The sequence below is a fragment of the Protomyctophum parallelum genome, assembly GCF_964188405.1.
Source record: "Protomyctophum parallelum genome assembly, chromosome: 4".
NCBI classification, from domain to species: domain Eukaryota; kingdom Metazoa; phylum Chordata; class Actinopteri; order Myctophiformes; family Myctophidae; genus Protomyctophum; species Protomyctophum parallelum.
Window position 1 is genome coordinate 9,728,170 of NC_139700.1, and position 144,179 is coordinate 9,872,348.

At 41.4% G+C, this 144,179-nt stretch overlaps 3 protein-coding genes across 5 annotated transcripts; all 3 read right to left on the minus strand.

Annotated features, from left to right (window-relative positions):
• Positions 1-59,750: 59,750 nt before the first annotated feature.
• Positions 59,751-71,844, minus strand: tdg.1 (thymine DNA glycosylase, tandem duplicate 1). 3 transcript variants are annotated; one of them, XM_083764178.1, is made up of 11 exons: positions 71,713-71,835; positions 70,587-70,658; positions 69,104-69,405; positions 68,370-68,680; positions 67,037-67,106; positions 66,072-66,207; positions 64,829-64,911; positions 64,646-64,740; positions 63,994-64,165; positions 62,563-62,715; positions 59,751-61,052 (listed from the first exon to the last, which is right to left on the minus strand). In XM_083764178.1, the coding sequence occupies exons 2-11, from the start codon at positions 70,640-70,642 to the stop codon at positions 60,919-60,921; spliced, it is 1,512 nt and encodes a 503-aa protein (XP_083620304.1). In that variant the 5' UTR covers positions 70,643-70,658; positions 71,713-71,835; the 3' UTR covers positions 59,751-60,918. The 3 variants fall into 3 exon arrangements, with proteins under 3 accessions (XP_083620304.1, XP_083620306.1, XP_083620305.1); XM_083764180.1 differs by lacking the exon at positions 70,587-70,658 and having other exon boundaries at positions 71,713-71,844; XM_083764179.1 differs by lacking the exon at positions 71,713-71,835 and having other exon boundaries at positions 70,587-71,681.
• A 1,755-nt stretch (positions 71,845-73,599) lies between these two features.
• Positions 73,600-92,802, minus strand: LOC310856931 (creatine kinase U-type, mitochondrial-like). Its single transcript, XM_083762487.1, has 9 exons — positions 92,601-92,802; positions 89,878-90,076; positions 87,241-87,336; positions 86,524-86,745; positions 84,945-85,030; positions 80,765-80,888; positions 79,695-79,829; positions 78,955-79,080; positions 73,600-75,127 (listed from the first exon to the last, which is right to left on the minus strand). The coding sequence occupies exons 1-9, from the start codon at positions 92,747-92,749 to the stop codon at positions 75,014-75,016; spliced, it is 1,251 nt and encodes a 416-aa protein (XP_083618613.1). The 5' UTR covers positions 92,750-92,802; the 3' UTR covers positions 73,600-75,013.
• A 2,531-nt stretch (positions 92,803-95,333) lies between these two features.
• Positions 95,334-114,214, minus strand: ticrr (TopBP1-interacting, checkpoint, and replication regulator). The gene is made up of 22 exons (XM_083764147.1): positions 113,629-114,214; positions 112,444-112,992; positions 111,528-111,789; positions 110,752-110,990; positions 108,676-108,889; positions 107,744-107,885; positions 106,675-106,823; positions 105,802-105,999; positions 105,569-105,714; positions 105,190-105,290; positions 104,941-105,031; positions 104,409-104,491; positions 103,613-103,834; positions 103,364-103,454; positions 102,869-102,944; positions 102,363-102,497; positions 101,854-101,944; positions 101,692-101,750; positions 101,265-101,530; positions 98,151-100,467; positions 97,366-97,494; positions 95,334-95,955 (listed from the first exon to the last, which is right to left on the minus strand). The coding sequence occupies exons 1-22, from the start codon at positions 113,767-113,769 to the stop codon at positions 95,858-95,860; spliced, it is 5,799 nt and encodes a 1,932-aa protein (XP_083620273.1). The 5' UTR covers positions 113,770-114,214; the 3' UTR covers positions 95,334-95,857.
• Between the last annotated feature and the right edge of the window lie 29,965 nt (positions 114,215-144,179).

Here is a 144,179-nt window from a genome sequence, read left to right on the forward strand (position 1 = left end):
TGTGTATTTGCATACTGGGCCCCGATTATAATCGTTGACAATGGCAATGTCATTTTTCTTGACTTTTGACAATGAAAAAACTACACACTATAGTATATTTGTTTAATAATCGTCGCAAAAACCATGAACTATAGTTCATGGTTTTGGCCCATCATCTGACAGAATAGGTTGTGTATTTGCATACTGGGCCCTGATTGGTGGCCCAAAACTTGGTTGGAAAGTCCCTCTTTTATGTCTGGCTTCCAGGCCAGTTGGAAAAGGGCACACTGAGAGGTGGTAAGAGTATGTTCAATTGGACATTTTCATGGTAAAAGGTTAGCTGGACAGGGTTCTTTCAGACATAAGCCCCAACCGTTACATCTCAGGAAACAGGGGGAGAGAGCACCGTCTCCCGATGGTCCTCCAGCACCTTGATGTCATGACATGGGACTTGAACCTGCCAACTGCCTGTAGCAGAGGCAACGGGTCAAGCGCTCCACACCATTACACCAAGGCACCTTTGGGCATTCAGCACATGTCTCCTGGTGCTTTTGAGTTTTTATTTTTTATTCAAGCCTTGAAAAGTTCAAATTACTGCAGCATTGAGCTGTAGGAGGAACAGGACTTGAACATGGAATGTCTGTACTGAAAGCCTGATGATTAGACCACTGCACCATCAGTCAGACACTCTCAGGCAAAGTCTCCTGGTAATTTTGAAGTGATCTTTTGTTAGTTAGCCTTCAGTTAGTAAAGTTTAAATAACACAGAATCATATTAATCAGATGTTTCTTAGCGCTGTTGAGGTCTTCTTTTATATGATAGTGTAACAGCCGGGAATCGAACCTTGGTCTCCCACGTGGAAAGCCAACATCTTAACCACTACGACAATTAGAGTTTTGAGGTAATCAGGCTGAGGCTGTGAGCCACTGCTAGAATAGCAGTAAATGAAGCTCAATAAAATGAAAAAAAAAAAAAACGATGGGTTATAGCCCATCGTTTTTTTTTTTTTTTTTTTTTTCAAATCCTCAAAAATGATGAAAAACTCCTTGCTATAGTATGCCGTACAGTATGGGCTATAGCCCATGTTCAAAAATGATGAAAAAAGAGGTTCATTTTTTTTTCAAATTTTCAAAAAACAATGGGCTATAACCCATGTTTTTTTGTTTTTTTTTCATTTTTTTCAAATCCTCAAAAATGATGAAAAACTGCGTGCTATAGTATGCCGTATGGTATGGGCTATAGCCCATGGTAAAAAATGATGAAAAACGAGGATCTTTTTTTTTTTCAAAAATTCAAAAAAACTATGGGCTATAATAGCCCATGTTACTAGCATTAAACTTTAGGAAGAGTGGGATTTGAAAATGAACTCTCTGTGCGGAATAACCCCTACTACACCATCACTCAGTAACCCATGTTCAAAAATGATGAAAAAAGAGGAAATCTTTTTTTTCAAATTTTCAAAAAACGATGAAAAACTGTGTGCTATAGTATGCCATACGGTATGGGCCATAGCCCATGGTCAATAATGATGAAAAACGAGGTTAATTTTTTTTTCAAAAATTCAAAAAACGATGGGTTATAGCCCATCGTTTTTTTTTTTTTTTTGTTTTTTTTTTTTTAATCCTCAAAAATGATGAAAAACGGCTTGCTATAGTATGCCGTATGGTATGGGCTATAGCCCATGGTCAAAAATGGGATAAAAAACGTCTAAAAATAGACGTCTAAAACACGTCTATTTTTAGACGTGTTTTAGACGTCTATTTTTAGACATTTTTATCCCATTTTTAGACGCTCGTCTAATAGCCCATACTGTACGGCATACTATAGCACGCCGTTTTTCATCATTTTTGAGTATTTGAAAAAAATGAAAAAAAAAAAAACGATGGGTTATAGCCCATCTTTTTTTTTTTTTTTTTTTTTTTTTCAAATCCTCAAAAATGATGAAAAACGGCTTGCTATAGTATGCCGTACAGTATGGGCTATAGCCCATGGTCAAAAATGGGATAAAAAACGTCAAAAAATAGACGTCTAAAACACGTCTATTTTTAGACGTGTTTTAGACGTCTATTTTTAGACATTTTTATCCCATTTTTAGACGCTCGTCTAATAGCCCATACTGCACGGCATACTATAGCACGCCGTTTTTCATCATTTTTGAGGATTTGAAAAAAATGAAAAAAGATAAAAAATTGGGTTATAGCCCATCGTTTTTTTTTTTTTTTTTTTTTTTTTAATCCTCAAAAATGATGAAAAACGGCTTGCTATAGTATGCCGTACAGTATGGGCTATAGCCCATGTTCAAAAATGATGAAAAAAGAGGTTCATTTTTTTTTCAAATTTTCAAAAAACAATGGGCTATAACCCATGTTTTTTTTTTTTTTTCATTTTTTTCAAATCCTCAAAAATGATGAAAAACTGCGTGTTATAGTATGCCGTATGGTATGGGCTATAGCCCATGGTCAAAAATGATGAAAAACGAGGATCTTTTTTTTTTTCAAAAATTCAAAAAAACTATGGGCTATAATAGCCCATGTTTTTTTGTTTTTTTTATCCTCAAAAATGATGAAAAACGGCGTGCTACAGTATGCCGTACGATATGGGCTATTAGACGAGCTTCTAATAGCTGGCCATCTAAATTCTAAACGGATGGTTAAATATAAGTTCCCGATTGTACCTCACATGCCAGTGTGGCACACTAGATAAACCTGGGGTTTATAAGCAGAACATTCCGGGTTCAAGTCTCCTGAAGAACATTTTCACTGGCCATCTAAATTCTAAACGGCTGGTTAAATATAAGTTCCCGATTATACCTCACATGCCAGTCTGGCTCAAAAGATAAATCTGAGGTTTGTAATCCAAAGGTTACTGGTTCAAAACTCCATCAAAACTAATACTCAACCAATGCTGCAGTAATTTGAAATTTTCAAGGCTAGAATAAAAAAGAAAAACTCAAAAGCACCAGGAGACATGTGCTGAATGCCCAAAGGTGCCTTGGCGTAATGGTGTGGAGCGCTTGACCCGTTGCCTCTGCTACAGGCAGTTGGCAGGTTCAAGTCCCATGTCATGACATCAAGGTGCTGGAGGACCATCGGGAGACGGTGCTCTCTCCCCCTGTTTCCTGAAAAGTAACAGTAGGGGGTTATGTTTGAAAGAACCCTGTCCACCTAAGATTTTACAGATAAGAATTAGGTCAAACGTTTACAAATAAAATTGCAATACATTTTGGCCCATCTGACAGAATTGTCTGTGTATTTGCATACTGGGCCCCGATTATAATCGTTGACAATGGCAATGTCATTTTTCTTGACTTTTGACAATGAAAAAACTACACACTATAGTATATTTGTTTAATAATCGTCGCAAAAACCATGAACTATAGTTCATGGTTTTGGCCCATCATCTGACAGAATAGGTTGTGTATTTGCATACTGGGCCCTGATTGGTGGCCCAAAACTTGGTTGGAAAGTCCCTCTTTTATGTCTGGCTTCCAGGCCAGTTGGAAAAGGGCACACTGAGAGGTGGTAAGAGTATGTTCAATTGGACATTTTCATGGTAAAAGGTTAGCTGGACAGGGTTCTTTCAGACATAAGCCCCAACCGTTACATCTCAGGAAACAGGGGGAGAGAGCACCATCTCCCGATGGTCCTCCAGCACCTTGATGTCATGACATGGGACTTGAACCTGCCAACTGCCTGTAGCAGAGGCAACGGGTCAAGCGCTCCACACCATTACACCAAGGCACCTTTGGGCATTCAGCACATGTCTCCTGGTGCTTTTGAGTTTTTATTTTTTATTCAAGCCTTGAAAAGTTCAAATTACTGCAGCATTGAGCTGTAGGAGGAACAGGACTTGAACATGGAATGTCTGTACTGAAAGCCTGATGATTAGACCACTGCACCATCAGTCAGACACTCTCAGGCAAAGTCTCCTGGTAATTTTGAAGTGATCTTTTGTTAGTTAGCCTTCAGTTAGTAAAGTTTAAATAACACAGAATCATATTAATCAGATGTTTCTTAGCGCTGTTGAGGTCTTCTTTTATATGATAGTGTAACAGCCGGGAATCGAACCTTGGTCTCCCACGTGGAAAGCCAACATCTTAACCACTACGACAATTAGAGTTTTGAGGTAATCAGGCTGAGGCTGTGAGCCACTGCTAGAATAGCAGTAAATGAAGCTCAATAACTAGCATTAAACTTTAGGAAGAGTGGGATTTGAAAATGAACTCTCTGTGCGGAATAACCCCTACTACACCATCACTCAGTAACCCATGTTCAAAAATGATGAAAAAAGAGGAAATCTTTTTTTTCAAATTTTCAAAAAACGATGAAAAACTGTGTGCTATAGTATGCCATACGGTATGGGCCATAGCCCATGGTCAATAATGATGAAAAACGAGGTTAATTTTTTTTTCAAAAATTCAAAAAACGATGGGTTATAGCCCATCGTTTTCTTTTTTTTTTTTTTTTTTTTTTTTTAATCCTCAAAAATGATGAAAAACGGCTTGCTATAGTATGCCGTATGGTATGGGCTATAGCCCATGGTCAAAAATGGGATAAAAAACGTCTAAAAATAGACGTCTAAAACACGTCTATTTTTAGACGTGTTTTAGACGTCTATTTTTAGACATTTTTATCCCATTTTTAGACGCTCGTCTAATAGCCCATACTGTACGGCATACTATAGCACGCCGTTTTTCATCATTTTTGAGTATTTGAAAAAAATGAAAAAAAAAAAAACGATGGGTTATAGCCCATCTTTTTTTTTTTTTTTTTTTTTTTCAAATCCTCAAAAATGATGAAAAACGGCTTGCTATAGTATGCCGTACAGTATGGGCTATAGCCCATGGTCAAAAATGGGATAAAAAACGTCAAAAAATAGACGTCTAAAACACGTCTATTTTTAGACGTGTTTTAGACGTCTATTTTTAGACATTTTTATCCCATTTTTAGACGCTCGTCTAATAGCCCATACTGCACGGCATACTATAGCACGCCGTTTTTCATCATTTTTGAGGATTTGAAAAAAATGAAAAAAGATAAAAAATTGGGTTATAGCCCATCGTTTTTTTTTTTTTTTTTTTTTTTTTAATCCTCAAAAATGATGAAAAACGGCTTGCTATAGTATGCCGTACAGTATGGGCTATAGCCCATGTTCAAAAATGATGAAAAAAGAGGTTCATTTTTTTTTCAAATTTTCAAAAAACAATGGGCTATAACCCATGTTTTTTTTTTTTTTTTCATTTTTTTCAAATCCTCAAAAATGATGAAAAACTGCGTGCTATAGTATGCCGTATGGTATGGGCTATAGCCCATGGTCAAAAATGATGAAAAACGAGGATCTTTTTTTTTTTCAAAAATTCAAAAAAACTATGGGCTATAATAGCCCATGTTTTTGTTTTTTTTTTATCCTCAAAAATGATGAAAAACGGCGTGCTACAGTATGCCGTACGATATGGGCTATTAGACGAGCTTCTAATAGCTGGCCATCTAAATTCTAAACGGATGGTTAAATATAAGTTCCCGATTGTACCTCACATGCCAGTGTGGCACACTAGATAAACCTGGGGTTTATAAGCAGAACATTCCGGGTTCAAGTCTCCTGAAGAACATTTTCACTGGCCATCTAAATTCTAAACGGCTGGTTAAATATAAGTTCCCGATTATACCTCACATGCCAGTCTGGCTCAAAAGATAAATCTGAGGTTTGTAATCCAAAGGTTACTGGTTCAAAACTCCATCAAAACAAATACTCAACCAATGCTGCAGTAAGTTGAAATTTTCAAGGCTAGAATAAAAAAGAAAAACTCAAAAGCACCAGGAGACATGTGCTGAATGCCCAAAGGTGCCTTGGCGTAATGGTGTGGAGTGCTTGACCCGTTGCCTCTGCTACAGGCAGTTGGCAGGTTCAAGTCCCATGTCATGACATCAAGGTGCTGGAGGACCATCGGGAGACGGTGCTCTCTCCCCCTGTTTCCTGAAAAGTAACAGTAGGGGGTTATGTTTGAAAGAACCCTGTCCACCTAAGATTTTACAGATAAGAATTAGGTCAAACGTTTACAAATAAAATTGCAATGCATTTTGGCCCATCTGACAGAATTGTCTGTGTATTTGCATACTGGGCCCCGATTATAATCGTTGACAATGGCAATGTCATTTTTCTTGACTTTTGACAATGAAAAAACTACACACTATAGTATATTTGTTTAATAATCGTCGCAAAAACCATGAACTATAGTTCATGGTTTTGGCCCATCATCTGACAGAATAGGTTGTGTATTTGCATACTGGGCCCTGATTGGTGGCCCAAAACTTGGTTGGAAAGTCCCTCTTTTATGTCTGGCTTCCAGGCCAGTTGGAAAAGGGCACACTGAGAGGTGGTAAGAGTATGTTCAATTGGACATTTTCATGGTAAAAGGTTAGCTGGACAGGGTTCTTTCAGACATAAGCCCCAACCGTTACATCTCAGGAAACAGGGGGAGAGAGCACCGTCTCCCGATGGTCCTCCAGCACCTTGATGTCATGACATGGGACTTGAACCTGCCAACTGCCTGTAGCAGAGGCAACGGGTCAAGCGCTCCACACCATTACACCAAGGCACCTTTGGGCATTCAGCACATGTCTCCTGGTGCTTTTGAGTTTTTATTTTTTATTCAAGCCTTGAAAAGTTCAAATTACTGCAGCATTGAGCTGTAGGAGGAACAGGACTTGAACATGGAATGTCTGTACTGAAAGCCTGATGATTAGACCACTGCACCATCAGTCAGACACTCTCAGGCAAAGTCTCCTGGTAATTTTGAAGTGATCTTTTGTTAGTTAGCCTTCAGTTAGTAAAGTTTAAATAACACAGAATCATATTAATCAGATGTTTCTTAGCGCTGTTGAGGTCTTCTTTTATATGATAGTGTAACAGCCGGGAATCGAACCTTGGTCTCCCACGTGGAAAGCCAACATCTTAACCACTACGACAATTAGAGTTTTGAGGTAATCAGGCTGAGGCTGTGAGCCACTGCTAGAATAGCAGTAAATGAAGCTCAATAAAATGAAAAAAAAAAAAAACGATGGGTTATAGCCCATCGTTTTTTTTTTTTTTTTTTTTTTCAAATCCTCAAAAATGATGAAAAACTCCTTGCTATAGTATGCCGTACAGTATGGGCTATAGCCCATGTTCAAAAATGATGAAAAAAGAGGTTCATTTTTTTTTCAAATTTTCAAAAAACAATGGGCTATAACCCATGTTTTTTTGTTTTTTTTTCATTTTTTTCAAATCCTCAAAAATGATGAAAAACTGCGTGCTATAGTATGCCGTATGGTATGGGCTATAGCCCATGGTAAAAAATGATGAAAAACGAGGATCTTTTTTTTTTTCAAAAATTCAAAAAAACTATGGGCTATAATAGCCCATGTTACTAGCATTAAACTTTAGGAAGAGTGGGATTTGAAAATGAACTCTCTGTGCGGAATAACCCCTACTACACCATCACTCAGTAACCCATGTTCAAAAATGATGAAAAAAGAGGAAATCTTTTTTTTCAAATTTTCAAAAAACGATGAAAAACTGTGTGCTATAGTATGCCATACGGTATGGGCCATAGCCCATGGTCAATAATGATGAAAAACGAGGTTAATTTTTTTTTCAAAAATTCAAAAAACGATGGGTTATAGCCCATCGTTTTTTTTTTTTTTTTTTTTTTTTTTTTTTAATCCTCAAAAATGATGAAAAACGGCTTGCTATAGTATGCCGTATGGTATGGGCTATAGCCCATGGTCAAAAATGGGATAAAAAACGTCTAAAAATAGACGTCTAAAACACGTCTATTTTTAGACGTGTTTTAGACGTCTATTTTTAGACATTTTTATCCCATTTTTAGACGCTCGTCTAATAGCCCATACTGTACGGCATACTATAGCACGCCGTTTTTCATCATTTTTGAGTATTTGAAAAAAATGAAAAAAAAAAAAACGATGGGTTATAGCCCATCTTTTTTTTTTTTTTTTTTCAAATCCTCAAAAATGATGAAAAACGGCTTGCTATAGTATGCCGTACAGTATGGGCTATAGCCCATAGTCAAAAATGGGATAAAAAACGTCTAAAAATAGACGTCTAAAACACGTCTATTTTTAGACGTGTTTTAGACGTCTATTTTTAGAAATTTTTATCCCATTTTTAGACGCTCGTCTAATAGCCCATACTGTACGGCATACTATAGCACGCCGTTTTTCATCATTTTTGAGGATTTGAAAAAAATGAAAAAAGAAAAAAAATTGGGTTATAGCCCATCGTTTATTTTTTTGTTATTTTTTTTCAAATCCTCAAAAATGATGAAAAACGGCTTGCTATAGTATGCCGTACAGTATGGGCTATAGCCCATGTTCAAAAATGATGAAAAAAGAGGTTCATTTTTTTTTCAAATTTTCAAAAAACAATGGGCTATAACCCATGTTTTTTTTTTTTTTTTCATTTTTTTCAAATCCTCAAAAATGATGAAAAACTGCGTGTTATAGTATGCCGTATGGTATGGGCTATAGCCCATGGTCAAAAATGATGAAAAACGAGGATCTTTTTTTTTTTCAAAAATTCAAAAAAACTATGGGCTATAATAGCCCATGTTTTTTTGTTTTTTTTATCCTCAAAAATGATGAAAAACGGCGTGCTACAGTATGCCGTACGATATGGGCTATTAGACGAGCTTCTAATAGCTGGCCATCTAAATTCTAAACGGATGGTTAAATATAAGTTCCCGATTGTACCTCACATGCCAGTGTGGCACACTAGATAAACCTGGGGTTTATAAGCAGAACATTCCGGGTTCAAGTCTCCTGAAGAACATTTTCACTGGCCATCTAAATTCTAAACGGCTGGTTAAATATAAGTTCCCGATTATACCTCACATGCCAGTCTGGCTCAAAAGATAAATCTGAGGTTTGTAATCCAAAGGTTACTGGTTCAAAACTCCATCAAAACTAATACTCAACCAATGCTGCAGTAATTTGAAATTTTCAAGGCTAGAATAAAAAAGAAAAACTCAAAAGCACCAGGAGACATGTGCTGAATGCCCAAAGGTGCCTTGGCGTAATGGTGTGGAGCGCTTGACCCGTTGCCTCTGCTACAGGCAGTTGGCAGGTTCAAGTCCCATGTCATGACATCAAGGTGCTGGAGGACCATCGGGAGACGGTGCTCTCTCCCCCTGTTTCCTGAAAAGTAACAGTAGGGGGTTATGTTTGAAAGAACCCTGTCCACCTAAGATTTTACAGATAAGAATTAGGTCAAACGTTTACAAATAAAATTGCAATACATTTTGGCCCATCTGACAGAATTGTCTGTGTATTTGCATACTGGGCCCCGATTATAATCGTTGACAATGGCAATGTCATTTTTCTTGACTTTTGACAATGAAAAAACTACACACTATAGTATATTTGTTTAATAATCGTCGCAAAAACCATGAACTATAGTTCATGGTTTTGGCCCATCATCTGACAGAATAGGTTGTGTATTTGCATACTGGGCCCTGATTGGTGGCCCAAAACTTGGTTGGAAAGTCCCTCTTTTATGTCTGGCTTCCAGGCCAGTTGGAAAAGGGCACACTGAGAGGTGGTAAGAGTATGTTCAATTGGACATTTTCATGGTAAAAGGTTAGCTGGACAGGGTTCTTTCAGACATAAGCCCCAACCGTTACATCTCAGGAAACAGGGGGAGAGAGCACCGTCTCCCGATGGTCCTCCAGCACCTTGATGTCATGACATGGGACTTGAACCTGCCAACTGCCTGTAGCAGAGGCAACGGGTCAAGCGCTCCACACCATTACACCAAGGCACCTTTGGGCATTCAGCACATGTCTCCTGGTGCTTTTGAGTTTTTATTTTTTATTCAAGCCTTGAAAAGTTCAAATTACTGCAGCATTGAGCTGTAGGAGGAACAGGACTTGAACATGGAATGTCTGTACTGAAAGCCTGATGATTAGACCACTGCACCATCAGTCAGACACTCTCAGGCAAAGTCTCCTGGTAATTTTGAAGTGATCTTTTGTTAGTTAGCCTTCAGTTAGTAAAGTTTAAATAACACAGAATCATATTAATCAGATGTTTCTTAGCGCTGTTGAGGTCTTCTTTTATATGATAGTGTAACAGCCGGGAATCGAACCTTGGTCTCCCACGTGGAAAGCCAACATCTTAACCACTACGACAATTAGAGTTTTGAGGTAATCAGGCTGAGGCTGTGAGCCACTGCTAGAATAGCAGTAAATGAAGCTCAATAAAATGAAAAAAAAAAAAAACGATGGGTTATAGCCCATCGTTTTTTTTTTTTTTTTTTTTTTTTCAAATCCTCAAAAATGATGAAAAACGGCTTGCTATAGTATGCCGTACAGTATGGGCTATAGCCCATGGTCAAAAATGGGATAAAAAACGTCAAAAAATAGACGTCTAAAACACGTCTATTTTTAGACGTGTTTTAGACGTCTATTTTTAGACATTTTTATCCCATTTTTAGACGCTCGTCTAATAGCCCATACTGTACGGCATACTATAGCACGCCGTTTTTCATCATTTTTGAGGATTTGAAAAAAATGAAAAAAGATAAAAAATTGGGTTATAGCCCATCGTTTTTTTTTTTTTTTTTTTTTTTTAATCCTCAAAAATGATGAAAAACGGCTTGCTATAGTATGCCGTACAGTATGGGCTATAGCCCATGTTCAAAAATGATGAAAAAAGAGGTTCATTTCTTTTTCAAATTTTCAAAAAACAATGGGCTATAACCCATGTTTTTTTTTTTTTTTTCATTTTTTTCAAATCCTCAAAAATGATGAAAAACTGCGTGCTATAGTATGCCGTATGGTATGGGCTATAGCCCATGGTCAAAAATGATGAAAAACGAGGATCTTTTTTTTTTTCAAAAATTCAAAAAAACTATGGGCTATAATAGCCCATGTTTTTGTTTTTTTTTTATCCTCAAAAATGATGAAAAACGGCGTGCTACAGTATGCCGTACGATATGGGCTATTAGACGAGCTTCTAATAGCTGGCCATCTAAATTCTAAACGGATGGTTAAATATAAGTTCCCGATTGTACCTCACATGCCAGTGTGGCACACTAGATAAACCTGGGGTTTATAAGCAGAACATTCCGGGTTCAAGTCTCCTGAAGAACATTTTCACTGGCCATCTAAATTCTAAACGGCTGGTTAAATATAAGTTCCCGATTATACCTCACATGCCAGTCTGGCTCAAAAGATAAATCTGAGGTTTGTAATCCAAAGGTTACTGGTTCAAAACTCCATCAAAACTAATACTCAACCAATGCTGCAGTAATTTGAAATTTTCAAGGCTAGAATAAAAAAGAAAAACTCAAAAGCACCAGGAGACATGTGCTGAATGCCCAAAGGTGCCTTGGCGTAATGGTGTGGAGCGCTTGACCCGTTGCCTCTGCTACAGGCAGTTGGCAGGTTCAAGTCCCATGTCATGACATCAAGGTGCTGGAGGACCATCGGGAGACGGTGCTCTCTCCCCCTGTTTCCTGAAAAGTAACAGTAGGGGGTTATGTTTGAAAGAACCCTGTCCACCTAAGATTTTACAGATAAGAATTAGGTCAAACGTTTACAAATAAAATTGCAATACATTTTGGCCCATCTGACAGAATTGTCTGTGTATTTGCATACTGGGCCCCGATTATAATCGTTGACAATGGCAATGTCATTTTTCTTGACTTTTGACAATGAAAAAACTACACACTATAGTATATTTGTTTAATAATCGTCGCAAAAACCATGAACTATAGTTCATGGTTTTGGCCCATCATCTGACAGAATAGGTTGTGTATTTGCATACTGGGCCCTGATTGGTGGCCCAAAACTTGGTTGGAAAGTCCCTCTTTTATGTCTGGCTTCCAGGCCAGTTGGAAAAGGGCACACTGAGAGGTGGTAAGAGTATGTTCAATTGGACATTTTCATGGTAAAAGGTTAGCTGGACAGGGTTCTTTCAGACATAAGCCCCAACCGTTACATCTCAGGAAACAGGGGGAGAGAGCACCATCTCCCGATGGTCCTCCAGCACCTTGATGTCATGACATGGGACTTGAACCTGCCAACTGCCTGTAGCAGAGGCAACGGGTCAAGCGCTCCACACCATTACACCAAGGCACCTTTGGGCATTCAGCACATGTCTCCTGGTGCTTTTGAGTTTTTATTTTTTATTCAAGCCTTGAAAAGTTCAAATTACTGCAGCATTGAGCTGTAGGAGGAACAGGACTTGAACATGGAATGTCTGTACTGAAAGCCTGATGATTAGACCACTGCACCATCAGTCAGACACTCTCAGGCAAAGTCTCCTGGTAATTTTGAAGTGATCTTTTGTTAGTTAGCCTTCAGTTAGTAAAGTTTAAATAACACAGAATCATATTAATCAGATGTTTCTTAGCGCTGTTGAGGTCTTCTTTTATATGATAGTGTAACAGCCGGGAATCGAACCTTGGTCTCCCACGTGGAAAGCCAACATCTTAACCACTACGACAATTAGAGTTTTGAGGTAATCAGGCTGAGGCTGTGAGCCACTGCTAGAATAGCAGTAAATGAAGCTCAACTAGAAAAAGTGCCCTTCCGGGCACAGGTCTCCACCAGGTTATCCACAGATCCGTGCAGTTAGAGGTAAAAACACTTTTCGGCCAGTTATAGCGCCACCTTGAGGCTGAGTTGAAATTGTTCATGTGGCATTTCGTCCTCGGCCTAGTGGGAATGTGGGTGCACAATTTCACGGAAATCACGCGATGTGTTCATGATTTGCAGCATTTTGTTTGAAACTGAGCACTCCTGTGAACTTTGGAAGCCAATCTTAACCAATCAGGATGGAGTCTGATAAATCTGAAAGACCCGTTTCGTTGAATGGCTCTAGAGAGACTGTGTACCAATTTGCGTGATGTTTGGACAAAATCTGTAGGTGTACTGTGCAAAAACGTGTTTTGCACAAAGCGGCCTCCTGGTGGCGCTATAACAGGCCGTTCTGGAAAGTTTGGGGCAGAGGTTCATGGTTGGCATCCAGGGAGTGTGTGTGCAAAATATGGCATTGAAAAACTTGTTTTGCACAAAGCGGCCTCCTGGTGGCGCTATAACAGGCCGTTCTGGAAAGTTTGGGGCAGAGGTTCATGGTTGGCATCCAGGGAGTGTGTGTGCAAAATATGGCATCGACCGGGTTAACGGTGGCCGAGATTAGCTGTTCACGGACACACACACGGACACACACACGGACACACACGCGGACGGACGGAGTGCAAAACATACTCTCCCCACATGCCTTCGGCCTGGTGGAGACAATAACTAGCATTAAACTTTAGGAAGAGTGGGATTTGAAAATGAACTCTCTGTGCGGAATAACCCCTACTACACCATCACTCAGTAACCCATGTTCAAAAATGATGAAAAAAGAGGAAATCTTTTTTTTCAAATTTTCAAAAAACGATGAAAAACTGTGTGCTATAGTATGCCATACGGTATGGGCCATAGCCCATGGTCAATAATGATGAAAAACGAGGTTAATTTTTTTTTCAAAAATTCAAAAAACGATGGGTTATAGCCCATCGTTTTCTTTTTTTCTTTTTTTTTTTTTTTTTAATCCTCAAAAATGATGAAAAACGGCTTGCTATAGTATGCCGTATGGTATGGGCTATAGCCCATGGTCAAAAATGGGATAAAAAACGTCTAAAAATAGACGTCTAAAACACGTCTATTTTTAGACGTGTTTTAGACGTCTATTTTTAGACATTTTTATCCCATTTTTAGACGCTCGTCTAATAGCCCATACTGTACGGCATACTATAGCACGCCGTTTTTCATCATTTTTGAGTATTTGAAAAAAATGAAAAAAAAAAAAACGATGGGTTATAGCCCATCTTTTTTTTTTTTTTTTTTTTTTTTTCAAATCCTCAAAAATGATGAAAAACGGCTTGCTATAGTATGCCGTACAGTATGGGCTATAGCCCATGGTCAAAAATGGGATAAAAAACGTCAAAAAATAGACGTCTAAAACACGTCTATTTTTAGACGTGTTTTAGACGTCTATTTTTAGACATTTTTATCCCATTTTTAGACGCTCGTCTAATAGCCCATACTGCACGGCATACTATAGCACGCCGTTTTTCATCATTTTTGAGGATTTGAAAAAAATGAAAAAAGATAAAAAATTGGGTTATAGCCCATCGTTTTTTTTTTTTTTTTTTTTTTTTTAATCCTCAAAAATGATGAAAAACGGCTTGCTATAGTATGCCGTACAGTATGGGCTATAGCCCATGTTCAAAAATGATGAAAAAAGAGGTTCATTTTTTTTTCAAATTTTCAAAAAACAATGGGCTATAACCCATGTTTTTTTTTTTTTTTCATTTTTTTCAAATCCTCAAAAATGATGAAAAACTGCGTGTTATAGTATGCCGTATGGTATGGGCTATAGCCCATGGTCAAAAATGATGAAAAACGAGGATCTTTTTTTTTTTCAAAAATTCAAAAAAACTATGGGCTATAATAGCCCATGTTTTTTTGTTTTTTTTATCCTCAAAAATGATGAAAAACGGCGTGCTACAGTATGCCGTACGATATGGGCTATTAGACGAGCTTCTAATAGCTGGCCATCTAAATTCTAAACGGATGGTTAAATATAAGTTCCCGATTGTACCTCACATGCCAGTGTGGCACACTAGATAAACCTGGGGTTTATAAGCAGAACATTCCGGGTTCAAGTCTCCTGAAGAACATTTTCACTGGCCATCTAAATTCTAAACGGCTGGTTAAATATAAGTTCCCGATTATACCTCACATGCCAGTCTGGCTCAAAAGATAAATCTGAGGTTTGTAATCCAAAGGTTACTGGTTCAAAACTCCATCAAAACTAATACTCAACCAATGCTGCAGTAATTTGAAATTTTCAAGGCTAGAATAAAAAAGAAAAACTCAAAAGCACCAGGAGACATGTGCTGAATGCCCAAAGGTGCCTTGGCGTAATGGTGTGGAGCGCTTGACCCGTTGCCTCTGCTACAGGCAGTTGGCAGGTTCAAGTCCCATGTCATGACATCAAGGTGCTGGAGGACCATCGGGAGACGGTGCTCTCTCCCCCTGTTTCCTGAAAAGTAACAGTAGGGGGTTATGTTTGAAAGAACCCTGTCCACCTAAGATTTTACAGATAAGAATTAGGTCAAACGTTTACAAATAAAATTGCAATACATTTTGGCCCATCTGACAGAATTGTCTGTGTATTTGCATACTGGGCCCCGATTATAATCGTTGACAATGGCAATGTCATTTTTCTTGACTTTTGACAATGAAAAAACTACACACTATAGTATATTTGTTTAATAATCGTCGCAAAAACCATGAACTATAGTTCATGGTTTTGGCCCATCATCTGACAGAATAGGTTGTGTATTTGCATACTGGGCCCTGATTGGTGGCCCAAAACTTGGTTGGAAAGTCCCTCTTTTATGTCTGGCTTCCAGGCCAGTTGGAAAAGGGCACACTGAGAGGTGGTAAGAGTATGTTCAATTGGACATTTTCATGGTAAAAGGTTAGCTGGACAGGGTTCTTTCAGACATAAGCCCCAACCGTTACATCTCAGGAAACAGGGGGAGAGAGCACCATCTCCCGATGGTCCTCCAGCACCTTGATGTCATGACATGGGACTTGAACCTGCCAACTGCCTGTAGCAGAGGCAACGGGTCAAGCGCTCCACACCATTACACCAAGGCACCTTTGGGCATTCAGCACATGTCTCCTGGTGCTTTTGAGTTTTTATTTTTTATTCAAGCCTTGAAAAGTTCAAATTACTGCAGCATTGAGCTGTAGGAGGAACAGGACTTGAACATGGAATGTCTGTACTGAAAGCCTGATGATTAGACCACTGCACCATCAGTCAGACACTCTCAGGCAAAGTCTCCTGGTAATTTTGAAGTGATCTTTTGTTAGTTAGCCTTCAGTTAGTAAAGTTTAAATAACACAGAATCATATTAATCAGATGTTTCTTAGCGCTGTTGAGGTCTTCTTTTATATGATAGTGTAACAGCCGGGAATCGAACCTTGGTCTCCCACGTGGAAAGCCAACATCTTAACCACTACGACAATTAGAGTTTTGAGGTAATCAGGCTGAGGCTGTGAGCCACTGCTAGAATAGCAGTAAATGAAGCTCAATAACTAGCATTAAACTTTAGGAAGAGTGGGATTTGAAAATGAACTCTCTGTGCGGAATAACCCCTACTACACCATCACTCAGTAACCCATGTTCAAAAATGATGAAAAAAGAGGAAATCTTTTTTTTCAAATTTTCAAAAAACGATGAAAAACTGTGTGCTATAGTATGCCATACGGTATGGGCCATAGCCCATGGTCAATAATGATGAAAAACGAGGTTAATTTTTTTTTCAAAAATTCAAAAAACGATGGGTTATAGCCCATCGTTTTCTTTTTTTTTTTTTTTTTTTTTTTTTAATCCTCAAAAATGATGAAAAACGGCTTGCTATAGTATGCCGTATGGTATGGGCTATAGCCCATGGTCAAAAATGGGATAAAAAACGTCTAAAAATAGACGTCTAAAACACGTCTATTTTTAGACGTGTTTTAGACGTCTATTTTTAGACATTTTTATCCCATTTTTAGACGCTCGTCTAATAGCCCATACTGTACGGCATACTATAGCACGCCGTTTTTCATCATTTTTGAGTATTTGAAAAAAATGAAAAAAAAAAAAACGATGGGTTATAGCCCATCTTTTTTTTTTTTTTTTTTTTTTTCAAATCCTCAAAAATGATGAAAAACGGCTTGCTATAGTATGCCGTACAGTATGGGCTATAGCCCATGGTCAAAAATGGGATAAAAAACGTCAAAAAATAGACGTCTAAAACACGTCTATTTTTAGACGTGTTTTAGACGTCTATTTTTAGACATTTTTATCCCATTTTTAGACGCTCGTCTAATAGCCCATACTGCACGGCATACTATAGCACGCCGTTTTTCATCATTTTTGAGGATTTGAAAAAAATGAAAAAAGATAAAAAATTGGGTTATAGCCCATCGTTTTTTTTTTTTTTTTTTTTTTTTTAATCCTCAAAAATGATGAAAAACGGCTTGCTATAGTATGCCGTACAGTATGGGCTATAGCCCATGTTCAAAAATGATGAAAAAAGAGGTTCATTTTTTTTTCAAATTTTCAAAAAACAATGGGCTATAACCCATGTTTTTTTTTTTTTTTTCATTTTTTTCAAATCCTCAAAAATGATGAAAAACTGCGTGCTATAGTATGCCGTATGGTATGGGCTATAGCCCATGGTCAAAAATGATGAAAAACGAGGATCTTTTTTTTTTTCAAAAATTCAAAAAAACTATGGGCTATAATAGCCCATGTTTTTGTTTTTTTTTTATCCTCAAAAATGATGAAAAACGGCGTGCTACAGTATGCCGTACGATATGGGCTATTAGACGAGCTTCTAATAGCTGGCCATCTAAATTCTAAACGGATGGTTAAATATAAGTTCCCGATTGTACCTCACATGCCAGTGTGGCACACTAGATAAACCTGGGGTTTATAAGCAGAACATTCCGGGTTCAAGTCTCCTGAAGAACATTTTCACTGGCCATCTAAATTCTAAACGGCTGGTTAAATATAAGTTCCCGATTATACCTCACATGCCAGTCTGGCTCAAAAGATAAATCTGAGGTTTGTAATCCAAAGGTTACTGGTTCAAAACTCCATCAAAACAAATACTCAACCAATGCTGCAGTAAGTTGAAATTTTCAAGGCTAGAATAAAAAAGAAAAACTCAAAAGCACCAGGAGACATGTGCTGAATGCCCAAAGGTGCCTTGGCGTAATGGTGTGGAGCGCTTGACCCGTTGCCTCTGCTACAGGCAGTTGGCAGGTTCAAGTCCCATGTCATGACATCAAGGTGCTGGAGGACCATCGGGAGACGGTGCTCTCTCCCCCTGTTTCCTGAAAAGTAACAGTAGGGGGTTATGTTTGAAAGAACCCTGTCCACCTAAGATTTTACAGATAAGAATTAGGTCAAACGTTTACAAATAAAATTGCAATACATTTTGGCCCATCTGACAGAATTGTCTGTGTATTTGCATACTGGGCCCCGATTATAATCGTTGACAATGGCAATGTCATTTTTCTTGACTTTTGACAATGAAAAAACTACACACTATAGTATATTTGTTTAATAATCGTCGCAAAAACCATGAACTATAGTTCATGGTTTTGGCCCATCATCTGACAGAATAGGTTGTGTATTTGCATACTGGGCCCTGATTGGTGGCCCAAAACTTGGTTGGAAAGTCCCTCTTTTATGTCTGGCTTCCAGGCCAGTTGGAAAAGGGCACACTGAGAGGTGGTAAGAGTATGTTCAATTGGACATTTTCATGGTAAAAGGTTAGCTGGACAGGGTTCTTTCAGACATAAGCCCCAACCGTTACATCTCAGGAAACAGGGGGAGAGAGCACCATCTCCCGATGGTCCTCCAGCACCTTGATGTCATGACATGGGACTTGAACCTGCCAACTGCCTGTAGCAGAGGCAACGGGTCAAGCGCTCCACACCATTACACCAAGGCACCTTTGGGCATTCAGCACATGTCTCCTGGTGCTTTTGAGTTTTTATTTTTTATTCAAGCCTTGAAAAGTTCAAATTACTGCAGCATTGAGCTGTAGGAGGAACAGGACTTGAACATGGAATGTCTGTACTGAAAGCCTGATGATTAGACCACTGCACCATCAGTCAGACACTCTCAGGCAAAGTCTCCTGGTAATTTTGAAGTGATCTTTTGTTAGTTAGCCTTCAGTTAGTAAAGTTTAAATAACACAGAATCATATTAATCAGATGTTTCTTAGCGCTGTTGAGGTCTTCTTTTATATGATAGTGTAACAGCCGGGAATCGAACCTTGGTCTCCCACGTGGAAAGCCAACATCTTAACCACTACGACAATTAGAGTTTTGAGGTAATCAGGCTGAGGCTGTGAGCCACTGCTAGAATAGCAGTAAATGAAGCTCAATAACTAGCATTAAACTTTAGGAAGAGTGGGATTTGAAAATGAACTCTCTGTGCGGAATAACCCCTACTACACCATCACTCAGTAACCCATGTTCAAAAATGATGAAAAAAGAGGAAATCTTTTTTTTCAAATTTTCAAAAAACGATGAAAAACTGTGTGCTATAGTATGCCATACGGTATGGGCCATAGCCCATGGTCAATAATGATGAAAAACGAGGTTAATTTTTTTTTCAAAAATTCAAAAAACGATGGGTTATAGCCCATCGTTTTCTTTTTTTTTTTTTTTTTTTTTTTTTAATCCTCAAAAATGATGAAAAACGGCTTGCTATAGTATGCCGTATGGTATGGGCTATAGCCCATGGTCAAAAATGGGATAAAAAACGTCTAAAAATAGACGTCTAAAACACGTCTATTTTTAGACGTGTTTTAGACGTCTATTTTTAGACATTTTTATCCCATTTTTAGACGCTCGTCTAATAGCCCATACTGTACGGCATACTATAGCACGCCGTTTTTCATCATTTTTGAGTATTTGAAAAAAATGAAAAAAAAAAAAACGATGGGTTATAGCCCATCTTTTTTTTTTTTTTTTTTTTTTTCAAATCCTCAAAAATGATGAAAAACGGCTTGCTATAGTATGCCGTACAGTATGGGCTATAGCCCATGGTCAAAAATGGGATAAAAAACGTCAAAAAATAGACGTCTAAAACACGTCTATTTTTAGACGTGTTTTAGACGTCTATTTTTAGACATTTTTATCCCATTTTTAGACGCTCGTCTAATAGCCCATACTGCACGGCATACTATAGCACGCCGTTTTTCATCATTTTTGAGGATTTGAAAAAAATGAAAAAAGATAAAAAATTGGGTTATAGCCCATCGTTTTTTTTTTTTTTTTTTTTTTTTTAATCCTCAAAAATGATGAAAAACGGCTTGCTATAGTATGCCGTACAGTATGGGCTATAGCCCATGTTCAAAAATGATGAAAAAAGAGGTTCATTTTTTTTTCAAATTTTCAAAAAACAATGGGCTATAACCCATGTTTTTTTTTTTTTTTTCATTTTTTTCAAATCCTCAAAAATGATGAAAAACTGCGTGCTATAGTATGCCGTATGGTATGGGCTATAGCCCATGGTCAAAAATGATGAAAAACGAGGATCTTTTTTTTTTTCAAAAATTCAAAAAAACTATGGGCTATAATAGCCCATGTTTTTGTTTTTTTTTTATCCTCAAAAATGATGAAAAACGGCGTGCTACAGTATGCCGTACGATATGGGCTATTAGACGAGCTTCTAATAGCTGGCCATCTAAATTCTAAACGGATGGTTAAATATAAGTTCCCGATTGTACCTCACATGCCAGTGTGGCACACTAGATAAACCTGGGGTTTATAAGCAGAACATTCCGGGTTCAAGTCTCCTGAAGAACATTTTCACTGGCCATCTAAATTCTAAACGGCTGGTTAAATATAAGTTCCCGATTATACCTCACATGCCAGTCTGGCTCAAAAGATAAATCTGAGGTTTGTAATCCAAAGGTTACTGGTTCAAAACTCCATCAAAACAAATACTCAACCAATGCTGCAGTAAGTTGAAATTTTCAAGGCTAGAATAAAAAAGAAAAACTCAAAAGCACCAGGAGACATGTGCTGAATGCCCAAAGGTGCCTTGGCGTAATGGTGTGGAGTGCTTGACCCGTTGCCTCTGCTACAGGCAGTTGGCAGGTTCAAGTCCCATGTCATGACATCAAGGTGCTGGAGGACCATCGGGAGACGGTGCTCTCTCCCCCTGTTTCCTGAAAAGTAACAGTAGGGGGTTATGTTTGAAAGAACCCTGTCCACCTAAGATTTTACAGATAAGAATTAGGTCAAACGTTTACAAATAAAATTGCAATGCATTTTGGCCCATCTGACAGAATTGTCTGTGTATTTGCATACTGGGCCCCGATTATAATCGTTGACAATGGCAATGTCATTTTTCTTGACTTTTGACAATGAAAAAACTACACACTATAGTATATTTGTTTAATAATCGTCGCAAAAACCATGAACTATAGTTCATGGTTTTGGCCCATCATCTGACAGAATAGGTTGTGTATTTGCATACTGGGCCCTGATTGGTGGCCCAAAACTTGGTTGGAAAGTCCCTCTTTTATGTCTGGCTTCCAGGCCAGTTGGAAAAGGGCACACTGAGAGGTGGTAAGAGTATGTTCAATTGGACATTTTCATGGTAAAAGGTTAGCTGGACAGGGTTCTTTCAGACATAAGCCCCAACCGTTACATCTCAGGAAACAGGGGGAGAGAGCACCGTCTCCCGATGGTCCTCCAGCACCTTGATGTCATGACATGGGACTTGAACCTGCCAACTGCCTGTAGCAGAGGCAACGGGTCAAGCGCTCCACACCATTACACCAAGGCACCTTTGGGCATTCAGCACATGTCTCCTGGTGCTTTTGAGTTTTTATTTTTTATTCAAGCCTTGAAAAGTTCAAATTACTGCAGCATTGAGCTGTAGGAGGAACAGGACTTGAACATGGAATGTCTGTACTGAAAGCCTGATGATTAGACCACTGCACCATCAGTCAGACACTCTCAGGCAAAGTCTCCTGGTAATTTTGAAGTGATCTTTTGTTAGTTAGCCTTCAGTTAGTAAAGTTTAAATAACACAGAATCATATTAATCAGATGTTTCTTAGCGCTGTTGAGGTCTTCTTTTATATGATAGTGTAACAGCCGGGAATCGAACCTTGGTCTCCCACGTGGAAAGCCAACATCTTAACCACTACGACAATTAGAGTTTTGAGGTAATCAGGCTGAGGCTGTGAGCCACTGCTAGAATAGCAGTAAATGAAGCTCAATAAAATGAAAAAAAAAAAAAACGATGGGTTATAGCCCATCGTTTTTTTTTTTTTTTTTTTTTTCAAATCCTCAAAAATGATGAAAAACTCCTTGCTATAGTATGCCGTACAGTATGGGCTATAGCCCATGTTCAAAAATGATGAAAAAAGAGGTTCATTTTTTTTTCAAATTTTCAAAAAACAATGGGCTATAACCCATGTTTTTTTGTTTTTTTTTCATTTTTTTCAAATCCTCAAAAATGATGAAAAACTGCGTGCTATAGTATGCCGTATGGTATGGGCTATAGCCCATGGTAAAAAATGATGAAAAACGAGGATCTTTTTTTTTTTCAAAAATTCAAAAAAACTATGGGCTATAATAGCCCATGTTACTAGCATTAAACTTTAGGAAGAGTGGGATTTGAAAATGAACTCTCTGTGCGGAATAACCCCTACTACACCATCACTCAGTAACCCATGTTCAAAAATGATGAAAAAAGAGGAAATCTTTTTTTTCAAATTTTCAAAAAACGATGAAAAACTGTGTGCTATAGTATGCCATACGGTATGGGCCATAGCCCATGGTCAATAATGATGAAAAACGAGGTTAATTTTTTTTTCAAAAATTCAAAAAACGATGGGTTATAGCCCATCGTTTTTTTTTTTTTTTTGTTTTTTTTTTTTTAATCCTCAAAAATGATGAAAAACGGCTTGCTATAGTATGCCGTATGGTATGGGCTATAGCCCATGGTCAAAAATGGGATAAAAAACGTCTAAAAATAGACGTCTAAAACACGTCTATTTTTAGACGTGTTTTAGACGTCTATTTTTAGACATTTTTATCCCATTTTTAGACGCTCGTCTAATAGCCCATACTGTACGGCATACTATAGCACGCCGTTTTTCATCATTTTTGAGTATTTGAAAAAAATGAAAAAAAAAAAAACGATGGGTTATAGCCCATCTTTTTTTTTTTTTTTTTTTTTTTTTCAAATCCTCAAAAATGATGAAAAACGGCTTGCTATAGTATGCCGTACAGTATGGGCTATAGCCCATGGTCAAAAATGGGATAAAAAACGTCAAAAAATAGACGTCTAAAACACGTCTATTTTTAGACGTGTTTTAGACGTCTATTTTTAGACATTTTTATCCCATTTTTAGACGCTCGTCTAATAGCCCATACTGCACGGCATACTATAGCACGCCGTTTTTCATCATTTTTGAGGATTTGAAAAAAATGAAAAAAGATAAAAAATTGGGTTATAGCCCATCGTTTTTTTTTTTTTTTTTTTTTTTTTAATCCTCAAAAATGATGAAAAACGGCTTGCTATAGTATGCCGTACAGTATGGGCTATAGCCCATGTTCAAAAATGATGAAAAAAGAGGTTCATTTTTTTTTCAAATTTTCAAAAAACAATGGGCTATAACCCATGTTTTTTTTTTTTTTTCATTTTTTTCAAATCCTCAAAAATGATGAAAAACTGCGTGTTATAGTATGCCGTATGGTATGGGCTATAGCCCATGGTCAAAAATGATGAAAAACGAGGATCTTTTTTTTTTTCAAAAATTCAAAAAAACTATGGGCTATAATAGCCCATGTTTTTTTGTTTTTTTTATCCTCAAAAATGATGAAAAACGGCGTGCTACAGTATGCCGTACGATATGGGCTATTAGACGAGCTTCTAATAGCTGGCCATCTAAATTCTAAACGGATGGTTAAATATAAGTTCCCGATTGTACCTCACATGCCAGTGTGGCACACTAGATAAACCTGGGGTTTATAAGCAGAACATTCCGGGTTCAAGTCTCCTGAAGAACATTTTCACTGGCCATCTAAATTCTAAACGGCTGGTTAAATATAAGTTCCCGATTATACCTCACATGCCAGTCTGGCTCAAAAGATAAATCTGAGGTTTGTAATCCAAAGGTTACTGGTTCAAAACTCCATCAAAACTAATACTCAACCAATGCTGCAGTAATTTGAAATTTTCAAGGCTAGAATAAAAAAGAAAAACTCAAAAGCACCAGGAGACATGTGCTGAATGCCCAAAGGTGCCTTGGCGTAATGGTGTGGAGCGCTTGACCCGTTGCCTCTGCTACAGGCAGTTGGCAGGTTCAAGTCCCATGTCATGACATCAAGGTGCTGGAGGACCATCGGGAGACGGTGCTCTCTCCCCCTGTTTCCTGAAAAGTAACAGTAGGGGGTTATGTTTGAAAGAACCCTGTCCACCTAAGATTTTACAGATAAGAATTAGGTCAAACGTTTACAAATAAAATTGCAATACATTTTGGCCCATCTGACAGAATTGTCTGTGTATTTGCATACTGGGCCCCGATTATAATCGTTGACAATGGCAATGTCATTTTTCTTGACTTTTGACAATGAAAAAACTACACACTATAGTATATTTGTTTAATAATCGTCGCAAAAACCATGAACTATAGTTCATGGTTTTGGCCCATCATCTGACAGAATAGGTTGTGTATTTGCATACTGGGCCCTGATTGGTGGCCCAAAACTTGGTTGGAAAGTCCCTCTTTTATGTCTGGCTTCCAGGCCAGTTGGAAAAGGGCACACTGAGAGGTGGTAAGAGTATGTTCAATTGGACATTTTCATGGTAAAAGGTTAGCTGGACAGGGTTCTTTCAGACATAAGCCCCAACCGTTACATCTCAGGAAACAGGGGGAGAGAGCACCATCTCCCGATGGTCCTCCAGCACCTTGATGTCATGACATGGGACTTGAACCTGCCAACTGCCTGTAGCAGAGGCAACGGGTCAAGCGCTCCACACCATTACACCAAGGCACCTTTGGGCATTCAGCACATGTCTCCTGGTGCTTTTGAGTTTTTATTTTTTATTCAAGCCTTGAAAAGTTCAAATTACTGCAGCATTGAGCTGTAGGAGGAACAGGACTTGAACATGGAATGTCTGTACTGAAAGCCTGATGATTAGACCACTGCACCATCAGTCAGACACTCTCAGGCAAAGTCTCCTGGTAATTTTGAAGTGATCTTTTGTTAGTTAGCCTTCAGTTAGTAAAGTTTAAATAACACAGAATCATATTAATCAGATGTTTCTTAGCGCTGTTGAGGTCTTCTTTTATATGATAGTGTAACAGCCGGGAATCGAACCTTGGTCTCCCACGTGGAAAGCCAACATCTTAACCACTACGACAATTAGAGTTTTGAGGTAATCAGGCTGAGGCTGTGAGCCACTGCTAGAATAGCAGTAAATGAAGCTCAATAACTAGCATTAAACTTTAGGAAGAGTGGGATTTGAAAATGAACTCTCTGTGCGGAATAACCCCTACTACACCATCACTCAGTAACCCATGTTCAAAAATGATGAAAAAAGAGGAAATCTTTTTTTTCAAATTTTCAAAAAACGATGAAAAACTGTGTGCTATAGTATGCCATACGGTATGGGCCATAGCCCATGGTCAATAATGATGAAAAACGAGGTTAATTTTTTTTTCAAAAATTCAAAAAACGATGGGTTATAGCCCATCGTTTTCTTTTTTTTTTTTTTTTTTTTTTTTTAATCCTCAAAAATGATGAAAAACGGCTTGCTATAGTATGCCGTATGGTATGGGCTATAGCCCATGGTCAAAAATGGGATAAAAAACGTCTAAAAATAGACGTCTAAAACACGTCTATTTTTAGACGTGTTTTAGACGTCTATTTTTAGACATTTTTATCCCATTTTTAGACGCTCGTCTAATAGCCCATACTGTACGGCATACTATAGCACGCCGTTTTTCATCATTTTTGAGTATTTGAAAAAAATGAAAAAAAAAAAAACGATGGGTTATAGCCCATCTTTTTTTTTTTTTTTTTTTTTTTCAAATCCTCAAAAATGATGAAAAACGGCTTGCTATAGTATGCCGTACAGTATGGGCTATAGCCCATGGTCAAAAATGGGATAAAAAACGTCAAAAAATAGACGTCTAAAACACGTCTATTTTTAGACGTGTTTTAGACGTCTATTTTTAGACATTTTTATCCCATTTTTAGACGCTCGTCTAATAGCCCATACTGCACGGCATACTATAGCACGCCGTTTTTCATCATTTTTGAGGATTTGAAAAAAATGAAAAAAGATAAAAAATTGGGTTATAGCCCATCGTTTTTTTTTTTTTTTTTTTTTTTTTAATCCTCAAAAATGATGAAAAACGGCTTGCTATAGTATGCCGTACAGTATGGGCTATAGCCCATGTTCAAAAATGATGAAAAAAGAGGTTCATTTTTTTTTCAAATTTTCAAAAAACAATGGGCTATAACCCATGTTTTTTTTTTTTTTTTCATTTTTTTCAAATCCTCAAAAATGATGAAAAACTGCGTGCTATAGTATGCCGTATGGTATGGGCTATAGCCCATGGTCAAAAATGATGAAAAACGAGGATCTTTTTTTTTTTCAAAAATTCAAAAAAACTATGGGCTATAATAGCCCATGTTTTTGTTTTTTTTTTATCCTCAAAAATGATGAAAAACGGCGTGCTACAGTATGCCGTACGATATGGGCTATTAGACGAGCTTCTAATAGCTGGCCATCTAAATTCTAAACGGATGGTTAAATATAAGTTCCCGATTGTACCTCACATGCCAGTGTGGCACACTAGATAAACCTGGGGTTTATAAGCAGAACATTCCGGGTTCAAGTCTCCTGAAGAACATTTTCACTGGCCATCTAAATTCTAAACGGCTGGTTAAATATAAGTTCCCGATTATACCTCACATGCCAGTCTGGCTCAAAAGATAAATCTGAGGTTTGTAATCCAAAGGTTACTGGTTCAAAACTCCATCAAAACAAATACTCAACCAATGCTGCAGTAAGTTGAAATTTTCAAGGCTAGAATAAAAAAGAAAAACTCAAAAGCACCAGGAGACATGTGCTGAATGCCCAAAGGTGCCTTGGCGTAATGGTGTGGAGTGCTTGACCCGTTGCCTCTGCTACAGGCAGTTGGCAGGTTCAAGTCCCATGTCATGACATCAAGGTGCTGGAGGACCATCGGGAGACGGTGCTCTCTCCCCCTGTTTCCTGAAAAGTAACAGTAGGGGGTTATGTTTGAAAGAACCCTGTCCACCTAAGATTTTACAGATAAGAATTAGGTCAAACGTTTACAAATAAAATTGCAATGCATTTTGGCCCATCTGACAGAATTGTCTGTGTATTTGCATACTGGGCCCCGATTATAATCGTTGACAATGGCAATGTCATTTTTCTTGACTTTTGACAATGAAAAAACTACACACTATAGTATATTTGTTTAATAATCGTCGCAAAAACCATGAACTATAGTTCATGGTTTTGGCCCATCATCTGACAGAATAGGTTGTGTATTTGCATACTGGGCCCTGATTGGTGGCCCAAAACTTGGTTGGAAAGTCCCTCTTTTATGTCTGGCTTCCAGGCCAGTTGGAAAAGGGCACACTGAGAGGTGGTAAGAGTATGTTCAATTGGACATTTTCATGGTAAAAGGTTAGCTGGACAGGGTTCTTTCAGACATAAGCCCCAACCGTTACATCTCAGGAAACAGGGGGAGAGAGCACCGTCTCCCGATGGTCCTCCAGCACCTTGATGTCATGACATGGGACTTGAACCTGCCAACTGCCTGTAGCAGAGGCAACGGGTCAAGCGCTCCACACCATTACACCAAGGCACCTTTGGGCATTCAGCACATGTCTCCTGGTGCTTTTGAGTTTTTATTTTTTATTCAAGCCTTGAAAAGTTCAAATTACTGCAGCATTGAGCTGTAGGAGGAACAGGACTTGAACATGGAATGTCTGTACTGAAAGCCTGATGATTAGACCACTGCACCATCAGTCAGACACTCTCAGGCAAAGTCTCCTGGTAATTTTGAAGTGATCTTTTGTTAGTTAGCCTTCAGTTAGTAAAGTTTAAATAACACAGAATCATATTAATCAGATGTTTCTTAGCGCTGTTGAGGTCTTCTTTTATATGATAGTGTAACAGCCGGGAATCGAACCTTGGTCTCCCACGTGGAAAGCCAACATCTTAACCACTACGACAATTAGAGTTTTGAGGTAATCAGGCTGAGGCTGTGAGCCACTGCTAGAATAGCAGTAAATGAAGCTCAATAAAATGAAAAAAAAAAAAAACGATGGGTTATAGCCCATCGTTTTTTTTTTTTTTTTTTTTTTCAAATCCTCAAAAATGATGAAAAACTCCTTGCTATAGTATGCCGTACAGTATGGGCTATAGCCCATGTTCAAAAATGATGAAAAAAGAGGTTCATTTTTTTTTCAAATTTTCAAAAAACAATGGGCTATAACCCATGTTTTTTTGTTTTTTTTTCATTTTTTTCAAATCCTCAAAAATGATGAAAAACTGCGTGCTATAGTATGCCGTATGGTATGGGCTATAGCCCATGGTAAAAAATGATGAAAAACGAGGATCTTTTTTTTTTTCAAAAATTCAAAAAAACTATGGGCTATAATAGCCCATGTTACTAGCATTAAACTTTAGGAAGAGTGGGATTTGAAAATGAACTCTCTGTGCGGAATAACCCCTACTACACCATCACTCAGTAACCCATGTTCAAAAATGATGAAAAAAGAGGAAATCTTTTTTTTCAAATTTTCAAAAAACGATGAAAAACTGTGTGCTATAGTATGCCATACGGTATGGGCCATAGCCCATGGTCAATAATGATGAAAAACGAGGTTAATTTTTTTTTCAAAAATTCAAAAAACGATGGGTTATAGCCCATCGTTTTTTTTTTTTTTTTTTTTTTTTTTTTTTAATCCTCAAAAATGATGAAAAACGGCTTGCTATAGTATGCCGTATGGTATGGGCTATAGCCCATGGTCAAAAATGGGATAAAAAACGTCTAAAAATAGACGTCTAAAACACGTCTATTTTTAGACGTGTTTTAGACGTCTATTTTTAGACATTTTTATCCCATTTTTAGACGCTCGTCTAATAGCCCATACTGTACGGCATACTATAGCACGCCGTTTTTCATCATTTTTGAGTATTTGAAAAAAATGAAAAAAAAAAAAACGATGGGTTATAGCCCATCTTTTTTTTTTTTTTTTTTCAAATCCTCAAAAATGATGAAAAACGGCTTGCTATAGTATGCCGTACAGTATGGGCTATAGCCCATAGTCAAAAATGGGATAAAAAACGTCTAAAAATAGACGTCTAAAACACGTCTATTTTTAGACGTGTTTTAGACGTCTATTTTTAGAAATTTTTATCCCATTTTTAGACGCTCGTCTAATAGCCCATACTGTACGGCATACTATAGCACGCCGTTTTTCATCATTTTTGAGGATTTGAAAAAAATGAAAAAAGAAAAAAAATTGGGTTATAGCCCATCGTTTATTTTTTTGTTATTTTTTTTCAAATCCTCAAAAATGATGAAAAACGGCTTGCTATAGTATGCCGTACAGTATGGGCTATAGCCCATGTTCAAAAATGATGAAAAAAGAGGTTCATTTTTTTTTCAAATTTTCAAAAAACAATGGGCTATAACCCATGTTTTTTTTTTTTTTTTCATTTTTTTCAAATCCTCAAAAATGATGAAAAACTGCGTGTTATAGTATGCCGTATGGTATGGGCTATAGCCCATGGTCAAAAATGATGAAAAACGAGGATCTTTTTTTTTTTCAAAAATTCAAAAAAACTATGGGCTATAATAGCCCATGTTTTTTTGTTTTTTTTATCCTCAAAAATGATGAAAAACGGCGTGCTACAGTATGCCGTACGATATGGGCTATTAGACGAGCTTCTAATAGCTGGCCATCTAAATTCTAAACGGATGGTTAAATATAAGTTCCCGATTGTACCTCACATGCCAGTGTGGCACACTAGATAAACCTGGGGTTTATAAGCAGAACATTCCGGGTTCAAGTCTCCTGAAGAACATTTTCACTGGCCATCTAAATTCTAAACGGCTGGTTAAATATAAGTTCCCGATTATACCTCACATGCCAGTCTGGCTCAAAAGATAAATCTGAGGTTTGTAATCCAAAGGTTACTGGTTCAAAACTCCATCAAAACTAATACTCAACCAATGCTGCAGTAATTTGAAATTTTCAAGGCTAGAATAAAAAAGAAAAACTCAAAAGCACCAGGAGACATGTGCTGAATGCCCAAAGGTGCCTTGGCGTAATGGTGTGGAGCGCTTGACCCGTTGCCTCTGCTACAGGCAGTTGGCAGGTTCAAGTCCCATGTCATGACATCAAGGTGCTGGAGGACCATCGGGAGACGGTGCTCTCTCCCCCTGTTTCCTGAAAAGTAACAGTAGGGGGTTATGTTTGAAAGAACCCTGTCCACCTAAGATTTTACAGATAAGAATTAGGTCAAACGTTTACAAATAAAATTGCAATACATTTTGGCCCATCTGACAGAATTGTCTGTGTATTTGCATACTGGGCCCCGATTATAATCGTTGACAATGGCAATGTCATTTTTCTTGACTTTTGACAATGAAAAAACTACACACTATAGTATATTTGTTTAATAATCGTCGCAAAAACCATGAACTATAGTTCATGGTTTTGGCCCATCATCTGACAGAATAGGTTGTGTATTTGCATACTGGGCCCTGATTGGTGGCCCAAAACTTGGTTGGAAAGTCCCTCTTTTATGTCTGGCTTCCAGGCCAGTTGGAAAAGGGCACACTGAGAGGTGGTAAGAGTATGTTCAATTGGACATTTTCATGGTAAAAGGTTAGCTGGACAGGGTTCTTTCAGACATAAGCCCCAACCGTTACATCTCAGGAAACAGGGGGAGAGAGCACCGTCTCCCGATGGTCCTCCAGCACCTTGATGTCATGACATGGGACTTGAACCTGCCAACTGCCTGTAGCAGAGGCAACGGGTCAAGCGCTCCACACCATTACACCAAGGCACCTTTGGGCATTCAGCACATGTCTCCTGGTGCTTTTGAGTTTTTATTTTTTATTCAAGCCTTGAAAAGTTCAAATTACTGCAGCATTGAGCTGTAGGAGGAACAGGACTTGAACATGGAATGTCTGTACTGAAAGCCTGATGATTAGACCACTGCACCATCAGTCAGACACTCTCAGGCAAAGTCTCCTGGTAATTTTGAAGTGATCTTTTGTTAGTTAGCCTTCAGTTAGTAAAGTTTAAATAACACAGAATCATATTAATCAGATGTTTCTTAGCGCTGTTGAGGTCTTCTTTTATATGATAGTGTAACAGCCGGGAATCGAACCTTGGTCTCCCACGTGGAAAGCCAACATCTTAACCACTACGACAATTAGAGTTTTGAGGTAATCAGGCTGAGGCTGTGAGCCACTGCTAGAATAGCAGTAAATGAAGCTCAATAAAATGAAAAAAAAAAAAAACGATGGGTTATAGCCCATCGTTTTTTTTTTTTTTTTTTTTTTCAAATCCTCAAAAATGATGAAAAACTCCTTGCTATAGTATGCCGTACAGTATGGGCTATAGCCCATGTTCAAAAATGATGAAAAAAGAGGTTCATTTTTTTTTCAAATTTTCAAAAAACAATGGGCTATAACCCATGTTTTTTTGTTTTTTTTTCATTTTTTTCAAATCCTCAAAAATGATGAAAAACTGCGTGCTATAGTATGCCGTATGGTATGGGCTATAGCCCATGGTCAAAAATGATGAAAAACGAGGATCTTTTTTTTTTTCAAAAATTCAAAAAAACTATGGGCTATAATAGCCCATGTTACTAGCATTAAACTTTAGGAAGAGTGGGATTTGAAAATGAACTCTCTGTGCGGAATAACCCCTACTACACCATCACTCAGTAACCCATGTTCAAAAATGATGAAAAAAGAGGAAATCTTTTTTTTCAAATTTTCAAAAAACGATGAAAAACTGTGTGCTATAGTATGCCATACGGTATGGGCCATAGCCCATGGTCAATAATGATGAAAAACGAGGTTAATTTTTTTTTCAAAAATTCAAAAAACGATGGGTTATAGCCCATCGTTTTTTTTTTTTTTTTTTTTTTTTTTTTTTAATCCTCAAAAATGATGAAAAACGGCTTGCTATAGTATGCCGTATGGTATGGGCTATAGCCCATGGTCAAAAATGGGATAAAAAACGTCTAAAAATAGACGTCTAAAACACGTCTATTTTTAGACGTGTTTTAGACGTCTATTTTTAGACATTTTTATCCCATTTTTAGACGCTCGTCTAATAGCCCATACTGTACGGCATACTATAGCACGCCGTTTTTCATCATTTTTGAGTATTTGAAAAAAATGAAAAAAAAAAAAACGATGGGTTATAGCCCATCTTTTTTTTTTTTTTTTTTCAAATCCTCAAAAATGATGAAAAACGGCTTGCTATAGTATGCCGTACAGTATGGGCTATAGCCCATAGTCAAAAATGGGATAAAAAACGTCTAAAAATAGACGTCTAAAACACGTCTATTTTTAGACGTGTTTTAGACGTCTATTTTTAGAAATTTTTATCCCATTTTTAGACGCTCGTCTAATAGCCCATACTGTACGGCATACTATAGCACGCCGTTTTTCATCATTTTTGAGGATTTGAAAAAAATGAAAAAAGAAAAAAAATTGGGTTATAGCCCATCGTTTATTTTTTTGTTATTTTTTTTCAAATCCTCAAAAATGATGAAAAACGGCTTGCTATAGTATGCCGTACAGTATGGGCTATAGCCCATGTTCAAAAATGATGAAAAAAGAGGTTCATTTTTTTTTCAAATTTTCAAAAAACAATGGGCTATAACCCATGTTTTTTTTTTTTTTTTCATTTTTTTCAAATCCTCAAAAATGATGAAAAACTGCGTGTTATAGTATGCCGTATGGTATGGGCTATAGCCCATGGTCAAAAATGATGAAAAACGAGGATCTTTTTTTTTTTCAAAAATTCAAAAAAACTATGGGCTATAATAGCCCATGTTTTTTTGTTTTTTTTATCCTCAAAAATGATGAAAAACGGCGTGCTACAGTATGCCGTACGATATGGGCTATTAGACGAGCTTCTAATAGCTGGCCATCTAAATTCTAAACGGATGGTTAAATATAAGTTCCCGATTGTACCTCACATGCCAGTGTGGCACACTAGATAAACCTGGGGTTTATAAGCAGAACATTCCGGGTTCAAGTCTCCTGAAGAACATTTTCACTGGCCATCTAAATTCTAAACGGCTGGTTAAATATAAGTTCCCGATTATACCTCACATGCCAGTCTGGCTCAAAAGATAAATCTGAGGTTTGTAATCCAAAGGTTACTGGTTCAAAACTCCATCAAAACTAATACTCAACCAATGCTGCAGTAATTTGAAATTTTCAAGGCTAGAATAAAAAAGAAAAACTCAAAAGCACCAGGAGACATGTGCTGAATGCCCAAAGGTGCCTTGGCGTAATGGTGTGGAGCGCTTGACCCGTTGCCTCTGCTACAGGCAGTTGGCAGGTTCAAGTCCCATGTCATGACATCAAGGTGCTGGAGGACCATCGGGAGACGGTGCTCTCTCCCCCTGTTTCCTGAAAAGTAACAGTAGGGGGTTATGTTTGAAAGAACCCTGTCCACCTAAGATTTTACAGATAAGAATTAGGTCAAACGTTTACAAATAAAATTGCAATACATTTTGGCCCATCTGACAGAATTGTCTGTGTATTTGCATACTGGGCCCCGATTATAATCGTTGACAATGGCAATGTCATTTTTCTTGACTTTTGACAATGAAAAAACTACACACTATAGTATATTTGTTTAATAATCGTCGCAAAAACCATGAACTATAGTTCATGGTTTTGGCCCATCATCTGACAGAATAGGTTGTGTATTTGCATACTGGGCCCTGATTGGTGGCCCAAAACTTGGTTGGAAAGTCCCTCTTTTATGTCTGGCTTCCAGGCCAGTTGGAAAAGGGCACACTGAGAGGTGGTAAGAGTATGTTCAATTGGACATTTTCATGGTAAAAGGTTAGCTGGACAGGGTTCTTTCAGACATAAGCCCCAACCGTTACATCTCAGGAAACAGGGGGAGAGAGCACCGTCTCCCGATGGTCCTCCAGCACCTTGATGTCATGACATGGGACTTGAACCTGCCAACTGCCTGTAGCAGAGGCAACGGGTCAAGCGCTCCACACCATTACACCAAGGCACCTTTGGGCATTCAGCACATGTCTCCTGGTGCTTTTGAGTTTTTATTTTTTATTCAAGCCTTGAAAAGTTCAAATTACTGCAGCATTGAGCTGTAGGAGGAACAGGACTTGAACATGGAATGTCTGTACTGAAAGCCTGATGATTAGACCACTGCACCATCAGTCAGACACTCTCAGGCAAAGTCTCCTGGTAATTTTGAAGTGATCTTTTGTTAGTTAGCCTTCAGTTAGTAAAGTTTAAATAACACAGAATCATATTAATCAGATGTTTCTTAGCGCTGTTGAGGTCTTCTTTTATATGATAGTGTAACAGCCGGGAATCGAACCTTGGTCTCCCACGTGGAAAGCCAACATCTTAACCACTACGACAATTAGAGTTTTGAGGTAATCAGGCTGAGGCTGTGAGCCACTGCTAGAATAGCAGTAAATGAAGCTCAATAAAATGAAAAAAAAAAAAAACGATGGGTTATAGCCCATCGTTTTTTTTTTTTTTTTTTTTTTCAAATCCTCAAAAATGATGAAAAACTCCTTGCTATAGTATGCCGTACAGTATGGGCTATAGCCCATGTTCAAAAATGATGAAAAAAGAGGTTCATTTTTTTTTCAAATTTTCAAAAAACAATGGGCTATAACCCATGTTTTTTTGTTTTTTTTTCATTTTTTTCAAATCCTCAAAAATGATGAAAAACTGCGTGCTATAGTATGCCGTATGGTATGGGCTATAGCCCATGGTCAAAAATGATGAAAAACGAGGATCTTTTTTTTTTTCAAAAATTCAAAAAAACTATGGGCTATAATAGCCCATGTTACTAGCATTAAACTTTAGGAAGAGTGGGATTTGAAAATGAACTCTCTGTGCGGAATAACCCCTACTACACCATCACTCAGTAACCCATGTTCAAAAATGATGAAAAAAGAGGAAATCTTTTTTTTCAAATTTTCAAAAAACGATGAAAAACTGTGTGCTATAGTATGCCATACGGTATGGGCCATAGCCCATGGTCAATAATGATGAAAAACGAGGTTAATTTTTTTTTCAAAAATTCAAAAAACGATGGGTTATAGCCCATCGTTTTTTTTTTTTTTTTTTTTTTTTTTTTTAATCCTCAAAAATGATGAAAAACGGCTTGCTATAGTATGCCGTATGGTATGGGCTATAGCCCATGGTCAAAAATGGGATAAAAAACGTCTAAAAATAGACGTCTAAAACACGTCTATTTTTAGACGTGTTTTAGACGTCTATTTTTAGACATTTTTATCCCATTTTTAGACGCTCGTCTAATAGCCCATACTGTACGGCATACTATAGCACGCCGTTTTTCATCATTTTTGAGTATTTGAAAAAAATGAAAAAAAAAAAAAACGATGGGTTATAGCCCATCTTTTTTTTTTTTTTTTTTCAAATCCTCAAAAATGATGAAAAACGGCTTGCTATAGTATGCCGTATAGCCTGACCTAAGCAGAGACATTTCTGGCCTAGATGGGAGGGTCGCGCCTCAGAAATGCGCGCACCCTGATTGGATCTCATCGATCTGTCCGTCACCCCCGGCCCCTCCTCTCCCCCCTAGTGCAGCGCTACGTCACATCATTTAGAGCGACGCCCACCCGGAAGGGTTGACTCCCACTTTTAGACTGGTTCAGCCCACGGCTTTTTCCAGGCTTTCATCTTTCGCGCAGACGAAATGAAAGCCTGGGTATCGAGGCTATATGCCGTACAGTATGGGCTATAGCCCATAGTCAAAAATGGGATAAAAAACGTCTAAAAATAGACGTCTAAAACACGTCTATTTTTAGACGTGTTTTAGACGTCTATTTTTAGAAATTTTTATCCCATTTTTAGACGCTCGTCTAATAGCCCATACTGTACGGCATACTATAGCACGCCGTTTTTCATCATTTTTGAGGATTTGAAAAAAATGAAAAAAGAAAAAAAATTGGGTTATAGCCCATCGTTTATTTTTTTGTTATTTTTTTTCAAATCCTCAAAAATGATGAAAAACGGCTTGCTATAGTATGCCGTACAGTATGGGCTATAGCCCATGTTCAAAAATGATGAAAAAAGAGGTTCATTTTTTTTTCAAATTTTCAAAAAACAATGGGCTATAACCCATGTTTTTTTTTTTTTTTCATTTTTTTCAAATCCTCAAAAATGATGAAAAACTGCGTGTTATAGTATGCCGTATGGTATGGGCTATAGCCCATGGTCAAAAATGATGAAAAACGAGGATCTTTTTTTTTTTCAAAAATTCAAAAAAACTATGGGCTATAATAGCCCATGTTTTTTTGTTTTTTTTATCCTCAAAAATGATGAAAAACGGCGTGCTACAGTATGCCGTACGATATGGGCTATTAGACGAGCTTCTAATAGCTGGCCATCTAAATTCTAAACGGATGGTTAAATATAAGTTCCCGATTGTACCTCACATGCCAGTGTGGCACACTAGATAAACCTGGGGTTTATAAGCAGAACATTCCGGGTTCAAGTCTCCTGAAGAACATTTTCACTGGCCATCTAAATTCTAAACGGCTGGTTAAATATAAGTTCCCGATTATACCTCACATGCCAGTCTGGCTCAAAAGATAAATCTGAGGTTTGTAATCCAAAGGTTACTGGTTCAAAACTCCATCAAAACTAATACTCAACCAATGCTGCAGTAATTTGAAATTTTCAAGGCTAGAATAAAAAAGAAAAACTCAAAAGCACCAGGAGACATGTGCTGAATGCCCAAAGGTGCCTTGGCGTAATGGTGTGGAGCGCTTGACCCGTTGCCTCTGCTACAGGCAGTTGGCAGGTTCAAGTCCCATGTCATGACATCAAGGTGCTGGAGGACCATCGGGAGACGGTGCTCTCTCCCCCTGTTTCCTGAAAAGTAACAGTAGGGGGTTATGTTTGAAAGAACCCTGTCCACCTAAGATTTTACAGATAAGAATTAGGTCAAACGTTTACAAATAAAATTGCAATACATTTTGGCCCATCTGACAGAATTGTCTGTGTATTTGCATACTGGGCCCCGATTATAATCGTTGACAATGGCAATGTCATTTTTCTTGACTTTTGACAATGAAAAAACTACACACTATAGTATATTTGTTTAATAATCGTCGCAAAAACCATGAACTATAGTTCATGGTTTTGGCCCATCATCTGACAGAATAGGTTGTGTATTTGCATACTGGGCCCTGATTAGTGGCCCAAAACTTGGTTGGAAAGTCCCTCTTTTATGTCTGGCTTCCAGGCCAGTTGGAAAAGGGCACACTGAGAGGTGGTAAGAGTATGTTCAATTGGACATTTTCATGGTAAAAGGTTAGCTGGACAGGGTTCTTTCAGACATAAGCCCCAACCGTTACATCTCAGGAAACAGGGGGAGAGAGCACCATCTCCCGATGGTCCTCCAGCACCTTGATGTCATGACATGGGACTTGAACCTGCCAACTGCCTGTAGCAGAGGCAACGGGTCAAGCGCTCCACACCATTACACCAAGGCACCTTTGGGCATTCAGCACATGTCTCCTGGTGCTTTTGAGTTTTTATTTTTTATTCAAGCCTTGAAAAGTTCAAATTACTGCAGCATTGAGCTGTAGGAGGAACAGGACTTGAACATGGAATGTCTGTACTGAAAGCCTGATGATTAGACCACTGCACCATCAGTCAGACACTCTCAGGCAAAGTCTCCTGGTAATTTTGAAGTGATCTTTTGTTAGTTAGCCTTCAGTTAGTAAAGTTTAAATAACACAGAATCATATTAATCAGATGTTTCTTAGCGCTGTTGAGGTCTTCTTTTATATGATAGTGTAACAGCCGGGAATCGAACCTTGGTCTCCCACGTGGAAAGCCAACATCTTAACCACTACGACAATTAGAGTTTTGAGGTAATCAGGCTGAGGCTGTGAGCCACTGCTAGAATAGCAGTAAATGAAGCTCAATAACTAGCATTAAACTTTAGGAAGAGTGGGATTTGAAAATGAACTCTCTGTGCGGAATAACCCCTACTACACCATCACTCAGTAACCCATGTTCAAAAATGATGAAAAAAGAGGAAATCTTTTTTTTCAAATTTTCAAAAAACGATGAAAAACTGTGTGCTATAGTATGCCATACGGTATGGGCCATAGCCCATGGTCAATAATGATGAAAAACGAGGTTAATTTTTTTTTCAAAAATTCAAAAAACGATGGGTTATAGCCCATCGTTTTCTTCTTTTTTTTTTTTTTTTTTTTTTAATCCTCAAAAATGATGAAAAACGGCTTGCTATAGTATGCCGTATGGTATGGGCTATAGCCCATGGTCAAAAATGGGATAAAAAACGTCTAAAAATAGACGTCTAAAACACGTCTATTTTTAGACGTGTTTTAGACGTCTATTTTTAGACATTTTTATCCCATTTTTAGACGCTCGTCTAATAGCCCATACTGTACGGCATACTATAGCACGCCGTTTTTCATCATTTTTGAGTATTTGAAAAAAATGAAAAAAAAAAAAAACGATGGGTTATAGCCCATCTTTTTTTTTTTTTTTTTTTTTTTTTCAAATCCTCAAAAATGATGAAAAACGGCTTGCTATAGTATGCCGTACAGTATGGGCTATAGCCCATGGTCAAAAATGGGATAAAAAACGTCAAAAAATAGACGTCTAAAACACGTCTATTTTTAGACGTGTTTTAGACGTCTATTTTTAGACATTTTTATCCCATTTTTAGACGCTCGTCTAATAGCCCATACTGTACGGCATACTATAGCACGCCGTTTTTCATCATTTTTGAGGATTTGAAAAAAATGAAAAAAGATAAAAAATTGGGTTATAGCCCATCGTTTTTTTTTTTTTTTTTTTTTTTTAATCCTCAAAAATGATGAAAAACGGCTTGCTATAGTATGCCGTACAGTATGGGCTATAGCCCATGTTCAAAAATGATGAAAAAAGAGGTTCATTTTTTTTTCAAATTTTCAAAAAACAATGGGCTATAACCCATGTTTTTTTTTTTTTTTTCATTTTTTTCAAATCCTCAAAAATGATGAAAAACTGCGTGCTATAGTATGCCGTATGGTATGGGCTATAGCCCATGGTCAAAAATGATGAAAAACGAGGATCTTTTTTTTTTTCAAAAATTCAAAAAAACTATGGGCTATAATAGCCCATGTTTTTGTTTTTTTTTTATCCTCAAAAATGATGAAAAACGGCGTGCTACAGTATGCCGTACGATATGGGCTATTAGACGAGCTTCTAATAGCTGGCCATCTAAATTCTAAACGGATGGTTAAATATAAGTTCCCGATTGTACCTCACATGCCAGTGTGGCACACTAGATAAACCTGGGGTTTATAAGCAGAACATTCCGGGTTCAAGTCTCCTGAAGAACATTTTCACTGGCCATCTAAATTCTAAACGGCTGGTTAAATATAAGTTCCCGATTATACCTCACATGCCAGTCTGGCTCAAAAGATAAATCTGAGGTTTGTAATCCAAAGGTTACTGGTTCAAAACTCCATCAAAACTAATACTCAACCAATGCTGCAGTAATTTGAAATTTTCAAGGCTAGAATAAAAAAGAAAAACTCAAAAGCACCAGGAGACATGTGCTGAATGCCCAAAGGTGCCTTGGCGTAATGGTGTGGAGCGCTTGACCCGTTGCCTCTGCTACAGGCAGTTGGCAGGTTCAAGTCCCATGTCATGACATCAAGGTGCTGGAGGACCATCGGGAGACGGTGCTCTCTCCCCCTGTTTCCTGAAAAGTAACAGTAGGGGGTTATGTTTGAAAGAACCCTGTCCACCTAAGATTTTACAGATAAGAATTAGGTCAAACGTTTACAAATAAAATTGCAATACATTTTGGCCCATCTGACAGAATTGTCTGTGTATTTGCATACTGGGCCCCGATTATAATCGTTGACAATGGCAATGTCATTTTTCTTGACTTTTGACAATGAAAAAACTACACACTATAGTATATTTGTTTAATAATCGTCGCAAAAACCATGAACTATAGTTCATGGTTTTGGCCCATCATCTGACAGAATAGGTTGTGTATTTGCATACTGGGCCCTGATTGGTGGCCCAAAACTTGGTTGGAAAGTCCCTCTTTTATGTCTGGCTTCCAGGCCAGTTGGAAAAGGGCACACTGAGAGGTGGTAAGAGTATGTTCAATTGGACATTTTCATGGTAAAAGGTTAGCTGGACAGGGTTCTTTCAGACATAAGCCCCAACCGTTACATCTCAGGAAACAGGGGGAGAGAGCACCATCTCCCGATGGTCCTCCAGCACCTTGATGTCATGACATGGGACTTGAACCTGCCAACTGCCTGTAGCAGAGGCAACGGGTCAAGCGCTCCACACCATTACACCAAGGCACCTTTGGGCATTCAGCACATGTCTCCTGGTGCTTTTGAGTTTTTATTTTTTATTCAAGCCTTGAAAAGTTCAAATTACTGCAGCATTGAGCTGTAGGAGGAACAGGACTTGAACATGGAATGTCTGTACTGAAAGCCTGATGATTAGACCACTGCACCATCAGTCAGACACTCTCAGGCAAAGTCTCCTGGTAATTTTGAAGTGATCTTTTGTTAGTTAGCCTTCAGTTAGTAAAGTTTAAATAACACAGAATCATATTAATCAGATGTTTCTTAGCGCTGTTGAGGTCTTCTTTTATATGATAGTGTAACAGCCGGGAATCGAACCTTGGTCTCCCACGTGGAAAGCCAACATCTTAACCACTACGACAATTAGAGTTTTGAGGTAATCAGGCTGAGGCTGTGAGCCACTGCTAGAATAGCAGTAAATGAAGCTCAACTAGAAAAAGTGCCCTTCCGGGCACAGGTCTCCACCAGGTTATCCACAGATCCGTGCAGTTAGAGGTAAAAACACTTTTCGGCCAGTTATAGCGCCACCTTGAGGCTGAGTTGAAATTGTTCATGTGGCATTTCGTCCTCGGCCTAGTGGGAATGTGGGTGCACAATTTCACGGAAATCACGCGATGTGTTCATGATTTGCAGCATTTTGTTTGAAACTGAGCACTCCTGTGAACTTTGGAAGCCAATCTTAACCAATCAGGATGGAGTCTGATAAATCTGAAAGACCCGTTTCGTTGAATGGTTCTAGAGAGACTGTGTACCAATTTGCGTGATGTTTGGACAAAATCTGTAGGTGTACTGTGCAAAAACTTGTTTTGCACAAAGCGGCCTCCTGGTGGCGCTATAACAGGCCGTTCTGGAAAGTTTGGGGCAGAGGTTCATGGTTGGCATCCAGGGAGTGTGTGTGCAAAATATGGCATCGACCGGGTTAACGGTGGCCGAGATTAGCTGTTCACGGACACACGGACGGACACACGGACGGACGGACGGACGGACACGCGGACGGACGGAGTGCAAAACATACTCTCCCCACATGCCTTCGGCCTGGTGGAGACAATAACTAGCATTAAACTTTAGGAAGAGTGGGATTTGAAAATGAACTCTCTGTGCGGAATAACCCCTACTACACCATCACTCAGTAACCCATGTTCAAAAATGATGAAAAAAGAGGAAATCTTTTTTTTCAAATTTTCAAAAAACGATGAAAAACTGTGTGCTATAGTATGCCATACGGTATGGGCCATAGCCCATGGTCAATAATGATGAAAAACGAGGTTAATTTTTTTTTCAAAAATTCAAAAAACGATGGGTTATAGCCCATCGTTTTCTTTTTTTTTTTTTTTTTTTTTTTTAATCCTCAAAAATGATGAAAAACGGCTTGCTATAGTATGCCGTATGGTATGGGCTATAGCCCATGGTCAAAAATGGGATAAAAAACGTCTAAAAATAGACGTCTAAAACACGTCTATTTTTAGACGTGTTTTAGACGTCTATTTTTAGACATTTTTATCCCATTTTTAGACGCTCGTCTAATAGCCCATACTGTACGGCATACTATAGCACGCCGTTTTTCATCATTTTTGAGTATTTGAAAAAAATGAAAAAAAAAAAAACGATGGGTTATAGCCCATCTTTTTTTTTTTTTTTTTTTTTTTCAAATCCTCAAAAATGATGAAAAACGGCTTGCTATAGTATGCCGTACAGTATGGGCTATAGCCCATGGTCAAAAATGGGATAAAAAACGTCAAAAAATAGACGTCTAAAACACGTCTATTTTTAGACGTGTTTTAGACGTCTATTTTTAGACATTTTTATCCCATTTTTAGACGCTCGTCTAATAGCCCATACTGCACGGCATACTATAGCACGCCGTTTTTCATCATTTTTGAGGATTTGAAAAAAATGAAAAAAGATAAAAAATTGGGTTATAGCCCATCGTTTTTTTTTTTTTTTTTTTTTTTTTAATCCTCAAAAATGATGAAAAACTGCTTGCTATAGTATGCCGTACAGTATGGGCTATAGCCCATGTTTTTTTTTTTTTTTTTCATTTTTTTCAAATCCTCAAAAATGATGAAAAACTGCGTGCTATAGTATGCCGTATGGTATGGGCTATAGCCCATGGTCAAAAATGATGAAAAACGAGGATCTTTTTTTTTTTCAAAAATTCAAAAAAACTATGGGCTATAATAGCCCATGTTTTTGTTTTTTTTTTATCCTCAAAAATGATGAAAAACGGCGTGCTACAGTATGCCGTACGATATGGGCTATTAGACGAGCTTCTAATAGCTGGCCATCTAAATTCTAAACGGATGGTTAAATATAAGTTCCCGATTGTACCTCACATGCCAGTGTGGCACACTAGATAAACCTGGGGTTTATAAGCAGAACATTCCGGGTTCAAGTTTCCTGAAGAACATTTTCACTGGCCATCTAAATTCTAAACGGCTGGTTAAATATAAGTTCCCGATTATACCTCACATGCCAGTCTGGCTCAAAAGATAAATCTGAGGTTTGTAATCCAAAGGTTACTGGTTCAAAACTCCATCAAAACAAATACTCAACCAATGCTGCAGTAAGTTGAAATTTTCAAGGCTAGAATAAAAAAGAAAAACTCAAAAGCACCAGGAGACATGTGCTGAATGCCCAAAGGTGCCTTGGCGTAATGGTGTGGAGTGCTTGACCCGTTGCCTCTGCTACAGGCAGTTGGCAGGTTCAAGTCCCATGTCATGACATCAAGGTGCTGGAGGACCATCGGGAGACGGTGCTCTCTCCCCCTGTTTCCTGAAAAGTAACAGTAGGGGGTTATGTTTGAAAGAACCCTGTCCACCTAAGATTTTACAGATAAGAATTAGGTCAAACGTTTACAAATAAAATTGCAATGCATTTTGGCCCATCTGACAGAATTGTCTGTGTATTTGCATACTGGGCCCCGATTATAATCGTTGACAATGGCAATGTCATTTTTCTTGACTTTTGACAATGAAAAAACTACACACTATAGTATATTTGTTTAATAATCGTCGCAAAAACCATGAACTATAGTTCATGGTTTTGGCCCATCATCTGACAGAATAGGTTGTGTATTTGCATACTGGGCCCTGATTGGTGGCCCAAAACTTGGTTGGAAAGTGCCTCTTTTATGTCTGGCTTCCAGGCCAGTTGGAAAAGGGCACACTGAGAGGTGGTAAGAGTATGTTCAATTGGACATTTTCATGGTAAAAGGTTAGCTGGACAGGGTTCTTTCAGACATAAGCCCCAACCGTTACATCTCAGGAAACAGGGGGAGAGAGCACCGTCTCCCGATGGTCCTCCAGCACCTTGATGTCATGACATGGGACTTGAACCTGCCAACTGCCTGTAGCAGAGGCAACGGGTCAAGCGCTCCACACCATTACACCAAGGCACCTTTGGGCATTCAGCACATGTCTCCTGGTGCTTTTGAGTTTTTATTTTTTATTCAAGCCTTGAAAAGTTCAAATTACTGCAGCATTGAGCTGTAGGAGGAACAGGACTTGAACATGGAATGTCTGTACTGAAAGCCTGATGATTAGACCACTGCACCATCAGTCAGACACTCTCAGGCAAAGTCTCCTGGTAATTTTGAAGTGATCTTTTGTTAGTTAGCCTTCAGTTAGTAAAGTTTAAATAACACAGAATCATATTAATCAGATGTTTCTTAGCGCTGTTGAGGTCTTCTTTTATATGATAGTGTAACAGCCGGGAATCGAACCTTGGTCTCCCACGTGGAAAGCCAACATCTTAACCACTACGACAATTAGAGTTTTGAGGTAATCAGGCTGAGGCTGTGAGCCACTGCTAGAATAGCAGTAAATGAAGCTCAATAACTAGCATTAAACTTTAGGAAGAGTGGGATTTGAAAATGAACTCTCTGTGCGGAATAACCCCTACTACACCATCACTCAGTAACCCATGTTCAAAAATGATGAAAAAAGAGGAAATCTTTTTTTTCAAATTTTCAAAAAACGATGAAAAACTGTGTGCTATAGTATGCCATACGGTATGGGCCATAGCCCATGGTCAATAATGATGAAAAACGAGGTTAATTTTTTTTTCAAAAATTCAAAAAACGATGGGTTATAGCCCATCGTTTTCTTCTTTTTTTTTTTTTTTTTTTTTTAATCCTCAAAAATGATGAAAAACGGCTTCGGGAGACGGTGCTCTCTCCCCCTGTTTCCTGAAAAGTAACAGTAGGGGGTTATGTTTGAAAGAACCCTGTCCACCTAAGATTTTACAGATAAGAATTAGGTCAAACGTTTACAAATAAAATTGCAATGCATTTTGGCCCATCTGACAGAATTGTCTGTGTATTTGCATACTGGGCCCCGATTATAATCGTTGACAATGGCAATGTCATTTTTCTTGACTTTTGACAATGAAAAAACTACACACTATAGTATATTTGTTTAATAATCGTCGCAAAAACCATGAACTATAGTTCATGGTTTTGGCCCATCATCTGACAGAATAGGTTGTGTATTTGCATACTGGGCCCTGATTGGTGGCCCAAAACTTGGTTGGAAAGTGCCTCTTTTATGTCTGGCTTCCAGGCCAGTTGGAAAAGGGCACACTGAGAGGTGGTAAGAGTATGTTCAATTGGACATTTTCATGGTAAAAGGTTAGCTGGACAGGGTTCTTTCAGACATAAGCCCCAACCGTTACATCTCAGGAAACAGGGGGAGAGAGCACCGTCTCCCGATGGTCCTCCAGCACCTTGATGTCATGACATGGGACTTGAACCTGCCAACTGCCTGTAGCAGAGGCAACGGGTCAAGCGCTCCACACCATTACACCAAGGCACCTTTGGGCATTCAGCACATGTCTCCTGGTGCTTTTGAGTTTTTATTTTTTATTCAAGCCTTGAAAAGTTCAAATTACTGCAGCATTGAGCTGTAGGAGGAACAGGACTTGAACATGGAATGTCTGTACTGAAAGCCTGATGATTAGACCACTGCACCATCAGTCAGACACTCTCAGGCAAAGTCTCCTGGTAATTTTGAAGTGATCTTTTGTTAGTTAGCCTTCAGTTAGTAAAGTTTAAATAACACAGAATCATATTAATCAGATGTTTCTTAGCGCTGTTGAGGTCTTCTTTTATATGATAGTGTAACAGCCGGGAATCGAACCTTGGTCTCCCACGTGGAAAGCCAACATCTTAACCACTACGACAATTAGAGTTTTGAGGTAATCAGGCTGAGGCTGTGAGCCACTGCTAGAATAGCAGTAAATGAAGCTCAATAACTAGCATTAAACTTTAGGAAGAGTGGGATTTGAAAATGAACTCTCTGTGCGGAATAACCCCTACTACACCATCACTCAGTAACCCATGTTCAAAAATGATGAAAAAAGAGGAAATCTTTTTTTTCAAATTTTCAAAAAACGATGAAAAACTGTGTGCTATAGTATGCCATACGGTATGGGCCATAGCCCATGGTCAATAATGATGAAAAACGAGGTTAATTTTTTTTTCAAAAATTCAAAAAACGATGGGTTATAGCCCATCGTTTTCTTCTTTTTTTTTTTTTTTTTTTTTAATCCTCAAAAATGATGAAAAACGGCTTCGGGAGACGGTGCTCTCTCCCCCTGTTTCCTGAAAAGTAACAGTAGGGGGTTATGTTTGAAAGAACCCTGTCCACCTAAGATTTTACAGATAAGAATTAGGTCAAACGTTTACAAATAAAATTGCAATGCATTTTGGCCCATCTGACAGAATTGTCTGTGTATTTGCATACTGGGCCCCGATTATAATCGTTGACAATGGCAATGTCATTTTTCTTGACTTTTGACAATGAAAAAACTACACACTATAGTATATTTGTTTAATAATCGTCGCAAAAACCATGAACTATAGTTCATGGTTTTGGCCCATCATCTGACAGAATAGGTTGTGTATTTGCATACTGGGCCCTGATTGGTGGCCCAAAACTTGGTTGGAAAGTGCCTCTTTTATGTCTGGCTTCCAGGCCAGTTGGAAAAGGGCACACTGAGAGGTGGTAAGAGTATGTTCAATTGGACATTTTCATGGTAAAAGGTTAGCTGGACAGGGTTCTTTCAGACATAAGCCCCAACCGTTACATCTCAGGAAACAGGGGGAGAGAGCACCGTCTCCCGATGGTCCTCCAGCACCTTGATGTCATGACATGGGACTTGAACCTGCCAACTGCCTGTAGCAGAGGCAACGGGTCAAGCGCTCCACACCATTACACCAAGGCACCTTTGGGCATTCAGCACATGTCTCCTGGTGCTTTTGAGTTTTTATTTTTTATTCAAGCCTTGAAAAGTTCAAATTACTGCAGCATTGAGCTGTAGGAGGAACAGGACTTGAACATGGAATGTCTGTACTGAAAGCCTGATGATTAGACCACTGCACCATCAGTCAGACACTCTCAGGCAAAGTCTCCTGGTAATTTTGAAGTGATCTTTTGTTAGTTAGCCTTCAGTTAGTAAAGTTTAAATAACACAGAATCATATTAATCAGATGTTTCTTAGCGCTGTTGAGGTCTTCTTTTATATGATAGTGTAACAGCCGGGAATCGAACCTTGGTCTCCCACGTGGAAAGCCAACATCTTAACCACTACGACAATTAGAGTTTTGAGGTAATCAGGCTGAGGCTGTGAGCCACTGCTAGAATAGCAGTAAATGAAGCTCAATAACTAGCATTAAACTTTAGGAAGAGTGGGATTTGAAAATGAACTCTCTGTGCGGAATAACCCCTACTACACCATCACTCAGTAACCCATGTTCAAAAATGATGAAAAAAGAGGAAATCTTTTTTTTCAAATTTTCAAAAAACGATGAAAAACTGTGTGCTATAGTATGCCATACGGTATGGGCCATAGCCCATGGTCAATAATGATGAAAAACGAGGTTAATTTTTTTTTCAAAAATTCAAAAAACGATGGGTTATAGCCCATCGTTTTCTTCTTTTTTTTTTTTTTTTTTTAATCCTCAAAAATGATGAAAAACGGCTTGCTATAGTATGCCGTATGGTATGGGCTATAGCCCATGGTCAAAAATGGGATAAAAAACGTCAAAAAATAGACGTCTAAAACACGTCTATTTTTAGACGTGTTTTAGACGTCTATTTTTAGACATTTTTATCCCATTTTTAGACGCTCGTCTAATAGCCCATACTGTACGGCATACTATAGCACGCCGTTTTTCATCATTTTTGAGGATTTGAAAAAAATGAAAAAAGATAAAAAATTGGGTTATAGCCCATCGTTTTTTTTTTTTTTTTTTTTTTTTAATCCTCAAAAATGATGAAAAACGGCTTGCTATAGTATGCCGTACAGTATGGGCTATAGCCCATGTTCAAAAATGATGAAAAAAGAGGTTCATTTTTTTTTCAAATTTTCAAAAAACAATGGGCTATAACCCATGTTTTTTTTTTTTTTTTCATTTTTTTCAAATCCTCAAAAATGATGAAAAACTGCGTGCTATAGTATGCCGTATGGTATGGGCTATAGCCCATGGTCAAAAATGATGAAAAACGAGGATCTTTTTTTTTTTCAAAAATTCAAAAAAACTATGGGCTATAATAGCCCATGTTTTTGTTTTTTTTTTATCCTCAAAAATGATGAAAAACGGCGTGCTACAGTATGCCGTACGATATGGGCTATTAGACGAGCTTCTAATAGCTGGCCATCTAAATTCTAAACGGATGGTTAAATATAAGTTCCCGATTGTACCTCACATGCCAGTGTGGCACACTAGATAAACCTGGGGTTTATAAGCAGAACATTCCGGGTTCAAGTCTCCTGAAGAACATTTTCACTGGCCATCTAAATTCTAAACGGCTGGTTAAATATAAGTTCCCGATTATACCTCACATGCCAGTCTGGCTCAAAAGATAAATCTGAGGTTTGTAATCCAAAGGTTCCTGGTTCAAAACTCCATCAAAACAAATACTCAACCAATGCTGCAGTAAGTTGAAATTTTCAAGGCTAGAATAAAAAAGAAAAACTCAAAATCACCAGGAGACATGTGCTGAATGCCCAAAGGTGCCTTGGCGTAATGGTGTGGAGCGCTTGACCCGTTGCCTCTGCTACAGGCAGTTGGCAGGTTCAAGTCCCATGTCATGACATCAAGGTGCTGGAGGACCATCGGGAGACGGTGCTCTCTCCCCCTGTTTCCTGAAAAGTAACAGTAGGGGGTTATGTTTGAAAGAACCCTGTCCACCTAAGATTTTACAGATAAGAATTAGGTCAAACGTTTACAAATAAAATTGCAATGCATTTTGGCCCATCTGACAGAATTGTCTGTGTATTTGCATACTGGGCCCCGATTATAATCGTTGACAATGGCAATGTCATTTTTCTTGACTTTTGACAATGAAAAAACTACACACTATAGTATATTTGTTTAATAATCGTCGCAAAAACCATGAACTATAGTTCATGGTTTTGGCCCATCATCTGACAGAATAGGTTGTGTATTTGCATACTGGGCCCTGATTGGTGGCCCAAAACTTGGTTGGAAAGTCCCTCTTTTATGTCTGGCTTCCAGGCCAGTTGGAAAAGGGCACACTGAGAGGTGGTAAGAGTATGTTCAATTGGACATTTTCATGGTAAAAGGTTAGCTGGACAGGGTTCTTTCAGACATAAGCCCCAACCGTTACATCTCAGGAAACAGGGGGAGAGAGCACCGTCTCCCGATGGTCCTCCAGCACCTTGATGTCATGACATGGGACTTGAACCTGCCAACTGCCTGTAGCAGAGGCAACGGGTCAAGCGCTCCACACCATTACACCAAGGCACCTTTGGGCATTCAGCACATGTCTCCTGGTGCTTTTGAGTTTTTATTTTTTATTCAAGCCTTGAAAAGTTCAAATTACTGCAGCATTGAGCTGTAGGAGGAACAGGACTTGAACATGGAATGTCTGTACTGAAAGCCTGATGATTAGACCACTGCACCATCAGTCAGACACTCTCAGGCAAAGTCTCCTGGTAATTTTGAAGTGATCTTTTGTTAGTTAGCCTTCAGTTAGTAAAGTTTAAATAACACAGAATCATATTAATCAGATGTTTCTTAGCGCTGTTGAGGTCTTCTTTTATATGATAGTGTAACAGCCGGGAATCGAACCTTGGTCTCCCACGTGGAAAGCCAACATCTTAACCACTACGACAATTAGAGTTTTGAGGTAATCAGGCTGAGGCTGTGAGCCACTGCTAGAATAGCAGTAAATGAAGCTCAATAACTAGCATTAAACTTTAGGAAGAGTGGGATTTGAAAATGAACTCTCTGTGCGGAATAACCCCTACTACACCATCACTCAGTAACCCATGTTCAAAAATGATGAAAAAAGAGGAAATCTTTTTTTTCAAATTTTCAAAGAACGATGAAAAACTGTGTGCTATAGTATGCCATACGGTATGGGCCATAGCCCATGGTCAATAATGATGAAAAACGAGGTTAATTTTTTTTTCAAAAATTCAAAAAACGATGGGTTATAGCCCATCGTTTTTTTTTTTTTTTTTTAATCCTCAAAAATGATGAAAAACGGCTTGCTATAGTATGCCGTATGGTATGGGCTATAGCCCATGGTCAAAAATGGGATAAAAAACGTCTAAAAATAGACGTCTAAAACACGTCTATTTTTAGACGTGTTTTAGACGTCTATTTTTAGACATTTTTATCCCATTTTTAGACGCTCGTCTAATAGCCCATACTGTACGGCATACTATAGCACGCCGTTTTTCATCATTTTTGAGTATTTGAAAAAAATGAAAGAAAAAAAACGATGGGTAATAGCCCATCATTTTTTTTTTTTTTTGTGCTATAGTATGCCATACGGTATGGGCCATAGCCCATGGTCAATAATGATGAAAAACGAGGTTAATTTTTTTTTCAAAAATTCAAAAAACGATGGGTTATAGCCCATCGTTTTCTTTTTTTTTTTTTTTTCTTTTTTTAATCCTCAAAAATGATGAAAAACGGCTTGCTATAGTATGCCGTATGGTATGGGCTATAGCCCATGGTCAAAAATGGGATAAAAAACGTCTAAAAATAGACGTCTATTTTTAGACATTTTTATCCCATTTTTAGACGCTCGTCTAATAGCCCATACTGTACGGCATACTATAGCACGCCGTTTTTCATCATTTTTGAGTATTTGAAAAAAATGAAAGAAAAAAAAAACGATGGGTTATAGCCCATCATTATTTTTTTTATTTATTTTTTTTCAAATCCTCAAAAATGATGAAAAACGGCTTGCTATAGTATGCCGTACAGTATGGGCTATAGCCCATAGTCAAAAATGGGATAAAAAACGTCTAAAAATAGACGTCTAAAACACGTCTATTTTTAGACGTGTTTTAGACGTCTATTTTTAGACATTTTTATCCCATTTTTAGACGCTCGTCTAATAGCCCATACTGTACGGCATACTATAGCACGCCGTTTTTCATCATTTTTGAGGATTTGAAAAAAATGGAAAAAAAAAGAAACGATGGGTTATAGCCCATCGTTTTTTTTTTTTTTTTTTTTTTTTTTCAAATCGTCAAAAATGATGAAAAACGGCTTGCTATAGTATGCCATACAGTATGGGCTATAGCCCATGGTCAAAAATGGGATAAAAAACGTCAAAAAATAGACGTCTAAAACACGTCTATTTTTAGACGTGTTTTAGACGTCTATTTTTAGACATTTTTATCCCATTTTTAGACGCTCGTCTAATAGCCCATACTGTACGGCATACTATAGCACGCCGTTTTTCATCATTTTTGAGGATTTGAAAAAAAATGAAAAAAAAAAAAACGATGGGTTATAGCCCATCGTTTTTTTTTTTTTTTTTTTTTTTTCAAATCCTCAAAAATGATGAAAAACGGCGTGCTATAGTATGCCGTACAGTATGGGTTATAGCCCATGGTCAAAAATGGGATAAAAAACGTCTAAAAATAGACGTCTAAAACACGTCTATTTTTAGACGTATATTTTTAGACATTTTTATCCCATTTTTAGACGCTCGTCTAATAGCCCATACTGTACGGCATACTATAGCACGCCGTTTTTCATCATTTTTGAGGATTTGAAAAAAATGAAAAAAAAAAAAAACGATGGGTTATAGCCCATAATTTTTTTTTGTTTGTTTCTTTTTTTCAAATCCTCAAAAATGTTGAAAAACGGCTTGCTATAGTATGCCGTACAGTATGGGCTATAGCCCATGGTCAAAAATGGGATAAAAAACGTCTAAAAATAGACGTCTAAAACACGTCTATTTTTAGACGTGTTTTATACTATATAAATACTATACTATAGCCCATGTTCAAAAATGATGAAAAAAGAGGTTCATTTTTTTTCAAATTTTCAAAAAACAATGTTCTATAACCCATGTTTTTCATTTTTTTCAAATCCTCAAAAATTATGAAAAACTGCGTGCTATAGTATGCCGTATGGTATGGGCTATAGCCCATGGTCAAAAATGATGAAAAACGAGGATCTTTTTTTTTTTTTTTAATTCAAAAAAACTATGGGCTATAATAGCCCATGTTCTTTTTTTTTTAATCCTCAAAAATGATGAAAAACGGTGTGCTACAGTATGCCGTACGATATGGGCTATTAGACGAGCTTCTAATAGCTGGCCATCTAAATTCTAAACGGATGGTTAAATATAAGTTCCCGATTGTACCTCACATGCCAGTGTGGCTCAAAAGATAAATCTGAGGTTTGTAATCCAAAGGTTACTGGTTCAAAACTCCATCAAAACTAATACTCAACCAATGCTGCAGTAATTTGAAATTTTCAAGGCTAGAATAAAAAAGAAAAACTCAAAAGCACCAGGAGACATGTGCTGAATGCCCAAAGGTGACCCGTTGCCTCTGCTACAGGCAGTTGGCAGGTTCAAGTCCCATGTCATGACATCAAGGTGCTGGAGGACCATCGGGAGACGGTGCTCTCTCCCCCTGTTTCCTGAAAAGTAACAGTAGGGGGTTATGTTTGAAAGAACCCTGTCCACCTAAGATTTTACAGATAAGAATTAGGTCAAACGTTTACAAATAATGCAACGTCTAAAATAATGCAATGCATTTTGGCCCATCTGACAGAATTGTCTGTGTATTTGCATACTGGGCCCCGATTATAATCGACTTCAAACGTCTAGAGATAAACAACAGCAAAAGAAACAATAGACAAATCTCCTGTTATTACATTTTTTGTATTTTATTTTTGTATCAATGTTGTTACTCAAAGGGAACAGCAATGTTGTTACTCAAAGGGAACAGTAGACTGCATTGTGGCAGGTAGCAAGTAGATCAGTGACTTAGCACACTGGCTGCATGTTCTGGAGGTTGTGGGTTCAAACCCCACTCAAATCTTTACTTGGCAAAATCTGCCATTGACCCCCATTCTGAATTTCTCTAATTTAAAAGCACTATATTTCTAAAACCTAAATAGGTTTCAATGGGGTTTCTAGGTGTAAGAATGTAGGACTAGTAGCATGCCAAAGTATGTACTATTGCCATTGAGAATGCATTTGGTGTTTAAAGGACAACTTTAGTTTTTTTCAACCAAGGTTCATGTTTTAGGTTGTCATTAGAGAAACTCAAAGGTGAGTGTTCATTTTCTTTCATTTGCTGCTTTCTTTAGTTTTTGGGATTTTACCAGTTTCTGACAGGGGGGTGGGGGCATTCGAGCATGAGGCTAAATATGTATTTTTTTACAAAATATTATGGCGATTTATTTTTTTATTATTTACTATAGTCCTAATAAACCCCAAGAAATTACATCTGGCCACAAAATATCACAGGATCTATTGAATGTGACAAACTGACATATTGAGCCTATACACACAGTATAAGCCTTCCCCCAGTAGGCTACCTTCATATTCAGTAGATCCTGTGATCTTCTGTGGCCAGATGTAATTTCCTGGGGTGTATTAGGACTATATATCATAGTCAATAATACAAAAATAAATCACAATAAAATTTGGTAAAAAAATACATATTTAGCCCCATGCTCGAATGCCCCCGCCCCCCTGTCAAAAATAGCTAAAATCCCTAAAAAAAAGTAAAAAGTTCCAGCATGTGTCTCAGTCAAGATGTGCTTGAATCTTCATAATAACTAATTATCCTAATTGTATGGAAACATGTGTTCATTTGTCCCTGTAGGTTGTTTATGTCAATAGTTGCTGTTTTCTCTTGTCTCTTCATTTGCACATTTAGGTAGGGTATGTGTAAGAAAGTGTTAAAAATTAACCCATTGGGACATCATTTTTTCTTGTTACCTGGCAGAATCTTAAAATAGACCCTTCAATGAATCAGAAAAAAACAGGTGGCGTTAAAACATCCACGGTGATCTACCCTATGCGCGTGAACCCCCCGTTCCATCTAGACTAATAGGACCTTTTTGGCCAACGCAGTGGTCACACTTGTAGACACAACCTGTCAGCAATTCTTAAGTAAGTAAGCATTGCCGAGCCATGAGGCCCATAGGGCAGGAGCCCATCTCCTGTTTCTGTAGCCATGAGGCCCATAGGGCAGGAGCCCATCTCCTGTTTCTGTAGCCATGAGGCCCATAGGGCAGGAGCCCATCTCCTGTTTCTGTAGCCATGAGGACAATAGGGCAGGAGCCTATCTCCTGTTTCTGTAGCCATGATGCCCATAGGGCAGGAGCCTATCTCCTGTTTCTGTAGCCATGAGGCCCATAGGGGGCAGGAGACTATCTCCTGTTTCTGTAGCGTGAGGCAGCTTGATTAAGTACACCCCCTGGACATGACGCTAGTATGTCACAGGGACTTACCGCCAATCCAACCCTTGATACTGAGTGCCAACTCAGGGAGGCTGTGGCTCTGGGCACACTTCGCGCGTCAGGAGCGTCAGATGAAGCTGAAGTTTTCTTCTTCGTGGGGTTTTTAGACAGCTGGTGGATGGAAAAGAAGCTCCACCTCCGCGCCCGACGGACGCGGAGGAGAGCACGTCCGTGAAGCTGTCCGACGCTCCTGACGCGTCAAGTGTGCGCAGAGCCACTGGGTCCCATTTTTCAGAGTCTTTGGTATGACCTGGCAGAGGATCGAACCCCCGACCTCCCAGTCTCAGGGCGGACATTATGCGGACAGTCAGGGCCGACACGATGGGCAATTAAGGCTGCTGACCTGCTACAACCTAATCACGGGTGATTTTTATCTCTTACTGTCTTGAATGCTTATATGATATCTAAATGTTTTGTCCCCTTTCACAGGTTCTGATGTGCAGCTGTTTTTTCCCTGTGTAGGCCTACTGTGGAATGGTTCCTCCCTCATACCGTGGAGTAGTGAGTTGACTGTGTGTGTGTGTGTGTGTGTGTGTGTGTGTGTGCAAACATACTAGCCCAAACATTTAGATTCTCTGTCTCGGAATCTGGCAGCCATCTTTGTTTTCTCTCCATTGTAGATGCGCAAGAGAACCCTGGCCGCTAGGGGCGCGGGCAATGTTCTGTTGCGCATTTACAATGGAGGATTCCGAAACAGAGTGGATTAAAATACCTTTTTTATTGAAAAATAAGCATGTGCTGTGTTTAATATGGGTGCGAACAGATCACAAACAAGTGGGGCAACATTTAAAGCAGCTTATATGTTGCATTTGTACAAGGTAAGAGTGGTTTTGACTTGAGGCACAAACGTTCCTTTTCAACGTTAGGGGCGGGGTTATCTTTTAGACTCTCATAGAGAGATTCGTCAGAATCGGAAAAAAAACCTCTACGAGAATCTAAATGTTTGGGCTACTAACATACTACAGCTAAAATAGCAGATCTACAAGACGTGATGTGACTTGTGAGTGTTGCAATGTGGTGTTTTTTAAACTAATTGAATGTTTTCATAAGATTTGGACAACCTTCAAAGTGCATGATTGTGCTGTTTGTCTCCCCTCAGTGGTATATGGATGGAGCACTGAGCAACAACATGCCACTCAGTGAGCAGAGAAACACCATCACTCTGGCTCCCTTCTCCGGCGAGAGTGACATCTGTCCCAGAGAGGGACGGCACAACTTCCTGGAGGTTAACGCTTACAATCTCAGCATCCAGATCAACACAGGCAACGTGCACAGGATCAAGACCTCTTTCTGCCCTCCAGAGCCTAAGGTCACGTATGTCATAGCCTTTGGCACGCAGCTCCCCTTGTTTAGCTAGTTTTAGATTTGTCTTATTTAGCTATAGTGAAAGATAGAGAACCATGCAGGCAAAAGGAGAAATAACTTGTTTGTCCAAATGTCTTTGGCCGTGTTGAAACATCTCTCTCACTGCCTCAACGTAATTTTTGATGAGTGCTGTTTAATTCAACAGAAGTTGGCTGAGATCTGTCACTATGGTTACATGGACGCTCTTCGCTTTCTGAGAGAGAACGGTGAATGACCTCTTCATACTTTTCGAATGACTCAATTTCTATATTGAGGGTTGTGGTAATCAATTGAAATTAAAAATACTTTAAATGAATAAATAACGATTGAGGTACAAAACTGTATTACAGTAGTTGTGATGAATTTGAAAGATTCACCACCTACTCTCATGAGCAGCAAGTGTTTAGAAGACCTGATGTATGCTGTAATAGCAGTTCGTTACAAGTAAAAGTACGGAATTGAAAATGTAGCCTACTTGAGTAAAAGTACAAAAGTATCGGCATCAAAATGCACTTAAAGTACTAAAAGTAAAAGTATTCATATTGCAGAATGTCCCATTTCCCAAGTTCAAAATGTGTAGGAAATCTATTGAAAATAGCCGATCTACAAGCTCACAATGTGTCGCAACGCGACACATTGTGAGCTTTCAAATGGTATCTATACGAGTCACATAAAATAGTTGATTTTCATCCCTAGACCCATGTTATCTTCTTAATGAGGTGTATATCGTGTCCATTACAGGGTTCCTCAGTGTCATGGCTGAGGCAGAAGGCCCTAAACCCCCGTGCTGTGAGCTGGTGACTGAAGAAGAGACACAGTCCAGACAAAATGGACACCACCACCGGTGGCTGGACCACACGGTGATACACAACCTCCCTGTCAGTGTTAAGAAAGGTAAGAAGTCACAGTGCAGGACGCAACGTGAGTTTCTACTGCCCAGTTCCTCCCATCAGATTCGGCACAAACAAGGGACTAAATTATTTTCCCTCCTATGCCACCAAAATGTGGAACACCCTACCAACAGTCATTAAGACATGTGAATCCCTTGACTCCTTCGAAACCGCTCTCAAAGGGCACCTACGGACGGCTGCAATTCGAAACTGGCCCCCGTAAAATCTGAATAGCTCATAGCGCGCCACTCGGTGGCGCGCTATGAGCTATTCAGATATGAGCTTGTAGGTCTGCTATTTTTGAAAAATCTAAGAACGACTGACATAGAAACATAGCTTTTTCAGAAAACATTTTTAGAATCTGATCTCAGGTCAAAATGGGTTAAACATTCTATGGTTTCACCATGTTCAGAGATTAACTTCGTTTATTCTTTCCATCTTTTTTGGTATGGTATTAGGTGTTTGGGTCAATTGAAAGTGAAGTCCATAGTAATACCAGTAGGCCTATGTGTGTGTGTGTGTGTGTGTGTGTGTCAGTGCTGTGTGCGTCGTGTAGGAGCCATACAGGAGCTGATCAGTTGAAAGAGTTGCTGCCAGTCAAGGTGTTGTTCTACCTGCTGCTTCCCTGTATTCTGCTTGTGGAACTGACCTTTATACTGGCTAAAAGGTAAGACACACAGAATGGTTCCTCTCAACTAAGAGGTCCTGTAGGACCAATATCTTTATTTATAACCGTCTGGTCTGATGTGGTTTTGTGTGGCTGTACAAAGACTGTTGACCATAGTTGGAGACTACTACAGGCAGATGTGGATGGCTACAGACAAACAGGCCAACAGGTGAGTGCACAACTCGGCTCGCATGCAGTCCTGCTGTTTACATAATAAACAATAATAATTAGTTTCACTCTGGATGTATTGCTAAATCAGATCAAAATTTGAATAGGTGCTTCAGCACACTCTTCTTGTGGCATGTGATCGTTACTATAGTGTTGGAGTTGTGAAGATAGAAGGATTACACTCAGTAAAATGAGTGAGAATGAAGAACACTGATGAAGGCTGTAGGGCTACTACCCGTGAAAATAAATCTCTATACTTGTAATCTTTCCGACAGATTCTGCTCTGCTGTAAAACGAATCTGGCAACACCACTGCCCTAAACATGTAGTGTTGTCATTAGTAGAAAAAATCACACCCGTGTGAAGTGAGTGGTGCAACTCCGTGTGGGGGTCCCCGGAAGTTACAGACGCACAGCACCCCGCCCAGGGGGCCGGGGCTGATTCTGGCGAGCCACCCCACGTCCGAAACGGTTCAGAAATGACAGTTACCGTGTGGGGGTTCCTCTACTGTACTGTACTGTACTGTACTGGCACACCCGAAATCATAATATATACAGTGAATATGTGCATGTGTGTTTGTGTGTGTGTTAGGTTGCGCGCAGGTGGTGAAAAACAAACATGCTGTTTTCGTGCTCAGACCCACCCAGCCAGCCAGCCAGCCACACACATAGCTCCGTAAGGGAGTGGTTGCACCACTCAAAAAACACAGAAGCACCCGGGAGGAAGTGGACTAACAAAAGGGAGGACTGAAGAGTTCCTGTTTCTACACCCAAAAAACGAATGAGGGACTCTCTATGAACAGAAGGGAGAAGTACACCTTCCTCCTTTGACCATACATGTACTTCCACCTCCAGAAATGACTTCTACCTGGACACCAATTATAACCTGGAGGAGCATCTTTCCCCCGACGGCAGCCACAACACCAACCTCCACCCGTTCCACTATCTCTACCTCAACAAGTAGCACCACCTACCCCACCGCCCCAACACCTAGGACCACTCATCCCACTACCCCAACACCTATAGAACCACTTGTCCACTGCCCGCCATACTGCCCTAAGACCTACGTACAAACACCCATCCCTCTGCTAAAAGCAGCGCTTCATTGTACAAAGCATCTGGCAGTTTAAACTAAAGCACAGAGGTAAACGGAAAGCAGTAAACTACAGCTGAATGGACAGTAAAATGCTCTTAAAATGGATAATGGCATATCTTTGATGCATTTGTGAATATTGTTTGGTAATAAAGTGACATACATGGTTATGGTTGGTGAATAATGGTTACCATGTAACAATAAAATATAAATAAGTATATCGCTTTAAATCTCCATTATGCAATGCAGTGGCACGGCTCCCGACTATAAACGAGGTACATCAGGCATTGACACCAAGGGTTGCCCACCTGCCCCTGGCAGGTAAATAAAACTTTCGGGCAGGTGGAGTTTGCTTTCAGGTTGTCCTAACGGGCAAGTGCTCATTTGAAGGGTAGTTAGAAAGAATTAGTGAAATGTGTGGCAAATCTGCAAGAAAAATGCTTACCACTAGCTTTCTTCACAAATGTGTTCATAAAGGTGGCTACTATAACATATACATTTGTTCCAACCCAACTCCCTTGGGAAACTTTGTGACAGCTGCTGAAAGTTGGGGTACCATTAACAACCAATATAAGGCAAAATTCCCCAAATTTCATTATGCTTTAAGTAGCATGTGACATGTCAAATTAGGTTTTCACGAAAATACTCCTTGGGCTAAATTCGGCCATAGCCACAAATGTGCTGACCTCATCACATTTGTGACGACGGCTATGGGCATTTTTAGGCAAAGGAGTGTTTTTTGTGCAAAACTAATGCTTGCAATGGATTCAGAATAATTGATAATGACCTTTTTTTTGGTATTCAGACAGCCAGCAATGGGTAGAACGCTCACCAATTTTTTTTACTCTGTGACACATCTAGGGGCCACAATCTGAAATAAATAAAAATAAAGGTATACAAAATGTTGACATATTGCTTATAGCAGCTTTAAGTAGCCGTGTAAAAACCAGGATCATGTATGGCTGCGTGGTCATTGTTTATAGATAAATCACCCTGTCAGTGATTTATCAACAATGACCACGCAGCCATACATTATGCCTTACGTATTTGGCATACAAAATAAGAGCCAGGAACGTTCCGATTCCCAAGCAGAATCCGCCAGAGTAGAAACACTGGCTGGCTTGATTCATCAATTTTTTGGGGGGGACTTAACATGTTACGGTGATGACGTAACGTGTGAAGTGAGTGGTGCAACTCCGTGTGTTGCACCACTCCGGGGGTGGGGGGGGGGGGGGGGGGGTCCAGTCCCACAGGAACGCACCCAGGGTGCCGGCCTGGTTCCGGCGAGCCGCCCCGCATCCGAAACGGTTGAGAAATGACAGTTACCGTGTGCCAGTACAGTACAGGGTACAGTAGAGGGACCAGCACACCCAAAATCATCATATATAGTTAATATGTGTGTGTTAGGTTGTGCACAGGTGGTGAAAAACAACCATGCTGTTTTCGTGCTCATACCCAGCCAGGCAGGCACCCACCCAACCAGCCACCCACACATAACTCATAGAATAGGTCAATTGTAGAATGAGTGTAAACATAAGCCATAATATATACACACTATATAAAAAAAACATTTTAATGAACAAACAAAAGCTCCATAAACATCCTTGTGAATGACATTTTCATAATACATTAAAAACTTGATTCAAAACAATTCTAAAAGGAAAAACAATAGTTAGCACCCGTTTGAGTTATGCAACTCTGATAAAAGGTTTCTGCAGAATCACAAAAGATCCATGAGCAAACGCACTCACATGAGGCCTCAGTGAACAAAGTGGAATCAAAAGCAGTCAAGTGTCAAAATGGATCGTTTTAGAATAAAAACCAAAAAGAAACTGTCAACTTTGCCAAGACGGCTTGTAGATTACACGTAAGAAATCTTACCAGAATTTGAGTGATTGCTGGTGTTGATACCAGTCATGTGTCTAACAACCAAGGATGAATTATTGGCACATCCAAGGCACAGTAGGTACACTAGATCCATACCATAACATGTTGCGCCATGTTGACACAGACAGCAATTTGTCATTATGACGTCTTTTCACAATGCACAACTCACTGACCGACCGGTCACATAGGACTTTGTAACCGTTTTATGCTCGTCACTCAGTTATGCTGAAAATGACATCAAGTGTACTTGCAGGACTCAATTGTTTGTACGGTTCTACTAAACATGATATTGGCGAAAAGGTAAATTCAAATACAGGATATTATAATATTGTACTGCATGTACAATGTATTATGCCACCACAAGTTCCTGTTGGACCAATTCTGACCAGTCAAAAGGCTGTTTCTTCTACTGCCAGGGCAGTAATTATGAGTAAAACTACTGCAACACAGTGCAGTACTTTGCAATACAGTACTAACACAAAAGAAACGTTTAAAACACATGACCTAGTCCCTGATTTCAAAATTTTAAAATGACCGCCACGAGGACAATCATGCACGCATTTACTAACAAAAGGGTAGAAAAGTGCAGAAGATATTCTGCAAAATCTCTACAGGTTCTATGTATTGTATGTATACCGTAATATAATCAACTACATCACTAATTAAAAAGGGGGTAAAATCTACAATTTGAAGATGGCCTTCTTTCTAAATGAGGTGCTGCCTCCAGTGAAGGGAGAGGTAACAAAAAAAGCAAGTTTTTTCAGCAGACAAGCCAAAGGCGGTTGAAGTCTTTGTATGTGCATACAGACAGGGCTCTTATTTTGGAGGCCAGGTTTAACCCCTCACACACTGGCCTCTGTGGGTCCACCAGCAATGTCTGGGATCTGGTCTGTAAAAGACTGGCTCATCTGAATGTCTGGAAGATTGCCCTCTGGGGGAGGATCAGTTTGAGATGTGGTTGCCTTGTCCGAAGAACCTGGAATGATAGAAACAATGATGATGCTACCAGTTATTTCATCGACTGAAATAATAATAATAATAAGTCAATGCACTGACAATCTACTGAATTTCCAATGTAATGGCAGGACATGCTGAAGGGAGTGCAGAAAGCCAAGGAGATAGAGGAGGTCCACTACTCCTTCGACCTGGGACTTGCCAAGGGTAAGCTGCTGCACAAAGCTCCACAATGTAATGTCCGGAACAAAACGGACAATGATGTGTAATACTGTAATATTTTTAATAGAATACACAGTGACAGTATGTAGGGATGCGGACCCTTAATTTCTATTCATATTCATTCAGACTGTTTAATTATCTAAGTTTCGTCTATAAAATTAGAGGTACAATCAGGTTTTTTGGGACCGGTCACCGATTGTTTTTCTCACGATCGCCTGTCACAAAGATGCAAAATTATATTTGCGAACGCAGTGAGCCACTTACTATGAGACCCTGCTGCTCATGTCTGTCTGTGTGTCTGTGTGTGTGTCTGTCTGTCCCGCTGTGACACCACCCGCCCGCCACCAGAGGGCGCAGCTGTAGCACACACACACACACACACACACACAGGGCGCAGCTGTAGCACACACACACACACACACACACACACACACACACACACACACACACACACACACACACACACACACACACACACACACACACACACACACACACACACACACACACACACACACACACACACACACACACACACACACACAACCACACACACACGAGCTGCGTTCGCTTCCCGCGTTTGCGCGTCTTACTTGTGTACTATATATCTGATAGCTTGTAGGTCTGCTATTTTTTTTTATCGTGAAAATGTGGCGCAAATCTTTGAATATATATATATATATATATATTTCAGAGACAGTTTTTAACTCAAATCTTTGCTTCTGGGGGGGTCCCTGGAACAACATATTTTCAGATTGACTGACAAACATAGGGTTTTTCAGAAAACTGTCAGGATTTAGAAGACATTTGTAGAATCGTTCCCAGGTCAAAATGGGTTAAAGCTGCTGGCAGAAGGTGACGTAAGACAGAGCACCTGTGTGTGTGTGTGTGTGTGTGTGTGTGTGTGTACGGTTTAGCAAAAGGCAGATGCACACCACAGAAGGCTAGTGACAGGTGCGTAGGGCAATAAAGCATACTTAACCCATTTTGGGGCGGGATCCCCTTTTGGTGTTACCGTTATGTTATGCTTTAGCTATAGAAAAATAGCAGATCTACAAGCTCCTACGAGCTTGTAGGTCTGCTATTTTTTGAAAAATCGAAGAACGACTGACATAGAATCATAGCTTTTTCAGAAATCTGCCATTATGTAGAAGACATTTTTTTAAATCTGATCTTAGGTCAAAATGGGTTAAAAAGAATATCTTTGAAAATCAAAGAAAGGGTCCCGCACACTGTCAAGACACTTGATTAGACCTTCATCAGGACATAAGATAACCTTTTTATGTGTGTGTGTGTACTGTGTACTGTACCTGTGTTTTCAGCATCTGAGAATTTACAGTGACCGTTGGTCTGAGGCTGCCCCGCTGCCTCAGAGTCTCCCGGCGGGGCGTACGCTCCTCCGTAGGCGTCCTCGTACCCGGGGTCGTACGCCTCCTCCTTAATCGCCATCCTCTTGGCGTCCTCTGTTGGAAGGTCACGTAACAAAAGCAGGGAGTTAAAAAACGGGACTCTAAAAAACGTACCGTTTCTTTGGGCAGAATCTCTGGGAATAATATTATGGCACTTTAGATATAATATTTGTTGTAACTAAACCATTTGGTAGTGTGTATGCGTGTGTAAATATTTTGACGCACCCCCCCCCCAATCAATACCAGTTGTGTCATGTCCTTCAACCAAATAATAGAAAAGTAGTGATCATATTATATAGAGGTGCTCCGATCGGCCGCCGATCGGTAATCAGCCGATTTTTCGTTCCAAATGACTCGATCGGTGATCTGCAATTTACCCGATGTGGAGAAAGCGATCTTTTATAACAATTAAGTGGTATTTACAATTTACAATTTAGGCATTTAGCAGAAGCTCTTAATCCAGAGCGACTTACATTAAGCAAGAAGAAAAAGCATGGGAATACATCACATAAAAAGCATTCATCATGAAACATGCGTAAGCTAAGAAAGTAACAGTGGAATATCTATATAATGAAACTATACATATATACTACTATGCTATACATATGTACTATGGCGTGCTATGACTACGGTATATACATTGCAATTATAGTGCTGTCTACATAACATGCTATAAGTCTGTATCAAATGCTATCTAAGTCTACAGAAATGCTATCTAAGGGGGTAGGGTAATTGCTATGGGCCATGATGGAGTCTGAAAAGGTGGGGTTTCAGACTACGGCGGAAGATTGGGAGTGATGCTGCAGTTCTGACTGCAATGGGAAGTGCATTCCACAGTTTTGGAGCCAGAGTATAAAAGTATATCAGATACAATAACATTTTGCATCTTTGTGACAGGCGATCGTGAGAAAAACAATCGGTGACCGGTCCCAAAAAACCTGATTGTACCTCTAATTTTATAGACGAAACTTAGATAATTAAACAGTCTGAATGAATATGAATAGAAATTAAGGGTCCGCATCCCTATCGCCAGCACTAGTTCTCGGTCCGATTATCATTTCATCAATAGTCTTTTGAGAATCTAAAACTAAGCTTTGCAACTTAATAACTTAACTTGCCCATTTAGCCAAAGACATCGCCAAAGACCAAAACCCCCAATTACACCGGCTTGGTCAGCACTTTCCGCTCTTGTGACGAAGAACCTCTACCAATCCTTACACTGTCACTGCGTATTCTATCATTAATGTATTCTATTAAAAATATTACAGTATTACACGTCATTGTCCGTTTTGTTCCGGACATTACATTGTGGAGCTTTGTGCAGCAGCTTACCCTTGGCAAGTCCCAGGTCGAAGGAGTAGTGGACCTCCTCTATCTCCTTGGCTTTCTGCACTCCCTTCAGCTGGTCTCTGAGCTCCCTCAGTTTGATGTAGAAGTGGACCTTGTCCTGGGCACGGGGGAACTGGGCACAGCGGGCACTGGAGGATGGCATCAGGTACAGAGCCTGTGTTGGGAAGATAGTGGCGCTAGGCATGTTAGATACATCGTAAATCAATACAAATCTAATCAAACTGGGGACAAAATTAAATCATGATTATATCACAATTTGACTAGTGATGCACACAGCACAGGGCACGTAAAATCTTTATAAGAGAATTGATCAAACAAGTTTTCAGTCGTTTGCTACTGTATAAATCTGTCATTTGTCTGGAAAATAATTTAAAACATTGTGAAAAATTGTATGGTGAACCCAGTGCCGTGATTGGAATCGTATCGTGAGTTGAGTGAATTGTTACATGCCTAGCAGATACATCACATAATAACGTTGACATATTGGACTGTTGTAAGCATCCATCCAGCAGAATAAAGATAACACACATCTAACTTAGATTCTAGGCTATGATTATGATATAACAAATGTGTAAAAGTGTAATGAAGACTGAAGTGGTTCTATTTTATCATTGTGTTACAGCACAGCACTTACCACATCACAGTCAGGGATCTTGTGCGGCTGCAATCCGAACGTCAGAGTCTTTGGTTTTTTACCAAACATTTCTCTACAGAACATTTCATAGATGCCTGTAGGAAAAACGCATCATTTAAATTCTCACACAAAACACAAAATGAACCTTTCTAAAATGCTTTATTATGATTGATAATTACTTACATTTTCCATTGAAAACTGCTATGAGAGGCTTGAATTTGATCAACTTCTCTGTGAGTATTTTGCCACCTTCACGTAATTCTTTACTATTGTAATGAGAAAGAAAAGTGATATTAAATATTACAGTAGATATACCGCCCAGGTTGTAGTCTACAGCAGTGGTTACTAAACTTTTTCATGTCAAGGACCCCCAAATTGACACAAATTATCCCGCGGACCCCCATTTGAAAAGATATGCGAGGGACCCCCATAAGAGACGTTTTACGGCTCTAGCAGTGATTCTCAACCCGTTTAATTTCAAGGACCCCCCACTTTGACATGCATTAGTCTACAGACCCCCCATTTAATGACATTTCTATCTCTGCGACCACCAATTTATATTGTAAAATCTATGTTAATTTAACGGAGTGTGTACAAATGGAACCAAATGGTCCCGTTACATTTGTACACTCTCTGAGTTACAGACCCATAATGGTCCATTTGGTTCCAAACTATCATTTAGCTGGGGACCCCCTGGAAGTCCCTCATGTACCCCTAGGGGTCCCCGGACCCCACTTTGGGAACCACTGGTCTACAGGTCTCTCTTAAGCGGAAATGTGGACATTATCTCACTCATTTCAGTGCTAGCATCTATATTAGTATTATTAATTTATTATTACTACATACAGATGCATTGGTATGCATGACTGCATGTTTTTGTTTTCCTGTAACCTGTGCAAGTCCATTGTTAACCTTCACAAGCACCTAATCTCTTGAGAAAGTATAATTCTGCAAGTCTATGGTTAATGAACAATGTGGAGAAAAGACAAACAGGCCTTTTCTTTGCTGATATAGAGCACCGAAGTCTGTCAATATCGGTAGAGGGCGCAAATCCACAGGTTCATGTACTTTATTTGCCCCATAGGGGGATTTTAGACCGCCTCATATAAGAACTGTGTTTGAAAAATAATAAACATGTCATCCCGGCCGTTAGACTCATATGGATATGGAGAATAACGCTATGGTTACTGTTGCTGAATTAGTTACATTTTGGCTAGAATCAGACTGTATCATATATGAGTGACTGACTGTCAAACGATACAGAGACACCTCCCTGACAATAACGCTGAGACGGATTGTTTATTTTTGGACCACAATGCTCATATGAAACGATTAACCAGGGGATGAGCGATTGATGTCAGGACTTCGGCGCTCTATGACACTGTCACCGTGTGACCTTTCCATCCCTTTTCTACGGTGTACCTACGTCGAGAGGTCTTTGCTCCCTGGAGTAGCCCTGGCCACCATGTTGGTGAAGCCAATCTTGTACTTTCCAGGCAGGATGGTGTCACTTGTGTGGTTGAGCAGCTCATCAGTGAAACCAGACAAGAACAGACACTTCCCTGAAACACACAAAACATTAGCGTCACATTTGATTAAATGAAGTGACACATACAACATATTGAATAATTCAATCTGGAACTTGGTTATTGCAAATTGAGAGCAATTGTCCCCGACCAAGGTTTCCCAATTTTAATTAACTTTATTACACTATATATTTTAGAGAGCGCACACAAGTGGTTATATGCCTAACCTCACAAAAACTATGCCTAAACCTAACCTTAACCAAGTTAACCTAGGAAAAAGAAAACTCGCAGTGGTCAAATTTTCGAAACCCGAACCCGCCCGTCAATCATCAGTTCCGCAACCCCCCCCCCCCCCCCCCGTCAAGAAATTGACATGTAGTTGAATGAGGCTACTGCTGCTTATATCATGCAGTTATATCATGATTTCGACCTAAATGGCGTAATATATCTACAAGGATAAGATTAGCCTGATGAACGCCTTGAGCTATGGCTGTTTCAAAAAACACTACACGTGAAATGCTACGATAAGGAAGCAAGGATTCGGCCATGATGTCACTGCTATAAAACAAGGAAGTAGCACACTAAGCACAGCAGCAGAAACAGAACGCCATTATGAAGGCAGTGATGTGACATCACTGGCGATTCCTTGGGCATGTGATGGACTTAACTTGTCAAGCTGTTGAGAAGGACCCAGCTGCTGTTCATAACATCCTGCAGTACGGTCTGATTAAAAAAGGTCACCCACTCACCCACCCGCATTTCCTTGCGTTCCACCCGTCCCTGCACCATTAACTTTGTCAAACTTGGGTACCCGTTGCAGGACTCTGCCTTTAAGTTTATGAATATGTCAATTTGTGACACTTACAGAAATGATTTCCATGACCGGGGAACCAGCTTCCAATAAAAGCTGCCATCAAACCAGGGTTGATTCCAATCTGAAAAATTAAAAGTGTGTTGAGTTTTATGAAAACCTCTACTTAAGGTTCCACAGTTAGACATTTACACATGGGAGGTATTGCATCGAGTAGCAGTGACATTACTAAAGAGAACCTCGACAGTGATTGTAGCAGGTTCATTCATACTCATACGTTCACCTTCCCCAGCTCAGTTTTTATGATATTCTACCAAGTCATTTAGCAGCTTTTACCTGTATGAATATGAGAATAAACCTAAACCCTCTTGAATCTTGGGACCCCAATTGGCAACACTCTGGTCACCAGCTTGGTTTTCTAAACTTTGTGTGAGCAATACTCAATTACTTACTTCTCTATATCATGGAGTACATAACTCAGACACTAGCTTGATATATCACATGAGTTAACTCAACAGGCAGTACAATTCATTATTTTCCTACTACAGTCACAAATCCTGGAAAAGGTTATTTTGCTCAGCAAACCTAGCTGATGATGGCACTTTGCCATCACCAGATACAGTTATAGGACAACACATTCAGATCAAATGGTCTTACAGTAAGAACGTCACATGGGCCACAACTTCCAACGTGTAGCATCACCCTATCACCCCACACCACATTAAGCGTACCAATGGACTTGAACCTCTTTACACAAAATCTGATTACATTATGTATTGATCCCATTGTTTTCAGTTGACAAAGCGGTACAAACACCTCACAACCTTGCTGCACGGAGAGGACGTTTTCACGGCCACCACAGCATGGGATATTGTGGTGTCAGGTGATGTTGATGGTACTTCTGCCTCCATAGTGTGAAGCTGCTTGCATCCCACTTACAGTAACGCTTGTATATTCTAGCAAACCATGTGTTTTGCTTATGCCCAACCATAAAGATGTTTTTCATAAAACACTTACAGGTAGATAATGTGCTCCTGTACTGTCTGATTACTCTGAAATTCTGAATGTGTTTTTAACTACGCGGTTTCGAAGAGCTTAGCTTATGTTTACACAGGGAATTATATTTATAGAATTGAAATGCTGGCAAGTTAAAGTCATATTTTGTTTTCTGATTTCTTAACATTGGTCATGTGGACCCAGCATTTCTCAAGTTAATTGCTTCTAAAGACTGGACATCAAGATTAAAGCTAGTTTTTTTAATCTCCACTTGTTGATTTAATTCACCTCAGTCCCTGGTCAAGTCCCCCGATTAGACAGACTATAAAAACGTCAGTGGTGAACCATTGCTTTAAATTAACTAGCTATCCATCCCAACCCATTCACTTACAATGACGTAGTCCAGGTTGTATTCTAGGAGATCTGGGAGAGTTTTAGTCATCACTTCCTCCTCCGACATCCCTTTGAAACGATCCACCTTCCTCCTGACCTTCTTGAAAGTTTCATCGACCTTCGGCTGGCTGCCATCCGCCTCGCCCTCCTTGGCTTTCTTGGACTTGGGGCCTGGTTTGCCCTTGGGTGCCTTGGGCTCCTTCGGGGGCTTAGGTTCTTTTGGAGCCTTGGGAGGCTTCGGGGCCTTGGGGATCTTCGGAGGTTTGGGTTCCTTGGGCTGTGCTTGTCTGCCTCTTTTTTTGGCTGGGGCTGGAGGAGTTGGAAAGAAAGTAAATATTGGTGTTGTCAAATACACATCTCCCCAAGTCTCTCACAGAGATTCTGAGGACTCCTGTTGCATGCAACAAGATTTTCTATTGAGGTTTGTCGGATTTCATCTCACAAAAGTTAACCCATTTAGGCCGGACGTCGAAATAAAAAAATCTGAAAGAATATATGTTAAAAGATTTTTGCTGCATTTTCACGATTTTTCTAAAATAGCAGACCTACAAGCTCGTAGTGCGCCACTCATTCATGATTTGAGGCAAGACAGCAATGACTACCGGACACACCAGAGAATCGTATTGTTCTGCATTATACTCATCATGGATACTTTATACATAACACCACTTCACTATCGTACCCATTTGATCCCATAAACAAAACTACCCAAAAAAAAAAGGATTACAGTACGTTTTGTGAGGTCTGCAGGCTCATGCTGAAGCGTCCCTGGATTGGCCGCCATGTTGTTTGGCACAGCCCTCTCTTCCACTTGTCCCACAGGCACCGGGTACTGCAGTCGGTTCTCTGGCGCCTGCTGCTGTCTCACTGGGTACTGATGCTGATGCTCTGCCGACTGGCCCACCGGAGGGTAGTGAGGCTGCTTATGGTTCTGTGCCACCGGGCCCACTGGGTAGTGTGGCTGCTGCTGCTGTAGGGGGTTAAAGCCCGAATACTGGGCCTGGATTTGCTGTAGCTGCTGGGCAGACTGGATCCTATTCCAGGAGTAGGAGAGTAGGGGGAAAAGATATATATGCAGAGGAGCATTCCGAGCATTAATAATAACTACACAATGCAGGATGAAACTGAAGACAAGTGGGGACCTGCTGGAAAGGAACCCCAGTAAAACATCATCACACACACACACACACACACACACAGACACACACACACGTTGATGTGCCTCTTAACAACATGATGCCTTTTTTCACTTCTGTAGCATAAGCAGTTAATAGATGTACAATAGACCGATCAATAAGGGCCTTTCTCGGCCCCACCTCTCTCCCATTGTTTATATTGTGTTTTAGTTTCCAAGATGGCCGCAGCACCAGGAGGGGGTGGCCTGCGTTCACACATTCAAGACACCTGTCTTGTGTCTGTCTTGTGTCTGTGTATAACGTCCACTCCAATGCATTTCCAATGGTTTGACCAAACATTTTGTTTGATGGGAGGGAGGGGGGAGAACACATCCATCAAAGCTGTGTTCAGACACAAGTCAGGTGTCAGACACAAGGCAAGTGTCTTGAATGCAGCCCAGTAAGGGCATATGTCGACCCCGCCCGCTCACCTCCGCCCCACACCCTCCTGGTGCTGCGGCCATCTCGGATCCTAAACACAATATAAGAGTGTGTGAGAGGTGCGGCTGAGAAAGGCCCTTATTGATGTACTATGAGTTTTGCATTTCACATTAATTACATTCATTGTTAATTTATTTCCGTTCAGTTTGAACTGAAAAAGACATCAAAATCAATTAAGCGATCCTACAGATTTAAGGGTTTAAGGGGATTCAAGGGTTAGCAACCATCCACCATCAACCTGATCCACAGTTGAGAACATGGTAATTAGAAATAACACCACACACAGCATCTGCATTAATATACAAAAGATAACATTAAATCTGACACCACATTCCTCTTTGCTCTGCCGGTGTTAGACAGGTTAAGTAGCCCAACCCCCCCAACACACTAGTAGTAAACAATAATTAAATCCCCCTAGGCAGCGGTAAAAGCATGCAGCACAATCAAGATGATTATGCTGTCAAAACAAAGGTGAGGAAAAAAGTATGGGACGATTGTTCGCACATGCTTTCATTTCATTTTCACACTCGGCCACTCAAGGAGCGTTGCAATTAATCTGTGTCCTTTACAGCCACATTGGGATGGGGAAGACGACTCACCACTGTTGAAGGTATTCCGAGGGGTAGGGCACTGATCCATACAGCTTTTCTTCCATCTTAAGGGTGGTTTGACTTTGTCAAATAGATTGATATTCATGTTGAGGATACATTAAATTGGGTGATACACCATTTGGGCGTTACAAAACATGTACTAAGCATTATCTGGCAGTGTATGAAAGTGAATGCATGTGCCAGCAGACAAAACTGACTGAAAAATAAAAAAATAAACTCTTGCTCAAATGAAATTGATCAAACCAAATAAAGATAATAAAAAAATTAAAAGGAAATGGCGAGAGATGATAACAGAATAACAAGTCTAAGATAGGTTTGAACATTATTAACCTCATGTTATCAAATGCTTTGGATTGCACCCAAAACTCTGATGATTAGCAATTGCCACAGGAATACTTATTCCTTTCATGGCTATGCCAATAAACTGGTTAACCTCATCGATACGTATTATAGACTGACATATTAACATAAAGTTATAGTCGTCTCAGTCTGAAAATAGAATTTCTGTCACATTTAACTAATGGATTGTATACTATGAATTAAGCTGAAGACGTGGCTAAGCGTTAGCTGTCGTGTATTGTGTATAGGCTAGGGTACTATAATATGGCCAAACAAGACATTACTTCCCCTTTGTTTTAACAAAAACAAATCTAAAAAGTCTTCATAATATAATAATTCAATTGTATAGTTACATTCGTCTCGTGTATTTCTAACAGAGTTGAAGAGGTGTATCTTGAATATGGAAGATTATACGCTGTATTTCAAACTGGGGCCTTGAAATGTGTCACTCTGTAGAATGAATGAAGGAATTTTTTAAGTTTAACATTTAAAGATAACATTTGAAGGAACCCAAATGGACAAAAATGGTACGTTTGAAAACAATAAAGCTCTCTTTAAGTTCCACATGTGCTTTATTCGCCTCTCATTTCACGAATCAAAAGAAAATAAGGTATAACTTATGAGAGTATACGTAGGTCTACTCCATGGTAGACACCGGTTAGCTAGCCTACTCGCTAACATTAGCTTATTTAGCAGGGCCGATTCATTAGTTCACTAAAGCTTCCTTATCGCCGGAGTACAGGAAAACGTGTATTCAAGAGAAAGGTACACATACCCGTTACAGTCGTGTGGCTATTATTCGCGTCTTCCGTGCGGAAAATGGGTATATTTTCGTTTAATCCCGCGCTTCAAATTGGGATGTTTTTTCGAAGCGCTGGCAACCAGCAACAAAGAAGACATGACATACTGGCAGCGCGAGCGCGTCACGCAACGTCAACTTTGACACCGGGAGCTACCAAGTGGGAGATTCAAGGGAACAAAACTTTCTTCCCCATGAATTATAAATTATAATAGTCTAATGGAGAATTTAGAAAGCCCACATTTAATGTCCCCGTTTAAAACGAAAGAATGGTGTTTCTAACCGGCTAATACATGTTTGTGTGAATAATGTATGCATTGCATTACATCATCAAAATAGATACCCCTAATTTTCCCAGTGGTATGTTCTGCATGTAGACTTTTAAACTGTGTGAGGCACTGAGGCTGTCTCTCATTGGTCGAGAAGCGTCGTGTTGGGACCCTTGGGACGTTTTTATAGACGCAGTCGTGGCAATCGATTCTGGTATTTATAACCATGTTTATAACTTAGAGTATATATACTCTAAGGTTTGCAACCTTTGTGATACATAACATATCATATGCGTTTTGGTAGCTGTATGCACAGACTGCACAGTATTTAATTTCAGATTAAATGTATTCTATTGCCCAGTCAGGTACAGGTTCAGAATCATTCATGTTATTCCATGTTTTCAATACCTGAATATTCATTGATTTATTTTGACCGTTCATATGATAATAGAACGACCTCTCCTTCTATTCCCCTGACCTGATGATAGTTATCATGTACATTCAATAAGTGTGCAATTAAAACTCCAGAACAATTACATAAAAAAGCAATATTCCAATAATTCCACAATAAACAAATAATAAACGGGCACTTGGGTACAACTGAGAGATGTTGTCTCAGGGCCGAGTTGCTTGTAGAATTATTTGTCCCATAGTGTGATATGGTGTGATACTCACAATCACATCTCTGTGAATACCATTTTTTATTCAGTCAGTGTAACATTTTACCCCAAACAATTTCCCAAATCGGGACAAAGTTTACCTTACAATGACTGCACAGTAAAACAGCAACACGTAATAATTTTGGTCTGGTGTTGGTGGTCAATGTTGTGACTTCTCTTGGATCCCTTCTAGTCAAGTTGTGAGTAAGTTGTGACTTTGTGAGTATAGTATTATAAGTTTTATAACTCTATGGTACTATAGCTATAGCTATCAACCATAAAGGCTGTGATCAGGTAGGCTGCTCATGTCCAGTTGGGGGAGCCAATGTTCAGATCAAGTAGCATGTCATCCACCTGACCACCACTATAACTCTTAACACAACACAACACTGTGTTATGGTCAATGTGCATCGAGTTTCGTGTGAAAAAGTGTAAATTTGGAACAGAAATCCTGTTTCATGTTGTCTTTGGTAATGACTGCTCAAGTAACGTTTGGGTTTATTAAACATCCACTGAGTCTGTCACTATGGCAAATATAGGGCAGAGGGAAAATGTTAACCCTTCATCAGGAGAGACAATGATTGTCTGTCACTCTGTCCGGGATGAAGGTCTAATCTACATGTTCACACAGAGCTGGACTGGCTATCATTAGGGGTATGATATTATAAAGAGACAAGTCTTAAAGCAACCATATAACAGGCTATACTAGCATATAGCTCGGACTACATCATTATTGTCGCATGACCCTCGAAGAGCAAGCTGACTGTAATCATACTTCCCTGAGCAGCTACCATGTTTACCATAAGTCTGGCTTGCATGCTGGGGCCAAAATCTGCCCAGATAGTACAGAAATAAATGTCTCATCTTAGAAAAATGAAAGGAATGTGTATTTCTATTGCACGGATGAATCAAGAGACACCAAAGATAAGAGTATACTGTTAAACAGATCATCATGGCTTCTTTAATATTAAAAGAGCGTACAACATGACATTCAATGGTGAGTTGAAAATTATATTGCTTCTTCAATAGCCCTACAGTACGGAGAGTGTGTTCATCACTCGTCTTCTGTTAGTTAGCCACAACGTTATACCTATAAATTCCTCCGTATGGGAACCTGAGACTTTTCAATCATAGATACTCTACACATTCAGATCCATTCTCAATGGAAACAAACTTACAACTAAATGCTGTACATACAATCCACATTGGAGCATAAACATGACAAAGTGGAAAGACTATATAAGCACCAGGTAATAGTCACCTTCATATCAGATAATAGACCATCTTCATGTCACCACAACCAAAAAGGTATTTCCGGGTAGATAAGGCCGGCAGTATTAATTTGTACACCTTACTCTTGGAAGAAAAGTAAACTTATGATATTGATATTGAGTATTAGAAACATATTATTTTGTTCTAAATATCCACAAGTTAACAAACTAAACTGTAGATAATGTAGTGGACACTTGTTATTTATCTTATATTGTGTAGATATCCAGAGAGACAATAGACATTCCACTCTGAAATACCACTTTAGCTGTATATTTACAAACATTCTGATTTGGTAATAGCCGAGGCCAATGGATAGGCCTAGACAAGAACAGGGCACATACTTATTTAGTGTATGACATGCAGTAGGACAGTACAGTATAAGCCTCGTAGAATGTGCGTTAGGCTTACATATTAAGGAGCGTCATTGTACAAGTGCATTAGCTGCAGAGCCATATTGTGCGCGGATGCAGGGCTTGGTAAACACGCAGCCATGTTTGCTCTGTTAAAACAGTTTCTTTTGCATTCTGGCTGCTATTTAGGAGCTCAATGGAATGTATAACATGTTGTTGTTTTTGGTCAACTAAACTAATGAAATCCACATGGGAAATCCACTATCACATTAAACTTACACCAATGTAGCCTTTACATAGTACAATCCTCAGTGTTAATGTATCCATTTGTAACTCAGAGAGTGCACGAATGTAATGTGTACGCTCTGCGAGTTAAAATAACACACAGTGTACACATAAATGAGTTGTTCCGTGGTGTGTTATAACAGAACTATTGTTAAATAATATGTGTATTTGAAATGCCCGTTGGCCAAATCCAGAATTCGCTGGCTCTAGACGGGGTTGGACGCATAGCTGCACATCATATAATTTAATATAATATAATATAATTTCATATAACATAGAATACAACAGAAATAGCACGTGTGACAGGGGTATATAGGTGTGTATTTGTAGGGTAGCTACTGTAGGTAGTAACAATAAAATGTAAAGGGGTAAATAACATGGATATTAGTCAAGGACAATGTATGTCTGTGGGTTAATATGTGCATACAGTGTGTCAGTCAGTCTACTTGAACTGCTTGGTGGCTCCAGGGATCTTGATGTCCTGTCCTCTCTCCAGCCTCTTCTCACACTCAATCAAGTAGTTGACGCCATCAATCACTGTCTGCACTAGCTGGACCTGAGGACGGACGGACGGACGGACACACACACACACACACACACACACACACACACACACACACACACACACACACACACACACACACACACACACACACACACACACACACACACACACACACACACACACACACACACACACACACACACACACACACACACACACACAGAGAGGGTTAAATGCAATATTAAACTATGATATGCAGGCAGTTGAGAAGAAAAGGAGTACCACCGCCCACAGCCAAATCAAGGCAGGTCCGGTGCGTCACACAACAGCAGAGATGCACTGTAGTCACCTATATTAAAAAGTGTCTTCTCATATGAATTGCAGTTATCTGCATTTTGTGTGAACAACCTTTACACGCTCTTTCCTGCATATCGCACTCACTCACTCACTCACTCACTCACTCACTCACTCACTCACACACACACACACAAACACACACACACGTTGGTTTACACATTCAGGTTTTATTGGCACTTAATTTTCTTGACTGATTACCCTGTTGTTGGCTGACTGGAGGTCATGCTGTCACACTTAGGCTTGACCTAAAGTACAGGAAAATTGCCTCAAATGGTGTTTAAACCACCCATTATTTAAGGCTACAAAGTGCTTAGTCTACTCCAGCCTGTTGACCTTGACCGTCTCTATACGCAGTCTGGCTAATAATGGAACATAGAGAAAACACCTTCACAAAGATCCTGCTTCATTCCTAAATGTCACCATCTCCATTTAGGGAAGATAATAGCAATTTACTCTGATCTAATCAGCATGTATAATAGCACATAATTAAAGCCAGACTAGTGGTGGAGAGTACCCAAGAGTATATTTACTCAAGAGCTGTACGCTTTCTGACGCACTCCTCTACTTAACTTGATTATTTTAATTTATTGATATGTTGTAGTTCTATTCTACTACTTCTAAGAGGCTAGATTAATACATTAATAAAATATTAACTGAAGTATTAATTATTATACTGTAACTGTAGGTTAAGCTACCCTGCAGGCTGCAGCAAATGAAAATCAGACCCATTTTTACCAGCTAAAACATTAACGCATTACTAATTACAATCCTATAACCTATTATTATTATAACCTAGGATATTCTGCCTTTGTAAGTTTTGTACTGTATATTTTGAAGCCAATAATTGTGCACTTTAACAAAAGTAAATTAGTAGTAAAAAATAATACATTATTACTTCAGCTGTATCTTTTTTCTATCATAATATCATAAATAGTATTGCTGAAATTGTAGTATGAAACTGGTGTGCTAATCTATGTGGCAACAGTACCAAAATTGTTCATTCATTCCCTTTCATGTTTTATCATATGTTTTAATGAGGCTTACATTTAAATCAGAATGGATTGCCTGTAAAAAGTAAGATACTAAAGGAGCATGAATGTAACCACTTAAGCCCTGTTATTAATTGTTTTATAGCTTGCATAGTGCGCCACCAAGTGACGCGTTACGAGCTTGTAGGTCTGCTATTTTTGAAAAATCGAAGAACGACTGACATAGAAACATAGCTTTTTCAGAAAACTGTCAGGATGTAGAAGACATTTTTAGAATGTGATCTCAGGTCAAAATGGGTTAAAACTGCAGTAAAGAGAACTTCCACAGCCTGCCTATAAATATTCAAATACGATTTCTAATAAGGCCTTTGTTAGTGGATTAATTACTCTCCCATGGGTCCACTGAACAGCTGTGATGACATATTGGTGACATATGCACATTGCACAACATGGACAAGCACAAACACAACACAGTGAACAGAAAGAATACTCCACATCAGACCTCTCTCAAATAGAGTCCATTTGGTTCCATTCTTACACTCTCAGAAACAATAGGACTTTACTGTGTAGAAAGTGTTAGCTGATAGTTCTTTCTTACTGTAGGAGTGTAGTATTTCAGATGTGGTTCTTTCTTAGGGGTTTGTTTTGCTCTCTCTGGAGCACCAGATGGGTAGTGTTTACCATATACAGCCAGGTGCTTAATCACGGAGAAACTTCAAAACATTTTTAATTTAAACACATCTGATAAAGGTCATCTAGGACCAAGGCAGCATGTTTCTTTATCTAGAAGAAATCATACTGGTAGAGTGTAGAACCTCTATTCAACCATCTCCCTACGACTTTTAAATAGGCTTTTCATGGTTACCCCACACAGAGTGTGCCAAGCCAAATAAGCTGTAAAGGTCAATTTCCTCCTTAAAAGCCACTCAGAATCGTAATCACAAAAAACATTGTAGTAGATAGAATACATACGGGTTCCAGAGATACAAATTGTGTCAAAGTTTGTATCTCTGTACAATAATAAATGCATATCAAACTGGACATCTTTGAAATGAAAAAGGTTGATAATCACTGATGTAAATTATAATGTTCAGATGTAGGCTGTTGCAACACCAAGGACACAACGGAGGGGAACATTGATCAATGCTCCTACTCTCTACAGTGGGCTCATCAAGACAACTGAACCGACTCTATTCTTTGGCAAAACGTCACAACAATTTGAACCACGCGCCGCCGTAGGATGGAACACGACGCAACGGTACGATGAGCACTGCTGAGCAACACTCTCCATGCCTGGCTGCAACCCAACACTGAAGACCCCTGTCTGTCCACGCAATTATTACATCATACTGTATATCTTACACAGAAACAGCACAAGCACACACATGCATAACATGCAGCCATGTGTGTGTGTCTGTGTGCACTCACACACAGTGAGTGCACACATGCGCAACTAACCCTGATTTAGATGTGGTGGCGCGCCTGTGTCGCATGCTGAAAGTATAGCCAATCGGCAAGCACGTGGCCTTCACTCACACGTGGCCTTCACTCACAGCCCAGCTGAGAGCTATAAGCTCTGAGCTGACGTGGCCCGTGATGTGCGGAATCGGCGTGCAACTAAGTATAAATCAGGCCTTACACAAAACAGAGAATGGCTGCATTGTGTGTGTAATCTATGTGACTCAGGCATGACGGATGTTGAGAGACACAATACAGACTCTACTCTACTCTCCCCTCCCCCTCTCCTCTCCTCTCCAGTGATGTAGTAGAACTTTAAATGAAGCATAGCGTTAGTTCATGCAGGACATGGGATGGGAGTCTGCACGCCTCAGCTGTAATCGTCTGTCTGTCTGCTGATTGCTTTCAATCAGCCACGCTTACTATATACACACCAATCACAACTCATTCCCTCAACAAGGCGGTCCGTTTAAATACGGCTCTCTTCTACGCTAGAGCTCTGCTTCAATTGCTTCACAGACACTGCTGCTGCTGCTGGCAAAGCTTGCCTCCACCACCCCAGCCACCTTTTGATCAGAGTCTGGCTTAAAGGTTTCATGACATTAATTTTCATTAATTTTCATATTTTGTTATTCTTTTTATAACCTCAATTACACCCAAACAACCTGAACTTTCAGTGGATTCGTTCACTTGTTTGAGCCAGAAAACGCCAGACCACAGAAAATCTACTGAATGTTAAAAGTTCAGTTTTTTTGGGTGCAATTGAGCTCAGAAAACATTAAAAAACTAAGAAAAATGACAAAAACTTCTTTTATGTCAGAATTCCTATAAGCCCAAATACTTTTTTATGTCTTCTGATTCAAGCTAAATATAAATGTCAATGTTTTGCTCATGCAGTACTATTGTATCCCTATGGGGGTTTTGCTTAACGTTCCCCGATTTTGCTTGGCATGCTGCTAAAAATCTAAATTCTGAGAACATCTCCCAGAGCGGAGTCTTTAACGGCAAGTTTAACCGTATTGCAATAAATGGTTAAATCTATTGTATTTTGACGTGAATCCCTGGTGGTGTCACCTCAGAGTGTCCCAGGCGGTCCAGGTTGGAGATATCAAAGGTTCCCCCTACAGCCGCGGTGTCCACACCTCCCGTCCCTCTCTTCTGGAGCCGCAGGTTCTCCAGGATCTTACTGAACCTAGGGTCCTGTGGGTCCCCGTTCGGTGTAGAACATAAAAGAAAACATGTAGCAAATACACACGTGTGAATATTAACCATTGTGTAGTTTATTGACACATCCTGAGAATGTAAAATATCTTCAGCGGAAAATATCAGTCACATCCCGTATTTGCCTATTCGCAAGGGGCATTTTGAGATTTCAGAAGACATGCAGCGTATATCAGTGGTTTTCAACCAGTGGTCCGGGGACCACCAGTGTTGCTTGAGGGGGTTCCATGTGGTGCCCACTGCCCAGCTAAATGATGGAGAGTTGGTCATCAAATGGACGCTTTACTCTTGAGAGTGTAAAAGTATTGTTAAACATATGCATTACTTCATTTACAAGAAGCCTACACAATTAGAGAATGTATAAGAATTATCATTTTGATCAACGTTTGCCTGTTATTTATCCTAATGGTACTACATCAATACAGCATGGAATTGTGGACAAAATCTTATCCAACGATTAACAAAATATTCTTTGGTTTTGGGTCTGAGAGTCAAAATCTCATCAAATGAATGGTGGTCCGTGGCTCAAATGCTGAATAAATATTGGTCCTTGATATAAAATGGGTTAAAAACCACTGGCATATATTGCTGACCTTTGCGAGGTTGGGCAGCTTGACGTGGACCCCCGCACGCAGCCCTGTCCCCAGGTTAGAGGGACAGGTGAGGACGTAACCCAGGTTCTCGTTCCACATGAACTCCCAACCTTTCTCCTGGATCAGATGCTCCACCTGAAAGAGAGATGGACAGCAACACGTTTTTTTGACAGGTGTGAAGCAGCCTGGCCTATATTTGCACACACCACTACTGACGACCGCAAAGACGACTCTAAACACGACCTAGACATGACTGGCTGCCTCCTAGTGACCTTATACTAGCGACCTAGTCATGATTGGCTGCCTCCTAAGCCAATGGGAGTCATAAAAACTCATACTCTGAACAGCGGAGCGAGTGGCAACAGCAGCTAATGTAAATTAGTTGCTAACTGGAGCTAGAGGAAAGCCAAAACAAAACACAGTGAGTGAACCACCAAAATAACGTTGGAAACTAAGCGCTACAAGAACTTGTTGCACCTGGCAGTTATGACTGAGTCATTCTCTTGTTTTGGTGCATTCACATTTAACTTAGAAGCAAACAAATACATTTAGACGTAAAGAAAATAACTTTTTGATAGATACAAAAAAATAGACTAAATTAAGTATAATTAAGCTTCAATATTTAACTTTAAAATCAATGAATAAGCAAACAACTACAAAGTAAATATAAAATGGCAGCTTCCTTGCTCTGAATTCGGGAGGTGTAGTTCCAGACTCTATAGCATTCAGAGATTGCGGAGAGTTGTCTGCGCGAGACTACACTTTCCATAATAGAGAACTTGGATCGCTGTCAGGGATAAATCATTGATGTTGGAGTTTCCTTGCGTTTATCTGTGTGTGTGTGTGTGTGTGTGTGTGTGTGTGTGTGTGTGTGTGTGTGTGTGTGTGTGTGTGTCAAACTGCTGCTCTGTCACACACTTGTGTGTTTACCATTTAAACTACTTGTGTTTATATATGAACACATGGCATGAGGCACTGACACGCGCACACACACACACACACACACACACACACACACACACACACACACACACACACACACACACACACACACACACACACACACACACCTGTGTGAGACCTCTGCAGAACCTGTCAAACACTCTCTTCATGTTTCCTCCCTTCTCCATGGAGATGACCCTGGTGTGATCCTCCTCATTGATCCAGATCAGGAACGTCTTCTCGTTGTTGTGCCTATGGTGGTCAGAGAGGGACAAATATTAACATTAGTGTTAACCACCCTATTTCGATATGGACCATTCCTATTCATGACCCGTTTTTGTGTTGTCTACTTCAGGGGTTCTCAACCTGGGGGTCACGACCCCTCGGGGGGGGTCTGATGTGCTGGTTGGTGGCTTGCATGGTTTCCGCCGCCATCGGTGTATGAATGTGTGTGTGAATGTAATGCACCTATGTAAAGCACCTTGGATAAAGGCGCTATATAAATACACAATTTACCATTTACCACAACGTGTAAATGTAGATTGGCCAGTTGAACTATTTTAAAATGTTTTAAAATAGCAAAAAATGGCAAATAAGTTTAGGGATAAGGGGTGGCACAAGATAGAGCCCCAAATCCATTTGCCAAAAACAGTGCTAATTTTCACATGGGTTGATTAGTGACCCCAGAATAAGGATGCTAGGGTTCATTAGTTCAAGTTCAAATTAAAAATCATGTTACCGGTCTATCTAGAGAAACGGGGACGTGTTCCCACACGTAGGCCTTCCTCAGCGTTACTTTCAAACTAGTGCTTTGTAGTCAGATTCATGTGCCAGACTTCCGCAAGATAAATGTGTATCAGGAGAGAGCATAAAACACAATCATACAATACAAATTAGAGCTGGCATACTTGGTCAGCATATCGAGACAGGTAGATATGTAGGCACGGTGGAGGAAGATAGACTATGTACTAGTCTGTGTGATCTAAAGGAAATCGAAAATGAGACTGAAGCGCCTGTTTCAAAAGCACACCTTTTCATTTGCCTCATTCCTTGAAAAGGCCTGGTCAATGAGGAGGAGGGCCATTTACATGTAAAATGGCCTTGTTTTGTTTATTTTAATTTAATTTAATTTTATGTTCTAATAGCACACGCACACGCACATGCACACACACACACACACACACACACACACACACACACACACACACACACACACACACACACACACACACACACACACACACACACACACACACACACACACACACACACACACAGAGCTTGGTAGTGGAAGGGACATGCAACGTCTGTGGTAAGACTGAAATTCCATCGTCCTGTCTAAATTCTTCAATGTATCCTTCTTTATAGCATCAGCAACAGAATAATGGTCTAGTCAAGAACTTTATGTAGCAACATTTTGTCCAAACACAAACAGCCACTTGTCCTAGTAGAGAACGGAGGGCAGTGAAGGTGAAGGACATCGCAACACAGGAAGGATTCCAGCTGGTATCCAAGGAAGGGAGTTGTGATTATGCTACACTATCAGGACATTAGCATTCTGAAAGCCTGATAGGAGGAAACAGGGTTTTTTTCCCATCAGCTGCTGCTGCAGCAGCACAGTTACCCGAGCTGACCTTGTGAGGAACTGCTGAAGGTTTAACAAGGTAATGGATCCAGGAGAAAGTAGAGGAAGCCAGAGAAAGCCAGAGAAAGCCAGAGAAAGCCAGAGAAAGCACTACTCGTGGGAAGGAACGGGACAGAAGAGAGACAAGCAAGGACAGAGGAGGGACACATGGGGAGAAAGGAATAGAGAGATGGGAGAAGGTGATAAACGGTAACAGTAATTATTTAAAAAATCACACCGGTGTGAAGTGAGGGGCGCTCTTATCTTCGTACATCATCACGACGTAACATGTCGATTTGCTCAGACACATGTGACGTAATTCTCCATTCATTGTCAATGGGAATTTAATAAAAATAGCCGATTTGATCAAAAGAGAAACTGGAACAAAGGGAGAGAAAGACAAACAGTTAAAACTCTTTCCAGGCCATGTTTGTTTTAATTATATTCCCCTTCTCCTCCAGGCAATGTGGACATTTGACCAATCTGTCAAAGCCCATATATAATATTATGTGAATATGTCCCAATGTCATGAAATAACTCATATGAAAGTGATAAGTCTCATCTTTCCCCCAAAAAAAGAATTATGTTTGTAGCATGTTCCGTTCTTTAGTTATAGGCAGTTGAATAGGTCATGGTTTCATCAAAATCAGCCCTCAATTGATGAAACAATAATTTGTCTGAGAAAACAGCACTTTTGTGAAAGACACTCTCTCAAGCAGAATACTCACTTGAACTTTTTTCTTTTTCTATAGTGACTTATCTGATATATGTACAGTATTTGTCTTCAAGCAGTTAAAGTTAAAAAAAGTATAAAAAAGTGTTTTTGTTGAATAAATCTTATTTTCACCCCATGAATGAGACTCAAACAGTAACTCCATTTACTCCATCCGGCGGCCCGGTCGCAACGAGATCACCCCCGTCCGAAACTGAATAAAACTAAATAAAATTGCACTTACTAGCCTACTCATTATCCTTTGAACACATTTTCGTTTCGGTCTCATGGGAAGCCAATCACCTTCGTCCCCCGCCGGATGTCCCGCCCCCGCTGGATGTCCCGCTCCCAGCTGATCCGGTGACCGCGGCGCGGACACTGTTGCATCCTCCGATGCAGACAGTGTATCATCGGACAGTCACAGTACTGTTTTCGTTTTATTTTTTATTTTCCTTGCGTGTTGGACTGTGGACGAGCTTGACCACGGCCGACACGCTGCCCGTTTCTGCCTCGTCCTCGGCTGGGTCCAGCGCGCACTTCAGCGGGGACTTCCACGGCTCCACGGCGGCGACCAACAGGCTGCCCGCTGGCTCGCTCGTAGCCTGGCATGAGCGTCTTGCTGGCTCGTTTGGGGGTCCGGCCAGGTTTTTTTGGGGGGGGCATTTTAGCCCTGATCGATCGCTGGTGTCTTTGATCTGCTTTTGTCTTGCTATGTGCTGTGGGTCAGTGACAGTGTGTCCCGACGAGTCAGACTGGAGTGGAGGATTTTGTGGCTCATGGGAACATTTTTTGGCTCAGCCTGTGTTGTCATGGTGTGATTGAATACTTTAGGGCCTGTCTTTTATCGCAGCGCTACCAAACTTTGTCACAGGGTGGGTGAGAGTGTCTTATAGCGGCTGCAAATATAAAAACAAATCTCGTCCAACCTCGTCCTAGGCGGCATAAAATCAAAAAATAATCTCGTCCGATCTCGCCCTGTGCCCGGAAAGGGTTAAGAGCGGGAGTATTGAGTGTGTGAGAGGAGGTACGGTAGAGAGAAAGTGAGAGGGGAAGGAAGTAAGAGAGGAGAGAGAGATGGAAAGAATAGATAATGAGGGAGAGTGGAGGCGAAGTGTTGGCAAGCTGCCATTTCTGAGGCCAGCAGAAAGGGAGGTCATGAGACAGAGAGGAATAGAGGTGTGTGATGATGATGGGTGGATGAAGAAAGAAAGAAAGGAGGAAAGAAAGTGGATAAGAGTGGAGAGAAGAGACAGAGAGAGATACTGTATGGTGGGAGAGAAGAGATAAGAGAAAGATAGGACAGGAGAGAATGAGGTGATTGATACTGTATGCTGAACCAGGTCTATTTATGCTGATAACCAACTCCGAGAGGTCATTGTCCACCAATGGTCAAATGACCATTGGTCATCTCAAGACAATAGTCAATCTCATAAAACTGAAGAGTAAAAACTATATCCATCTTGGCAACATGGCAGAAAAACTTAGATTTTTTTCTTTATTACTTTTTTAGTCCACATTGAGGGTACTTCCAGCTTTCCTGCGTTGGCTGATCTGAGCGCGCGCGAGGGTTTGTAGGGTTCAATCATGCTTGCAAGATATGGGGGAGCCATACCTTTGGTTGCTTTGAATGCCAGCATCAGAGTTTTGTATTCTGTGCGGGCAGCGACCGGGAGCCAGTGAAGGGAGCGGAGCAGGGGGGAGACAAGTGAGAATTTTGGCTGGTTGAAGACCAAGCGAGCTGCGGCATTTTGGATCAGTTGGACAGGCTTACGTGCACATGCCGGTAGGCCAGTAAGGAGGGAGTTACAATAGTCAAGTTTTGACAAGACTGTTGTCTGGATTAGGAGCTGGGCTGATTCCTGGGTGAGGAACGGTCTAATTTGTCGTATGTTATAGAGAGTGTGAACCTACAGGATCGAGTGACAGCTGTGATGTGAGTGTATCATCTGTGAGGATAGGATTCCTTGCTTACCATATACCACGGGCGTCGGGCCAATCACGAGCCATGCCTGCACAAGTCAGGAGAGGAGACACAGGCTTGTCAAACAAGAAGTGATCCTGTGAGAGACAGAAGACATTGGCTACGTTTACATGAGCAGTTAAATCCCCTTTTCATTCCGAATAGAAGTTCAATCCTATTAAACGTTGTTATGTAAACACCTACAAAAACTTACATCCGAATGAAAACGCTCGATGCGATCTAAAAACCATTCCGATGTCACTGGCCGGATTACTCCGATGTTCAATGCGATTGAAAGAAAATTGGACTCATGTATACACTGCTTCGGATGTAAATTCATTCTGGTCTTTCTGAGCATGCTCATTTCCATTGCGCTCCAACTCCAAGGCGCTCATAAGCCTCATATCCAAGGCGCGCCGAGGAGTTTGCACATAGAGCGCGTTATTTCGTGCATTTTGTGTGTGTGTGTGTGTGTGTGTGTGTGTGTGTGTGTGTGTGTGTTCAACGGTCTCTCTCTCACACTCTCTCTCTCTCAAAAATAACGAGCGACCCGATACAATAATAATCAGTGTGTTGCAGGCCCTGGCCGTGCTGTAGATAATAAAGTAGGCTACACATAAAAACGAGATGATCACCTTCCCAGCGGAGAAGGGGAGCCGCAGCAGGTGAGGAAAAAAAGACGGTAAACATAATATGTCCGTCCCTATCCAAGCAGCAGCCTCAAAACTACTGCGGAATGAAATGATGGGATTTCAAAGTGTCGTCTTTCATCTGAAAGTCACAATGAATGAACTGCCTATATTTTATGTGTCCAACAGATGGCGTAGTTTCACGTGAATTAACATGTATCATGTCTTCTATCACTTCTCCATATAAACACTCATTCGGAATGACCATTTCCCATGTAAACTCGCGGCAAAAAACATTACATCGGATGTATTTTATTCGGAAGTATTTATTCGGAATGATCACCCTTCATGTAAACGTAGCCATTGTGATTAAAAATAATTTAGCTTTTTGGCAGCTCAACAAGATATGTGGCAGCATCTTTTAATCTGTCTACATCATGTGCTAACAACTACACCCAGTATGGGAATCCAGCACAAGACCTGTATTACAGGTAATGTCCTCTCCACACCTTAAAGATGACACAGAGGGACACAGATCATTTGAAACCCTGGATATTCAAATAATGTCGCAAAAAAGTACCGATTTTATCATCATAAATCATATACATTTAATTTCACGTAGACAGGCTTCCAGAGCATTGCAAATATAGCTGGTTTTGAATGAGAGACATTGACAATGTAGCCCAATAGTTGTCTAGATATGGTGTAAATATCTGAAGTGGTGCCTTATCTCTCTCCCTATACCATTATCATGTTCTACAAAAGAAATGGAACACAGTAAAATCCTACATTTATCCATTTTGTAACTCTGCTACTATTGGAGTTACAGATCCATAATAGCCTCAAGGGCCCCTGGACCCCACGTTGCGAAATAGTGGTTCAGAGTTCAATCATAGCAACACTCGCTTCAGCTTTTCAGGCAGAGGACATGCAGATGCTTCAGCCAACCTGAACAGACTCACGTCAATGAGCTGCTGCTGCTCCTGGTCTGTCATGGCGGTCAGGCTGTAATATTTCCCAGTCAGGTCTCCCTGCAGTCCCGCCAGGGCGTCCACCGCCACCCTCTCCACCTCGCGGCGCTCTGCGCGGGTGCAGGCGGGGGGCAGACTCAGCCCGCGGATGCTGCGGCCCGTTCTCACCCTGGACGACAGCACGTACTTCTCATCGAACTGGCCGGACGTAATCTGAGGGTGGCGGACACAGGGTTGGATGTCAATGCTGTGTGTTATATGGATTTATATGTCTCGTCTCATGTCTAACTTAATGCCTTCGCTATAGACAGGACCGGCAGTAAGCGGTTAAGGGTTAAGTGTCTAAGGACACCTGGGAATCACAAGGTCCACGGTCTGCCTACAGTGTCTACTCTAGTCTATGCATGGCACTGTGCCCGAGCAAGACACTTAACCCGGCCATAACTGCTCCCTGGGTACTGTAGCACCCATTGCTCCTAATAGTTATGATGGGTAAATGCAGAGTACCCATTTCATATATAGTGCACATGTATAGTGACAACTACCCCCCAACCACAATATAACAACAAATATCTTGTGCTCACTGCCAGTAGTCCACAGAAGTAACTCCACTGATTATTTGTTGACTTAATATTACATTTTTAGAAATAAAATAAGCATAAATTAGGCCTTAAGCCCTGGTTGGAATATATACGTAAAGTAGAGTACCTTACTGCAGTCCAGGTCAGTGGGGTGCTTCATGGTTAGAGGGTCATAACCATTATGCCTTTCTTTAATGATCGGGATCAACAGGTCACCAAACACCTAGAAACAAACAAACAAAACATTCATTAAATTACTTTGAATAACATGCGTGTGTGTGGATGTGGATTACAGTATGACGAATGTTTTTTACATCTACAGTACATCTCTGATTTATCTTTTTCCTCTGTGTTATATGACAGCTGACAGTGTGTTCAACATCTAGAAGGTTTCATATGTCATGATCTGGAATCTGGACTACTGCGGAAGTCCAAGGATTGCATCGTGCCGACAACGGCTATTCTCACTCAAACAAAGATGGCTTTAGAGAAGATACTAGACCTAGACAGCGGGGATATGCATTTAGTGCAATAGAGGGTATGTGCATGCATACAATGAATGGCAAATCGATTGGCAAAGTGAGTGGTAAAAGTGAGCTTAATGTAGTTTAATGCAATCAGATAGGACTTTTCTGTTTGGATGTATGGGCTGTCAAGGCCAGAAAGTAGCGTTCCCACATAACTTCCAGGTATGATGATGATGTCACGCGCATGAACATTATCTAGTACAACACGAGGCTGTGTTTTCCCTGTTCATATTAGTCAATATACAGTATTGAAATGTGACAGCAAGGCCCTGCAATATTCATGTGCTACTGTACTTGGTAATTAACATGACCCTGCTCAACCACACATTATTCTTATGGGGAGAAGAAAAACATGTAGAAACTGATTTGAACAGATTTGGGCCCTTTCAACATCAGACACACTACTGAGCATGTGGACACTCGATTAAGAGGTAAAGTACGATGTAAGCCCAATTAAAAGAAAGTAAATGCTGTTGAACACAATGCCACATACAAACGTGTGTATTTGCTGCGGCTGTATGTTTAACCCATTTTGGGGCGGGAACCCCTTTTGATGTTAGCATTATGTTATGCTTTAGCTATTGAAAAATAGCAGATCTACAAGCTCATAGCGCGCCACCGAGTGGCGCGCTACGAGCTTGTAGGTCTGCTATTTTTGAAAAATCAAAGAACCACTGACATAGAAACATAGCTTTTTCAGAAAACTGTCAGGATGTATAAGACATTTTTTTAATCTGATCTCAGGTCAAAATGGGTTAAGGACCACGCCAAAAGGATGTTTTCAGATCCATATGGAACAAAGCCAGAACCGAGGGTTTCTAGTACATCACTGCCAACAAACAAAGAACTCAATGCTCTGCCACTTAGTCTTGACTCTTAAATGGATACATTTTCAACGTAAAACAGTAAGTGGAATAAACTGAATCAGAAAAGAGGCTTTCCTGGAATTCCCGGTAGGCCTACTACAGTATAGGCAACACAGCCAAACGAGTGATCATTTTAAACCAATTACAGAGTACGGTGTATCAACAGTCTAGTCAGGATGTGCAGAAATGTTGACTAGTTTGAATCAATCCTGTGTTTAAAACCAATACGCCGCTTCATTTACACTGGAAAAAACATATTTTTTGTTGTCCATACAAACTTACCGAAATGTGTTACTATGGCTATGCTTTATTTATAGTAAGGCTGGAACATTAGTCACTGGTAACTGCCACTGCACCAGTGAATCAACTGAATTTAATCAACATGGTTGTTTACTCCCTCCCCATTTGTGATTGATTGAATACTTCATTAAAGGAGAATTCCATGCTAGAATGCTTTCTTATCTTTCTTACCTTTCTTTGTACTTGTTACGTCCCCACCAAAGAGGTCCAGGTGTTTTTTTTGTGCAAAAACTCCTTATTGGCTATTTTCCCTACCATAAGCCCTCAATGAATTGCTTTGCATTGAATGGGAATTGAATGGGGCTATGCTAGTTCGCTTATTTCCATCGAAAGAAGTAGTAAAGTGTGCCGCTTGGGATATTATTTACATTATGAAGAGAGGATATATACAAAGAAATTATAATTTTGAGCGATGGAAATAAGCGAATTAGCACAACACCCCATAGCCCCATTCAATTCAATGCAATTCATTTAGGGCTTATCGTAGGGGAAATAGCTAATAAGGAGCTTTTGCACAAAATAACACCTGGACCTCTTTGGTGGGGACGTAACAACTACAAAGAAAGGTAAGAAAGCCTTTTAGTATGGAATTCTCCTTTAACATTTAGCAAAACGTGCAGAGGTACAGTTATACAATAATGTATAATAATAAAAGGATAAACCAAAAAGCCCTTGGGGAGAATTATTTGTCATACTGGATGGATCAAAACACTGTGATTATTCATGGGATCCAAATGAAATAATTTGAAATAATGTCAAATGCAGTGTTATGAATGAGTCATATAAGGGTTAATGGCCAAAGTGTTTGACTTCACAAACTCAAAAGCTGTTGGCAGACTCCTTGGATACAAGTGTTCATTGAAACAGATAAGGAAACCCTTTCTGTAAATGGGAATAAGTAACCATACTGTTCACTGTATATATATATATATATATATATATATTTTGTACTTGGATATGGCTGCAAATATCCTGCATAATCTTCATTTCTTTGGAAGTCTGTAACTAATAATAACAAAACATGATCCATGAACAATTCCTCTTTCATCAAAGTTCTATTATATGTCTGACCTCATATGTCTCCTCATCCCCAGCCACCATGCCCACGGTCTTGATGAAGGGGTGTCCAGGGTTGTCAACACCTGTCTGGATGGCCTGGTCCAGGGTGTAGCCGTTGGGAGTGACCTTGTCAACCAGCTTGGCATAGATAGCCGGGCTGAGGTGGCTGGCCATGCAGTTGTTGTGCTTGCGTAGGTCCGGGTACTCAGCACTGTTACAAAGAGTTAGGTTTGTTTTAGTCTGTGTTGTGATTAGTCATAGGATCACAGTGGACACATGGTGGTGAAATATGTGATAAAAACAACACTGAAGATAAAAATCAGACGCACTCGTCTGAACTGAGTGGTGCTGTACTGTACTTGTGCTGTACGTACTGTACTGTGCAAGCTCTCCTCCTTTGAATGCTTATTGCCGATTGCTGCTATGACTTGAAGAACAGTGGTACAAGGGTTATATTTTGAACCTCAGTATGCACAATTCTGGGCGGAACATATATGACCACAATGGACCACAATGTGTTACCATTTTTGTGTTATGTGTTATCTTATTGTTTTATGTACTATGTCTATTGTGGTCCTTGGCTAGCCTCGCAGTGGCCGTACATTACACTACAGTATGAAGGTTTCATGTTGTTTTCACTTCCTACGTATGTTGTCACAAATCGGCCTGACTCTAGACTTCAATCTCCCCTCCACCAAGCTGTTCCCAGATCTGTTAAAACCCCTTCACACCTCCCACCCGCCATGCCCATGCTTCCCACTACGGTGGACCAGTGCAAAATGACTAGAAGCTATAGTTTGTCTCTTTTTGGCTGCTGCAGTCCGTTGGACATGTGTCAAGGGATTCAAGGGAAAGCATCTTTTGTTTGTCAGTAGTGGCTGTGTAATGCACAATAGGGCTTTAAGGATCCTCTTCAGACCCCCTCTCCAACCATATTGTCCTACCCAGAATATAGCTGACATGGAGCATGGCTAGTTAACCCATTTCTTTTAGGGGGGAACCCCTTTTGGTGCTAGCATTATGTTATGCTTTAGCTATTGAAAAATAGCAGATCTACAAGCTCATAGCGCGCCACTCTACGAGCTTGTAGGTCTGCTATTTTTGAAAAATCGACTGACATAGAATCACTGACATAGAAACATAGCTTTTTCAGAAAACTGTCAGGATGTAGAAGACATTTTTAGAATCTGATCTCAGGTCAGAATGGGTTAACAGAAAAGGATATGTCTGCGACTCCTGGAGAGAGAGCTGGAGTCACGATGCCACAGAACATCTAATCTAATAAAAAATTCTTGCTGAATTTACAACATCAATAATGTGATGGCTAACAACCGTTTGTGTATTCAAACAGCCACGTCTAACCATGCAGTTAGTGAAAGCTTGGGCCTTATCCAAAGACTCACTTTAATTTGGCTCTCATATCCAACTGGAAAGATGCTCTGATTTGCTCTCCACAGAGAACAGATCTCCCTGGCAGTGCTGCAGTCTATTTATATTGCTTGGCCACGTACGTGCACGCACGAGCGGTGTGTGTCGCAATGTATCTGTGTGTGTGCACAGGTGCACGTACACAGGTGCCCGATATGTTAGTCGCTGTATGTCTATTTCTGTCTCAGGAATTATTATAAAATTGATGTTTAAAACTGTAAACTAGGTAAAATCAATGGGGACGGTATGTTTGATAATACATAAAAATAAAAAAAACATATAGTTGTCATTGAGGAATTGGAACATTTTGATAAAGTGACTATAACATGGTCACATTGGCAAGTGCAAAAGGTTTGGCACTGCATGATTGGTCCATGATTGGCTTATCATGTTTAATTTTTTCTATGTGATATGATGAAATTGAAAAATGTATGTATTTGTTAGTCTGGTAACAATGGTTCCCTCTGATGTCACGGTAAAGACAACATGAACACAGAAAATGTATTTAGCCTAGTCACTCATATCTCTCTAGACTCAAGTGACCCTTGAATGTCTCTCTGACAACCACCACCATGCAGACAACCGCCCATCCCTCCAGGCCAAGGCGTATAGCAGTATACCAATTACAATACGTTTTATAGGCTATAGGCTACAGTAGAATACAGTAAATCCAGGTCACTATAGAATATGACGATGATAGCCCTGTTATGAACCAGCTGGGTTGTCTTGGAGTTCAAGCGAGGACATTCCAGATCATTCTATTGCTCATTGTTATTAGGCGCTATTAAAGAACACCTGCAGCTTAGTTGGAAGACTTGGCAAAAGTGTGAATATGAAATTGCATGTGTCCATCCAATCTACATCACTTCACAGAAGGATTTTATTTATCAATTAATTAATTTCCATATCAGATTATCAGCCTCAAACAATCACCCACCGCGGAATTTTATGTACAGGCTATGTAAAAGATAGGTTAACGCGTTAATTGGTGTAGGCTACATTAGAATCCCTAACGTTTTATTGACAGAAAACTCCGGTGAAGAACTGTATTTGACTAAACTGTAGCCAGGGCAGGGCATGGCAGGGCATGGCAGGGCAGGCTATCAATCAACACGGAATATGAAATAGAAACAAATATCAAGACTAGATCTGATGACAGACAGCGTGTGCGTGATTTCTCTCATGTCATGATCGTTTAGGCAGGGTTAAACAAATAATAATAATGGGAAGAACAAGCGTGTGCGTGTCTAATGTCTGACTGCAATGCAATAACCATAGCCTACGGGGGCCGGCGCGTCGGTCTTTACCTGGCGGGGTACAGTCTCCGTACCGGGGTTCCAGCGCTGACATGTTCCCGGTGGAGCAAAAGCCCAGCCGTTAACGAGCCCGCTCCCACCAATGACAAGATGCCCAAATTCCGTTTAGAGGACACGATCCTAGTGAAGCTGCTTGCCATTTTACCGTTTGCCTTTTTATATTTTCCGTGTTTTGGTGATGCGACGCCTGTGGAATGAGAGCGAATGTGAGAGCAAATGAGGCAAGTATTCTCGTTGTAGACGAAAGAGGGAGGGGGAGAGATGGAGAGAGAGAGGGAGAGAGAAGGAGAGAGAGAGGGAGGGGGGGGGGGGGGAGAGAGAGAGAGCTGTATTATGTTTTGATTGATTGAATATTTTTAACAGTTTTCAGAAAAAAGCAAAGGAAAGTAGGCTACAGTTCAATAAACTTACGTCTTATATAGCTGCTAGGATTTAAAAGCAAAAAACCCTGTGGCATGTGGTTTCCATTCCTTCATATTCAATTCATCAGAACATTTAATGACATAATACAGTAGCCTATGTAAAACGTAAACATATAGGCCAGAGTGGGCATGGTTTTCTGGCACCACTGAAAAATCTGCCATTCCTTAAGTTTTCCTATAGCCTAGAGATTTACAAATATATTTATAGGATATAAAACCCTAGAATCAAGCCATCCAGGATAATGGTGAATCATGGCCATAAAACCTTTGATAAACCTTATCAAACCTTATATAAATGTATTAAATATTCGTACCCCCCTAGGCTTACAATAATTTATATAAATATCTTTGTAAATCTCTATGAGAAAAATGAATGGCAGATTTTTCAGTGGTGCCACGTGACTGAACCTATACAGAGAATAAAGGCACGGTCGCCATACAAAGTATAAACATAGCCTCCATCATATTTCTAAATATGATATAGCCTATTTGATCAAGCAGCTACACCTGTGCACGCAGGACTGACAGTGGAGTAGCCTACCGGTATATCTTTTAAAGATATGTTAACTTGAATACTCTGGTCTGACTGTGACAACCTGTTGCAGCAGGTGCAGGATATAGCCTACAGATATTTCATTAAAGTATGTCACTTTCTATAGTTTCTAATGTGCCTGGATACATTTCACCCAGCTTGATATGCAATTATTTTGTGGAAAAGATATATAGCCTATTAACCGAGGGCAGGCATAGAGCCTTGAATGACATACCCATATCCTGTCCTCATACATTCATAAAGACTTGATCAACATGCGATGAGATTTAGCCTCTCACACCCAAAACTATAAGTATCTTTTGTTGGATACTTCTATGCTTTTGATAGAATTCTTTACATTCTCTAATTGTGTAGAATTCTTGTAAATTAAGTAGTGAAGATGTTTAAAAATAATTTAACTCTTGAGAGCGTAAAATGAAATTGGTTTCATTTTAGGCTCTCAAGAGTTAAAGATCTATAAGGGTCCATTTGGTTACCAACTCTCCGTCATTTAGCTAGGGACCACCTGGAACCCCCTCAAGGACCACTGGTTGAAAACCACTGGTCTAAACAAACATTTATAAAAAGTCCATAGACTTGGCTGCGATATGACGTAATTTCAAAAGCCAGACATTGGAGGGGCTAAACACCCATCAGTCACAATGGAACTCAACTGAGCGTGGTTAAGGACAAGGAACTCAGTGTTGTTTTGTAATACTAGTAATTAATGTCTTATATGTCTTTATGCTGTATATGAGCCAATACTATAATAGGGTTTTCACCTGCTGTGGCTTGAAAAAAGAATCTGGTTTATAAATAAAAGGCATTTAGCATATTAGTCATAAATAATCAAATAAATAATTGTAAATTATGAAAGAAATATTACATACAGCAAAATATGCAGTGTAAAACGTCACTCTGAGAGTCAGGCCAGATTTTGCTGTGCAGATGTGACCAATTTGACCTTGTGTTTAAAAATATGCAGAGATGGACAAGTTAGTCTTACCTGTTGCAGAACCCAGCACCTGGAAAGAACACGTCCCCTGGAAAGACGCTGCGCCCAAACAGTCCAGTGTAGGCGTGCCTGACGTGAACAATACAACACCAACAATGGCTGCCTGACAACCTACTGCATGACTAATGAGATACACGGAAACAAAATACTGTATACTCCGACCTTTGAACACCAGTTTTTGTTGATTCAGGTTTACTTTTATCAGGTGATAGCTGATAAAGCATAAAGGACACTTTGATTATTTCAGAACAGTTTTCTTTACTGTACAGAGCTGCTCTGCAGGCTACATTATTTAAATAAAACAAAAACATTTTACTACCTCATATTTTTGAGGGGCACTAGCCCCTCCTATGTCCAGCTTGAGTGTTTGTGTATCCCATCCATCCATCCATCCATCAATCAATCTTCAACCGCTTATCCGTAGTCGGGTCGCGGGGCAACAGCACCAGAGTGCAGCAGTGCTTTTTCTTTGCCCCAAAGATGAATATGTTTTGTGTGTATATGATTGTGTGCATGCTGGTAATTGACATTAAATTTTTTCAGACTCGGTAACATTCCAGGATAGTGGAAGAGTTGTCTGGCTTGAGAGACTACTTGGCCACAAATGGACACATTTCATGTTTAAAAATGTATATGACCGATAGGAACATGGTTCCATTATCCCCAAATAAATAATATAATAATAGGATTTATTTAAGAAACATAGTTTTTATTTACAAAAAAAACTTTCACATTCTATATTTACATTATAAATCACCAGTTCTTCCCCTTTATTTAAAATAAAATTTGAGATAAAACAAGACACAAACTAAATAAATAAACAGATATATTACATAAATTACAGGAGAAAGTGGTTTGCGAAATGGCTGATTGCATTTTTGACAAAGGAGGAACTGATGGCATTTAAAATGACCACTTTCCAAGTTACAGGCACTAAACGTAGTGAAAAAATGCTTAAAAGTTTAGTGTGGACTTCACAGCAAAAGTAATTTGAGGTATCTCGACAGCTCTGCAACATTAAGAAATGTATAGCCGCATATTTAGACATGGATCAACTTATTCCCAATCCCAAAATACATTGAGACCTGCATGAGGAAAATGACCTTTTAGGAACACAATAACCGTGCGACAAAATATGTCTCAGATGGTGTATCAGTGTTGTAATAATTAACTGCAATTGTTGTTTACAATAAAACCGAATGAAAAAAAAGGTGGTACTTGTGTTTGTTTAGTGCTGTATATGCCTTGCCTTAAAAAGTAAAGTGTCAGGAGCAGTGGTTCAGTCCAACAGTCTCTTCCTGCTGAAGGACTTCCCTGTGTTTGAATGTCTGAAGGGGGAGCGTTCTACGTCCACAGTCCTCTCACACACCGCTTCATCTACAGGATTAGTGGAAAGTAAATTTTTAGTCAAGTCAATTCTATTTTTAATTATTTTCATATAAGAACTGTGTTTGAAAAATAAACCGATCATCCCGGCCTTTTCACTCCTATGGAAATGTACAAATATACCCAAAGAGTAACACAATAGGCACTAGAAACGAGTCAAACAACCCAGAGACTACATTTCCGGGTAGGCGGGGTGGCTGCAGCTGCCCGTCGCACAACATAAACTGACATGTTTTTTTGTTTGTTGATATTTAATGTTTCGTCGTGGTTAGTACAAGTCGAGTCACCGCCAGCTGAGCTTACATCAACAGGGAAACTCAGGAACGCAATGTGTTGACAGCTGAGCAGCGACATTGCTTTCATATGTACTGTAGTTTCAAGGCTTTTGCGGCCAAATTAATTCCATTTTCTCCAGAAACTGGCTGTATCAAATATGAATGGACATCATTAACGACGCACAGCCACCCCCCCGACAGAAAGGCCGGGATGATCGGTTTATTTTTGAAACAGTTCTTATATAAAGCGACCTAAAATCGGAGATTTCAATGCAAATAAAAAGTTATAGCACATTTCATACAAAGTAAACACAATTTGCTCAAATCAACCAATTTCAAGTTGCTGTCCCAATATTATATTGGCCATGTTACAGGTAAATATGTCTTTTTGAGCTCGTTAGATCAGCAATTTTTGCCGGCAAACCTAGTGGTAGTAGTAGTCCACCATCTCCTTCCAACGCACATAGAATAAAGCATTTGTAAACCCCCATCCATCCACACACTCCAACAACAAATCAGAATAAAGCATTTGTAAATCCTCATGATCCATCCACACACTCCAACAACCAATCAGAAAAAGCATTTGTAAAACCTCATCCATGCACACACTCAAACCACACACACACACACACACACACACACACACACACACACACACACACACACACACACACACACACACACACACACACACACACACACACACACACACACATACACACACACAAGTATAGAATTCTTGAGCTTGTTGTGGTAGTGGCAGATATCAGGTTGCCAACTGGCTACAAGCGCCCTCTTGTGGATATAACAATGCTTTAGTTTAAACGATTTGCTTTCTTTAGCCTAGTGGTCCAGGCGCATGCCACATATAGGCTCTGGCCTGACAGTGTGTTCGAGTCCCCTTCATGACGACCTCTGCTGCATGTCTCTACCCTTCTCTCCTCCCTCTTTCCTTCACTTGTAACTATCAATAAAGGCAAAAAGCCAAAAATAATAATATATATATATTTTTTGACAATGTTTAACAACTAAGGGGGACACATTTATTAGAGATATGTCCAATACAACCGGGTCATCCAATGCCAACCAGCCAAACAAAGACAATGTCAAAGGCCAAGCGTTTTACCTTGAAAATGGGGCCTTCTCCTGGTAGCAGAGGCTGATCTGCCCCCAAACAGCAGCGGAGACTGAGTGAGAGCGAAGATCCCACTGGCGGTCACCGTCTTCCTCCTCTTGGAGCTCGGTGGCGTCTCCACTGAACAACATAACCATGAAAAAGATTAATGGCTGCACGGATGGATAGAGACGAGATTAATGAATTTCAAAGTTTAGGCATCAGTTTAAAAACTCTATATATCAATCATCTAGCTATATGCAGTTGCAGTGATACATGTGTTCATCATTGAAGTCAAAGGGAAATTGTGGATACAGGGAAAGCATGCAAAACTAAGTTGCCTTGAAACAAATCAAACGTCACTTAAACCATGACCAACTAGAACAATAACACGTGATCAAACGGTCTCAGTGGCTAGTCTGGATATAGTATAATGTATAAACAAAATTGGGGTCTACAACAATTGTCCACACCATTAAGTAAACATCATTGCTGTCGGGAGGAAACCACCTAACCTCTTAACTCCATTGGGCCCTCAAACTGTCTGCTAAAGCAGCTAACTCCAACACCTCTCCCGCTCTCATGCAACAGCAAGTAATTGACAATATATAATATAATATAATATACAACTTTGATGAGACAGTATTGCTTTGTTTCCTAATTTCCTGAAAATGTTATATTTTTCTATTTCCTGAAAAATAAACATTTTGGAGTTAGGCGTTTTCTTCGCGACAGCAGAGGTATATTTTGGAATTAAAGTATTCCATTATTATTATTGATAAAACATCTGATCTTACAACACTTCAGGTCTCCATCTCCTGCCATCCACCCCTGGTGATCTTTTGTCTGAGGACTAGTTCCATCAACCTGCTTGGCCAGGTTCTCAATCCAGTTCATGTCCCCCTGTGGGGAAACGGGAGACGATGCATCTTCTCCTACGAGAGGTGACCCCCTAGAGGGTCCACCCGGTCCAGCAGCTCTACTGCACGAAGGCTCGTCCGCGTCCTCGTTATCCTGTAACCTCCTCACGCCGAGCTCCACCTCCTCCAGTAGCTCCTCCTCCTTGCGAGCGTGTTCCTTGCTCCCAAACCCGATGGCCTCATGCGCTCTCTTCTTCCTGGGCCAACTGTTAAGGTTGTCCGGGGTCACCCGCCCCATGTTCTGGGGAGACGGGGTCAGGGGAACGGCCTCTGCGGGTACCGGGGGTGACGTGGCTCCGGCTGCGGTGCAGTGCCGTGTAGGGGTATAGGACTGGCAGATGTAGGTTTGGACACCTTTGCCAGGCGTGCTCTTGGCCGGAGTGAAGTGAGAGCAGAGTGACGGCGAGACACTGCCTCTGTGTTTAGAGCGCAGAGCCAACGGACTGTCCAGCTGAGAGGGGTTTAAACCTACCGAGGGGCTCTGGCCTCCCGATCTGGGATCACCACCGTCGGCGGCGGCAAAGGAGTTGGTGCGTTTGAATTTGAGCTTTAAGTTTGGAAGTCCCGTTTTTGGCATGTCCAGTTCCACTTGGTACATCAATGGATTGGGAGTAGTCGCACCCTTCCCTCGACGAGGCGTCACTGAACTTCTTGGGGTTGAAAAGCGAGGCGAATCAGCATAGCCCCAACGAACCGCTGCTTCCCTCTGTTGGCGGTCGGGCGTCTGTCGAAAGCCGTAGCTTCGTCCTGGGGTTACTTGAGCCGGTAGCGGGTACGATCTCGGAGACGATGCTGCTGTGAAATCAAAGACTTCGCTGGAAATGGAGGACTTCCTGGAGAAGCTGATGTTCATTTTGAGGCCCTGGGTGAGTTCAGTCTTTACAATAGCGGCGTCGATGATATCCATGCTGTCGCCCTCACTTGCTGTCTTCATGCTGATGTGAGAGGAGTCAAACTGCTGAGAGTCTGTGTGCGAACTGATTTCGGAGGACTGAGAAGATTCAGACGAGGTTTTTTGTTGTGCCCGTGTTTCACGCTCAATGTTTTCCGTTGTTACACAGTCGCTGGGCATAGCACAGCTAGAGTCTGTGTTTGGTTTGGAAGGAGTTAGGCTCTCGCTAGATTGGGACCTGGTCCTGGTCCTGGTCCTGTTTTTAGCACTTTGGCCAGGCCTGTTTTTCTCTGGAGTTTGTTTAAGAGTTGTACCTTTTACTTGAGTCAATTCTGGTTTACAAGGAGACACTATATTTTTGACAGGTGTTCTTCCAGAGCGCGTGACAATTTGATATTCAAGAACTTCGCTCATGTCTAGGCTTATGGTGTTGTGGGTGCGTGGGGAAAGGTTTAGGACAGGGCTCATGTCTAGGCTTATGGTGTTGTGGGTGCGTGGGGAAAGGTTTAGGACAGGGCTCATGTCTAGGCTTATGGTGTTGTGGGTGCGTGGGGAAAGGTTTAGAGGCGTGGTAGATTCAGGAATGTCCTCCTGAGAACAAACAATTGCGTCAGTAGGGACGTCCTTGGCCGGGGTGGTCATCTTGTCTTGATGTCTTTTAATCAAACTATGACATGGCTTTTCTGGTGTCACCACATTGCCTCTTGCTAATTTTTGAGGAGGCTTTAGAGGAGTTACTGGGGAACTGAGGCTATGTGCTACGTGGGAAGTTTTATCAGGGGTGTGGAAAACCTTTCTTTTGGCACCACGGTTTTTAGAAGGACTGTGAAAATTGTTTCTGGAGGCCAGTTTCAACAAGCTTGGGGAGGCACGGGTCGAATGGACACCGGGCGACTCTGGCACTTTGAAAGCACTGTTTTCCCGGGGTCTACATTTCCGGGGTGATGGCGACCAGGTGACACTCTTTCTGGGTGTTCCCGAGCATGGACTGAGCATGGTTCCAGTGGGCGACACGTGTTCCGACATAATGGCCTTGAGGGGTGTTTTAAGGATCCCCTTCAGTGGGGTCCTCACGGGGCTGTCTTTCAGAGGAGTACCCAGCACCAGGACCCTTCTGGTAGGGGACTGGAAGGGGCTGCCTCTCAGGGACATCCCCGCCTGATGAGGGCTGCCCGACACCATGGTGACACGGACCCTGGTGGACCCTGGGGTCCTGGGGGTCTGAGGGGTGCTGGGTGCTCTGTTCCCGTGAGCAGCTCTTCCGGTTTTACCAGGCGATTTTGTCGGGGTTTTGTTGGGAGTCTGTGGGAAAGAACAGAGAAAGGTGTTATAATTGAACAAGCTTTTATTAAATTGAAAGCATTTTACAAGCCAATTACATTTTAAATTTGTTCTGAAATATTGGCAGATATCTGATTATTAGATTTTGCCAATTTGCCAACACGGTTTAACGTCGGGAAAGTTACACGACTGACCCACCCAGGTGATGGCAATAACACTGGCTCTGAAGTTTCTGAACCAATCAGAGCGTCGCATCCCTTCAGCCGATGGGACGGTAGCTATGCTATACGCAGGACATGGAGTGTGTTTGCTTACAAGTCAGATAGTCGGCCAGCTGTACCAGTTTACTGTTATGTGGCTTATTTCTACCCTATAATGTTTTCAGATACATATTTTAGCGTGATGATTAAGTTGAAACCGAGTAATACTCTGGATGTTATCTTGAATGGGAATAAAAACTGAGGATTTCTGTAATCAGTAGCAGCTGTGTTGGACAGTGTTGGACAGACACTGGGGAATCAAACGGGTGAGCTTCATTTTTATTGGCTTTTATCGATGTGGGCCTCGACACGTCATCACGCAGTACGTTTTCAGGAAGTAATTAAAATTTGATTGTATGGACTTTTGATATAAAAATACACAAAAATGAAAATGTACTCATTGTTTTGGCATCCATTGTTAGGTATGCTCATATGATGACCACGGATGTGGTTTAAAAGTGTGAAAAACATTTTTCATTTCACTACGCATTTAAGATTTGAAGACAAAAATAACGTCTTTGCCAATGACAAAAATAAACAAAATGGGAGAGAACACACCTCAAACACATCAGAGCTGCCAAACGACAGGAACCTCCTGCTGGCCCTGCTGGGGCAGGACGTGGAGGGGCGACCCGGGGACTGAGCTGCTCCGAAGAGGATGCGGTGAGGAGAGTGGACAGCCCGGGGGTTGACCGCGCCGCTGACGGAGAGCTGGGAGGAGGACAACGCCTTGTCCAGGTTACGAGAACGAGGCTGAGAGCTGGAGTAGAAGACGCTGGAAGTCCTCCTGGCAAATGACTTTATCCTCGGGCTCCTCCTCAGCTCTGGATAGAAAAGGGAATGTCAAGGAGGGTCAATCGACACATACAATCGGTGGGCCACAACTGGGACTGCTCTAGAAGACATGTCAAACTTTCTTTGTTAATTTCTTTATTTGGAGAAACACTTTGGAGACTCATTTTACGTATGCCATCAATGCAAGTACCTTCTAAAGGCTTCACTGGTGACTCCTCCACTATGCAATCATCCTCTGGGGCAGACCTCCTGTAAACAAGTACGGACAAACGGTGCTTAGTTAGGGCCCAATTTCCACCTCAATGTGTTATTTAGAATATCCTTCTTGTTTAAGGTTCCTATTATTCAGTACCTTCCCATTCTCTGTCTGTACAGTAGACGGCTGGACACCTGCTTGTGATGGGGCGTTTCACACACTTTCTTTGTCAGGAGCGCATGTGGTCCTGAAAAGCCAACACTCCATTATAGAACACGGCATAAATGAAAGATTTGATTAATTTTGAATTTCTCCACTTTTATGTGGACCCCAGGAAGACTAGCTAGTTGCCATGGTACCAGCTAATGGGGATCCTTAACCCATTTTGACCTGAGATCAGATTCTAAAAATGTCTTCTACATCCTGACAGTTTTCTGAAAAAGCTATGTTTCTATGTCAGTCGATTTTTCAAAAATAGCACTATAACAAGACCTACAAGCTCATAGCGCGCCATTCGGTTCATTCAGCTTATAGATCTGCTATTTTTCAATAGCTAAAGCATAACATAATGCTAACACTAAAAGGGGTTCCCTAATAAAATCTAATCAAATGGCCTAAGCCTATGGGTTAGCCTATTTAAAGCCAGATGTCACGTCATTCATTACCTTCCGACTCCCGACCGTGTTTGCGGTCGAGTCCTTCCACAGCAGACACAGACTGACTCCTGGGCAGTTTGGAGCGCTTGGACCTTGGAGAGGTCTTCTCCTGGTTGAACAGGTTCCTCCTCACCTTGGTCACCTCTGGAGGGCAGTCATCACATCATCAATACTGACTAATCCATTTGCCAAACGAATTATTTAATGACAACACACACAAAAAAGGTTCCATCTCTTTGCCTGTAAATTCTGGAATTCTATATTTTACATCACATGGAATCATTGTGTGATTGAGATGAATCCTAGTGTCCCTACTCCCTACTCTGAGCATGTCATAATAGGCAAACAGTCAGCGAAAGTAACATTGGGTGAAAATAGCAGAACTGCAAGCCGTGAGCTTGTAGATCGGCGGAAGAATGAATGAATGAATATGTGGCAGTTAAGTGCGTTAAGCTAGGTGAAACCTGCCAGACAGACAGTTAGCACTCTTGATTCTAAGCGGACATATACTGTACCTTGTGCTGCTTGTTTCTGAGGTTTCTGAGGCTCTGCAACTGGTTTCTCCACTGGGACACTCGGTTTACCTTTGGTCTGTGGGGTAAGACAATAAGTAATAGTGTAAGGCACTCTGAACAATTACTGTTCATGAATAAAACAATACTGTAGGGCATAACAATGACCACAGAAATGTATAATTGATTGATTATATTCTTGTAACATCTAGAGAACGGCACTAGGTACATAATCCTGGTGAATTTAATGCATGCAATTATTCTGCACAATCGCATCAAAATACAATCATGGTGAAATTAGAGTTTTCGTGATGCAACAAAGGACTCTAAATAGAATCGCTATGAAGTCAGAGATTACATTATGGTTTGCCACTAAACATTTGATCTGCATGTCAAAAGGCCATTTTAAGTAAATAAATATATTGTACCAGACCAGTGTGGTCATAAAATATCAGAGAGGAGTCTATAGGCATGAGTTATGTGTCCTATTCAGCTTACAGATTTGGTGGCCTTTCTCTGTGGGATCTCTATTTGGCGAAGACTCTGTGGTGCTTCAGTCATACTGCGATGGCGAGTCAGCATGCCACTTCTGAAACATAAAGTTAATACAAATATAAAATGGAAGACTGCAAATATAGCAATATGCCACCACTGATAGCAAGTATAGCTTGTAACTAGTGTTGATGTCTCACTCTCAACCTAAAATCAATCCCACCATAACACACCCCTGACCCTTCCCCTCCTCACCTGGAGGAGCGCTTCCTCAGGTCTTGTAGCCCATCCCCAGCATCTGAGGCTCCCATGGTGGTGGAGAGGGAAGGAGACATGGTGGAAGGAGACAAGCTGTCCTTGTTGAGAGACTCGTCGCTGAAGAAGTCCGAAGGCAATGCGGCCAGCAGGGCATCAGGCAGCTGGCTGCCCAGGCTCTGGTAGATGTCAGCCAACAGCCTGGGGATGCTCGTCAAAAACCTGACAGGACATTAGAGTGTTTAGAATGTATGGGGTGCAGATGGCCTAGCGGTTAAGGCACAACCACATATAGGCACTCTAAAGCCGCCTGACAGAATGGCGCAGGTTGGATTCCCGAGCCCGACAACCTTTGCTGCGTCTCCCTTCACTCTGCACTACTACTATCCAAATAAAGTACTACAATCTCAACTAGAAAAACATGCTCTTCTGAGCACAGGTCTCCGCCAGGGCAGGTTACGAGGTAGCTTCTTGTGTGCCAGCAATGTTTCACGGCAGTCGGTCAGTTTTGAAACAGGCGTAAAACACAGCTTCTTCTGTCCGCGGCTGTCGGCTGAGCGGCTCAAGTCTGTCCATGCTGAGAGAGTGTGTGCGCAGTTTCACACCGATTGGGCCAACGGTGCCGGAGATTTAGCGGAACACAGACGGACGGACGAATACACACACAAGGACAGACCGAGGGGCGAAAACATAGTCTCGGCTACGCCTTCAGCATGGTGGAGACAATTAAGAGACTGGATTTTCGTTTTAATCGTGTCTGATGAGCCACATTGACAGCCAGATAAAAGTCACTTACCTAGGAAGTAGCTCATCCTGCAGGAACTTTGTGAGACAGACCGGGTCTTTGGTTAGAGAGATCATCCTCAACATATCAGCCGCCTAAGCAGCAGAAACACAAGTTTCATTAGTAACTTACAAATCAATTTTAAGGTATCAAAACCTTCAACACAACTATTTGCCTCGATGGGTCAGGTCATTATGCTCTTAATTAGTTGAAGGGCATTTTAATGGAGCGCTGTCAAACTGAATGCATTTAGGAAAAACAAAAGGTCATCATAAAATGTGTCAGAAAATAATCTGTTCTGCAATGAAAGGCCACTTTCTGTTAAAAACATCACAACTGTGTGAACTGACTCAACTGAGTGCCCCTCTCTCTCTCATTAGCAGGCAACAGTGCAGCACTATCTCTCTCTCTCTGTTTCTGCCACAACAGTGCCACTTTTGCCCCTACTGGTACTCTAAACATAGTAACAGTCACATAGGTTAGGACGGACATTGCTGTTCCTTGGAGTGGTTGCACCACTCAAAAACATTGCTGTGCATCCTACCTCCTCCACCATCTCTTCTGTAGCAGATGTATCACTCTGTCCTGGAGAGAGTCTACACAACTCCAACCTCAGCACCGCCTGTAGCTTGCACCTAGGACGCACACACACACACACACACACACACACACACACACACACACACACACACCTAATTAACTGCAGATAATAATCGGATCATCTACAGATTAATTTATTATGAGAATAATTGCTATTTGCATCCCTACCCTACAACATGTTACAAAAACTCACTCTCTGACTTTGCCTTCAGGATCAGAGGCAGCGCCATAGAACTGCCTGATGGATTTAGCGGACTTGAGAAGATGCTGCTGGACAAACTGAAAGGTCTTTACCTGTAAAGCGCAAGAGAAAACACATGTGTCATATACAGAAACATCCATTATTCTAATTCAATAATAAAAAAAACAGAAGGTTTTTGACTTACAGAATGTACTGTAAATGTTATATACATTTTAAGACTGTTGGCACATAATAATTGTACACAATAAATCAGAGGATATTACTTTATCTTCATTCTGGCTTTATTTTAAGTCTTTACATCAGTACCATATGCCTAAATATTTATTTGTAAGAAATAGGGAGAGGCGACTAAAGATCTTATTTGTCTCACTGCCTGGTCTGTCTTCGATGTGATGAAGGATCTGACTGCAGCCAGGAAGTTCTGGGTTTCATTGAGGACGCACAAATCCCTCTCCATTACAGTCTTCTCATAACTGGACTTCAGATGAGCCACCAGCTCTGTCTCACTGCTGAAGACTGATGGAGGGACATAAACATGGTTAAATGTTCAAATTAGAACCACTTTTAGTAATATTACTAAGGCTAAGACCATCAACCACTCACTTTGATGGCTGCTGGCTCCTCCAGATTTGGTCTTGTCACCCGAGCATCTCTTCCCGGGCTTGTCGTGGCCCTGCTGTTCGGTCTCCGCCTGGTCTAGTTCGCGCTGCGCCTTGACATTGAGTCGCGCTACATTCAGCATCTGCAGGGAGCGACTCATCGTCTTCATCTTCTGCTTCACAGGCGTGCGCTGGGCCCCACCTACACGCAGAATGACAGAAAAGGTAGACGACACGGGTGACCTCATGCTAAACCACAATAATAATCTGTTAGTTAATTTGAGGAATCAGTGAGTTTGAGTTTGCAAAGTCAGTCAGTGAGATAGTGAGTTCACTGGTGGGTTAGGGAATTTGAAGAACATCTGAATGTTATCAGGATTTTGGGAGCTGCTACTTTTACAGAATGTTCACCTCCAGAATAGGGACACGAGAGTTCATATGGTTAAACGTCCTAAACCCAAACCCTTAGTCTGTCCATAACCTTAACCCTAACCATAATATACCCTAACGTTTGTTATGTGGAATGTTAATTTATCCTGGAAATGAGCATTTCCTCAGTGATGTGGTAGTTAACACCTGTGTGTAGTACTGTACTGTGTATTGTTAGAACAGATATTATCAAAACATGCTGGAAATGTATATTTACCAGCAGGTAACGTAAATGAAAACTAATTCTCAATTTACTAACCGGGTTAAATTAAGGGGGAAACTAATTGTCTCTAGGCGAGTAGAGTTTATTTTTATTCGTTACTAATACTAACAGATAATTTCCCTCTTTGTTGGGTATGTGGTCCATCTAAAAAACAAAAAACACTGTGCCCAAATATGTGAAAATATGCATGATGACAAAGAGATTGCAGAGGTGCAGCATTCTTACGCTTCTTCTTAGTTGTGTTGTTTCCAGGGCCCTGCGAGGCCTGGTAGAGTTCAGCCAGGCTGCTGACTAGCTCCTGTTGCAAAGCAGACAACTCCTCTCCCTGGGTCTCCTCTACTGCTCCGTGATGCTCTGGCACAGCATTCAACAGTCTATAGAGAGAACGAGAGAGAGAGACACACACACGCATAGACAGACAGAGTCAAAGTCGTACGATTTGTCACACACACATTACCGCAGTGAAATTTGTTCTCCGCATTTGACCCATCTCTTGGAGCGGTGACCCGCAGCCAAGAAGCGGTGATCTGCAGCCGTGCCGCGCTCGGGAATCATCTGGATTAGTTGATTTGACAGACAGAATAATATTTGTCCATTACTTATCGTTTCCTAAAACCATGTTGTATTGTGATTCTGGACAATAATATCATTGCTTTCCAGCGGTTCTATCAAATTATTTTAAATAATTTTTTAATTAATGACAAAATTAACTGTTCATAATATCTATCAGATGTGCACCTGCCATCCTCAACCGAATGACTCTAAAATTATGTTTCCTGTACAGGTCCTGCGCTGCACCTGGTGAGAGCAGATGTGGACCTGGTGAGACGTAGGAGGAGCCAGCCCCGGACAGGAGTCACCCCACAGAGCCTAGTCCTTCCACGCGCCAGACCTTCCAGTCCCGGCAGAGTAGTTCGGGAGCGACCCTGTCTTTCCCTAATGCAGGCGTCCCATTAGGGCCTAATGGGACTGATCGTGGGTAGCTACTGGGACGCAAGTCGAGACTTGATCACCCCGGCTGGGTCACCTGTGAGGGGTATGATGTTGCGAGACCCGAAACCCTGATGACCTTGGGATACATCATACATCACTGAGGATACGTCTCAGGTGCATCCAAGCGATGTTTTTTTTTGTTCTTAGTGGTAATCAATGCAAATAATACGGAATTCAATTAGAAGCAAATCATATCAGAAGCAGCATCAGTGTGTGACGGCAGTGCTTCTGACAGTTTATGGTAAAGTTGGTTTCAGTAGCATCAATAATGGCAGTGAGAGAGCAGTATATACAGCCATACCTCATTGACTCCATTAGATGGGAGCTGACTCCTGACTGGTCAGATTGAGGGAACCAGCTCTCCGTTAGGCTCGTCATCACTGGGCAGGAGTGTCTAAGCTCCTGTTGAGCCCATTCTGGGACTTGGTGCTCCATCAGCTGGACTGAGGAGCAAAAGAAAACTGAAAGTCACCCTTACTGGTCAATTTTAAGCCGGAAACGGGCTCCAGAGCAAACGGCAAATACTGTTGAGTTCTACATTTTTTACTCAGCCTTTACACGGAGACGCTGTAATGACTGAAAACACAGTAATGTAATGTGTATGCCAGGTGGCGGTGACGGACTGCCAGAAAGACCAGGCACGCAAGTACAAGAACCACTTCAGTTCTACTAATTCACAAGGCTTTTTATTTACAGCATTACATTCACCATCGCTAGTCACTACATTTGTATTCATAAGATGAGCGGGGCGAGGGAGAGCTTGGCCGCTTGCTCATTATAGAAACTCCAGATATCGCCTACGGCTCTGCATCAATGTAATAAACATAAGCGTTGTGAGCCCACGTGAGCCATGATGTCAGACGTTTTGCGGATTCACCGTTTTGCCCGTTTACATGGAGACGGGAGGAGACAGCGGTTTCAAATGATTTTTCACTTTGTTGCTTGTTCAACCACCAAAACCGCCGTTCTCGTCTAAATGGACACCAGCAAATGATACTTTACTTCGCCGTTTTCTATGGACACCGTTCTCGTGTAAAGGGGTCCTGGTGTTTTTATACCTGCACCCAATGGATCGGGTGTCTTGTAAATGCCCCACCAAATTGCAATTATTTGAGATAAACAATTATGTTCTATAAATCGCCATAATCATTTCCATGTTTCATACATTCATGCAGTTCTACAAGGTCGCAATCCGTTGTATTAACATATATTAATGTTCCATTATGTCCTCACCCTCCTCGTTCTCAGTGTCTACATCCTGCTCCATGACCACAGACAGGACACTGCTGACCACGTCTGGTAGGTCGGAGAACGTGTCGCCATCGGCCGTCAAGGGCAGGCTATGGTGGGCAGCGTCGGGTTGGAAGACGGAGAGCAGAGCGTTGAAGGAAGACAGAGGAGAGAGTATGGCCGAGCACAGCACACCACCGTCGTTCACCTCAGCAAACTGGAAAGAAACAAGAGGGGACAGGACAGAAGGGCTTTATTACAGACAGCACGGATTGTGAGGAAAGATATTGAGGTTTGTAATCATAATTAGACAACCTAAGAACATGGCTGAGAGTATGATGGTATAGGCAAAAGGTGCAGAGCACACCAGTCCTTGTGAGGTGCCAGCCAACGGGAAAAATGCTGAATGAAAAGTAATAGACGGTTTCTCCTCTGTGTCCTCAATAAACGTGTGGCATTGGCAGACATGAGAGTATGATGGTAAAATATAATTTAAAAACAAATCTTGACTTTGCATCCAAACAATCGAACACAAACAAATCCTATGCTCACCATATCTGGGATGGATGTTGAATAAAACACACAAATTAACTAGTGCTGGGTATTGCCTGCAACCTCACGATAGATACATATCATGATACAGAGGCCACGATACGATATATCGATATACAATATTATATTATATGTTGATTCCAAATAATGACCATTGACCATGTAAGGTATTTACTACAAGAGCGCTTCTTATTATTCTGTAGCAAAGGCAAATCCTTTAAGTATTGCACAAATACAATAAAACACTTTCAGGCCCCCACAGAGATCTTTAAATTAAAATTAAAGGTTTCTTAGGCATTGCACCATGTGTTTATATGTAACTGCATCCCACACTATATATCGATTGATATATTGCCAATTTGCCATTAATTGAACCCACCACTAAAATTAACCCTAAATGGGTACTGAGTGAAATGTGTTTTTATTCTGGTTTGGTTATTGAAGACCATTAGATTATTGTATTCTATGCCAGACAATTGGGAAATGGTAGCTATTGCCTCATAGGGCTGTCATGCATATTGAGCTGTTCTGTGGCCAACATCAAATAAGGGAAACTCCATTCCATGTTGTTAATTCAAAAATATAGGCAAAACTAAAAGTTAATATACTTTTAGCAGATAAAATACCTATTGGTAGTTACTAGTTTGTAAACAAACAAATTACTGCAATCAAAACTACTTGTCAGAGATGACAAGAGGGGCACAGTCTCTATGACCGGCAACCCATGTTGCCGGTTACAAATAAACACTGACAGCAGACAATGCGGCTGTGGCTCAAGAGGTAGAGCAGCAAATCGTCCAATGATCCGTGGGTCGTGGTTCAAATCCCGGCTCCTCCTGTCTACAAGTGACTTTGGGCAAGACACTGAACAATACATTGCCTCCACCTCCAATGACTCGGTCGGTGAGCTTGCCACCATTCAGTATTTTAGTCTGACGTCATTTTGAAGTGCTACGTTACGTCCGGGTCCAAGTGGCACCAGCTCCCGTCCGCATGTCATTGTAAATAGAATACCTAAAAACGCGTGAATCTTTTTACAATGACGTTATTTTTCAGAAAGGAAGCCATTGAGGGTTAAAATGTGTCTTAATGCGTCCAACTCGAGTAGAATTATTAATGTTTTGTACAAGTGTAGACGTGCAGACAAGTGCAGACAAGTGCAGACGGCCTGTCACAGCCAGATTTGGGAGAGCAGCGCAGATTTGTTGTTGCGAGGAAAGCGGTAAAATTAGACTTTCGTGGTTGTTTTCGTCTCAGATTTAGTCCGACGTAGCGTCACAGTATAACTCCATGGGGACACAAAAGCGACACAAAAGTAGGACCCGGAAGTATCTCAGGAGGGGGCGCTCAGCCGCTCACGTCACAGCTAAAATACTGAATTGGTGTGTGAATGTAGGAAGTGAGGACACTGGCGTCGACTGTTAACCTCCCAATGTATAAATGAATGAACCATTGTAAAGTGTTTTGAGCACTTGGAAAAGCTCTATAAAAATGCCATTCATTATTATTAATGGTTCTGCAGCTTACCATGTGCAGATCAAGTGTGGTGAGCTCCATTAGGAGTTGCTGAAGGGCCGTTTGGCCCGGATCCTCGCTGTTACCGGGACACTGGAGGATCCAGGACTCTGAAAAGGTCTTTGTTGGTGATGATGGCGCTCTCCAACCCTGGACAACCCCTTTCAGAGACACCTCCACCGGCTGAGGGAGGAGCTTCTGCCAGCAAGACACTGGCTCTACAGATACACTGCAGGTCTGGGTGGTATTGCCTGGGTTTGGGGAGAAGGTAATTATAGCATACATTGTGCTTACTTTATGAAATGATAAAAAGGTAGAGGTACTACACGTGTGTAGCTCCACACAGAATTGCAGAATAGATGGCAACAGACAAGTATATATTTGAGTTTGTTTTCATTTTTTCAAAAGCAAAACGTGGAATTATTTTTTACTTTTCAAGATTAGTTTTTAAGTCACAAAAGTCATGTTTTTCTCAGTGTGTGTTTTGATGACTGCAGTAATCCCACGGTGCAGTTGTGGGAAATGATGACAAGTGTCATCATGTCAGTATAATAGGTCTATAATAATTACTGACCTGACGAAGATCTTGTGAGATCGAAACGTTGTCTGACAATAAAGTAATTCCTACTTAATTAATTTACCTAATGCTGTGCAAGCCCTAACTCCTTCCATGTAATACGTACCTTATTGGCCCGGCCAGCACCTACTGTCGATGTGCATGCATTACTAGGTATGCTCTGAAAAGGTTTTTTACTCAACACCTCCCAAACAATAACCATGCAACCCACCTTGCCCCCAAATCAGAACACCTCCCAGGACAGGAAACGCCAGTCGGTAGAGCCGTTCAGAAGACAGAAGATATCCGATGCTAGATTCCAGAGGAAACGCCTCTCTCTCGGCTCCTAAATGCTGCTCCGTCAATCCAGAAGGCGTTCTGTGCCGTGTGCAGGAGAGCTGCAGCAGAGCATCCATGGGAAGCTCTCTGCCACCCAGCTGCCCCAGTACCTCCGACAGCTTCTCAGAACCAACGTGGTCCTCACACCTCAGCACCTAATTTAAATCATGTATTAGGGCAATAACATACATATACAAAGGTGTTGACACTAAGGGTTGCCCCTGGCAGGTAAATACATTTTGGAAAAGGTGAGTTTGCTTTCAAGTTGCCCAACGGGGCAAGTGCTCGTTTGTGAGGGAACGCAACGAACCGTCTATAAACACAACACAAGATATCTGTCTAAACACCTCAATGTGGCCAAAGCGCTCTGTCTTCTGGTCTGTGGAATGTAAATTAATTTAAGAGCACTGTTTAACAACATGAGTTTTGTTTCCTTGATCATAAATCTATTTCACTGATATAAAACAATCAGTTAAGGTTCAGTTCCTCAATCATTCAAGTCAGTTTTACTGTGACACACACACACACACACACACACACACACACACACACACACACACACACACACACACACACACACACACACACACACACACACACACACACACACACACACACACACACACACACACACACACACACACACACACACACTTTATAATGGCTTTATAATGGCTTCAGTGTCAATGTCAGCAGTGAGTAAGTAATATGTACCATTGTTAAACCTTTATATTTTAGTTTAAATTAAATATAACCCAACTCTAAGGATTACGACTGATTCTTAAAAGGACAAAAGGGTCCATTTTTACCTGTAGGTAGGAGCTGGTGTCCACCCAGTGCAGGACTACCCGTCGTTGGACCAACATGTCATGAAGCCCCCTGGACACAATCTGATCGGACACGTCCGCGTGCGCCATGTCTTGGACGCTAGTAGAAGTGTATTCCCCGAGTTGTGCTCTCGAACGAGGACACTCCGACAGAACAAACAACACATTTCTCCCACCACCATCAGCTGAAGTGTCATCCTCTTGTGAGCCGACGACAGCTCTGATCCCGACTCCCCGGTTCGACTTCCGCGGTCTCAGGGACAGTTTGGTCGGAGAAGTGATGTCAGGTCTGTCCCACTGGAAGTCCAAAAGGGCCTCTTTCAGCGCATTCTGGACCGAGGAGGACGGGCTGGGCTGCAGTTTTCGGCGAGTGGTAGAGCACAATGCCTTGCCCTGCATGTCCAATTTGGCGTCGTATTCCATCTCAAAGTCCTCAAAGGTCTTGTGCCGAAGTTCCTTGAAGTCGGAGCCCCGGGACAGGTTGCCACTGCGGGCGGACTTGGACTGGAAAAACTTGTAGCCCCAGCGTACCTTGTCAATTCAATTCAAAAGAGCTTTATTGGCATGAGAAAACATACGTTTACATTGCCAAAGCAATGTCAAAATATAGTAAAAACAGTTAGAGGGGGTACAGCATTTTGTAAACAGAGCTGTGTAACATACATGTTATGTTATACAGGGTATAAAGCTTCATTCTTGTAACACTTTGGGACTAATAGCAGCACTTTTTCTCAAGACTATTAAAATATTATTAAAAACTCACACCCGTGTGAAGTGAGGGGCGCAAAATATATTAAAGTCTAGCTCATGTTGATTAGGTCATGTAATGGTGATGTAAAACAAACTGTGCCAACACAAACATTAAATGCCATTAACAATAAAGAGACAATAAGACGTAATGAGAGACAATATGACGTTTTTAAAAACAAACATTGAACCAAAGACAAACATTAAACCTAGCGCCCCTCAAAAAAACTCAGATTTAAGATGTGTTTAAAAGGTAGCAGGTTTGTTTACATGTGCAGTGGGTCTAGTAGTGGTTAGCCCCTAGTTTACCTTTTCTGTATTTGGGACGTCGCCGATATCCAAAATCCAGAAAAGGTCAACTATAGGGTCCCGAAAGGGGCTATAGTAGTCTAGTCGTGGTCTACTTGCTACTATACAGACCTTGTCGAAGCCATACTTGTAGCCGAAATGCAGCAGGATCCGCAGGATCCCTCGTTTCAGTGGGGTTGTTGTGGCTGTTGTTTCGGCATCCCAACCACCACCGTCCAGATCAATGACAAAAACCAAGTTGTGCAGAGCCATAATAATAATAGCTCACTGGCCGTTGATCCATTAATCCATTTACAACAACAGGTCGCAGTTACTCCAAAATACAAGACCTGACTGACTTCCAGCATTCATTCAACGTATCTAAATAAAGCCTAGTCTAGAAGATGAACCCGAAAGCACACTCGAAATCTCAGCTGGATGTTGGATTAAATTAGATGTCGCCCAACATGTCTGAACTGTGACATTGGTTGGTGGAGGAAAGTATCGTTACCCAACTTGTCTGGAGTTAGCTGTTTTCGCTAACTATAGGCTAAAGCTAACTACAGTACTAGGTAGAATGCACACCATTTTATTTCAAGCATCATTCAGTCCAGCGCTGAAGATACGTAAACATACACGCGCAACTACGAATACTGAAATGTAGTTTGTTTGGTTATTTGTTTGTTTGTTACAGAAGGTTGGGAAGTTTGTTTTTAAAGTTCTACCATAACATTCGCCATTTTCCTCTTCTTGCTCCTTGACTCTTCGCGCTCCTCGCACGTGAACCCACCCCTCGCCGTGATTGGCCCCATGGCACCGCACCGACCGCGCTGCCATTGGCCCAAAGGAGACGGATGCTTGATTGTGATTTGCCAACGTGTCCTCTAAACTTGTGATTGGCCGAACGAAGTGTCATTTATCCTTTTAGGACAACGTGAGTGGAGGAGGATCTGAAGTGCATTTAAACCTCAAGAAATCAGAAATTAACAGTGGTTTAAAGTACTATTAAAGTACATTTACTCAAGTACTGTAACTGTACTGTAGTGTAGTGTACTGTGACACACACAAGTTCTCACATTAGTGTCCTAGGCCTCATCACCCTTTCCTTTTGTTCCTCATGGCTCCTCAGGTGGTAATGGTTCTTTTTTCCTACGTACGTATTCTCAGAGTGTGCGTGAACTTATCGAAAGACTCTCAAGTGAAGGCTCTTAAAACCTGCGTACCACTTAGTGTCTATCGCAAATTATACCGTTGTGCGAGGTTATACAGAGTCGATTTGAGATGAGGCACACGCCTGCAGAAGTGATGATAATGCTCTCTATATATTTCATCATAATACCAGCAGTTACCAATCCGCTGCTCTATGGAATCGGCACTAAAACCATACGAGTTGCGATTTGTAATTTGTTCTTTAGGAAAACGAGGAGGGTACCGAGATAATTTATTTACAATTATTATTTAATTGTATTTTATTATCATTGTTTCATTTGTTTCATTGTCTTTGCATTGTTTAAATTAAGCTGTTCTTTTTGTATAATTGCTACTACTATCATGTTATTTTGTAATACTAAATATGTATTGTGCAAATTATAAATACTAGGCCTACTAGAAACTCAATTGACAATTTAACATGTTAATATGCATTTGATACTATCCAAGGTGAAAGTAAATAAGGTTTATGCCAGTATATCAGCAGCACTCGAATGTAAAAGTCATTATCTGGTCATATCCCAACATCCACACATTCTAGTCCTCTGTATTCTATTCTACATGCAGGCATCTGACAAACAGTGGATATACTGCCCTCATGTGGCCATTCTCGGGTCTTCAAATGATGCTCCTTTGTATTCTGGCAGTGTAAATAACTCAGGGGTATATTTGGGTGCTGTATTGCAATCATTGTCTCCACCAGGCCGAAGGCTTGGGGAGAGAGTATGTTTTGCACTCCTTCTGTGTGTGTGTGTGTGTGTGTGTGTGTGTGTGTGTGTGTGTGTGTGTGTGTGTGTGTGTGTGTGTGTGTGTGTGTGTGTGTGTGTGTGTGTGTGTGTGTGTGTGTGTGTGTGTGTGTGTGTGTGTGTGTGTGGACGTGTCCGTCCTTCCTTCTGTCCGTCCGTTACCAGCTAATCTCCGGCACCGTTGGCCTTTTGTAAATATATATATATATATATATATATATATATATATATATATATATATATATATATATATTATATATATATTATTCCTCCATATTTTGTGAAAAAATCCCGCAAATCATTACACAGTATCTCTATAGTCATGTGATCAAGACAGATCTGTCCGATATTGCATATTCCATAATGCCTAACAGTGGCTTTCAAAATTTGCAGGATTGGCCCGATTTGAACAAAAAGCCTCAAATCATGAACGCAGCGTGCAATTTACGTGAAATCTTTCACAGACGTTCCTACTAGGCTGAGGAATATATCCCACCTTTTCACATTGGCCTGTTATAGCGAGTAGCGACACCAACAGGTGGATTTTTTGAACATTTTTGAAACAAAATGCCTCAAATCATCCAATTGCCATCCAAGGCGTGAGGAGAAATGGCGCCCTTTTCACATTGGCCTATTATAGCGCCACCAGGAGGCCACAACCTGACCTGCCCTGATGGAGACCTGTGCCCCGAGGCCCGAGGGGCACTTTTTCTACATTAGTTTGAAATGTGTCTGAGGTGAAAGCTGGGTGAAACCATAGAAGGCAGAGAGGCAAGGCAGGAAGGAGAAGGGTGTTGGTGCTGAGAGTACTGACTATATATATATTTTTTTTATTTTGCTCTTGCTTTGGTTTCTTCATGTCTTCCTTTTTTGTTGTTAAACTATACGTATATTAATTTATATAAATTATAAATAAATCTGCCACATTATAATGATAGCAGGGTTGTTTTGTTTTTTATGCCACAATAAAATGTCACGTACTGCACTGAAAAAATTGCTTGTGTGTGTTTCAAGTTGATTGTATGACGTTAATTTGCATGCAGCAATTTTGCGTTTCCTAAATATATCTCTGCTGTCGGGCAGAAACCACAAAATGCTTTCTTTTTCAGGGGGAAAAAAATGCTGGCACCCCAAATTATGATCTTTGGGGTGCCGCATACTCGAGGCTTGTCACGCTTGTGTGCAGTAATGACCTTAGATGACCACACTGGCACCCCAAACGTCATTTTGTGCCATGGCCATCTATGCCGCACACTCCACACTTCAACGCTTGCATGTAGTGATGACCTTAGATGACCATGCCAGCACCCCATGCTGTTTGTGGCCGTGGCCATCTAAGCCGCACACTCCACGATTGCGTGTAGTGATGACCTTAGATGACCATTTCGCCCTCTTCATCTTTGGCCGGTTATGCCCTACATGCTATGCATGTGAAGGACATGCCCATGGACGACAATACTCCATGTTTTTTATTTCAATAAGAAACATGGACGGAGCAAACCAAACCAAGGAAGCTTACAGAAGTAAGAGATACCTCTATAAAATTACAGTGTACACATCGAAAAACAACAGACAATAATGTGTTACTGTGTTATATATGTCTTCTGTTATTTTCTAGAAGTGATTACTTTACAAAAGTCTCAGTCATTCAGAATTGATCAGAAATGGAGTTGGAACAACTGAGTTTTGACCAAGCAGAAGACAACCGATCACCACTCACCAACCACTGTCAACTCCACCCTGTGCCACCCATGCCAACCACTCACCCACCTCCAACCAGACCACTCCTACCTCACCTATCACTGGGGCCTCGCACACACACCTCAAACCATATAACAATATGAATGTACATCTGATGCACAAGCTTGCATATCGGATGCCATCAGATGCCAAGAATATGCCGTATGACCTCTTCCCCCAATATTAACCTTCATCATTCATTTATTTGTCCAAAGACTGACACAAAATAGTTAACATATACTACTCACATGCTTTATCCTCCTTGATCCAGGTACTGTGACATGAACTTGAACTGGGCTGAATGTGTACACTGCTTACAATGAATCTAAAATGTACCTTTGCATACTTCATATTTATATTTTATAGAAACAATGTAGTTAGATATATTATATTCCTATAGTATTACTTCAACAGTGAACAGTTAATTATTCTATTGCAATATTTTGGCTATGAAGAGAAAACACTTTATCTCCTCAAGTGGTCCCTGGACCACTGGTTGAAAACTAGGGGTTACGTATGTAACCTAGGTTCTATAATGGCGAGCAAGGCTGCTCACTATGGGAGTTGACGCCCCCTGGCGTAAACACAGAAGCACTACAAATAAACTCACAGACTTTTAGGCTGGGACTTTAGACGTGATGACGTTGAAGACCCCGCCCGCCGGGTGCACCTTATAAGCGTGCCTCAGCGTCACGTCTCCATTCGATAACAATTGTTCTCTTCTCAAGCAATCAAGAAGGGAATCTTGGTGAGCAGCCTTGCTCGCCATTATAGAACCTAGGTTACATACGTAACCCCTAGTTCTATTAATTGGCTTCGCAAGGCTGCTCACTATGGGAGACTTCATTAACTCCCTTATTGTCATCACGAAGTCTGGACCCCTAGGGCCCGTACCTTTATCTGTGAGCAAAGGACCACAGTACGTCCCTCAACAGGACTACTGTACCCCAACGGGAAGGCCAATCATACCTAAGTCTGCAAATGTGCCTAAGAGGGGCCGACAGAACAACCGTCTTAACGCCCTGGAGAAGACCAACGTCCCCCGCGGGGAACCAAGTCTCTCCACCTAACTGGAGGCCACGCCCAGGACCGCATGCGCCACTGGCGCTGCTGTCACATCCAGTCTATAGAAGGTGGCAAAGGTGGAAGACGACGCCCAACTTGCAGCGGAACAAACATCCTGAACAGAGACCCCCCTACAGAGGGCCCAGGATGATGCCATACCTCTCGTGGAATGTGCTCTCAACCCTATGGGAGGCACCATATCCCTACCAGAGTAGGCCCGCTCTATAGCCTCCACGATCCACTGGGAAAGCCTAACCTTTGAGATAGGCAGTCCCACAGTCTTGGGATCCCAGGAGACAAACAGTTGTGTAGTCTTCCTCGTCACCTGAGTCCTGTCCAAATACAACCTCAATGCCCTTATCGGACAGAGGTTATGCCTCCTCCTATCCTCCTCAGAGGCAAAGGGGGGCGGACAGAACGCCGCCAAGTCCACCGGAACCGGGGCAGCTAGGCGGTTCTTAGGTAAAAATGCCGGATTGGTCTTAATGACCACCCTTGCATCCCCATTGAACCTCATGCATTCCGCACTCGTGGACAAAGCATGGATATCACTGACCCTTTTAGCGGTCACCAAAGCTAATAACAACGCTGTCTTCAGCGACAATAGCTTCATACTCAAACCCTCCAAGGGCTCAAACGGTGGCCGGGACAGAGAGTCCAAAACCAAAGCAAGGTCCCACGAGGGGACCAGAGACTTGGTCACCGGATGAAGGTGGCTAGCCCCCTTCATGAACTGGCGCACCAGCGGGAGCTGGCCCACCGTCTTGTCCTCAAACCCGATGTGGCAGGCTGAGATAGCAGCCAGATACACCTTGACAGTACTAAAGGCCCTGCCTTTGTCCAAGAGATCCTGGAGGAACGACAGAACGACCCTTACTGGTGCTTGAAATGGCACAACCTGAGCCGGTGAACACCAGTCTTCAAACAACCGCCACCTCATATCATAAGCATCCCTGGTCGACTGCGCCCTCGCACACTGAATAGTGTCGATGACGCTCTGGGGAAGACCCTCCGCGCCAAGATTCAACCTCTCACGGGCCAAGCCCAGAGGTCTAGATCTTCTGGCCGTGGGTGGAATATCTCGCCTTCCGCCTGGGTCAATAGGTCCCTGCGCAACGGAAGCTGCCAGGGCCGACCGTACAGGAGAGGGACTATGTCTGACCTCCAAGAGCCCCATCCTGGGGCCACCAGGATTACTGACAGGCGCTGTGTCCTCACCCTCTCCAACGTGGGAAGGATGAGAGACAACGGGGGAAACGCATAAGTAGGCCCTGGGGCCAACGATGCGCCAAGGCATCCAAACCTAGCGGAGCCGTCCCTGCTATGGAGAAGAACAGAGGACACTTGCTGTTCTCTTCCGACGCAAACAGATCCACTCGTGGCTCGCCGAACCTCTCCCACAACTGTCTGGCCACTGTTTTGTGCAGTGACCAAGCCGCATAGAGGTATCGGCCCCTGGACAACAGATCCGCTCCCGTGTTCTGGAGTCCCGGAACGTGGGAGGCTCTGACTGAAAGGAGGTGCTCGTCGCACCATAACGTCAGTCTGTGTGCTAGCGCATGCAGTTTGGTGGACCGTAGGCCCCCCTGCTTGTTGATATAGCACATCGTTGTTGTGTTGTCCGTCCTGCCCAGGACATGGGAACCGCTGATGAAACGTTCGAAATGTTGTAACGCCAACATTACCGCCATCAGCTCCAGGTAATTTATGTGGGCAGACCTGATGCTGCCACTCCATACCCCCCTGGCCGTCCTGCCTTCGTGGGTGGCACCCCACCCAGACAGGCTGGCGTCCGTCGTGAGTACTTTCCGGGATACGACCATCCCCATACTCACGCCTTACGAGAGGAATTGAGCGCCTCTCCACTGGCGTAATGCCTCGAAGCAACCCACCGACACGTTCACAAGATGATGACAACGGTGTTGTCTTACACCCAGTGACTGCATCATGCGCAGCAGAGCCTTGCTCGTGAGCATTTTGAAGCGAAACGCTCTCAAATAGCCGTTCAGAGCCCGTAGGTCTAGAATGGGCCGCATGCCCCCCCCTTTCTTCTTCACGAGAAAGTAGCGGGGGTAAAACCGGTGTTGCTCTGCTCCATGGGCACCACACGTATAGCCTTCTTCTCCAAGAGAGACGTTATCTCGCCCTGGAGAACCTCGGCTGCCTGACCACTCGCTTGCGAGAACAGAACGTTCCCACAAGTGGGAGGTCTTCTGGCAAACTGTAGTTTGTAACCCTTCGAGATGGTGTTCAACACCCACGGATGAACACCACAACGATTCCACTCCTGTAGACACAGTGCCAGAGGGGTTGAAGCCAGCTCCGCACCTTTTTGTGGTGGAGCGGCGCCTCCTTCGGTCAGAACCCGGGCCTGGGGCCTCTGTCCTGCAGTATGGACCTGGGGCTCTGGGGCTGTGTCCACGGCAGTTACACTTGTATTTCGGCCGACAGCCCTGGGCCCCCTCGAGGGCCCGGGCTGCTGGCCCATCCCCTTGAGTTTCGAGTGACGATTCAAAAGACCGGTTCTCAGTAGAGAACACTGCTTTATTAAGAAAAGTGGTGGCACGGAAAAAACTGGAGAGACATTTGTTCCCAAGAAACAAGTCCTCTTTCCGCCTACACCAAGCGCTTCCGGCATGAGGCCCGTGGCCACTATGCTGCGCTTCAGAGAAACTCGGGGAAGGGTGGGGGAGACAGTGTCCGATGTCTCCCCGTGGGGCAGGTCTGGTTATTTCGCCTTCCCGCCAGGTGGCCCTCTTGCCGTGGCCCCTTTGCGGGGGCCGCCGGCCGGAGAAGCCGAGGGGCGCTTGGGCCTGTCGGTCTTCTTGCGGCTGCGAGGTGGGCGGGAAGCTGAGGACGCCGCTGACGGAGCCCTCTGAGCAGCGGGGACCTTGAAGGCGCTCCTCCTGGACCTGGAACGATTGTCCCTGTCCATGGTGCGCTCGTAGGTTGGCCTGTAGGGCTGAGCCTGCTTGGGTCGTGCTCCAGACGCCGGGAGACAGGCGCCGATGACCTCCGTGTCATTCTTCGTCTGTCCGTCGCGGGAGCGCATCTCCTCGAGCATGGACGCGAAGAGTGTCGATGTGGAAACTTTCTGTTTCAGAGGGGTACGTCCCACTTTGGGGGACAGCTCCAGCCACCTGGCCCTCTCGAGGACCAGGAGTCTCGCCATAGTTCCGCCCACCATCTCTGTCTGGGCCTGAGTGAGACGGAGGAGCTCAAGGTGCAGGCGCCTCAATTCAGCCATGTCGTCGGGGGTAGGCTCGTCTCCCGCTTCCAACAGGACATGAGACGCGGACCCTTGCAGAAGGGTCGCGGCGTTCAGTGCTCTGGCCGCAGTTGAGGCGCACTTATAGGCAGCCTTATTAATTTTGGAGTCGTCCTTGTCCGAAGGCAAGGAGAAGTCCGGGTCCTCGTGGAAGACATTGGGGTTGACACCCATGAGCCACCCGGCAAAGGACTTGTCCATCGGCGGCATGGCCTCGAGGCCAAGCTGCCGTTGTCCCGCGCAGTCCAGCAGCTTCATGCCTCCGCCCAGGGAGGCGGAAGCCGAGTAAGGCTGTCCCCAGGACAGCATGAGGGATTTCAGGAACCCGTCATCGAGGGGGATCTCAGCCTTGGCCTGGGACTTCGCTGGGTTGCCTTGAATCTTCTTGCGAAACTGTTCGCATATGGTGTCCTTAGCCACCGGAGGTTCAAGACTGGCCGGCCAGGCCAGACCACAGCGGATCGTGGCCTTCTTGAACAGATCGACTATGTCAGTGTTGTCATAGTGGAGCTGCGGTTCAGCCGGAGCAGCTGGAGCCGTCGGAGCTGCAACGGTGTCGGCCGATGCAACTCCAGCAGCAACTGGCGCTGCAATGGGGGCGGCGACAACGGCCGCTTGAGCGGCCGTGACGACCGGAGGCGGCTCTGCCACCTCGGCGTCGCTCTCGTCGCTGCTCTCCCCATCATCCTCCCCCTTGTCGGAGGTGTAGGAGGATGCTGAGTCCTGAGGTGAGGACTCCCCAGAGTCCATCTCAGCGTTGTCCACTCTTGGAGCCTGCACCACGTCGGGGAGTGGAGCGTCCATGTCGGCGGACCACTGCCTGGCTCCTTGTCTCAGAGCGTTGTTGTAGGCCCTCCGTGCAATAGATGTTGCAACGGCGTGGGCCGCGTCCGCTAGGGCGCGACGGCGTCGACGACGGGCCTTGGTCGGAGACTCAGACATCTTAGAAGCTAAGATGCACGTGGAAGCAAAAAACAAGGCAAGAGGGGCCGAGTTTAGCAGGCAGCCACGAAATCCGTGAACAAAACAAGCTACAAACAAGGCTCGCCGGTTTAAGAACCCGGGTTACGTACGTAACCTTCAATTCTAATAACCAGTCCTACAAGGCTGCGTGCCTGTAGGCGCCGAGTTGGTAGGTTGTCACGTTACAGTGATGCAGTGGGTGTTGCCACTCACTGCATAAGACGCCACGTGCGTGTGGAAGCTGAGAATAGAGCTATTGTTAGCTTCTATCAGAGACGTCACACAGCGTGGAAACCAAACAGTGTTATCACTAAGTGCTGTTCAGGTTAGTAGGCAGCCACTCTTGGAGCCTGCACCACGTCCGCGTTGTCATCCGCGAGAATGACAACGTCGGGGGCGTCGGGGAGTGGAGCGTCCATGTCGGCGGACCACTGCCTGGCTCCTTGTCTCAGAGCGTTGTTGTAGGCCCTCCGTGCAATAGATGTTGCAACGGCGTGGGCCGCGTCCGCTAGGGCGCGACGGCGTCGACGACGGGCCTTGGTCGGAGACTCAGACATCTTAGAAGCTAAGATGCACGTGGAAGCAAAAAACAAGGCAAGAGGGGCCGAGTTTAGCAGGCAGCCACGAAATCCGTGAACAAAACAAGCTACAAACAAGGCTCGCCGGTTTAAGAACCCGGGTTACGTACGTAACCTTCAATTCTAATAACCAGTCCTACAAGGCTGCGTGCCTGTAGGCGCCGAGTTGGTAGGTTGTCACGTTACAGTGATGCAGTGGGTGTTGCCACTCACTGCATAAGACGCCATGTGCGTGTGGAAGCTGAGAATAGAGCTATTGTTAGCTTCTATCAGAGACGTCACACAGCGTGGAAACCAAACAGTATTATCACTAAGTGCTGTTCAGGTTAGTAGGCAGCCACGTAAAGTGGAAGCTAGGACAGGGCTATCACTAGCTGCTGCGAATGGATCGTCACTTTTTTCTTGTAAAGCCAAGAAATACGTGGACAAACAAGCCACAAACAAGGCTCGCCGGTTTACGAACCTGGGTTACGTAAGTAACCTCAAATTCTAATAACCAGTCCTACGAGGCTGCGTGCCTGTAGGCGCCGAGTTGGTAGGTTGTCACGTTACAGTGATGCAGTGGGTGTTGCCACTCACCGCATAAGACGCCTCGTGCGTGTGGAAGCTGAGAATAGAGCTATTGTTAGCTTCTATCAGAGACGTCACACATCAGAGACGTCACACAAAGTGGTAGCCAAACAGAAATATTACTATATCCTGCCTAGGTTACCCCTCCGTCGCGGGCTTGAAAAGCCGCGAGACGTACGTGTGTCGGCAAGGGCGTGCTATTAATAGCCGCCGCTAACGCCGCCGCACGTGTGGAGGCTAACAAAGGGTTGCACCGCTCGTAGCTCTTCACACGCACACACGTTCGAGGGCCACGCGGTCGCGGGCTTGTGAAAGCCACAGGACGTATGTGTGGAAGCTGAAAGAAAGCTAAGATAGCTTTATCAGACCGTCACACAGCGTGGAAGCTTAAACAGAATAAATTTATGCTGCTCAAATCACCGTCGCGGGCTTGGAAGAGCCACGGGACGTATGTGTGGAAGCTGAAAGAAAGCTAAGATAGCTTATCAGACCGTCACACAGCGTGGAAGCTTAAACAGAATAAAATTATGCTGCTCAAATCACCGTCGCGGGCTTGGAAGAGCCGCGAGACGTAGTGTGTGGCTGGAGCGGGCTGTTAGTAATCACCGCTAAAGCCGCCACACGTGTGGAAGCCAAGGAAGGGTCGCGTACCGCTCCTGGCTCTTCACACGTTCGAGACAGAATAACTTATGCTGCTCAAGTCACCGTCGCGGGCTTGGAAGAGCCGCGGGACGTTGTGTGTGGCTGGAGCGGGCTGTAGTAGTCACCGCTAAAGCCGCCACACGTGTGGAAGCCAAGGAAGGGCGCGTACCGCTCCTGGCACTTCACACGTTCGGGACCTTTAGGTCCGCGAAAGTTTGTGTGGAAGCAGAAACCTGGCTGTTGCTAGCCACGGTACAGACCGTCACACAGGTAATAAAGAATTACCTCCAAGTTAGTGTTAACTTAGTTAAAGAAAGCGGACTCACCGACTTTCTTCTTCTTGAAGCCTCTGGGATAAGCAGTTTCCGCGGTACCGAGAAGGCTTCTCGTCCTTGTGGAAATAAATCAGATACTCATCCGTGAGGGAGACTTCGTAGCGCCGTGTTATACACGTGAGAAGAGAATAACGAATGGAGACGTGACGCTGAGGCACGCTTATAAGGTGCACCCGGCGGGCGGGGTCTTCAACGTCATCACGTCTAAAGTCCCAGCCTAAAAGTCTGTGAGTTTATTTGTAGTGCTTCTGTGTTTACGCCAGGGGGCGTCAACTCCCATAGTGAGCAGCCTTGCGAAGCCAATTAATAGAACCACTGCTCTAGTGAGAACATAGAAATAGAATATGTTTGCAGCTGATGGACATGGACATGAAACATGACCCCAAGTATATAGGCTACAGGGTTCCCCAATTAATTTTCCTCAAGGGCCATATTTTGACTAGCGTACCAGGCTGGGGGCCGAGTCTGCACGCGCGAGGTCGAGGTCTTGCCCTGAAAATTCATTTTCAGGGCAAGACCCCATTTGAAAAGGATGCCCAGTTTGACATGCATAGGCTACTGACCCCCATTCAATGCCATTTATATCTGGGACCCTTAAAAAAAAAAAAAAAAAAAAAAATTCCATTTTTTGGAAATTCTTTCATGGGCCACAAGGGGGCGCTCTGTGGGCCGCAAATGGCCCGCGGGCCGCCTATTGGGGTACCCTACATCAACTAAAAACAACACAATTCCCCATTCCCTCTCTTTAAATAGAACATTGTTGCCACCTAGTCTTAGATACATACAATGTATTATTAGCCTATACATGCATATTACATGTATCACTCCCAAGCAGAGTTGGACATAATTTCTGTTTTAGTTTAGGCCTACTAAAGAGCTGGAGAATACTCATTCCTTTGTCAATGTGAAGTTCAAACACTATGTAGGGTCTGAATCATGCCTGGTATGATCTGTTGTTCTTGGATCTGGAAACCTCCTTTACAACTTGAGCAATTCTCCAGTGAACCTTTTTTAACCACCATAACCTTCACACAAATAGACATTTTTCTGGATCCCATTCCCATTCTATTGTTCTATTCTCTTTCAGGGCGACTCCAAAATGATGAACTACATTCTTACCTTGTCTCTGCGTTCTCTGCATTCTTCCACCAAAAGAATATGAATGAAAATATGGGGGACCAATATTGAACCACTGGAAAGTAGTAAAAAGTGCTTTGGACAAAACCACAACTCCATTGGACCCTCAAAATGTCTGCTAAAGCAACTAACTCCACCACCTCTCCCCCTCTCATGAAGGTCATTGACAATATATAAAGTCACACCAACTTTGATGAGGCAGTATTGCTTTGTTTTCAAAATGAAGGTTCTTAATTTCCTGAAAAATGTATAATTAACATTTCCTGAAAAATGAACATTTTGGAGTTTCCTCCTGACAGCAGAGATATAGTCCATATGACACCATCAGTGGCTGGCGACATGAAGTCTCAGATGCACATTGGGGGCCACACTGTTCCCATGTTGATCCACACTATTAGAATTATTTTGGCACCCTAGTTTTTGAGGGGTGCTATTCCCTCCGACATCTGGCTTTCGTTATCATGTGGCAGCCAAGTCTATGGACTTTTAACATTAATGGGTTTGAGAAACAAGTTAACTACAGTATAGGGGTACTTGACTGCCTGCCTAAATATGTCCCAAACCGCCCCTAAGGTCTTCCACCGCCGGCCTGCTCGCTTTGCCCAAAAAAATGGCAACTCAAAAATACGGGGAAGCAGCTTTTTGCTTCTACGGGCCGTCGGCATGGAACAAGCTCCCACTGTACCTTCGTCAGGCAGCCCCTGTAGACATTTTTAAAGCTCAGCTCAAGACCCACTTCTACAACATTGCCTTTAATTGATCTTGTATTTTTTATTTTTCATGTCCTCACTGTACTGCATTACTGCTTGTTTTTTAATGTCGTTGCCTTGCTTTTCTTTTATTCTCCATTGTTCTGTAAAGCACTTTGAGCTGCATTTCATGTCATGAAAGGTGCTATACAAATAAAGTTTTATTATTATTAATAGAATTGACACTGTGCCGCATGTGGAATGATCAAAATGGTGAATGGGTAAAGAGCAGTGTTGTTTTTGTCGACTATTTTTTAATTTAGTCTCAGTCTTAGTCCAGTTTCAATCACCGTTAGTTTTTATCATATTTAGTCGAACTCATCCTTTTTTTATTTAGTCTAGTTGTAGTCGACTAAAAGTCGAGCATTTTAGTCCATGAAACCGTGAATTTATTAGTCTAGTTTTAGTCAACAAAAACTATTGGCTAGTCTGACAATTTAGTCTAGTTTTAGTCTGACAAATTAGTCTAGTTTTAGTATGACAAATTATTTTAGCCATTAACTTTTTTGTCAGCAGATCGAATCTAAACATATTTCACATAGCATTTTCTCATATTTTGATAAAAATGACAATTTAAAGAAATACATCCAGAAAGGGAACATGAATTGACATGAATTTGCACATTTATTTGGAATCATCAATTCAGACACATTGATGCTTGCATTAAAATAAATAAAATACATCCGAGATGAAAATGTAATTAAAATAAAGTGCCTGTTCTGTGTGCTGCCTAATAGACTTAACCACTTGAACCCCAGTATCCATATTCTGAGGGGTAAATATAAGCTCAAATACTTGTATTGTAGGCTATTTCAAAGAGACCAACTAAGTTACAGAGCCACCATGTTTACTAGAGTTTAAGTGGTTAAGCTTCACATAGAATCCTAAAAGAAAATGCATCTGAGGTCAGTGTTAAGAAAATAAAAAACCATGGATATAACAAAATACTGTAAGAACATCAGCCTTTTGGCAACTTTCTTTCTTCTTCGAAAGATGAAAACGGCACTTACGGCAGGACCTATGTTCAATTCTTACAAGACAAACATTAGTATCTAACTTATTGGAGCCAGAGCTCTACTTCAGAGCTCAACACTCACTCACAACAGTGCATATAGCAAACTAGTTCACATGGCATAGGCCTAGTTATTAAAGAACACTTAAGCTGCAAAAAATTAACACAATCTCAGTCAAATACAATACTGTACGAACTGCAGCATGTATTCAAAGGTCCTTTTTCCCCCTGTGCAGATAAAAAAGGCTGGACCTTTGTTCAATTAGTCAGCCAGAGCTCAACACTCACCCACTGTCTCACTCACCGTCATGTTGTTAAAATAAATGTTGCAAATATAGAACAGCTGTCTCTAGCAAACTAGTTCACATGGCAGGTGAAACAAGGCAGAGCTTGCTAAGAAAATGATAAAGCGTGTCTATTGTTTTGTAAATGAAAACAAATTTGCTAAATAAACTGTCAAACATTCAAATTAATTAAAGTGCCTAAATTATTGGAGCCAGAGCTCTACTTCAGAGCTCAACACTCACTGTGTCTCACTCACAAAAAAGTGCATATAGCAAATATAGTTCACATGGCATGTAGTTATTAAAGATGAAACAAGGCAGAGCTTGCTAGAACTAAGACAATGGATGGGAAAAAAGTTTTTTTTTTTAATCTTTCAAATGAAAACTGATACCAGGGTGGATTTTGAATCACATTTGTACATGTTTTAAACACTTAAGCTGCAAAGATGTAACACAATCTCAGTCAAATACTGTACGAACTGCAGCAATTCTGCAGACCCCTTTTTCCCCCCTGTGCAGATGAAAACAGTAAGTAAGTAAGTAAGTAAGTAAGTAAGTTAAATTAGTCGAGTCAAACATTCAAATAAATTCAAGTATCAAACTTGAGTTGGAGCCAGTCAGCCAGAGTTCTACTTCATCAGAACTCAACACTCTGACACCCACTGTCTGTCTGTCTGTCTGTCTCATTCTCTGTCCGTCTGTCAGTGTCGGACTGTCTCATTCTCTGTCGGTCTGTCTCATTCTCTGTCTGTCGGTCTGCCTCATTCTCTGTCTGTCGGTCTGTCTCATTCTCTGTCCGTCTGTCTCATTCTCTGTCTCTCCACTCAAAGTTGCTCTGACATGTAGAAGTTCACATTTGTACACAGTACCCTTTCTACCTGAAAGTAAAGCAATCGTCTGTGGTAGCCATCAGTCCCATGACAGTATATTTAGACCTTGTTTAGCTTGAGAAAGGCACTTCTTTCCAATGTGGTTCTTGCCCTGTTGTGACCAGTTGAGAGTTCACCGGTTACACTGAAGACGCGCTCTGCAAAGGCTTGTGACGCTGGTATTGCCAGAAGATCCAAGGCCAAAGGTTTCAGACGCACAAACAAAGTGTCACTCTGAGAAACCCAAAACTCTATCCCAGGTACGCCAGCAGCTTGGGACAGGGCATCTTTGTATTTTTGAATATCCTGCCTGATAGTGGCCTGGGCCTTGCTGGATGACTAGGATTAAAAAATCTAAATCTAGGCCGCTTTGGCAAAGTGGCTGTCTCTTCAGTCTCACTCTGCCCGCTTGCCTCTTCCTGTGTCTCTTCAGTATCCTCCTCCTGCTCCTCTTCACGGATTACTGGTGGCACACTGCGAGTGATGTAATCCTCAGCTTTTCTCAAAAGTTCCTGGATTGCCTCCTCCTCATTTTCAATGAGGACGTCTACTGCTAAACTGGGGTCGACCAAACATGCAGCTGCAGCAAGTGGATTGAACCTGTCATCTGTGACATTAAGGAAAAGGCCAAAGCGTACCTCAATATTATCCTTCATCTTCTGTGCCAGTGCAGCTGCATCCTTGTAGCTCCGGGCATGAACCCTGGAGAACTCAGACAGGTGACCAATCAAGTCCAGCAATGCAGGCACAACAAGACATAGGGAATTGGTGTCACTTTGAAGTAGTTTTGTGTGTTCAGCAAATGGAAGGAGCAAGGCCTTGAGGATAGCCAGCTTCTGCCACTCACTGGGTTGCAGGCTGTCCCAGGTCATGCTCTCAGCTACCAATGAAAGATGGTCCTTCACCTGAAGAGCGCGAGACATCATCAAATAGGTACTGGACCATCTGGTTGGGCAGTCTTTGGTGAGGGTGAGTCCACGCCTTGCCAGTAACCGCTCTATGGCAACGGATGATTTGCGGAACAGTTTCACCAGGTGCCTGAGTTTGTCCAGCACTCTCTTGATTGTGGGATCCTTCTGGATCATGTTGACGACTAGCTGAAGGGTATGGACCACACAGGGGGTCCTCTCCCAGGTTCCGTACCTAAAGAAAGTGGAACACAGAACACAGAGACTTTTCATAACCATTGCATTAGCACATACTTATCAGCACAAAAAAACAAAACAAAACAAAAAAGCAGATCTACAAGCTCATAGCGCGCCACCGAGCTGGCGCGCTACGAGCTTGTAGGTCTGCTATTTATTTTTAATCGTGAAAATGCGGCACACATTTTTGAAAATTGAACATATATTCTTTCAGACTTTTTTATTTATTTCAACGTCAGGCCTAAATGGGTTAAACACATCTTATCCATCCATCTACTGCTTCAGCAGTATTTTACAAGAACCAGCTCTTACATAATATGGGCTTGGATTTTTGCGTTTACATTTTATATCAAGCTCTAAATAATAAACTGAAATAGGTTATAGTGACTGAGAACTAATGGCAGCAAACATGCACACAGACTGACCTTTCATCAAGGACTTCTGCCTCTTCTTCGTCCTCGTCAGAGCTGGTTTCACCGTCCTCTTGTTGTGACGGAAAGCAGCAACCATGTTGCTTCCATTATCCGTGATGATGTTGATGATTATTTCTTTTGGGATCCCCCATTCTTCTGTTGACTCCTCCACAAGAGTGGCGATAGCCTGAGCTGTGTGTGGGTGAACCATTTGCTTTAGGTTCAGGAGTATGTGTTCTGCCTTATTGTCTTCTGAATTAAAACAACAAGCACTGATAGCAAGAAAGGATGCTGTGAGACCCTTTTTAGTCCAAATATCTAAGCCAATGCTAATATTGCGTGCCTTGGACAGTCGTTGTTTGAATTTGTCCTTTTCGTCCAGGTAGATTTTGTCCACTGTGTTTGTAATTATTTTTCTTTTTGGCACAGTGACTCTTCTATCCATCCTCTCAATCATTTTGACAAAATCCTCATCTTCCACTAGGCGTGAAGGGAGGACTGTACGGGCTATCCACAGTGCTACACCTTCCTCTTTGAACTGTTGGTCTAGACTCTAGAGAGTCAGTTTTGTATTTGGTGTGGGCCAGTAAAGGGTGGTTGGTTGGTGGTTGTAGCCGGTGGATCTGGAATCTGGGACAGGAGTAAATACAATGTCAGGACAGATACACACATTGCACAGGATAAAATAGGAAACTATAGGATATAGGCTAAGTAAAGCATTTATTATTATTTTACTTAATTAAAACAGTATCTGTAAAAACAAAATGCCAATGTCATTCCAATCCAAAATCATACTAAACAAAAGATAGCATATGTAAACTATCCTACTTTAAGCAGAAATATAATTGCAGAGTCTGACTCTGCAGACACTTTTAGTCGTGTTTTTGCAGGCAAGATGCATTGCAAACATGTTGTTTGCATCCATGTACTGTATATACTGTAGCTTCCCATGTGTTTTGTGCACAGTACACTGAATGGGTTGTTTGCAAGTTACTGTCTGACGCTGGCCTTGGGAAAATGTCCTTCCATCACCTTACCTCCTCTGATGGAGCGAAATGTTCCCGATGCCTCCAGACCGAACTGATACCTCGGCTTCTCCCCAGCTTCATGTCCACAGACTTCACATCAGCGTTTCACTCAGTTCCTTCCATCATTCGTCTTCCCTTTTTCTGGAGTTCAGCCTCTACCTGTAAAATGACACACAAACACACACACACACACAACGAGATGATTATAAGATCACACATCATTACAAACAGCAAGTGGCAAAACACAATCAAAAATGCTACTGAAAACAATACAGTAAAGTGGACAATGTTGCATATACCTTACCCACTTCATACCTACTGTACACAGAAAATGAAGTGTATGTAGTAATGGCAGGAAACATTCTTCTCAACATTACCAGTGGGCGAGCTGGGGGAAGGACAAAAATGCCCGTCTGAATTTATCGTGGGCCTTGGGAAAATATCATTCCATCAGCTTCCATCTTACCTCCTTTGATGGAATGAAATGTTCTCAATGCCTTCAGATCGAACTGATACCTCGGCTTCTCCCCAGCTTCATGTCCACCTTCATGTCCACAGACTTCACATCAGCCTTTCACGTAGTTCCTTCTATCATTCGTCTACCCTTTTTCTGGAGTTCAGCTTCTACCTGTAAAATGACACACAAAATGAGATGATTATAAGATCACACATCATTACAAACAGCAAGTGGCAAAACACAATCAAATATGCTACTGAAAACAATACAGTAAAGTGGACATTGTTACATATATCTTACCCACTTCATACCTACCGTACACAGAAAATGAAGCATATAGTAATGACAGGAAACATTCTTCTCAACATTACCAGTGGGCGAGCTGGGGGAAGGACAAAAATGCCCGTCTGAATTTATCGTGGGCCTTGGGAAAATATCATTCCATCAGCTTCCATCTTACCTCCTCTGATGGAATGAAATGTTCTCAATGCCTTCAGATCGAACTGATACCTCGGCTTCTCCCCAGCTTCATGTCCACCTTCATGTCCACAGACTTCACATCAGCATATTTCACTTCCTTCTAGCATTGGTCTTCCCTTTTTCTGGAGTTCAGCCTCTACCTGTAAAATGGCACACACAATGAGATGCTTATAAGATCACGCAGTGACATCACAAAGAGCAAGAGCAAACAAAATCAAATATGCTACTGAAAACAATACAGTAAAGTGGACAATGTTGCATATACCTTACCCACTTCATACCTACTGTACACAGAAAATGAAGTGTATGTAGTAATGGCAGGAAACATTCTTCTCAACATTACCAGTGGGCGAGCTGGGGGAAGGACAAAAATGCCCGTCTGAATTTATCGTGGGCCTTGGGAAAATATCATTCCATCAGCTTCCATCTTACCTCCTTTGATGGAATGAAATGTTCTCAATGCCTTCAGATCGAACTGATACCTCGGCTTCTCCCCAGCTTCATGTCCACCTTCATGTCCACAGACTTCACATCAGCCTTTCACGTAGTTCCTTCTATCATTCGTCTACCCTTTTTCTGGAGTTCAGCTTCTACCTGTAAAATGACACACAAAATGAGATGATTATAAGATCACACATCATTACAAACAGCAAGTGGCAAAACACAATCAAATATGCTACTGAAAACAATACAGTAAAGTGGACATTGTTACATATATCTTACCCACTTCATACCTACCGTACACAGAAAATGAAGCATATAGTAATGACAGGAAACATTCTTCTCAACATTACCAGTGGGCGAGCTGGGGGAAGGACAAAAATGCCCGTCTGAATTTATCGTGGGCCTTGGGAAAATATCATTCCATCAGCTTCCATCTTACCTCCTCTGATGGAATGAAATGTTCTCAATGCCTTCAGATCGAACTGATACCTCGGCTTCTCCCCAGCTTCATGTCCACCTTCATGTCCACAGACTTCACATCAGCATATTTCACTTCCTTCTAGCATTGGTCTTCCCTTTTTCTGGAGTTCAGCCTCTACCTGTAAAATGGCACACACAATGAGATGCTTATAAGATCACGCAGTGACATCACAAAGAGCAAGAGCAAACAAAATCAAATATGCTACTGAAAACAATACAGTAAAGTGGACAATGTTGCATATACCTTACCCACTTCATACCTACTGTACACAGAAAATGAAGTGTATGTAGTAATGGCAGGAAACATTCTTCTCAACATTACCAGTGGGCGAGCTGGGGGAAGGACAAAAATGCCCGTCTGAATTTATCGTGGGCCTTGGGAAAATATCATTCCATCAGCTTCCATCTTACCTCCTTTGATGGAATGAAATGTTCTCAATGCCTTCAGATCGAACTGATACCTCGGCTTCTCCCCAGCTTCATGTCCACCTTCATGTCCACAGACTTCACATCAGCCTTTCACGTAGTTCCTTCTATCATTCGTCTACCCTTTTTCTGGAGTTCAGCTTCTACCTGTAAAATGACACACAAAATGAGATGATTATAAGATCACACATCATTACAAACAGCAAGTGGCAAAACACAATCAAATATGCTACTGAAAACAATACAGTAAAGTGGACATTGTTACATATATCTTACCCACTTCATACCTACCGTACACAGAAAATGAAGCATATAGTAATGACAGGAAACATTCTTCTCAACATTACCAGTGGGCGAGCTGGGGGAAGGACAAAAATGCCCGTCTGAATTTATCGTGGGCCTTGGGAAAATATCATTCCATCAGCTTCCATCTTACCTCCTCTGATGGAATGAAATGTTCTCAATGCCTTCAGATCGAACTGATACCTCGGCTTCTCCCCAGCTTCATGTCCACCTTCATGTCCACAGACTTCACATCAGCATATTTCACTTCCTTCTAGCATTGGTCTTCCCTTTTTCTGGAGTTCAGCCTCTACCTGTAAAATGGCACACACAATGAGATGCTTATAAGATCACGCAGTGACATCACAAAGAGCAAGAGCAAACAAAATCAAATATGCTACTGAAAACAATACAGTAAAGTGGACAATGTTGCATATACCTTACCCACTTCATACCTACTGTACACAGAAAATGAAGTGTATGTAGTAATGGCAGGAAACATTCTTCTCAACATTACCAGTGGGCGAGCTGGGGGAAGGACAAAAATGCCCGTCTGAATTTATCGTGGGCCTTGGGAAAATATCATTCCATCAGCTTCCATCTTACCTCCTTTGATGGAATGAAATGTTCTCAATGCCTTCAGATCGAACTGATACCTCGGCTTCTCCCCAGCTTCATGTCCACCTTCATGTCCACAGACTTCACATCAGCCTTTCACGTAGTTCCTTCTATCATTCGTCTACCCTTTTTCTGGAGTTCAGCTTCTACCTGTAAAATGACACACAAAATGAGATGATTATAAGATCACACATCATTACAAACAGCAAGTGGCAAAACACAATCAAATATGCTACTGAAAACAATACAGTAAAGTGGACATTGTTACATATATCTTACCCACTTCATACCTACCGTACACAGAAAATGAAGCATATAGTAATGACAGGAAACATTCTTCTCAACATTACCAGTGGGCGAGCTGGGGGAAGGACAAAAATGCCCGTCTGAATTTATCGTGGGCCTTGGGAAAATATCATTCCATCAGCTTCCATCTTACCTCCTCTGATGGAATGAAATGTTCTCAATGCCTTCAGATCGAACTGATACCTCGGCTTCTCCCCAGCTTCATGTCCACCTTCATGTCCACAGACTTCACATCAGCATATTTCACTTCCTTCTAGCATTGGTCTTCCCTTTTTCTGGAGTTCAGCCTCTACCTGTAAAATGGCACACACAATGAGATGCTTATAAGATCACGCAGTGACATCACAAAGAGCAAGAGCAAACAAAATCAAATATGCTACTGAAAACAATACAGTAAAGTGGACAATGTTGCATATACCTTACCCACTTCATACCTACTGTACACAGAAAATGAAGTGTATGTAGTAATGGCAGGAAACATTCTTCTCAACATTACCAGTGGGCGAGCTGGGGGAAGGACAAAAATGCCCGTCTGAATTTATCGTGGGCCTTGGGAAAATATCATTCCATCAGCTTCCATCTTACCTCCTTTGATGGAATGAAATGTTCTCAATGCCTTCAGATCGAACTGATACCTCGGCTTCTCCCCAGCTTCATGTCCACCTTCATGTCCACAGACTTCACATCAGCCTTTCACGTAGTTCCTTCTATCATTCGTCTACCCTTTTTCTGGAGTTCAGCTTCTACCTGTAAAATGACACACAAAATGAGATGCTTATAAGATCACACATCATTACAAACAGCAAGTGGCAAAACACAATCAAATATGCTACTGAAAACAATACAGTAAAGTGGACATTGTTACATATATTTTACCCACTTCATACCTACCGTACACAGAAAATGAAGCATATAGTAATGACAGGAAACATTCTTCTCAACATTACCAGTGGGCGAGCTGGGGGAAGGACAAAAATGCCCGTCTGAATTTATCGTGGGCCTTGGGAAAATATCATTCCATCAGCTTCCATCTTACCTCCTTTGATGGAATGAAATGTTCTCAATGCCTTCAGATCGAACCGATACCTCTGCTTCTCCCCAGCTTCATGTCCACCTTCATGTCCACAGACTTCACATCAGCATATTTCACTTCCTTCTAGCATTGGTCTTCCCTTTTTCTGGAGTTCAGCCTCTACCTGTAAAATGGCACACACAATGAGATTCTTATAAGATCACACAGTGACATCACAAAGAGCAAGAGCAAACAAAATCAAATATGCTACTGAAAACAATACAGTGAAGTGGACAATGTTGCATATACCTTACCCACTTCATACCTACTGTACACAGAAAATGAAGTGTATGTAGTAATGGCAGGAAACATTCTTCTCAACATTACCAGTGGGCGAGCTGGGGGAAGGACAAAAATGCCCGTCTGAATTTATCGTGGGCCTTGGGAAAATATCATTCCATCAGCTTCCATCTTACCTCCTTTGATGGAATGAAATGTTCTCAATGCCTTCAGATCGAACTGATACCTCGGCTTCTCCCCAGCTTCATGTCCACCTTCATGTCCACAGACTTCACATCAGCCTTTCACGTAGTTCCTTCTATCATTCGTCTACCCTTTTTCTGGAGTTCAGCTTCTACCTGTAAAATGACACACAAAATGAGATGCTTATAAGATCACACATCATTACAAACAGCAAGTGGCAAAACACAATCAAATATGCTACTGAAAACAATACAGTAAAGTGGACATTGTTACATATATCTTACCCACTTCATACCTACCGTACACAGAAAATGAAGCATATAGTAATGACAGGAAACATTCTTCTCAACATTACCAGTGGGCGAGCTGGGGGAAGGACAAAAATGCCCGTCTGAATTTATCGTGGGCCTTGGGAAAATATCATTCCATCAGCTTCCATCTTACCTCCTTTGATGGAATGAAATGTTCTCAATGCCTTCAGATCGAACCGATACCTCTGCTTCTCCCCAGCTTCATGTCCACCTTCATGTCCACAGACTTCACATCAGCATATTTCACTTCCTTCTAGCATTGGTCTTCCCTTTTTCTGGAGTTCAGCCTCTACCTGTAAAATGGCACACACAATGAGATTCTTATAAGATCACACAGTGACATCACAAAGAGCAAGAGCAAACAAAATCAAATATGCTACTGAAAACAATACAGTGAAGTGGACAATGTTGCATATACCTTACCCACTTCATACCTACTGTACACAGAAAATGAAGTGTATGTAGTAATGGCAGGAAACATTCTTCTCAACATTACCAGTGGGCGAGCTGGGGGAAGGACAAAAATGCCCGTCTGAATTTATCGTGGGCCTTGGGAAAATATCATTCCATCAGCTTCCATCTTACCTCCTTTGATGGAATGAAATGTTCTCAATGCCTTCAGATCGAACTGATACCTCGGCTTCTCCCCAGCTTCATGTCCACCTTCATGTCCACAGACTTCACATCAGCCTTTCACGTAGTTCCTTCTATCATTCGTCTACCCTTTTTCTGGAGTTCAGCTTCTACCTGTAAAATGACACACAAAATGAGATGCTTATAAGATCACACATCATTACAAACAGCAAGTGGCAAAACACAATCAAATATGCTACTGAAAACAATACAGTAAAGTGGACATTGTTACATATATCTTACCCACTTCATACCTACCGTACACAGAAAATGAAGCATATAGTAATGACAGAAAACATTCTTCTCAACATTACCAGTGGGCGAGCTGGGGGAAGGACAAAAATGCCCGTCTGAATTTATCGTGGGCCTTGGGAAAATATCATTCCATCAGCTTCCATCTTACCTCCTTTGATGGAATGAAATGTTCTCAATGCCTTCAGATCGAACCGATACCTCTGCTTCTCCCCAGCTTCATGTCCACCTTCATGTCCACAGACTTCACATCAGCATATTTCACTTCCTTCTAGCATTGGTCTTCCCTTTTTCTGGAGTTCAGCCTCTACCTGTAAAATGGCACACACAATGAGATTCTTATAAGATCACGCAGTGACATCACAAAGAGCAAGAGCAAACAAAATCAAACATGCTACTGAAAACAATACAGTAAAGTGGACAATGTTGCATATACCTTACCCACTTCATACCTACTGTACACAGAAAATGAAGTGTATGTAGTAATGGCAGGAAACATTCTTCTCAACATTACCAGTGGGCGAGCTGGGGGAAGGACAAAAATGCCCGTCTGAATTTATCGTGGGCCTTGGGAAAATATCATTCCATCAGCTTCCATCTTACCTCCTTTGATGGAATGAAATGTTCTCAATGCCTTCAGATCGAACTGATACCTCGGCTTCTCCCCAGCTTCATGTCCACCTTCATGTCCACAGACTTCACATCAGCCTTTCACGTAGTTCCTTCTATCATTCGTCTACCCTTTTTCTGGAGTTCAGCTTCTACCTGTAAAATGACACACAAAATTAGATGCTTATAAGATCACACATCATTACAAACAGCAAGTGGCAAAACACAATCAAATATGCTACTGAAAACAATACAGTAAAGTGGACATTGTTACATATATCTTACCCACTTCATACCTACCGTACACAGAAAATGAAGCATATAGTAATGACAGGAAACATTCTTCTCAACATTACCAGTGGGCGAGCTGGGGGAAGGACAAAAATGCCCGTCTGAATTTATCGTGGGCCTTGGGAAAATATCATTCCATCAGCTTCCATCTTACCTCCTCTGATGGAATGAAATGTTCTCAATGCCTTCAGATCGAACTGATACATCGGCTTCTCCCCAGCTTCATGTCCACCTTCATGTCCACAGACTTCACATCAGCCTTTCACGTAGTTCCTTCTATCATTCGTCTACCCTTTTTCTGGAGTTCAGCTTCTACCTGTAAAATGACACACAAAATGAGATGCTTATAAGATCACACATCATTACAAACAGCAAGTGGCAAAACACAATCAAATATGCTACTGAAAACAATACAGTAAAGTGGACATTGTTACATATATCTTACCCACTTCATACCTACCGTACACAGAAAATGAAGCATATAGTAATGACAGGAAACATTCTTCTCAACATTACCAGTGGGCGAGCTGGGGGAAGGACAAAAATGCCCGTCTGAATTTATCGTGGGCCTTGGGAAAATATCATTCCATCAGCTTCCATCTTACCTCCTTTGATGGAATGAAATGTTCTCAATGCCTTCAGATCGAACCGATACCTCTGCTTCTCCCCAGCTTCATGTCCACCTTCATGTCCACAGACTTCACATCAGCATATTTCACTTCCTTCTAGCATTGGTCTTCCCTTTTTCTGGAGTTCAGCCTCTACCTGTAAAATGGCACACACAATGAGATTCTTATAAGATCACACAGTGACATCACAAAGAGCAAGAGCAAACAAAATCAAATATGCTACTGAAAACAATACAGTGAAGTGGACAATGTTGCATATACCTTACCCACTTCATACCTACTGTACACAGAAAATGAAGTGTATGTAGTAATGGCAGGAAACATTCTTCTCAACATTACCAGTGGGCGAGCTGGGGGAAGGACAAAAATGCCCGTCTGAATTTATCGTGGGCCTTGGGAAAATATCATTCCATCAGCTTCCATCTTACCTCCTTTGATGGAATGAAATGTTCTCAATGCCTTCAGATCGAACTGATACCTCGGCTTCTCCCCAGCTTCATGTCCACCTTCATGTCCACAGACTTCACATCAGCCTTTCACGTAGTTCCTTCTATCATTCGTCTACCCTTTTTCTGGAGTTCAGCTTCTACCTGTAAAATGACACACAAAATGAGATGCTTATAAGATCACACATCATTACAAACAGCAAGTGGCAAAACACAATCAAATATGCTACTGAAAACAATACAGTAAAGTGGACATTGTTACATATATCTTACCCACTTCATACCTACCGTACACAGAAAATGAAGCATATAGTAATGACAGGAAACATTCTTCTCAACATTACCAGTGGGCGAGCTGGGGGAAGGACAAAAATGCCCGTCTGAATTTATCGTGGGCCTTGGGAAAATATCATTCCATCAGCTTCCATCTTACCTCCTTTGATGGAATGAAATGTTCTCAATGCCTTCAGATCGAACCGATACCTCTGCTTCTCCCCAGCTTCATGTCCACCTTCATGTCCACAGACTTCACATCAGCATATTTCACTTCCTTCTAGCATTGGTCTTCCCTTTTTCTGGAGTTCAGCCTCTACCTGTAAAATGGCACACACAATGAGATTCTTATAAGATCACACAGTGACATCACAAAGAGCAAGAGCAAACAAAATCAAATATGCTACTGAAAACAATACAGTGAAGTGGACAATGTTGCATATACCTTACCCACTTCATACCTACTGTACACAGAAAATGAAGTGTATGTAGTAATGGCAGGAAACATTCTTCTCAACATTACCAGTGGGCGAGCTGGGGGAAGGACAAAAATGCCCGTCTGAATTTATCGTGGGCCTTGGGAAAATATCATTCCATCAGCTTCCATCTTACCTCCTTTGATGGAATGAAATGTTCTCAATGCCTTCAGATCGAACTGATACCTCGGCTTCTCCCCAGCTTCATGTCCACCTTCATGTCCACAGACTTCACATCAGCCTTTCACGTAGTTCCTTCTATCATTCGTCTACCCTTTTTCTGGAGTTCAGCTTCTACCTGTAAAATGACACACAAAATGAGATGCTTATAAGATCACACATCATTACAAACAGCAAGTGGCAAAACACAATCAAATATGCTACTGAAAACAATACAGTAAAGTGGACATTGTTACATATATCTTACCCACTTCATACCTACCGTACACAGAAAATGAAGCATATAGTAATGACAGGAAACATTCTTCTCAACATTACCAGTGGGCGAGCTGGGGGAAGGACAAAAATGCCCGTCTGAATTTATCGTGGGCCTTGGGAAAATATCATTCCATCAGCTTCCATCTTACCTCCTTTGATGGAATGAAATGTTCTCAATGCCTTCAGATCCAACCGATACCTCTGCTTCTCCCCAGCTTCATGTCCACCTTCATGTCCACAGACTTCACATCAGCATATTTCACTTCCTTCTAGCATTGGTCTTCCCTTTTTCTGGAGTTCAGCCTCTACCTGTAAAATGGCACACACAATGAGATTCTTATAAGATCACACAGTGACATCACAAAGAGCAAGAGCAAACAAAATCAAATATGCTACTGAAAACAATACAGTGAAGTGGACAATGTTGCATATACCTTACCCACTTCATACCTACTGTACACAGAAAATGAAGTGTATGTAGTAATGGCAGGAAACATTCTTCTCAACATTACCAGTGGGCGAGCTGGGGGAAGGACAAAAATGCCCGTCTGAATTTATCGTGGGCCTTGGGAAAATATCATTCCATCAGCTTCCATCTTACCTCCTTTGATGGAATGAAATGTTCTCAATGCCTTCAGATCGAACTGATACCTCGGCTTCTCCCCAGCTTCATGTCCACCTTCATGTCCACAGACTTCACATCAGCCTTTCACGTAGTTCCTTCTATCATTCGTCTACCCTTTTTCTGGAGTTCAGCTTCTACCTGTAAAATGACACACAAAATGAGATGCTTATAAGATCACACATCATTACAAACAGCAAGTGGCAAAACACAATCAAATATGCTACTGAAAACAATACAGTAAAGTGGACATTGTTACATATATCTTACCCACTTCATACCTACCGTACACAGAAAATGAAGCATATAGTAATGACAGGAAACATTCTTCTCAACATTACCAGTGGGCGAGCTGGGGGAAGGACAAAAATGCCCGTCTGAATTTATCGTGGGCCTTGGGAAAATATCATTCCATCAGCTTCCATCTTACCTCCTTTGATGGAATGAAATGTTCTCAATGCCTTCAGATCGAACCGATACCTCTGCTTCTCCCCAGCTTCATGTCCACCTTCATGTCCACAGACTTCACATCAGCATATTTCACTTCCTTCTAGCATTGGTCTTCCCTTTTTCTGGAGTTCAGCCTCTACCTGTAAAATGGCACACACAATGAGATTCTTATAAGATCACACAGTGACATCACAAAGAGCAAGAGCAAACAAAATCAAATATGCTACTGAAAACAATACAGTGAAGTGGACAATGTTGCATATACCTTACCCACTTCATACCTACTGTACACAGAAAATGAAGTGTATGTAGTAATGGCAGGAAACATTCTTCTCAACATTACCAGTGGGCGAGCTGGGGGAAGGACAAAAATGCCCGTCTGAATTTATCGTGGGCCTTGGGAAAATATCATTCCATCAGCTTCCATCTTACCTCCTTTGATGGAATGAAATGTTCTCAATGCCTTCAGATCGAACTGATACCTCGGCTTCTCCCCAGCTTCATGTCCACCTTCATGTCCACAGACTTCACATCAGCCTTTCACGTAGTTCCTTCTATCATTCGTCTACCCTTTTTCTGGAGTTCAGCTTCTACCTGTAAAATGACACACAAAATGAGATGCTTATAAGATCACACATCATTACAAACAGCAAGTGGCAAAACACAATCAAATATGCTACTGAAAACAATACAGTAAAGTGGACATTGTTACATATATCTTACCCACTTCATACCTACCGTACACAGAAAATGAAGCATATAGTAATGACAGGAAACATTCTTCTCAACATTACCAGTGGGCGAGCTGGGGGAAGGACAAAAATGCCCGTCTGAATTTATCGTGGGCCTTGGGAAAATATCATTCCATCAGCTTCCATCTTACCTCCTTTGATGGAATGAAATGTTCTCAATGCCTTCAGATCCAACCGATACCTCTGCTTCTCCCCAGCTTCATGTCCACCTTCATGTCCACAGACTTCACATCAGCATATTTCACTTCCTTCTAGCATTGGTCTTCCCTTTTTCTGGAGTTCAGCCTCTACCTGTAAAATGGCACACACAATGAGATTCTTATAAGATCACACAGTGACATCACAAAGAGCAAGAGCAAACAAAATCAAATATGCTACTGAAAACAATACAGTGAAGTGGACAATGTTGCATATACCTTACCCACTTCATACCTACTGTACACAGAAAATGAAGTGTATGTAGTAATGGCAGGAAACATTCTTCTCAACATTACCAGTGGGCGAGCTGGGGGAAGGACAAAAATGCCCGTCTGAATTTATCGTGGGCCTTGGGAAAATATCATTCCATCAGCTTCCATCTTACCTCCTTTGATGGAATGAAATGTTCTCAATGCCTTCAGATCGAACTGATACCTCGGCTTCTCCCCAGCTTCATGTCCACCTTCATGTCCACAGACTTCACATCAGCCTTTCACGTAGTTCCTTCTATCATTCGTCTACCCTTTTTCTGGAGTTCAGCTTCTACCTGTAAAATGACACACAAAATGAGATGCTTATAAGATCACACATCATTACAAACAGCAAGTGGCAAAACACAATCAAATATGCTACTGAAAACAATACAGTAAAGTGGACATTGTTACATATATCTTACCCACTTCATACCTACCGTACACAGAAAATGAAGCATATAGTAATGACAGGAAACATTCTTCTCAACATTACCAGTGGGCGAGCTGGGGGAAGGACAAAAATGCCCGTCTGAATTTATCGTGGGCCTTGGGAAAATATCATTCCATCAGCTTCCATCTTACCTCCTTTGATGGAATGAAATGTTCTCAATGCCTTCAGATCGAACCGATACCTCTGCTTCTCCCCAGCTTCATGTCCACCTTCATGTCCACAGACTTCACATCAGCATATTTCACTTCCTTCTAGCATTGGTCTTCCCTTTTTCTGGAGTTCAGCCTCTACCTGTAAAATGGCACACACAATGAGATTCTTATAAGATCACACAGTGACATCACAAAGAGCAAGAGCAAACAAAATCAAATATGCTACTGAAAACAATACAGTGAAGTGGACAATGTTGCATATACCTTACCCACTTCATACCTACTGTACACAGAAAATGAAGTGTATGTAGTAATGGCAGGAAACATTCTTCTCAACATTACCAGTGGGCGAGCTGGGGGAAGGACAAAAATGCCCGTCTGAATTTATCGTGGGCCTTGGGAAAATATCATTCCATCAGCTTCCATCTTACCTCCTTTGATGGAATGAAATGTTCTCAATGCCTTCAGATCGAACTGATACCTCGGCTTCTCCCCAGCTTCATGTCCACCTTCATGTCCACAGACTTCACATCAGCCTTTCACGTAGTTCCTTCTATCATTCGTCTACCCTTTTTCTGGAGTTCAGCTTCTACCTGTAAAATGACACACAAAATGAGATGCTTATAAGATCACACATCATTACAAACAGCAAGTGGCAAAACACAATCAAATATGCTACTGAAAACAATACAGTAAAGTGGACAT

What these genes read in the sequence shown, in the direction of transcription:
- tdg.1 (XM_083764178.1), bottom strand. Translation starts at nt 70,642, where the DNA reads ATGGAAGAAAAGCTGTATGGATCAGTGCCCTACCCCTCGGAATACCTT. An exon ending in ACAACCTGGACTACGTCATT is followed by an intron (nt 67,107 to 68,369) that starts GTAAGTGAATGG and finishes TTAATTTTTCAG; the next exon opens with ATTGGAATCAACCCTGGTTT. An exon ending in CGACCTGGGACTTGCCAAGG is followed by an intron (nt 62,716 to 63,993) that starts GTAAGCTGCTGC and finishes ACCTTCCAACAG; the next exon opens with AGGACGCCAAGAGGATGGCG.
- LOC310856931 (XM_083762487.1), bottom strand. Translation starts at nt 92,749, where the DNA reads ATGGCAAGCAGCTTCACTAGGATCGTGTCCTCTAAACGGAATTTGGGC. An exon ending in CTGACCTGGACTGCAGTAAG is followed by an intron (nt 86,746 to 87,240) that starts GTACTCTACTTT and finishes CGCCACCCTCAG; the next exon opens with ATTACGTCCGGCCAGTTCGA. An exon ending in TCTGCAGAGGTCTCACACAG is followed by an intron (nt 79,830 to 80,764) that starts GTGTGTGTGTGT and finishes TCTCTCTTTCAG; the next exon opens with GTGGAGCATCTGATCCAGGA.
- ticrr (XM_083764147.1), bottom strand. Translation starts at nt 113,769, where the DNA reads ATGGCTCTGCACAACTTGGTTTTTGTCATTGATCTGGACGGTGGTGGT. An exon ending in CAACACAACTAAGAAGAAGC is followed by an intron (nt 106,000 to 106,674) that starts GTAAGAATGCTG and finishes TTCTGCGTGTAG; the next exon opens with GTGGGGCCCAGCGCACGCCT. An exon ending in GAGAAGGCCCCATTTTCAAG is followed by an intron (nt 95,956 to 97,365) that starts GTAAAACGCTTG and finishes CTAATCCTGTAG; the next exon opens with ATGAAGCGGTGTGTGAGAGG.